The 109,595-nt window shown below is 58.4% G+C and overlaps 4 protein-coding genes across 5 annotated transcripts in view; 3 read left to right on the top strand and 1 right to left on the bottom strand.

Annotated features, from left to right (window-relative positions):
* The window catches only part of LOC123344888 (E3 ubiquitin-protein ligase TRIM7-like), a 17,597-nt gene extending 14,528 nt beyond the window's left edge, over positions 1-3,069 (top strand). Inside the window, exons 6-7 of the mRNA XM_044981382.1 lie at positions 170-202; positions 2,236-3,069. Of these exons, the coding sequence (XP_044837317.1) occupies positions 170-202; positions 2,236-2,807 (605 nt within the window). The 3' untranslated portion in view covers positions 2,808-3,069. The remainder of the gene's footprint in view (positions 1-169; positions 203-2,235) is intronic.
* Positions 3,070-14,706: 11,637 nt separating this feature from the next.
* LOC123344838 (coiled-coil alpha-helical rod protein 1-like) lies at positions 14,707-87,507 on the top strand. The gene is made up of 18 exons (XM_044981321.1): positions 14,707-14,731; positions 77,177-77,278; positions 77,768-78,005; positions 78,132-78,684; positions 78,884-79,005; positions 79,090-79,207; positions 79,511-79,621; positions 79,925-80,068; positions 83,312-83,422; positions 83,838-83,944; positions 84,313-84,425; positions 84,766-84,844; positions 85,163-85,287; positions 85,458-85,646; positions 86,299-86,400; positions 86,490-86,641; positions 86,769-86,904; positions 87,256-87,507. Exons 2-18 carry the CDS (start codon positions 77,209-77,211, stop codon positions 87,375-87,377), a joined length of 2,592 nt encoding a protein of 863 aa, XP_044837256.1. The 5' UTR covers positions 14,707-14,731; positions 77,177-77,208; the 3' UTR covers positions 87,378-87,507.
* Positions 87,508-88,888: 1,381 nt separating this feature from the next.
* Positions 88,889-94,228, top strand: LOC123344893 (transcription factor 19-like). 2 transcript variants are annotated; one of them, XM_044981388.1, is made up of 4 exons: positions 88,889-89,544; positions 90,321-90,564; positions 92,368-92,983; positions 93,792-94,228. In XM_044981388.1, exons 2-4 carry the CDS (start codon positions 90,330-90,332, stop codon positions 94,024-94,026), a joined length of 1,086 nt encoding a protein of 361 aa, XP_044837323.1. In that variant the 5' UTR covers positions 88,889-89,544; positions 90,321-90,329; the 3' UTR covers positions 94,027-94,228. The 2 variants fall into 2 exon arrangements, with proteins under 2 accessions (XP_044837323.1, XP_044837322.1); XM_044981387.1 differs by having other exon boundaries at positions 88,889-90,564.
* Positions 94,229-98,571: 4,343 nt separating this feature from the next.
* LOC123344918 (POU domain, class 3, transcription factor 3-like) lies at positions 98,572-104,025 on the bottom strand. Its single transcript, XM_044981420.1, has 5 exons — positions 103,990-104,025; positions 102,147-102,258; positions 101,626-101,756; positions 100,516-100,677; positions 98,572-99,103 (listed from the first exon to the last, which is right to left on the bottom strand). The coding sequence occupies exons 2-5, from the start codon at positions 102,235-102,237 to the stop codon at positions 98,831-98,833; spliced, it is 657 nt and encodes a 218-aa protein (XP_044837355.1). The 5' UTR covers positions 102,238-102,258; positions 103,990-104,025; the 3' UTR covers positions 98,572-98,830.
* Between the last annotated feature and the right edge of the window lie 5,570 nt (positions 104,026-109,595).

The following is a 109,595-nucleotide window of genomic DNA, read 5'->3' on the forward strand; positions in this document are numbered from 1 at the left end:
AGGTGTGGAATGGTTTGTACTGGTCTGAATTGCACTTAACCTCCTTCACTAGAACTTCATAAAGTTTGTTTTCTTTTCATTTTGCTTTTGTGTTAGAACATTAACAATGTGAATATATCCCTAAACACGACAACCTGACAGTTCATCTTTCACCCATTTCTTCCTCTAGACTCACTCTCGTCCAGACAGCGGTTGGACAAAGGTAAATTTCTCGTATCAAAGGGGGAGTGAAAACTTTCCTATGAATTATGGAGGCTCCTTGGCAGCACCATAGTTCAGGTTTTGTTTCAATTTTGCATTTGACAGGAGCTGAGCAACATATTCCTGGTGGCTGCCCAGATCTTTCCTAAAAATAGAAAAGTCGATTCTTTTCTCTCTTAGAATTTAGAATTAAGCCTCACTCATGATCTCGCGCTAGAACTCTCAGCTGTAGCTCATAAAAAATCCCGACATTTGAGAGGTCTAAAGATGAGGCTGAATTTTACTTAGAAATCCTGTCAGGTGCCCTGGGCGCGGCTGGGGCTCCCGCTGTCACCAGCCCTGTGCGGCTGCTCCCCTGCCAGCCTGGGAAGTGGGAGGGGGGCCCCCACTGTAGCCCCCAGGCCTAGGGAGGGTGAAGAACCCCAGGAGGAGCAGAGGTGGGGCCGTGAGGCTTTATTATGGCCTGGGGGCTGCAGGGGGCCTGAAGTGATTGGGGGGCTGATGGGCTGGGGGGGTGTATTGCTGGTGGGGTCTGAGCAGAGAGGGTGAGTGCTGGGAGGGTGAACTGAGGGCGGTGGGGTCGGGGTGCTGAACTGATGGGGGTGATGATGGGGCTGGGGGACTGAATTGAGGGGGTTGGATGGGGACAGAGCTGATGGGGGCTGGGGACAGGATTAATTGCTGGGCAGGAGATGGGCAGATGGGGGGTGAGAGCTCCTGCAGCAGGAGCCAAAATCCCCTTCTCCAGGACAGGTGGGAGAGTGGGCAGCACTGACTGTCACATGCGCAGCCCTGGGGAGGGGCCAGGGGGGTTCAAACATCAAGAGACTGAGCTAAAACCCACAACAGAATCCTTTAAAATGTCCTGATTGTTGGGCCAGTCTCATGAGATTTGATCCCTTGAAGTCGCCAATACTGCATTAGCCATTGCGTAGCCGTGGGGCCAGCAGTGTGGGGTTTGGAAAGGCCCCTATAGACCAGCACAAGCCGAGCAGCCATTCAGTGAGTGTGCGGTGTCCTCACCCACCCGCAGCTACACACAGTCATGGGGGGCCGGTGGGGTCTCTATGAAAGCAGGTTTCTAGTGCTCAGCTGGCTGATCGCTAGGCGGGAGGGGGCTCTGCAAGGAGACGGGCTGTGACGAGTTGCATCATTGGACAGGGGGACGCTGGATTCCCTGTGATCTGCTGGGAGCCTCCTGTGCTGCCAGGGTCTCTGGTCACATCTGTGGGGAGAGGTGGGGGCAGGTGGGGAAAGGTTCCAGGGCCTGACTGTCAGGCCCGTTCGTGCTGCTCTGTCAGAGCAAAGGGGCCTTAATGTGCCTGGAAACAGTCCCCAGAAAATAGCTCCGGTGCCAGGGAGCCCCCCCCCCCGTCCATGTGAAGTTGGCACAGGGGCTCCACAGCAACTCTGCCCCCAGCCGTTATTGTAGCAGTGGCTGGGGCCAGGCTGGGGGCCAGGGCCGGCCCTAGGGGGGTCCGGGGCGGAAGTGACGGATTCGTCTCTTCTGGGACCGACCGCACCAGCCAATAGCACTGGCCTGGGGGCCCCCCAAAGCGCAGGGCCCGGCGCGGTCGCCCCGATTCGCCTTCCCCAGGGGCGGCTCTGCTGGGGGCACAGACAGGAGGCATCACACTCTGGCTGCTCTCTGCTTCGCAGCCCTGAGGCCCCTGGAGCGAGGGGCCAGGCAGACTGAAGGAAGGACAAAGGTGGCTTAAACCAGCTCCCTCTGAGCCCCCTCGTCTTCCCCCCCAGCACAAGGATGGAATCACTGAGACTCAGACTCGGGGTCTGGGGCCTGGCTCAGCCGAGCTGATCCTTTCGCTCTGTCCCTGAACTGGCTCTGTCAGGGTGTGAATCCCCCCGGCCCATGGCTGAGATCTCAGCGCTGCTCCCCGTGCAGAGCTGGGTAAATCCGGGAGGGGGCAGGTTGCCTGGTTCACTCCCCAGCTGGGGCAGGTCCTGTCACTGACACGATCAGACCCTGCCCCAGGGCTGAGCTCTGCCCCTCACGCTCTGATTCTCTCTCTGCAGCGAACGTGACTCTGGATCCAGACACGGCCCATCCCGACCTTATCCTGTCTGCGGATCGGAGAAGTGTGAGCTGGGGAGTCACAGGGCAGGACCTGCCCGACAACCCTGAGAGATTTGACACTACGTGCTGTGTGCTGGGCTGCGAGGGATTCACCTCCGGCCGACACTACTGGGAGGTGGAGGTGGAGGTGGAGGGGAGGAGGGGACTCTGGGCTGTGGGGGTGGCCAGAGAGTCTGTGAGCAGGAAGGGAGGGATCAGCCTTAACCCTGAGCAGGGGGTCTGGGCTGTGCAGTGCAGGGGGGATCAGTACTGGGCTCTCACGTCCCTTGAGCAGAGCTTCCCCTTGTCCCCGAGCCGGGGACCCCGCAGGATCCGGGTGTATCTGGACTATGAACAGGGGCAGGTGGCGTTTTTCGATGCTGGTACTGGGGACCCGATGGTCACTTTCCCGCCCGCCTCTTTCGCCGGGGAGAGAATCCGCCCGTTCTTCCGGGTTGGACACGGAAAGTGTTCAAATCTCCATTCCCTGCTTTTCCGGGGCCGGGGGAGTGCTGGTGTGCGGCTCCTCTAGCCCCCACCCCCTGATCTCTATGACCCTGGAGGACTGGGCTGAAGGGGGGGGGGTGACGCTCTACCCGCAGCTCTATGGCTGTGGAGGTCTGTGTGCGGCGCTCTAGGATCGGACTCTATGCTCCTGGGAGGCCAACTCTGTGTGCAGTGGTGGGGGGTCCCACCAAGGAAGGAGGGAGCCCCCCTGTGGGAAGGACCCTGCCAAGGGCCAGAAGAGACCCCTCAACTGGGGGAGGGGCTGGCTGAAGGGGCTGGGGGGAGCAGGGGAGAGCAGGGGAGAGCAGGGGGATCCTGGCTGAAGAAGCTGTGGGGCTGGGGGAGGGGAGAGCAGGGGGGGGCCTGGCTGAAGGGGCTGGCGGAAGGGGAGAGCGGGGGGGAGGGGAGAGCGGGGGGGGCCCAGCTGAAGGGGCAGGGGGGGAGCAGTGGGGGGGGCCTGGCTGAAGGGGCTGGCGGAGGGGGAGCGCGGGGGGGAGGGGAGAGCGGGGGGGGCTGGCTGAAGGGGCTGGGGGAGGGCAGAGCGGGGGGGGCTGGCTGAAGGGGCTGGGGGAGGGGAGAGCAGGGCGGGGCCTGGCTGAAGGGGCTGGGGAAAGGGAAGAGCAGGGGGGAGGGAGAGCGGGGGGGGCCTGGCTGAAGGGGCTGGGGAAAGGGAAGAGCAGGGGGGAGGGGAGAGCGGGGGGGGCTGGCTGAAGAGGGTGGGGGGAGGGGAGAGCGGGGGCGGGGGGGCCTGGCTGAAGGGGCTGGGGGGGAGCAGGGGGGAGGCCTGGCTGAAGAGGGGGCTGGAGGGGACAGCCCAGAGGGCAAACCAGGCGCCAGGCGGGGGAGGTTCCCAGGAGACCAGGGGCAGGTGTCGCAGGGGAAGCAGAGCTGGGCAGGGAGGACCCAGCTGCACAGACAACGTCCTGCCCCTTGGCTTGGGGCGCACAGAGGCTGGGGACCCGTCGGGCCCCCCAGGGTTCCCCCAATCAGAGCCCAGGACTGGAGCCCTCTGCTCCCCTTCAGCGGCTCTTCCAGCTGCGTTAGCAGGACACTGGGTGGCGGGTTCGGCTGACGAGCTCCTAAGCGCCCGGGGGCAGCGTTTGAGTCTCGCCAACTGTTGAGAACAGGCCACTTCCACCTTAATTGAATTGGCTCGTTAGCACTGACCCCCCACTCGGTCCGGCAGCTCCCCTCTGTTCACGTGCCGTGTGTTTATACCTCCCCCCTGTATGTTCCACTCCCTGCAGCCGATGAAGGGGGTTTAGCCCACGAAAGCTTCTGCCCAATAAATGTGTTGGTCTCTAAGGTGCCACAAGGACTCCGCGCTGTTTTTCCTGGGACACACTAACACGGCGACTGCTCTGAAACCCTCTGAGATCTGTGGTTCCTGACACAGACACAAGGGAGGATCAGACACAGGGGGTGGGGGTGCAGGCTGTGGGTGGTATTTTGGGGGCTGGAGGGGGTGGGAGTGCAGGCTCTGGGAGGGGGTATGTGGGGTGGGGGTGCAGGCTCTGGGAGTGGGTCGGGGAGTGGGAGTGCAAGCTATAGGAGGGGGGTTGGGGGCGGGAGGGGGTGTGAGTGCAGGCTCTGGGAGGGGGCCGGGGGGTGCGGCGCTTACCTGGCGCTCCAAGGCGGAGCGGGTCCGGGGGCTTCCGCGCGCTGCTGCCCCCAGGCACAGCCCTGCAGCTTCCTATTGGCCGCAGGGTTGCTCGGGGTGGGGGCAGCACACGGAGGCCCAGCCCCGCCCCGGAGCCGGCAGACCCTGTGCGGGGCAGCGCCCGGGGGCAGCAGGTGGGGCCAGGCGAGATACCCGGCCCCAAAACTGCTGGCGCCCCACGGGCCACATTGGGGAGGCTCGCAGGCCGGGAACTCGAGACCCCTGCAGTAGAACATGATACTGGGGGGAGATGGGGGGGGACAAATAGGGAATTCAGGGCCTCACACCTAATTAGTGAAGCCCTGCAGGCTGTATCCCAGTTCGGGGTGTCCCAGCCCCAGGCTAGGCTGGATGAGAGCAGGCTGTGGGGAGTGGTGGGGAGCAGGCTTTGCAGGGGATGCCAAGACTTCTGGCGAGTTGCTGGCGTTTTGGGGTATGGGCGGGGGTGGTGGTGGCTACATGGTAGTGATCTGATGGATAAAGCTCAGCAAGCCACAGTTAACAGAAATCTGTGATCGTATTTTGCTTGGTGTCACTTTAAGAAGCTGCTTTCACGCTATTGACTCTGTCCTAGATCCTGATCCCGCCAACAGCTCTTCTGTGGAGGGCTTCTGTGCATTGGCCTTTGCGGGATCAGGGCTTTGGTGAATGAATCCTGGAGCGGAAGCACGTGGCGGGGCCTAGCTCCTGACATTGGCATGGTTACATCTCAAACCAGGTTTCCACAGGACGTGTTCCAGGCTTAAGTAAGAGAGAAAAGGATTCTTTGAACAACAGAAATCTTGTGGAGGTTTGTAGACAGCTGAAAACTGTGATCCTCGTGATTTAAAAAAAAAAATTCCCGTGTTACTAATGAATATATGGGAAATTGTTAAAATTGGAGGAACTTTACCACTGGTGCTGTTTATTTGTTCGGCCTTTCAATTAGAGTTGGGTTCCAGACAGGTGATGGCCACGAAGTTTTAGCATTTGTTTGGGGAGAGGTATTGGAAACCATTACGGCCACATCTTTGCGATCTGGTGTAGTTCCAGCTCTTCGGAGGGCTCCCATTGACTCCTAGGTACCAAGCACGAGGTGTGGTGCTTAGGTGTTTTGGAGCAGGAAGACCTTATCTGCAAGCTCTTTGAAGCAGGGATCTGTCTGCAAACTCCGAAGCCCTGTGTCAATGTGCTCCAGGGCTTCTACTCTGAGTTTTTGGGTCAGTTGGTCGGTCTCTAGGGCTCTGTTGCACTTGCACAGCCTGGATCCCAGACCCTCATTTAAAATACCCATCACCAACCACTTCATGTTCTACTTCCCTTCGTATTTTCAGTGTCGTCACGTGTTTGTTTGTGGGTTGGTTTGCTGTCTGTGCCGCTTGATTCCTTATTTTTTACTGTTCTCTGTGTGCAGTATTCATCAGAGTATGAACCGACAGCCCAGAGAAATTGTGTAAGCCTGAGCGAATGGCTTTTACTCTCCTTTCCAGTATCAGACAATATTCATGATATTTGTGAGGAGTGTGTGACTATTTCCAGTATCAGAGGGGTAGCCGTGTTAGTCTGGATCCCTGATGATGCCACAGCGCGTCTGGTTGCTGAGCTCTGACTTTATCCTCACACACAATTATTTCAAATTTGGTGACAATATAAACCTCCAGATCAGTGGCACCGCTATGGGCACCGCCATGGCCCCACAATATACCAACATTTTTATGGCTGACCTGGAACAACGCTTCCTCAGCTCCCGTCCACTCACTCCCCTTCTCTACCTACGCTACATCGATGACATCTTCATCATCTGGATCCATGGGAAGGAAACCCTGGAAGAATTCCACCACGATTTCAACAGCTTCCACCCCACCATCAGCCTCAGCCTGGACCAATCTACACGGGAGGTCCACTTCCTAGACACCACGGTGCAAATAAGTAATGGTCACGTTAACACCACCCTATACCGAAAACCTACCGACCGCTATGCCTACCTTCATGCCTCCATCCCGGGCACACCACATGATCCATTGTCTACAGCCAAGCACTGAGGTACAACCGCATCTGCTCCAACTCCTCAGACAGAGATCAACACCTACAAGATCTTCACCAAGCATTCTCAAAACTACGATACCCACACGAGGAAATAAGGAAACAGATCAGCAGAGCCAGACGTGTACCCAGAAGCCTCCTACTGCAAGAGAAGCTCAAGAAAGAAACCAATAGAACCCCACTGGCCATCACATACAGTCCCCAGCTAAAACCCCTCCAACGCATCATCAGGGATCTACAACCCATCCTGGACAATGACCCCTCGCTTTCACAGGCCTTGGGTGGCAGGCCAGTCCTCGCCCATAGACAACCTGCCAACCTTAAGCATATTCTCACCAGTAACTGCACCGCACCACAGTAACTAACTCAGAAACCAATCCATGCAACAAACCTCGATGCCAACTCTGCCCACATATCTACACCAGCGACACCATCACAGGACCTTACCAGATCAGCCACAACATCACCGCTTCATTCACCTGCACGTCCACCAATGTAATATACGCCATCATATGCCAGCAATGCCCCTCTGCTATGTACATCGGCCAAACCGGACAGTCTCTAAGGAAAAGGATAAATGGACACAAATCAGATATTAGGAATGGCAATATACAAAAACCTGTAGGAGAACACTTCAGCCTCCCTGGACACACAATAGCAGATTTAAAGGTGGCCATCCTGCAGCAAAAAAACTTCAGGACCAGACTTCAAAGAGAAACTGCTGAGCTTCAGTTCATCTGCAAATTTGGCACCATCAGCTCAGGATTAAACAAAGACTGTGAATGGCTTGCCAACTACAAAAGCAGTTTCTCCTCCCTTGGTGTTCACACCTCAGCTGCTAGAAGAGGGCCTCATCCGCCCTGATTGAACTAACCTCCTTATCTCTAGCTTGCTTCTTGCTTGCATATATATACCTGCCCCTGGAAATTTCCACTACTTGCATCCGACGAAGTGGGTATTCACCCACGAAAGCTCATGCTCCAATACGTCTGTTAGTCTATAAGGTGCCACAGGACTCTTTGCCACTTTGACTATTTCTAGTGGACTTGTAGCTCTGTTTAGCATCTTAAAGCTGAGCGTGTGCGCAGCTAATACGCCTGCAAGAGGGATAGTTTTGTGAACTGCAAAAGCCCAGAGCATGCTCGTGGTTTGGCAGTTGCTTCATTTTTTCAGAGCCGCTTTTCTTAAAGCTGTAGTGGTCTCTGGTAGGAGTAGGTTATTAAACTGGGCCTCTGGTGCATCATTTTTATGCTTTTACTTAATGGCCATGACTTTGTTTTAATTACGTAGCTGTTTTCAGTAGGCCACATTTTGGTGTGTTTACTAGCTTGAGTTGTTAGAAAGGATGATAAAATACATGTGAACAGGTGGGCAGGTGGGCAGGCCTTCAAGGGGCCACCTCCCTGTTATCTGGGAGGGTGAGAGGGGCTGGGAGCCAGGACTCCTGGGTTCTATCCCTGGCTCTGGGAGGGGACCAGCCAGATGGCCTCATCTCGTCCAGAGCAAGTGGAAAGAGCCATGGGGAGCTGCCACGAGATGATGTCCTGCCTGCAAGAACAAAATAAGTGTGAGCATCACAGACAGATGTTGGGTCCAGCTGTTAGCAGAGGCCTGCTGTTATCCAATCTGTGCACTGTTACACCTGGGCAAGTACAGAACAACTCCACTGATGCAGCAGGATCGCTCCGGATTCACAGCAGGATCACTGAGACCAGAATCCAGCCCTGACTCCATTGATGGTACCAGGGTCACTGAGATCAGAACTGACTCTGGCTCCATTGATGTCAGTGGGGTCACTCCAGATTCACACTCAGGTTACTGAGATCAGAATCTGGCCCTTTATGTTATTCCTCACAAACGGAAAAGTTCTGTGGCACCGTCAGGTCTGAAGGATCTTCTACTAGACAGACTGATTCCTTCCCTGCATTGCAAGTACGGGTCTAACCTTCCCCCTGCTGTTCTGAAATCCAAGGCGCATCAGCTCGAGGAAGCAGCGTCAGGTCTGTAATGTAAACGTTTTCAATAGGAAAGTCCTCATGTAACCACAGAACAAAGGAGGGCCCTGATTCCCCGCTGTGTTGCTAATTTAACAGGGAGGTGACTCTCCGTGTCACCAGCTCTCGTGGGAGATTTTAGCCTTGACCGCTAGAGAATGTGATTTTTTTAGACCCATCCCTCCCTGCCTTCGACTGCCTTCCCCGCTCCACAGGGGTTTGGGGTACGGGTGGGGCAGGGAGCAGCTCCGTGCCTCAGGTGGGGATGGAAATGGGTGTGGGGCTGAATTGACGTAGGGCAGGGTCAGATGCAAGGGCTGGGGCCAGCAATGAACTGATGTGGCAGCTTAACAAACTCTGCAGTTACCCATAGGCCAGTGAACCGGCTGATGGAGCCACTGGCATCTTCCAGCGTAACCGCAGCCCAGCTCCACCCTGCCCATCGCCCCAGGGGGAGGGAACGTGCTGACACTCTACTGACGGGTCTTACATCCCAGCAAGAAAGGAATAAAATAGGAATGGTGGGGGAAGAGGGTAAACAGGGTGGGCACACAGAGCCCCTGGCGTGGATGGCAGAGGGGGCATACAGACGCCATACCGAGGGGGGAATGGGGTCTCTGGGAAGGCACACCGAGCCCCTGGCATGGGTACTCCTAGGGGAATCCTGTGCCAAAAAAATAAACATTCTGCGCACATAGTTTAAAATTCTGCATATTTTCTCTCTCAGCGTAACACAGTATAACCTGCCCGTTTAAATAACTTTGATCATTCATTACAAATGCACCAGTCAGCAAGTCTGTCTGTAACGATCCAGACAGCAGAAAAGATTCCCCCCGGAGTAGAGAGTTCAGGAAACCCCTGCGACAACCCAGTGCCTGTTTCTCTGTTAGGCTTTTGGTGGGCACCTCAGTCTGGGTGCGTCACACATGCCAGCTGGGCACATCTGGGGGGGAAACGCTGCCCCTCTGGTCTATTAGTCGACTGTCCTTTTTTTGCCTTGACCCTGTAGGGTTGCCATATAGAGGTCCCCAAATAGATGACACTGCTGGGAGGGGGGTAGTTGGGGGGGTACAGTTGGGGGATGGTGGAGGGCGGGTTTGTGTACTCGGAAGGGGTGTTTGGGGGGTGCTGGAGGGGACGCAGGGCCCAGGGATCCAGGGGCAGACACAGCCTGATGCTGGTCAGACCAGGCTTGGGCAGAGTTTCCTGTGGTGATTTCAGTGCTGGGCTGTGCAGGGCTGACACCGCCCAGGGCTCCATCCCCGCCAGGCCAGGTGCTCCACTCACTGCGGGACACGCCGCTCCTTCTTTCAGGGCGTGCCAGGAACCACAGCTGCCAGGAAGCCTCCAGCTCCCCCTCCACTCCCCCTCGTCCCCCTCTGCTTGTGAGCTGGGGAGCTGGGCTCTGTTGGGTCCAGGGGCCCCCAGTGGCAGCCAGCAGCTCTGCAGCACCAATTCTGCGGAGAACAATGAAATTCTGTGCAGAACAGTAATTCTGCAAAAAATCTGAATTGCGCAGTGGTGCAGAATTCCCCGTGCAGTAATCACAAGGGACAATGGTTTGGGGTGGGAGGGAATGTGGGACACACAGATCCCCTGCCACAGCGGGGAAGGGGAGAGATGACAGGTCACACAGAACCTATGGCTGGGGGGATGGGAGACCCTAGTGTGACACTCTGTGCCCCAAAGAGACACTCTGCACCCCATGTTCACCATGGGGCCCTGATCTCAGCTGGGGCAGGGACTGTCTATCGTTGTGCATCTGTGCAGCACCTGGCACAATGGGGCCCTGATCCCCGTTGGGGCCCATAGGCGCTCCTGTAATACAAACAATAATAGTGAGGAATTAATGTGCTGAATGCAGTAGGCAGAAAGGGCTGCACTGAGGACTGGCTGCATGGGAACTCCAGGGCCTCATTGAGAAGTTAAAGTCGGGCAGTTGCAGGCTCAGAGCCCTGGCAGACGCCGAGGCAGCAGCAATTGAGTTTTAAGGCCACGATTTCAAAAGCTGAAGGCCCAGGCTCACCGCTGGGCTGTGGCGAGCGCATGGGTTTCCATCTACGCTTGAGAATCGTACCGGGCTACAATGCTGGTTAGTTGGGCTGCCACCACCCCCACTCCCACCTCCAAGATCCAACACCCCCTCCCCCAAAATAGCCTTTGCCCCTCACCTCCACCATCCTGACCCTCTTCTTCCTCTCAGGCAACCCCTGGGGCTCAAACCCCCATCTCCGCACCCCCGTACCCACTCCTGACTCTCCCTGCTGGTGAGCCTGGCGTCCCGCCCTCCCTTCTCCACCACGTGACTCGGCTCACTCCTCCCAAGATCCCTGCGCGGCCACGCAGGTTATAAGTGAAAACACCCCTGGCGCATGGCAACCAGCAGGAGAAAAACCAGCCAGGTGCCAACCCCAGCCAGGGCTGTGCCATGTTAACTGACACGGAGAAACCTGCACAGGCCCCTGTGTGCAAACAGTTATACTGGTGTGAAGGGGCCTTTACTGGTTTAGCTTAGTCCCCTTCCCCTGTGGGAACAGGCACCGACATGCCAGTAGAGCTGCCTCCACACTGCAGGGGGATAGCTAGACGGGATGAGCTAAAGCAGTTCAACTTCCTAGTGTAGACAAGACCTAAACTGTTTTTTACGTGGTGGAGTAAAACCGTTGCAACCCCCATGTGGATGTGCTTTGTTCTGGCTCAGGAGTAACTGGTGTGAAGCTTGATCTATGCTTAAAACTTCTCTGGGTATTGCTGTGTGTGGCAGGGTGTGAAAACAACACCCACCCACACACACCCCATGGCTGTGCTGGTAAAACCCCCAATGCAGACACAACGGTGTTGACAGAGGAGTGCTTCCGGCGGGTTCGCTAACATCTTTTCGGGAGGTGGTGTTTGTTGTACCATCCGAAAAGCTCCTGGTGTTGGCATGAGCTGCGTCTACACAAGGGAACCCTGCCGGGCTTGCTACACTGACTGTCTCTGCAATTTAGTTTAAGACAATTAGATGCAAAGTGTAAGTCTGGGAACCAGTTTTGGTTTGGAAACATCTGGCCACTTTCTGAGGGGAAAAAAGGAAAGTTTTGGAGAAAAATCCCAACATTTTTGCTAAAAATCTGTTAGTTTTTGAAAAAAACAAACCAAAAAAGCCAACAAATTCAGTAGAAAATACATTTTTTTTAAAGTCGGTTTGTTTTCAAACCCAGCAGAATTAAACCTTCTCCAGAATTTGTTTGAGTTCAGGCAGCCCTAAAATTGGCAAATTATGTGTATTTATGGCCGATCAAATGGCAAACTACTCACAATTGCAGAAATTATGAATGCAAATTGTACGTTTTTCTCCATAGATTTTGGGTCTATTTTTCTGAATATTTGTCCCTTACTTACCCTTGGTATTTCAGTCTGGAAAAAGCAAGACTTGATTAATTTTCTTGCCTCAAAGCTGTGAAGAAATATCTGATTCTAATATCTGAAACACTGTTTTAGCAATTTGCTGAGAAGTATTTTGACATAGCCCTGGATTCAGTCTTAGGTGTTTTATTTTTCTGATCTAGTGGTTAGAAGAAGGGAGGTGGGAGCCAGGACTCCTGGGTTCTCTCCTCGGCTCTGGGAGGGGAGTGAGGTCTAGTGGGTTAGAGCAGGGGAGAGTGGGAGCCAGGACTCCTGGGTTCCATCCCCAGCTGTAGCAGTGGGGTCCAATGGGTTAGAGTGAGGGGGTGACTGGGAGCAGGGGCAAGAGTTTCCAGGATGGGGGCTACATGGGGGCCGTCGGGGGGTGGGGCAGAGGTTACTGGAGGTGGGATAGGGAGGGGATGTGGGCTGCATGGGGTGGGGGGGCTGCATGGGGATCAGCGAGGACAAGATTTGCTCTGCAGAACCGTTCTTATTAGTCATGATGCCCAAGACGGAAACAACCGAGCTTGGCTCTCTGATCCCGGGGCAGTTGGTGGGGGCAGCAGTTTACACCCACACACCCACCCATTGCCTGCCAGGTTTAACTCATAGGCCGGGCACTCTTGCCCTGGCGTTGTTGTGGGGCCAGAGCCCCAGGGAGCAGTTTGACAGCAGCTGTCCGGAGCCCAGCCACACGCTGGCACCCTCCATCTCTGCAGCCCGGCTGGATGAACGAGCCCTGGCCCCTGTGTAGATCTGCACCTGGGGGGGTGTCCTGCTAATGCCCAAAGGAACTGGAACTCAGCACAGTGCTGAGCCTGGGAACTCGGGCCTGCTATGCGAGGAAGTTGGAAAGTTCAAGTTGCCGGGGGGGGGCTTTTCCTAAGACTGTTTCCTTCCCTTGATAATAAACATCCTGCTCCTCTCCTGCTGCTGCCCCCACCCCCCCGCATTTTCCTGGTGTGGTACAGGTTTGTGTCCCATGCACTAGTACACGGCTGTTAATGAGTTAAACTCTTTTTACTGCAAAATAAAAGCTGCTTTAATGACAATAACGGAGCCCCCTGACCTTCGGGCCGTTCTGTCTATGCAGTGGGAACTTTAATTTCTCTTATTCCCATGAGGGGGCGCTGGGATCTCTCCTGCCACGATGAGCTAGGAGCCCGAGGCAGAGGTGGCCCCGCAGAGCAGGATCTGCCCAGAAGAGAGGTCGGCTGCAGCTAGGCAAGATGCTCCGGCATGTGTCTGAGCTTCCTGCCGGCTGCAGGGCCAGAGGCCGGGGTAACAGGCAGGAGAAAACAAATCAGAAGCACAGAATCATGACAGGACCAAGCACCATCTAGACCGTCTGGCTTTGTGTTACGTGGGTAGAGAGTTCTGTTGTGTGCCTGGGCTTTTACTGGTTTTAGAGAATGGGACATGGGGCCTGTCCCCTCGGGGCGCTGGCTCCCACCCGGCCCCAGGGCAGAGACTGGCTGGCTCAGGGGGGAGGGGAATGGGGCAGGGGCCTGTCCCCTCTGGGGGGCACCGGCTCCCATCCAGCCCAGGTTGGTGCTGCTGGGTCTGGTCACTGGTTGTCTCCCATGTGAAGTGGGGCTGGGCTGGCTCCATGGAAGGCAGCACCCGTACGACTCAAACTCTACCAGCCGTGAGCACTGACCAGAACTGGGCCCCTCGGCTGGCAGCCCCCCCAGAGCAGCCAAGGATTGAGTGGGCCGTGGAAAGTGACCCCCCCCATGGGGCAAGGGGGCTGGGTGTGCAACAGGAGGGGGACACTGTGCCCCATCCAGGCTGCCCCTGCTCTGGCGGGGAGACACACAGGCCTCCAGCCTACAAGGACGAACCCCTCAGGGGTCTGGATCTGGGCCAGGGGAGGGTTTGAAGCTGGGTCTCCGTGGGCCATGAGCCCCCTGGGGGATGAGGTTTAAGGGAGGAGCAACCAGAGGGGATGGTTTAGACACCAGCGGGCGTCACAAGCTAACAGGAGTGAATCCAGGCGCTGGTTACTGGCCTCACCCCGAGCCCGGCCGGCTGGTGGGTCTGCAGAGGGGCTGTGACAGTTTTGACCCAGTTGAGGTGCAGGGGGAAGAATCACCGGACGCCTGGGTTCACTGCAAGCAGAGCTTTACTGAGTCGGCCCCACAGAGAGAACAGCAGGGAAGAATCGCAGCAGAAATGCTGCCCAGCTAGAAACCTGCTCGTCCTTGTACTGGTCGAAGGGCTCCTCCATGTGGTGTTTCATCTGCTTTGGATACAGCTCAGCACCTCCAGGGAGCCAGGGACTGCGTTGCATGTCGGATTCTCTGCTGAAACTGGATTAGTTAAACCAGATTAAGCCCCCCCCCCAATGTGGACATCCTTACCCTATTCCATTTTAGTTTAACTCTGAGCGGAAATGAACATAGAATTAAACTAAACCGGAACAAACCATTCCCTCTGCATTAAGGGCATCCACATAGAGGATTAATCTGGTTTAATGAATCCGGAGCGGGTCTCCATGTAGACAAACCCAACGGGTCAATGCAGCTAAGCACTATCAGCACATACAGGCGCCCCCAGTCCCAGGTTCGCGGGAAGGATCCCTGAGCCCACCAGCGCGGGCAGCCCGGCCTCCAGCGCCCCTCAATCCTCCCCGCCCTGGCCCCCTACAGCTGTGATTGGTCAGCACTGCCTGAGGGCGTATGTCCCCCCCGCTGACTCCTCCCCTCGACGTGGATTGGTTAGTTAGGGGAAAGGGGCGAGCCTCGCTATGATCCCGCCCCTCTGCCCGCTGATTGGCTCATTCGGGTTTCCGCGGGCCCGTGGCGCGAGGGGAGGCTGTTGGTCTCGCGAGGTTTCCCCGCAGGCCGGAGGGGGGAGCTGGAGTGAGCCGGGTGCGGACAGGTGGGGACCCGGGACCAGACTCCCGGCGTGCCCCGCGCTGGGGGAGAACCAGACTCCCGGCGTGCCCCGCGCGGGGGGAGAACCAGACTCCCGGCGTGCCCCGCGCGGGGGGGGGGACCAGGCTCCCGGCGTGCCCCGCGCGGGGGGGGGGGACCAGGCTCCCGGCGTGCCCCGCGCGGGGGTGGGGCGGAGCGGAGGAGCTGCCTTGCTTGGCACCGTGTGGCAGCTCAGGATGTTATCGTAGGGTCTATCATACCCCTATGGGCCGAGCACCCCAGCCCTGTGCCCTGACCACACACCCACCCAGCCCTGTGCCCTGCACCCCCACAGCCCCATCCCTCTGCCCTGAACCCCCCCACACCCAGACTTCTGCCCTGCACCGCCCGCACCCCCAGCCCTCTGCCCTGACCCTTGAACCTCCCACACCCCCAGCCTTCTGCTCTACACCCCCCACACACACACCCCAGCCCTCTGCCCTGACTCCTGAAACACCCCCACCCCCAAGGTCTGGGGTCCCGGCCGCAGGCCCTGCTCAGCCCACGGCCGGCCTAGGTGAACAGAACCCCAGGCTGGCAGCGAGCTGAGCAGGCTGGTGGCGTAAGAGCAGCATTTTAATTTAATTTTAAATGACGCTTCTTAAATATTTTGAAAGCCTTGTTTACTTTACATACAATAATAGTTTAGTTATATATTATAGACTTAAAATACGTTAAAATGTCTGACCGGCACGTGAAACCTTCAATCAGAGTGAATAAATGAAGACTCAGCACAGCACTTCTGAAAGGTTGCCGACCCCTGGTCTAACTAATCCCTGTATTTGGGGTCGGGAAGGAATTTTCCCTCGGGTCAGATTGGCAGAGACACTGGGGGGATTTCACCTTCCTCTGCAGAATGGGACATGGGTCACCTGCAGGTTTAAACTAGTATCAGTGGTGGATTCTTTGTCCCTTGGAGTCTTTAAAACAAGATCTGAGGACGTCAGTGATTCAGCCAGAGGTTGTGGGTCTATCACAGGAGTGGGTGGGGGAGGTTCTGTGACCTGCGAGGTGCAGGAGGTCAGACTAGATCATCATGATGGGCCCTCCTGGCCTTACAGTCTAAGTAACGCTCAAAGTGAAGTTTGAGAAGGGCCTTCCAACAGGAGCAGTGGGGTAAACACCCAAACTAGTTCTAAAATGGGGCGTGATAAGAGCATTATATGATGGGCTGCCTGCAACAGCAAGGGACTTGGCTCTGTGACCCAGGGGTTCCCCTCAAGTCATATGCCCTGTTTTCCTGTGTTCCCCAGCAACACAGCCACACAACCTTAACTCTGCCGCAGAGGGGATGGCAATAGGAAATAGGAAGATACACTCATTCAGCCCTCGCTAACCAAACCTGCCTTAATCTCTCTGTCTGACTGTGACGGGGTGGACCAGGCCCCGAGGCCCCCGGCTGGAGGCTTGTGGCCCTGCCACACCCCGCCCCAGGAAAAAGAGCAGTAGAGAAGTCCTCCAAAATCCCTAGAGTGGCTGTGAGAGAAGCAGCCAATTGGGGACCAGTAAGCTAGTTTAAAGAGAGCTACTGGGCCAGAGCTAGGCAGTTCTACTCTGGAGCTGGAGAGGTGCAGTCTGAGTCACTGGCTGACTGAAAAGCACCAGCACCAGCACGGACAGCTCACTGCAGACAGGAACCGAAGCCCAGGGAGGGCTGCTGAAGACCCGGTGCCTGGCTGCAGGAAGCCGGAGGGTAGGAGAAGGAGCCCGGAGTGGGGGGCTGGGAATTTACTGGGACTAAGCCCTGAGGGAAGGGCAAAGATGTGGCAGGGCCATTGGGAAGCAGCCCAGGGAATCTGAATAGCAGCAGAACCCGAATCAAGAGGACACAGCAGATAACTGCTATTGACAGCTGTAGCCCAGTTCCAGGTGCTACCCTGCCGGGGGGGGGAAGCTGTCACAGCTGGTGTGGGCTCTTTTGAAAATTTGACCCTGGTCCCATTATTTTCAGCATTTCAATACCCCTGTCTGGTCAACCTGGTGGAGAAAATTGAAGCCAGATTGTGAGGACAATCAAAGCCTGGCTGGGGAAGGAAGCCAGGCTCTGGGTAAAAAGCACATCTCCGACTGTGCCACCCTCTTAACGGAAGCTAAACCCCATCTAGGTTTTAACACTTTGCACCTTGATCCTGTACTAAAAAACGACAGGCTCGTTAGTGCTAGCAAATGCCACAGGCTTTATTAGAAAGGCTCAGTGCTGCGGTGTTGTGAAGCGCGAAGTCCAAGGGCGGTTCAGGTTCTCTGCGCCTGGTGTGTGGATCTCCCCTGTGCAGGTCTGGGGAGCTGCTCAGAGTAAGCGAGGCAGCTACGTCCGCTTCTGATTTCCAAGCATCAGGAGGATCCGTGGGCCAGTCAAAATTGATTGGAGTTTTGCCTCATCAATGGGGGCTAGATTGGCCCAGTTTCATCCCACACCCCTGTCAGCAGTGGTGAGCTGGTGCCACAGGTTCCCAAGAACCGGTTGCTAAAATTAGACCTCCGTGGAGAACCGGTTGTTAAAGGGCCAGGGGGTGGGCAAAGAACTCCGGTCCGCGGGCCGGACCATACTGTTGCTCCCAGGATTCCCAGCTGGGGAGGCTGAGGCTCCCCCGGCCCTTCCCCCCAGCTGCAGCGTGGCCAGCCGGCACCAGCTGGGCAGCTCAGCTGAGCTCCAGAGTTGTCCTGCTGCCACTTTTTGAATACCCCAGCAAGGGGAGGGGGAGGGCTGCTGCAAGCTCCAGGGCTGGCCAGAGGGGAGGGGGGGCAATTGGCCCAGGCCCTGCAGGGGACCCCCGCCCCACGAGGATGTCTCCTCCAGGCCCTCCCCCACTTCCCCCATCCTGCAGAGCCACAGCATGGCCAGCAGCTGGGCAGCTCAGCTGAGCTCCTGAGTCATCCTGCTGCTTTCAGCTGCTGGCAAGGTAAGAGGGGAGGCTGCGAGCTCCAGGGCTGCTGGGGGGGTGGGGGGCAAGTGGGGCAATTTGCCCCCAGCCCCATGAGGATGTCTCCCCCCGGCTGTTCCCTCCTCCCCTCCCCACCCCCCACAGAGCTGCAGCGTGGCCAGCAGCTGGGCAGCTCAGCTGAGCTCCTGAGTCATCCTGCTGCTGGCAAGATAAGAGGGGGGCCTGCAAGTTCCAGGGCCACCGGGGGGTGGGAGGCAAGGGGGCAATTTGGCCCAAGCCCTGCAGGGGCCCCTGGCCCCATGAGTATGTCTCCCCCCAACCTGGCCCCTCCCCCACTCCCCCCCACCCTTAAATCAGAACTTTTTATAGGGAACAGGTTGTTAAGATTTTGGCAGCTCATCACTGCCTGTAAGCCACATTTGCAAAGGCATTTGGGTACCTAACAGTGCAGTTGGGGGCCTAGTGGGATTCTTAAAAGGGCCCAAGCTGGTTGGGGGCCTAAGCCCCCTGGCAATGCACTAGGTGCCTAACCCCCCTTGCAATGCACTAGAGTGCCTAGCTCCCCTGACAATCCAATTTAGAATCCCACTAGATGCTGATTTGCCTCTTTAGATGATTAAATACCTTGAACACCTGGCCCTGTGAGTCCAGCACGTGCTGTGGCCCCAACTCGCAGACATGAGGCCCAGAGAGTGGTGAAGTGTCTTTCCCTCCAGCAAACAAAGTGAAACACAGGAGAGACTGACTGGAACCCAGGAGTCCTGACTCCCAGCGCTTCCTTCTCTAATCCGCCAGCCCCCACTCTCCTCCCAGAGCTGGGGAGAGAACCCAGGAATCCAGCCCTTATCTCACTTCCCCAAGCTAATTGTCTGGCTCTCTGGCTGGTTCCAATGGCAGCATGTGAATGGAAATTTCTCCTGGGTCATTGAAGGTGGAATTTTTCTGTCCAGTGTGAGTAGTGGGAGCTCTGTCACTTGTGACATCTGTAAAACCTGAAAATCCTGCTTCATAGAGAATGGGTGGTTTCCTCACCTCCTCCCTCTCTGAATCTCTCTGTAAGTTCTCATCAAGGCTCCCTAATAGCTAAATGTCTCACCTTCCCCTCCCCCCCCCCACCCCGTGGCTGAGATGGGGTAACAATACATTCCTATCTTACAGATGGGAAGCCCAATCACAGAGAAATAAGGTGACTTGCCCAGGGTCACAAAGGACAGCGTGTGGCAGAATAAAGACTAGAACCAGCGTCTGCCATGTCCTCGCGCAGCACCTTGACTGCAAGGCTGGCTTTTCTCACGCTCAGGTCTTGCAAAGCAAAAATCATACTTTGAGCAAAGCGAGGTGGGGTTGCAATTGGTTGATTATGGAGAATCCCCACAGCACAACACACCCCACCAGTGTGTTCTCCTACTCAAATTGGTCTTCTTCTTCTGCGGTCAGCTCCTTCATCCCCCGTTTCACCGCTCCCTCAATTGCCTTCTGCTCTTCCACGCTCACAGGGGGTAGCACAGCCTTCAGCTCCCTGTCGATCGTCTCCACCCTGGCCTCGACACTCCTATCAAACTCCTCCTTCTTCTCAATCACCATGTCGTAGATGGCTTGGCGGGCCTCTTCGCAACCTTTTTGTAATGCCTCCCGCTCGTCGTTGAACCTCAAGTCGGAAGGTTCCAGGGTAATCAGTCGTCCCAGGCTGCTCACGCGATCCATCAGGTATCTATTGGACACTTCGGTGTAGGTCTCAGAGATCATGTGCACCAGGTGGGCCACGTTGGAAGCGTTGAACGCCTGGGTGTAGATGGTGTCTATCACGAAGGATTTGGAGGAATAATTTTCAATTTTCTGTACGTCCGAGACAGAGCTCACAAATTCCTTGAGGTCCCGACTGAGGCAGGAGTCAATCAGGCTGGAGATCATCTGGAAGAACCTCACCATCTTCTCCCACTGCTCCTTCACGCTCCCCAAGGCCTCCAGCCCTTTGATCAGCATCTTCCTGGCTGCCTCAAAATCGATTTCTTGCACGTTGCATTTCTCCATAGTGCACATGATCTCCATCAGCTCATCATTCTGCCTCTTGAAGTTCTCGAAGCTCCTCTGATACTCATCTTGGGTCGACTTCAGCATCTCCCGGCTCTGCTCGACCTTCAAATGTGCATTTCGCAGGGCACTGGATCCTCCCGTTGAGTCTTGCTGACATTTAGCCACGTTCGGCGGCTTGGCGGTGAAGGCAGGAGATCCCACTGAGGATTTACTATGTGAATCAAATTCTGATGCTCTTTGGTGTAAGCGTTTGATCTCTTCAATGAGAGACTTCTCTTCTTCCTTTCCTTTGTTTTGGGACAGGGCCATCTTTTCCAGCTGTTCACAAATACGGAGGCCAGATGCGCAGATCTCTAGAGCTTGATTTTTTGGCTCACACATATTTTCTGTGTCTATGCTGCTCTTCGTCTTCAGGAAATTGTCTTTCAGCCAGTTGGTGTTAACTTCCTGAGTTTTCTCATTGACGATTTTCTTCATGTTGAGGCCATTTTGCTCATCGATTAGCTCTTTGAGCTGCGTTGCAAACGTCAGTAGCATTCCTGACTTTGCAAAAATGTTGAGTGCTGGCATTATGCTTCCATGGTTGAATTCCTCTAGGCCAGCCAGTACACTGGCTATCAGTGTCCCAGCTTGTGGCATGACATTTTTTCCTGTATACATGCCTGCCATCCCAGTGGCAAAACTTGTCATTCCATTTGTAATATTCTCCACAACATTCATGCCCACAACATCCCACCCTGTGGGAATGGCTTTCATGGCTTCATTGTACTGGTTAAAGGATTCATCGACTTGCTGCTTCACCTGGTTGTGATACTGCTCGGCCAGCTTCTGTGCCTCCCTGGCCGCTTTCTCCTTGATCTGTGCCTGCTGCAGCGCTATCTGGATGTCTTTCAGCTCATCCTCATAACCTTTCTTGGCGTTCAAACAGGCCTCCATCAGCTCCTGGATCAGGTAGATGACATCTGAATACTTGTCCTTCACTGCCTGGGCTAAGCCTTTGCAGTCGTCTGCCACGGCCTTCATGTTCTTTAGGTGCGTTGGCAGCATGGCATTCACCGTCTCCATGTCCTGGAACAGAATTTTAACAATCACCTTCATCCGTCCCGGGACGCTCATGGAGAGGAGTCTGATCTGGTCCATGTTGACGTGTGCAGTGTTGAAGGCCTTCCAGCCTTGGTTACTGACTTGACACAAGCAGGCCCTGAAGGATTCTGGGTATTTGATGTGCTTGAAGCCGTCCTTAGGGGGGTTCTTATTGATGGAGAAGTCTCCCTGCCCCGCTGAAATGAAAACCAGCTGCCCCAGGATGGCGATGGAGATGGGGGCCGGCATGAGGAACTCCTCCCAGTTGGCGTAGGACTTCATCCTCAACTCCGTCTCCTTCCGCACATCCTGGGCTTTGCCGACACTCAGCTCAGCTTTAACCAGCGCATGGGACTTTCCAGCTTCATCTGCCATTGTGCAGCCAGTAACCCTGAAAATATTATTCATTATTATTTAATGTGTATTTTAGAGTAGCACCCAATTGGGAGAAATGCCCCCATACTGCTGGGTGTGGAACAAAGACCTGGGAAGATGTGATCCCTTCCCTAAAACAGCTTACAAACTAAGAAACAGGTACTAGTGGGTTAGTGCAGAGGGGGCTGGGAGCCAGGATTCCTGGATTCTATTCCCAGCTGTAGGACGGGAGTGGGGCCTACTGGTTAGGATAGGGTGGGAATTGGGAGGCAGGATTCCTGAGCAGAGTGGGGTCCAGCAGGTTAGACCAGGTGTGTGTGGGAGCCAGGACTCCTGGGTTCTCCCCCCAGCTCTGGGAGGGGAGTGGAGTCTAAGGTGTTAGAGTGGGGGTGGGCCAGGACTTAGGACTCCTGGGTTCCATCTGTACAATGGGGCTAATAATCCTGCCTTTCTTTCTCTCTTAGGTATGTCCCTGTCCCACTTTACTGCAGTATCTGAGCACCTCACAATCTCTAATGTTTTACCCTCCCACCCCTCCGGGAGGCAGGGCAGAGCTGTCATCCCCACAGCAGGGATGGGAACGGAGGCACAGAGAGCCTAAGCACCAGATGGTCAAAGGTGTCTAGGCACCTAACCCCCCACTGAAGTCAATGGGAGTTGGACACCAAACACCCTGAAATACCTGGCCCCAAGTCAGAACTGAATGTGGGTCTCGTCTAAAACCAGCTGCCTAACCACTGGCCCAGCCGCCTTCCTCTGCTATTGTCAAGTTAGACTGTAAACTCTCTGGGGCAAGGACTGTCTCTCCCTGTGTGTCTGTGCAGCACCCGGCACGACGGGGCCCTGATCTCAGCTGGGGCAGGGCCTGTCTCTCCCTGTGTGTCTGTGCAGCACCCGGCACGACGGGGCCCTGATCTCAGCTGGGGCAGGGACTGTCTCTCCCTGTGTGTCTGTGCAGCGCCCGGCACGACGGGGCCCTGATCTCAGCTGGGGCAGGGCCTGTCTCTCACTGTGTGTCTGTGCTGGGCCCAGCCCAAAGGGGTCCCAATCCCCGTTGGGGCCCATAGGTGCTCCTGTAATACAAACAGTTAATAATACTAAGGAATTAATGTGCTGGATGCTCTAAGTAGAAAGTGTTGAACTTAGGAATTGTGCAACTGGATCAGATCTGGGAATACGGTGCTACACTTAGGGAAGAAAAAACAAATGCACTAATACAGAATGGGGGTGTGATGGGCAGGGCTGGCTCTAGTTTTTTTGTCGCCCCAAGAAAAAAAATTTTCGCTGCTCCCCACCCCAGCCCTGGGCTCCCACCCCCCACCCACCAGTGCCCTCCCCCACCTGCATCTCCTGCCACCCCAGCACTGGGCTCCCCCCAAAAAATGTGACCACCTCATTAACCACAGCAATCCCCGTTTACACTTGCAGTGGGGATCAAACCATTTCTCCTATTTTTATTTCACTTTAGTATAAATCTCACCCCCACAGCCCTATCTTTAGTGCTCCAAACGCACATGGAAGCCATAGGGACTAACCCTCAAACCTTGTACCCGGCAAGGGATGGGGATCTAGTAAAGAGGGGTCAGGCAGCGGAGCGGGTGTGAGGGCGCTTGGAGGCTTGACACGGGCAGAGAAGCGGGGTGTGATGTACTCGCGGAGGAGGAGAGGGGGTATCAGGAGGGTTGCGGGAGAAGAGGTGCAGGGGAAGGGGGAGGTGCGGGAGGACAGGACTGGGGAGGGTACAAGGGGAGAGGTGTGGGTGAAGGGAGGGTACAAGGGGAAGGGGTGCAGCAAAGGAGCAATGCGGGGAGGTACACATGGAGGGGCTGCAAGCGGGATGGGAGGTGCCAGGGCTGAGAGGGGCAGGCGCTGACAGCTGCTTCCCCAGCCCTGTGCAGGCAGAGCCGAGAGGACGGACACTGACCCCCAGGTACCTGAGCTGCGGGGGTCCCGGGGTGGGGTAGTATCCCCCACTCGGAGCCGAGCTCTGCCTCTACCTGCTAGGGTGACCAGATGTCCCGATTTTATAGGGACAGTCCCAATTTTTGGGTCTTTTTCTTACATAGGCTCCTATTACCCCCCATCCCGATTTTTCACACTTGCTGTCTGGTCACCCTACTCCCCACCCAGGGTAGGCAGCGCAGGGCTGAAGCGGGGGAGGTGGGTGGCAGGCTCAAGCTGCCCAGCCACTCGCCCTGTCAGTGCGCAAGCTGGGATCTGCGCCCCCTGCCCAGCCTGGTGGGGAGGAGACCGATTGAGATCTGGGTGGAGCAGGGGATCCAGGGAGATACTCTGACTCCATCCGATCCGCCGCCATTAGGGTTACTTTGGGAACAGCTCTCCGCTCGCTCTGGCGTGCCTGGCTCAGTCCTTCCTGGATTTATTCCCAAGTGTGGAGGAGGAGGCGGCGGGTGTGGGGGGGTTGGAGGGGGTGAGTTGTGGGAAGCAGCAGAGTCTGGGAGATTTCTCCTTTGCTTCTCTGCTAGGAACAAGAAGAAAAGGGAGCTGGGGAAAGTCACGGTGGGGAGGGTGTTAGATGAGTCTCCACGAGCCCTATGGGGAGCCGCTTTCCATACAAGGAATAGGAGGAACTCCCAAAGTCAGCATCCGATCTCCCGAGCTTGGGGGGGCAGATGGTGCCTAGCCCCAGCCCGCAGCCAGACACATGCATAGGCGCCGACTTATATGGGGCTCTGGGGCTTTAGCCCCATGAATAAATCCCAAGCAGGGGCTCTGCCCCACCAATGTTTTTTCTCCCCTGCTTGGAGCGCCCCCCCGCCGCTGCCGCCACCGCCGCCAGGGCTGCCCAGAGCCCTTTAAATCCCAGCCGCCGCCGGGAATCAGAGGGCTCTGGGCTGCCTGCTGCAGCGGGAAGCCCAGAGCCCTCTGATTCCCGGGGGCGGCTGGGATTTAAAAGGCTCTGGGCTCCCCGCGGTGGCGGGCAGCCCAGAGCACTGTGAATCCCAGCCGCGGGTGGGATTGAAAAGGCGCTGGGCTCCCCGCGGTTGCAGGCAGCCCAGAGCCCTCTGATTCCCGGCCGCGGCTGGGATTTACCGGGCTCTGGGCTGCCTGCAACCGCGGGGAGCCCAGAGCCTTTTAAATCCCAGCCGCAGCCGGGAATCAGAGGGCTCTGGGCTTCCCGCTGCGGCGGGGAGCCCAGAGCCCTTTAAATCCCAGCCGCGGCCGGGAATCAGAGGGCTCTGGGCTGTCTGCTGCGGCGGGCAGCCCAGAGCCTTTTAAATCCCAGCCGCGGCCGGGAATCAGAGGGCTCTGGGCTCCCCGCCGCAGCAGGCAGCCCAGAGCCCTCTGATTCCCGGCCGCGGCGGGGATTTAAAGGGCTCTGGGCTGCCTGCAACCGCGGGGAGCCCAGAGCCTTTTAAATCCGAGCCGCGGCCGGGAATCAGAGGGCTCTGGGCTCCCCGCCGCGGCGGGCAGCCCAGAGCCTTTTAAATCCCAGCAGCGGCCGGGAGTCAGAGGGCTCTGGGCTTCCCGCTGCAGCAGGCAGCCCAGCGCCCTCTGAGTCCCGGCCGCGGCTGGGATTTAAAAGGCTCTGGGCTCCCCGCGGTTGCAGGCAGCCCAGAGCCCTTAAATCCCAGCAGCGGCTGAGATTTAAAAGGCTCTGGGCTCCCCGCGGTTGCAGGCAGCCCAGAGCCCTCTGATTCCCGGCCGCGGCTGGGATTGGAAAGGCTCTGGGCTGCCTGCAACCGCGGGGAGCCCAGAGCCTTTTAAATCCCAGCCGCAGCCGGGAATCAGAGGGCTCTGGGCTTCCCGCTGCGGCGGGGAGCCCAGAGCCCTTTAAATCCCAGCCGCGGCGGGAATCAGAGGGCTCTGGGCTGTCTGCTGCGGCGGGCAGCCCAGAGCCTTTTAAATCCCAGCCGCGGCCGGGAATCAGAGGGCTCTGGGCTCCCCGCCGCAGCAGGCAGCCCAGAGCCCTCTGATTCCCGGCCGCGGCTGGGCTTTAAAGGGCTCTGGGCTGCCAGCAACCCCCGGGAGCCCCGAGCCGGTTAAATCCGCGCCGCGGCCGGGAATCAGAGGGCGCGGGGGGCCCCGCCGCGGCGGGCCGCCCAGAGCCTTTTAAATCCCAGCCGCGGCCGGGAATCAGAGGGCTCTGGGCTTCCCGCTGCAGCAGGCAGCCCAGAGCCCTCTGATTCCCGGCCGCGGCTGGGATTTAAAGGGCTCTGGGCTGCCTGCAACCGCGGGGAGCCCAGAGCCTTTTAAATCCGAGCCGCGGCCGGGAAGAAGAGGGCTCGGGGCTCCCCGCCGCGGCGGGCAGCCCAGAGCCTTTTAGATCCCAGCCGCGGCCGGGAATCAGAGGGCTCTGGGCTGCCTGCTGCGGCGGGGGGCCCAGAGCCCTCTGATTCCCGGCCGCGGCTGGGATTTTAAAAGCTCTGTGCTCCCCGCGGGTGCAGGCAGCCCAGAGCCCTTTAAATCCCAGCCGCGGCTGAGATTTAAAGGGCTCTGGGCTCCCCGCCGCAGCGGGCAGCGCAGAGCCCTCTGATTCCCGGCTGCGGCTGGGATTTAAAAGGGTCTCAGCTCCCCCCGGTTGCAGGCAGCCCAGAGCCCTTTAAATCCCTGCCGCGGCTGAGTTTTTAAGGGCTGCGGGCTCCCCGCGGTTGCAGGCAGCCCAGAGCCCTTTAAATCCCAGCAGCGGCTGAGATTTAAAGGGTTCTGGGCTCCCCACCGCAGCGGGCAGCCCAGAGCCCTCTGATTCCCGGCCCCGGCTGGGATTTAAAAGGCTCTGGGCTCCCTGCAGTTGCAGGCAGCCCAGAGTCCTCTGACTCCCAGCCGGGGCTGGGATTCAAAGGGCTCTGGGATCCCCGCGGCTGCCAGCAGCTCAGAGCCCTTTGAATCCCAGCCTCTGTCCGCTGATTGCCCCCTCCCCAGACCCCTGCCCCAACTGCCCCCCAGAACCTCCACCCCCTATCTAAGCCCCACTGGTCCTTGTTCCCCAATTACCCCCTCCCGAGACCCCTGCCCCTAACTGCCCCTTGGGACCTCAGCCCCTATCTAAGCCTCCCTTCTCCTTGTCCCCAACTGCCCCCTCCTGAGACCCCACCCAACTTCCCCCCCCCAGGACCGCACCCCCTACCTGTCCCCTGATAAACCTCTTAGACTCCCATGCCTATCCAATTGCTGCCTGTCCCCTGACTGCCCCTTCGAACCTCTGCACCATCCAACTCCCCCTGCTCCTTGTCCCTTGACTGCCCCCCGGAACTCCCTACCTCTTCTCCAACCCCCAAACTGCTTACTGTGCCACTCAGACCAGCGTATCTGGCTCCATGCAGCTCCAGACAGTTGCTGCCATGCTCCCCCATGGAGCCCACAGCCCTCTCCCACCCCCAGCACCTGCCTTCCAGATTTGAACACCTCAAAATTCAGGAGTGCTCAAGCTCGGTTTGGGCAGCTTTTACTTCATTTCTCCCAAATCAGTTTCCCCTGCAAGGTGCCAACTGAAGGTGTTGGAGAACAGAGAGATCAGGTGGCCTCCTAATGCCTGGAAAAGAGACAAAGGCCGGAGGAGGGAGTGTCAGTGCCTGTGCGGACTTCTGGGAAGTGCACGGTGTGGAAGGGGATGCTGTGATGCTTTGGAACATCTCCATACAAAGCCAGTCAGGACTCTGGGGGAGCCTCCTCTCTCGGAGCATACTGTCTCCAGGGCAAGAAGTTTACACCTTCCTGGGTCTGACCTCGGAGCATTCAGCATGCCCTTCCACGTCATGCACTTTCCAAAGTGAGTCTGCCCAGGCTGGTCCTGGGGCAACCAGAGGTCGCTGCACCCCAACTCTGCAGTCAGATGTGACTCTCAGCCAGACAGTAAAACAGAAGGTTTATTAGATGACGGGAACACAGTTTAAACAGAGCTTGTTGGTACAGAAAACAGAACCCCTCTGTCAGGTCCATCTTGGGGGGTGGGGAGCCCAGAACCAAGTTCTGGGTCTCTCCCAATTTCCCCAGCCAGCTCCAAACTGACACTCCCTCCTCTGGCCTCTGTGTCTCTTCTGGACAAGGAGGCCACCTGATCTCTTTGTCCCCAACACCTTCAGTTGGCATCTTGCAGGGGAAACTGAGGCACCCACACAGTATTCAGAGAAAATATTAAGAACATTCCCACTTCATCACAACAGATGCAACAAAATATAATACCGTATATTGAAGTAGGCAAGTGCTGCTTCTGACTTTCCACTTTTAATTGACCCTTGTAATCTTGTGGCGCTGACGCGTTGTAGCTTCATTTTATATCGGCTTACAGGGCGGGAGCGGGGGGGCACCACCATTTTGGGCCCCACCAAAAATTATACAAACCTGCCGCCTATGGACACATGCTAGAAAGCCCTGCACGAGGCAGCCTCACAGGCTCCGAACCAGCCTGGGTTTGCTCCGCAACGCACTTTGTGTTTTGTTTTATTGACTGACCCTGTGCTGGAGCCGAGGCAGCCCGGGAACTGGAGCGCAGAATCAAGCGAGACTCCGGCCAGGCATGTGTGGCTGGGTCTGTGCACTTCTGGATCTGATTCTCCCAGGCAGCCCCTGGAGCCGAGCCCAGGCTACAGAGGTGAGAGGGGCTCTCTGGGTGTGAGGAGCCAGGGAGGGAGGGAAGCGGGACCCGGGATGCAGGGAGGGGGAGGGGTCCTGCTGCTGCTCTGAGTATCCCCAGGGTGGCGCGGCGTTTCCCCGCCTGAGTGGGCTGTGCAGGGCACCGCCGGGCTGGGTGGGGGGCATAGATCCCGGCTTATGACTCCGGCTTTTTGCCGCCCCAACCAAAACAAAAGTGTGTGTGTGTGTGGGGGGGTGTTTGCCCACACAGGGCTCTGAGGGGTAACAGAGCCCTAGGGAGGTTGCACAGGGAGCAGCCACTGGCTCCACTTGGAGCCAAACACGCTGCCGGGCTGCCACGTACACAGCCCCTCCCCCACAGAGTGCTGAGGCAGTGGGAGGGGGGCGCTCCAGGAGGGGCAGTGGCGGCTCTCATGCCCGGGAGCCGCAGAGCCTGAGCACGGCAATGGGGGGAGCCAGGGTACACAGGGGCTGCCACCCACATGCATCCGCTGCAACCTGCAGGAGCCCTGGGGGGGAGGTGCCAGGCTGCAGCCTGGGCAGGGGGCGCAGCTGCTCCCTCCTAGCGGTGCCACCACCTTTGCAGGGCTGCTGCCCACCTGCGCTGTGCTGGCTCCTCCATGGCTGGGGCTCGCTGCTGATGCTCTGGCTCTCCGGTGCCTCCAGAAGGCGGCTCCTCCCTGCTGAACCAGGGCACTGCTTTTTGGCACCCCCAACCACTTGGCAACCGCCTAGTTCACCTAGTGGTTGTACCAGCCTTGGATAATGGGTGGGGGTGCAGCTGGAGTGCCGTACCCTGAAAGAGATGCCATGGTCTGGGAGGTGACATGGGTACTGATAGCTGAAATGGTGGATGCATCAGAAATGCCGATGGCGGGGCACCAGCGGAAGAGGGCACCTACTGGAAAGATGGAGCTAATTCCTGTAACGTCCAGCAGGAGGCGCTGTGGTGGTGAGCTGCGAACCCGTTACAGGGGGTAACTGGCCTGGCAGCAGCACAGCTGAGAAGGATCTGGGAGTTGTGGTGGATCAATATGAGTCAGCAATGCGATACTGTTGCAAATAAAGCAAATGCAATTTTAGGCTGCATTACCAGAGGCCTAGCATGCAAGTCCCGGGAGGTGACAGTTCAGCTCTACTCAGCGCTGGTTAGGCCTCAGCTGGAGAACTGTGTCCAGTTTTGATTACCAACGTATAAAAAGTATATAGAGAAACTGGAAAGGTTCCAGAGGCGAGTGACAAAGATGATCAAAGGGCTGGAATGCAGCCATGTGAGCAAAGGCGGAAGGAACTGGGTATGTTTAGTTTGGAAAAGAGGGATTAAAGGGGGAACATGACAGCAATCTTTAAATACATGAAATGTTGCCATAAAAAAGATGAAGAAAAATTGCTCTGTCTTGCCACAGAGGGCAGGACAAGAGGCAATGGGGTCAAACTGCAGCATAGCAGATTTAGATTAAAATTCAGGAAAAACTTCCTAACTGGAAGAACAGTAGGACAATGGAACAGATGCCTAGGGAGGTTGTGGAAACTCCTTCACTGGAGGTTTTACTCCAGGGCAATTCTGTGCCACTGCGCAATGCAGAATTTACGCAGAATTAATGTTCTGAGCAGAATTTCATTGTTCCCTGCAGGTTTGGTACTGCAGAGCTGCTAGCCCCCACTAAGGCCCCCTGGCATAGGTGCCAACTTCTGCTCCTGCCGGTGGGTGCTTGTCTGCCCCTGGCCCTGCCCCCACACCAACCCTTCCCCCAAGTCCCCACCCCTGCCCTGCCTCTTCCCAAACAGTTGTTAGGCGGTGGCGGGGTGGAAAGTACTGGGAGGGAGGAGGAAGAGTGAGTACATGGCATGCTGGAGGCAAGGAGTGGGGTGCTTGGCTGCCGATGGGTGTGGAGCACCTGCTAATTTTTCCCTGTGGGTGCTCCAGCCCCAGAGCACCCATGGAGTCGGTGCCTATGGCCCCTGGACCCGGCAGAGCCCAGCTCACAAATAGAGGACACTTCCAGGAGGAGGAGGGAACATAAGAATGGCCAGACTGGGTCAGACCAAAGGTCCATGTAGCCCAGTGTCCTGTCTTCCGACAGCGGCCAATGCCAGGTGCCCCAAATGGGGGGGTGGGAGCTGGAGGGCTCCCGGCAGCTGTGGTTCCTGGCACACCCAGAAGGAAGCAGGCAGCGTGTCCTGAGCAGAGCACCAGGCCTAGCAGAGATGGAGCCCTGGGCGGTGTCAGCCCTGCACATCCCAGCACTGACATCACCACAGGAAACTCCATCCACCCCGGTGTGACCAGCATCAGGCTGTGTCTGCCTCGGGATCCCTGGGCTCTGGGAAGAGGGGATGTGGGTGTTTGAGCTGGGGGGGGCCACACAGCCCCCTCCAGCACCCCAAAATACCCCCTCCAGCATCCCCCAATACCCTTTCAAGTACACACATCCATGCCAGCACCCCCAAATATACACTCCCAGTATACACACACAGAGCCCTCCAGCACCCTCCAAATGTCACCTCCAGCACCCACAAGTGTCCCCCCTCTCCAGTTTCCCCTCACTCTCCTCCTGGCAGTGTCCTCTTTATGGTAACCCTGCAGGGTGAGGGTGAAGAAAGAAGAATCACCTAGCAGACCAGAGGGGGAGAGGTTTCCCCCAAGATGTGCCCAGCAGGTATTTTACCCACCCAGGGGTGAATTTCTCGCAGGCAGCCCTGGCAGACATAGCTCTGCTGACGTGTGTCTGCAGCAGAGACCAGCCGCAGCAGTTCTGGAGTCCCCGAGCTGCCTCCTACTCCCCATTCAGGAGCAGTTTGGGCCGGGACGCGGGAGAAGCTGGACTGCGAAGTGCTCAGAGCTGAGCCTGCTGGGATCCGGAGAGAGTCACAGCCCCGCCGGCCCCGATCCCGGTCTGATTTGCTGGGTGAGAATTTCACTAGGCCAGGGGCTTTTTTTGTTTTGTTTCTTTATAAAAAAAACAACCAACTCCAACCCCCTTCCCCTGACCTGCCCACCAGGGGCACAGAAAAGCCTTACCACGAAGTGCCTAGCCGCGCCTGTTCAGGATGCAGGAAACCACAGCCCAGTGCTGAGTGCAGACAGCAGTGACTGTGCCAGGCAGCTCCCCAGAGATTCAATCAACCCGGTGAGATCTGAGGTTTGTGTGGAACGGGCGAGATGCCGCTTATAAAGGAGCTGGAGTGGGCAGGGAGCTGGACCATCTACTTTCAGTTTCTCTCTCTCCCTCACCCCCCCCACCCCAGGGCTGCCCAGGGGGTGGGGCAAGAGGGGCAATTTGCCCCAGGCCCAGCAGAGGCCCCCACAAGAGTTTTTCGGGGCCCCTGGAGCAGGGTCCTTCACTCACTCTGGGGGGCCCCGGAAAACTCTTGCGGGGCCCAGGACCCCGGAGCTTCTTCGCTCCCGGACTTCACTGGCTGGGGCTCCTTCCTTTCCGGGACAGAAGGACCCCCCCGCCGCCGAATTACTGCTGAAGCAGGACCCACCCCCAGAGTGCAGCTGGGTCTTCGGCGGTAATTCGGCGGCGGGGGGGGGGTGTCCTTCCGTTCCAGGACCCGCTGCTGAAGTGCCCCGAAGTCCCTCAGTGGGGGCTGCACTTCAGGGGCGGGTCCCACTTCGGCGGTAATTCAGCGGCAGGGGGTCCCTGCCATGAGTCTTTGGGGCACTTTGGCGGCGGGTCCCGGAATGGAAGGACCCCCTGCCGCCGACTTACCGCCGAAGCGGGGGCCCCCCGCCGCCCACGACCCCGGGCCCCCGGAATCCTCTGGGCGGCCCTGACCCCACCCCTTACACGGTGGGGACAGGATGGTAAAATAAAGCAGACTGTTGGCCCCTCGCTGACACTCAGTGGGGGGGGGGGTTGGTTGCCAGCTCCCAGCACTAAAAGGAAGGGGGAGGGTCGATGGGAAGCCAGGCCCCTGAGACTGACAGTCCCCAGGAGCAATGGGGAGAGGCCCACGCTCCAGGTCAGCCTGATGGACAGGGCGGGTGGGCTCATGAGGGAGTCAGGAGGCCGGGGGGTCCCGTGTGAGCTGGAATAGCCTGGGCAGAGGGGGGCTGAGCTAAGGGGGAGCAGGGGGGTGAGCTGAGCTGGGCCAGCCAGAACCAGAGACGCAGATCAGGGCTGCAGCCACAGGGCCAGAGGAGCCACCCAGGGAGCTGGAGGCAGCGCAGCAGAGAGTGGGGCTGGGGCTGGAGCTGGGGGTGGGGAGCAGCTGGGGAGAGCAAGGGGGGGACCCTGGGCAGAGGGCCCAGTGCAGGGAGAGGCCCCAAACCAAGAGGCCCTGCTGGGCAGACTGGGAGGGGGAGTGTAACCCCGACGGAGTCCATGTCCAACCTGCAGCATCCCTGCAGCACAGCCAGGGCCTGGGCAGGGGCCTGGGCCGTGCGAGGAGCCGACTGAACTGCCCTGGCATCCCAGAGCCGCCGGCTGTGACGTCCCCGGGCCACAGAGCAGGTGACGGGTTTTCCTTTCACCTTTCCCGTGTTTCCTTATTCTCTCTTTTTCCATCGGTGGCTGTTTAATCAATTGTATTTGCTTTGAACTCTAGGCAATAATCAGTGGATCAGGGAGGTGCCCGGTGCAGAGAGAGCCCCGGAGTGGGGACACCTCAGCCCTTGCCCTAAGTGACCATGATAAAGTGGTGGGTCGAGCCCCCCGGGAATCCTGGGCCCAGCCTTGTTGGGGTTACGAGGACTCTGCCCCACAGGAGGGTGGAACGGGAGCCCTCGAGGTCAGGCAGCCTCTGGGTGAAGGACTCAGATCCCTTCACTAGCACATTTCACCGGGGTCGTGTAGAAGCCAGGAAAATTCCCCACAATAGCGGGACCATCCCCCACTTACATTTACATTCCAGCTGCAGGTCGTTTGTTCCTTCTGCAGGGAGCTTCCAGGGAGAGCATCCCAATGGGGTTCAGAGATCATGACCCCTTTAAATCTTTTTCCTGCAGGGGGAAGTGCTGATTGTTCCACTCGGAGCAGCCAAGGGTATAACCAGGAAAGCATTTGAGTTTCCTGCCAGAACAAACCCCAAAGGAGCCTGTCTGACCTCACCGCAGTTATCAGTAAACAGATTCATAATCTATCAGGGTATTATACAAGCCAGACATTCCCCTCTCATCTTTGGCGATGGGAGCGCTTCTAGTTTCCCTTTCTCATCATAGCACAAGGTTTCAGGGAAATAGTCTATAAAAGTGAAAGTCGGTGCATTTAAAATGGGACTTTTTCAACCCCCTGGGGGCAATTGGTCTGTGGAATTCCCTGTCCCAAGCTGAGGCCTAATCAGCATGGAGTAGAGCAGAATAATTACTTTTTGTGTCTTGTTCACCACACTCCTGCTAATACATCCAAGAAGGATGTTTGCTTTTTTTGCAGCAGTGTTACACTGTTGACTCATATTTAGCTTGAGATCCACTATGACCCCAGATCCCTTTCCACAGTGCCCCTTCCTAGGCAGCCATTTCCCATTCTGTGTATGCAACTGATTGTTCCTTCCTACGTGAAGTACTTTGCATTTGTCCTTATTGAATTTCATCCTATTTACTTCAGACCATTTCTCCAGTTTGTCCAGATCATTTTTAATTTTAATCCTGTCCTCCAAAGTACTGACAACCCCTCCCAGCTTGGTATCGTCCGCAAACTTGATAAGTGTGCTCTGTGTGCCATGATCTAAATCGTTGATGAAGACGTTGAAAAGAACCAGACCCAGAACCAATCCCTGTGGGACCCCACTCGTGATGCCCCTCCAGCCTGACTGTGAACCACTGATAACTCCCCTCTGGGAACGATTTTCCAACCAGTTATGCACCCACCTTATAGTAGCTCCATCCAGATTGTATTTCCCTAGTTTGTTAATGAGAAGGCCATGCGAGACTGTATCAAAAGCCTTACTAAAGTCTAGATATACCACATCTACCGCTTCCCTCCTATCCACAAGGCTCGTTACCCTGTCACAGAAAGCCCTCAGCTTTGTTTGACACAATTTGTTCTTGACAAATCCAGGTTGACTGTTACTTATCACCTCATTATCTTCTAGGTGTTGGCAAATTGATTCCATAATGATTTGCTCCATTATCTCACCAGGTACAGAATTTAAGCTGACTGGTCTGTAATTCCCTGGGTTGCTCTTATTTCCCTGTTTATAGCTAAGTGCTATATGTGCTCTTTTCCAGTCTTCTGGAATCTCCTGTCTTCCATTAATTTTCAAAGATAATTGGTAATGGCTCAGATATCTCCTCACTCAGCCCCTTGAGTTTCATTGCATCAAATTTGAAAATGACTCAGCACCTGTTTCATGGGTGAGTTAAACCCAACTCATTTTCCTCTGCCTCCACGTTCCCATCTTTCGAGGTGTCTGGACTTTTGGAACTGATCACACCTAACTGCATTGTAGAAGCTGTAGCGGGGGGGGGGGGGGGCTGGGTGGGAAATGGAGGATTTGGCTGGTGGGAAGGGGGTGGCTGGCGCTTGGGGCAGCAGGGAATGTGCGGGAGGCAGTTTGGGAGTGTGAGAGAAGCACAGGAACTGGGTGTCTCTGCTAAAACTCCCAGCTCTCAAAGAGCTAACGAGGAAACATTTTTTACAAATCAACATTAGTAACACCTGACATGAGAGAAGCTCTATGGGGAAGCTGGGACCCTGCCTGTCGTACCCAACTGAGGAAAACACCAGTAAAGGTCAGAACCTCGGCTGGTATAAACTGGCATCAGCCCCTTGGCTCTCCTGGGGCAACACCACCCTACACCAGCTGCAGATCTGGTCCCATTGATCCAATGGAGCAACCCCAATGTAGATCAGCTGGGAAACCGGCCCCATTCACTTGGGAAGGGAACTGCTCTCTGCAGCGCTGTACAGACGCTGGCTGGGACGCCCTGGGTGGCTGAGTGAAGCAAAGCCCAATGGTCAACTTGACAGGGCTTCTCCGCCTGGTTCTAACACGATAACTTCTGGACACCACAGCCAATCGATTCCAACATTTCAGGGAATGTTCTAGGCATCAACGGGCAGAATCCTATTGATTTGGGTAAAAATCGGGGCGGGGGGGAAGGGGCACAAACACAACCCCTGGCACCAGGTTAGCACCTCAGCACCTCTAACCAGGTCTGTAATTGTCTCTGGGTCTAAGAGCTGGTTGATGGCAGCTGTTAAAACCTCCCAGCCCAAGGAGACCCCATCTCAGCTCTGCCCAGCGCCCCACTGGAGTTGAAAGGGGGACCCCCTGCAGGACTGATCTCCTCACAGAATGAAACACACAAATCCCAGGAGCTGAGCTATTCCCACATGTCCCTGCAATGGGGGAGGGTGGCACCGTGGGACCCTGGTGGACAGGCAATGCGGGGACACCTGGAGCCCCAGGGGGGTACACGGAGCTCAGCCAGCACAAGCTGCAAAGGGGGCAGCCCTCTAGTTACAGCTGCAGGCAGAGGAACATCACGAGCCTTATTCTGGCACCCATCCTGGAAAGGGGAGTTTTCCTAGGAAGGGGATTTTCTTATGAGAGCGTTTGTTAGTTATAAAGGAGATTAATTGTTTTCTTGAAATCATCACAATTCCAAACAAGCCTTCTGTGCACGTAGAGAAATGTTCAGGATTTTACAGCCTCTTTCTCTCCGTTCTTCCCTTTCCCATGTGGGCCCACCTTGGGGCTTTCTGCAGGCAATTCCCTTAATTCCTCCGCCCTCCCGGGCCTTCCCCGAGCCTCCCAGCTCTGTGTTAGGGTGACCAGATAACAAAACTGAAATATTGGGACACAGGGAGGGAGGGGGGGAATAGAGGGGAAAAAAAGCCACCAGAGCGCCCCCCCTCCCTGCACCAGCTCGCCTTGTCTCCACCTCTCTCCCTAGGGGAAGGTGCCCAGCTGGTGCAATCCTGCGGGTGGCCCTGGAGTGGGGGCAGCAGGCCCCAGTCCCACTCAGGTCCCGCAGGGGAACAAACAGGGCTGCCGCTGCCTCTGTCCCGGGGCGGGGTTTCCCTACAGCCCGCCCTGCGGGGGCAGCACAATCCCATCACCCCGAGTGTGCCCAGGCCCGACCTGCGCCTAGCTGCCCCGCAGAGCACCGCGGGTGACCCCGGAGTGGAGGAAGCAGGCCCCAGCCCTCCCATCCAGCTCGGGTCCCTCAGGGGAATGAATGGGGCTGCCGCTGCCTCCATGTGGCGGGAAGTGAAGCCCCATTGGAATCCTCACGTGGGCAGCTGCTGCCCCCCCAACCAAGGGCGCGTACAGGGAGCCGGTTCGCCAGGCCGGACCCAGGGCTGCCCCTGCAGGTACTGCCCTGCCCTCCTGCCTGTGCTCAGGGCCAGGCCAGACTCACTCACCTCGGGCTCCCCTGCGTCCCCTGGGCCTCCCTCCCGTGCTTGTGCCGCCATACAGCTGATTGGCAGCGCAAGCCTGGGAGGGAGGAGGAATGCGGCATGCTTGGGAAAGAGGTGGGGATTTGGGGAGGGATCCAATGGGGCAGGGAGGGATCCAATGGGGCAGTAGGGGGTGGGGCTGGAGGCAGGGCCAGGGCGGGGATTTGGGGAGGGATCCAATGGGGGAAGGAGGGTGTGGAGTTGGGGGGGCGCAAGCCCCTCCGGGCTCTGCCTGTGTGCGGGAGCGGAGGGCAAAATAGCTTGTTTGACCAGTGTCCTGACTGAACATCGGTCAGGACACGGGACAAACAAGCAAATATCAGGACAGTCCCGATAAAATTGAAACATCTGGTCACCTTACTCTGTGTCAGTGGTGCCATGCCGGCTCCACCACCCGCCCTGGGCTCAGACTTGCTAACAAAGCTCCCGTTGCACCCAGCAGCGTCACTAATTAGCCCTCCTGTCGCCAGCTCACCAGGGACAGCTGCTAAGTCTGCTTGTTACCTGTCAAAGAAAGCTATCAAGTGGTTTGACACGATTTATTCTTGACAAATCCATGCTGACTGTTACTTATCCATTATCCTTAAAATTTCCATTTTTATAGATAGGCACTGTGTTTGCTCTTTTCCAGTCTTCTGGAATCTCCCGTCTTCCATGACTTTTCAAAGATAATTGCTCCTCTGTTAGCTCCTTGAGTATTCTAGGAGGCATTTAATCAGGCCCTGGTGACTTGAAGACATCTATTTGTCCAAGTAACTTATAACTTGTTCTTTCCCTATTTTTGCTTCTGATCCTACCTCTTTTTCACTAGCATTCAGTCCAATCGCCACCAACCTTCTCGGTGAAAACCGAAACAAAGACGTCATTAAGTATTTCTGCCATTTCCACATTTTCTGTCATTGTTTTTCCAACTTCATTGAGTAACAGGCTGACCGTTACTCAATGAAGAGTGGAGTTGGGCCTCTGGGCCCCCCAAGTGTCTCCTTCTGGCTATGCCACTGTGCCTGACTCCCTCTCTGGATTTTCCATGGCTCAGCCCTTTGTCCAAGTCATATCACATCTCAGTCCCTGTCTGGGACATTCCTAGTCCCAGCTGATAAACACGCGCAAAAGGTCCTTCCCCCACCAAGGCTCCCCTCAGTTATCTTCACTCTCGTCAGGGTGCTGATTGCCCAGGTCTGTCCCCACTGGGAGTCCCAGTAGCACCTTGCCTGGGCATGAGACATGAGAAGTAATTCTCCCGCTTTACTCTGCGCTGATTAGGCTTCAAGTGCAGGATTGTGTCCACTTCTGGGCACCACATTTCAGGAAGGATGTGGACAAATTGGAGAAAGTCCAGAGAAGAGCAACAAGGATGACCTGTGAAGGAAGATTGAAGAAATTGGGTTTGTTTAGTCTGGAAAAGAGAAGACTGAGAGGGGACATGAGAACAGGTTGTTACAAGGAGGAGGGAGAAAATTTGTTCTTAACCTCTGAGGATAGGACAAGAATCATAGAATCATAGACTTTAAGGTCAGAAAGGACCATTATGATCATCTAGTCTGACCTCCTGCACAATGCAGGCCACAGAATCTCACCCACCCACTCCTGGAGCAAACCCCTAACCTATGTCTGAGCTATTGAAGTCCTCAAATCGTGGTTTAAAGACTTCAAGGTGCAGAGAATCCTCCAGCAAGTGACCTGTGCCCCACCCTGCAGAGGAAGGCGAAAAAACCCCAGGGCCTCTGCCAATCTTCCCTGGAGGAAAATTTCTTCCCAACCCCAAATATGGCGATCAGCTAAACCCTGAGCATGTGGGCAAGACTCACCCGCCAGCACCCAGGAAAGAATTCCCTGTAGTAACTCAGATCCCACCCCATCTAACATCCCATCACAGGGCTTAAACTGCAGCAAGGGAGGTCTAGGTTGGACATTAGGAAAAAGTTCCTAACTGTCAGGGTGGTTAAACACTGGAATAAATTGTCTAGGGAGATTGTGGAATCTCCAACATTGGAGATATTTAAGAGCAGGTTAGACAAACACTTGTCAGGGATGGTCTAGATGGTGCTTGGTCCTGCCATGAGTGCAGAGGACTGGACTAGATGACCTCTCGAGGGCCCTTCCAGTCCTATCATTCTATGATACATTGTTGGTATCACTAGGCATAAATCTAGGTAACTCGGGAGGATGGAAGACCACAAGTGTCGATGAAGTCTTCTTGCTCTAGGCCAATGTGAACCAAAGGAGCTCCATGTGAAGCGCTTCTGTTAGCCTTACTAAACTTTTGTAACCTCCTGTACTATGTGCTGACTACTAGCCACTGCAAGGCCGGTTGGCACTAGACGCAGCCAATACTAGATAAGATGGGCGGAAACCAGATGCTGTAATCAAGGTTATATGCATGAGAAAGTAGCCCACACAGTGGGAAAGCACAGATAAAGAAAAACAAAGGGGGTATAAATGCTGGGACCCCGCCTGCGTGCGGGTGTGCAGGATTTGAGATGCTATTTCTCCCTTGCACCTTATTTGAGCTCAAATAAACTTGGTTTGCTTCTCCACCCTGATGTGTTAATTAGTGCGACGCACACCGGGCAACGAACCCCGCTGTTGCCCCCTCGGGCCCTTTGGGCCGGCAACAACGTTGTGAGGTTCTGCTGCAGACTGTCCCTCTGAGCACACCAGAATGAGTCAGAATCCCCAGAGCCTCGCTTTAGGGTTCAGGTTCAGACAGCCCCAGGTTATGTCTACACGGGGATAAAAATCCCGTGGCTGGCCGGGTCAGCTGACTCAGGCTCACAGGGCTTGGGCTCCGGGGCTGAAAAACTGCTGTGTAGACATTGGGCCTCATATTGGTGACTGAGCTCTGGGTCCCTGCGAGGAGGGGGCAGGGCCCCAAAGCTCAGGCTGAGTCCCACAGGCCTGAGTCAGGTGACCCAGGCCAACCACAGCCAGGAGTTTTTGTCCCTTTGTGAACATACCCAGAGAGTACCTTGGGCAGGGACTAATGTTACTTTCCCAGCCTCTCCCCTCTCCTTAGACCAGGGCCGGCTTTAGGCCAATTCCCCCGAATCGGGCCCCGCACCTAAGAGGACCCCACGCCCAGTGGTGAGCTGGAGCCAGTTCCCAAGCTCCAGCAGCTGTCCGCCACGCCACTGGCCCCAGCTCACCTCCCCCTCCTCCCCTGAACGCTTCGCCCCCTTCTCCTCCCCTGCTTCCTGTGAATCAGATGTTCGCGTGGGAAACCTGAAAACAAGCAGCGGCAGGTAAGCTGGGTGGGGGGACACGAGGAGGGCTCCAGGGAGGCTCAGTGCGGCCCAGGCTGGCCCTGGCCGAGCAGCTCCCTCCAGCCCCCTCCCTGACCCTGGCCGAGCGGCTCCGCCCCGCAGCGCGGCTCCGGCCCAGCCCCGACTCTGGCCTGGTGGTGTGGCTCCGGCCCAGGCCCTGGTCCCGGCGCGGCATCTGCAGGGGTAAGTGGCATGGTAAGAGACCGGGGCCAGGGGTGGGTTGGATAAGGCAGGGGCAGAGAGTCCTGGGGACAGGGAGCGGGTGAGGGGGGGTTGGATGGGGCAGAGGTTCTGCGGGGGCCGTCAGGAGATGGGGAAAGTTGGGGTTCAGGTAAGTATGAGTTCCGGGGGTCTGTCAGGGTGGTGGTGGATCAGGTTGTGGCAGTCAGGGGACAGAGAGCAGGGTGAATTGGGTAGGGGGTGGGGTCCTGGGGGCAATTAGGGTGAGGAGTCTTGGGAAGGAGTGGTCAGGGGACAAGGAGCGGGGGGGATTGATGGGTTGTGGTTTCTGAGGGGGGCAGTCGGGGGCACAACATGGGTGAGGGTCGGGATGTACTCACCTGGCGGTTCCCTACCGGGTCTTTGGCGGTGGGTCCTTCAGTGCCGCGGAAGCAGGGCCACCCGGGGGGGCAAGTGGGGCAATTTGCCCCGTACCCCACAGGGGCCCCCACAAGAGTTTTTTGGGGCCCCTGGAGCGGGGTCCTTCATTCGCTCCGGGGAACCCGGAAAACTTTTGCGGGGCCGGACCCACGGAGCTTCTTCCGCTCTGGGTCTTTGGCGGCAATTCGATGGCAGGGATCCCCACCACAGGTCTTTGGGGCACTTCGGCAGTGGGTCCCGGAGTGGAAGGACCCCCCGCCACTGAATTACTGCCAAAGCGGGAGCCCCCCACCACCGAGGTCCCCAGGCCCCCTGAATCCTCTGGGCGGCCCTGCATGGAAGACCCAGAGTGCTGCCGGGTGAGTCATCCCTGCCGGGGCCCATTGAATCGGCTGCACTTCCTAAAGCCGGCCCTGCCTTTGACTATAGTTAATACTCTGCCGGCCCATTTCTCTGGCCAGTGGTTTGCAACTTATTGTCCTTGGGTTGAAGCAAAACAGACGTGGCACTACTGGAGTTCAGATAGGGAGGGGATGTGGGCTGCATGGGGTGGGGGTGCTGCATAGGGATCAGTGAGGACAAGATTTGCTCTGCAGAACCGTTCTTATTAGTCATGATACCCAAGATGGAAACAACTGAGCCTGACTCTCCGATCCCAGGGGCAGTTTGTAGGGGTGGCCGTTTTCACTCCCCAGCTGCCAGGTGTTTAACTTGTAGGCTGGGCACCCTTGACCTGGCGTTGTTATGGGACCAGACCCCCATCGGGCAGTTTGACAGAGGTTTTCTGGAGCCCAGCTACATTTCTCAATCTCAGCAATGGGGGTGGAATGAATGAAACCTGCCCCATCGGGGGCACACTGGGGCGTCTGTGTAGATCTGCATCTCAGAGGCAGTGCTAGCCCTTTGGGGAACTAGGCAGGAATATTTTAGGTCCCCCCACCACACATCACAAGTTCTTATGAAAATAATGACACTAAAAAGTGACTAGGGGGTCTCTTGGGCTGCTCGGGGCCCTAAGCAATTGCTTAGTCTGGTTATACCTGGCACCCGCACGGTGCATCTGGGGGTGTGTCCTGCTAATGCATAAAGTTACTCGGAGCAGCATTAAGCCTGGGAACTTGTGCCCACTTGGGTGGTGGGGGGACCTTTGCTAAAGCTGTGTTCTTCCCTTGATAATAAATGTCCTGCTGCACCTCCCACCCACGTCTTTTGTGCATCCACCAGCACTTCAGAGCGTTTTACTGGTGTGGGATGGATTTGCTTCCCAAGATGCACTGGAGTGCTGCTATTAATGAGTTTAAACACTTTTTACTGCAAACTAAAGGCTGTTTTGATGACAGTAATGGAGCCCCCTGACCTTCGGGCACTTTGGTCTATGAATGGGGAGCTCTATTTTCTCTTATTCCCATGATCAGGCTCTGGGATCCCTGCTGTGATGCACTACGAGCCTAGTACAGCACAGCCCTTGGGGGGAGAGGGATCTGCCCAGAAGATGAGACCACCGCCATGTTATTTTTTAATTATACTGCACCAATAACTAAGAGTAGCCGAGACACGCAATAGACAGTAATTCAGAAGCTCAGGCAGCAGAGGAGGCCATTGTTATTGTTTAGCAAGTTTAAAAGCAGTAACAAGAACATGAACATAGTTACTGTGATGCTGCCCTCTATATGAAAATATGCTAATGAGTGTGAATATAATGTAACTGGAATATGCTTCATGCAAAAGGTCTCTTGTAAGGTATCATAACAAAGCTTATAATCTACTGAGTGTGATCATCCTATTTGTATGTATGTATCATTCTTGTATCTGAAACTAGAAATATGAAATTTAAGCAGAGTCAGGAGGAGCTCTATCCTGACATCTGGTGGTGAATTATGGCAAGTGTGGAAAAGAATTTCAGGGGCTGATCATGTTTGCATAGGCACACCCACCCCACTTGGAATAGAATACGGCAGCCTGGGATGGTTGCTTTGGCAGCTGTGGGATCCCCAGTTTCTTTATTGTTGGAGCGGGAGGAGTGGAGTGTTGTCACCCTGATTGTGTGTATGAGGAACTGTGAAACTGCTTTGTGACAGGGAGTCTCACCGTCAGTTCAGTGGCACTCGCTAGACAAGGGAGTGGGCTCCTTGGGTGAACCAGAGGCACCCATTGCACCTTCTTCTCTCTCCACTGTTGAATATCAGAGCTAATTTTTGATTACCTTAAGAATCTAAGTTATAGGTTACTAAGAGCTGAAATCACTAAAGAGCTGTGCTAACTAGTGGGGGACCCTAAAGCTTTATTGGGGAGCAGAGCAGCTGGTGGAGTGGAGCAGTTTGTGGGACGGTTGGAGTGGCCCACAGAGTGAGCGGTGCTGAGCAGTTCGTGGGGAAGGCGGAAGCGGAATCCCACGGAGAGGCAGGGCAGTTGGCCCTGGACCATGTAAGGTGCCCCATTCTACCCAGGCTGGTGGGGGGGGGGGGAAACCCCTGTAGATAGACTCTTGAACTCTGGGGTTGCACTGACCTGGGACAGAGACTTTTGGGTTGTGGGATTTTTGGAACCGTGGGTGATTTTTGGGTTGCTGGACTCTTGGGACATTTGAGGTATTGGACTTTGGAGTCTTGGGGTGATTTGGGGGTTGCTGGACTCAAGAACCCAGGGAAAAGGACTCGGCCTAGTTGAGGTGTTTTCCCAATGTAATGCTTGTGTTTATCTCATGTTATTAAACATTTTCTGCTTCACCGAGACTCTGTGCTTGCGAGAGGGGAAGTATTGCCTCTTCGAGGCGCTCAGGGGTGTGTGTGTAAGATTTTCCCAGGTCACTGGGTGGGGGCTCGAGCTGGTTTTGCATTACGTTGTAGGGAAGGGACCCCTATGTATTGAACCCGGCCCTTGCTGTTATCAATTCGGCCTGGCAGAAGGGTTACAGAAATATAACTCTGAGGGCCATTAATGGTGGTTTGGAATCTTGATGGCTTCCATTAACCAGAACAATTGACTGTAGATGGCTCTGTTTTACTTGTAATTCTTCCTGTATATGTGTGTGCTGGCAAGTGGGTAATGAAGTCTTACAGTGACATGTGATCATGTCACCTGAAGTGGAATCCATCTATAACCTGGTGCTCTTCCATTTGGGGGGTGGGGTAGAGAGGGACATAAGAACATAAGAACATAAGAAAGGCCGTACCGGGTCAGACCAAAGGTCCATCTAGCCCAGTATCTGTCTACCGACAGTGGCCAATGCCAGGTGCCCCTGAGGGAGTGAACCTAACAGGCAATGATCAAGTGATCTCTCTCCTGCCATCCATCTCCATCCTCTGACGAACAGAGGCTAGGACAAAGGACTTGGACAAGGACAAAGGATTTGTGCCTTGTGCCAAAGGTATATAAGGGGGTGGAACAGAACAAAGGGGACTGCAATCATGAGACATCCCCTAGCTATGGGGGGAGGAATAGCTCAGTGGTTTGAGCATTGGTCTGCTAAACCCAGGATTGTGAGCTCAATCCTTAAGAGGGCCATTTGGGGATTGGTCCTACTTTGAGCAGAGGGTTGGACTAGATGATCTCCTGAGGTCCCTTCTAACCCTAATAATCTATGATTCTATCTCCTGGGCTGGACCAGGGGAAAGGATTGTGCCCAGACTAGGAAGGCGTCCAGTCTGTGATAGAAGCTTATTGAAACATCTGAGGGTGAGGTTTTATCAGTTTTCTTACTGTATTAGGTTTAGACTTGCGTGTTTTATTTTATTTTGCTTGGTAATTCACTTTGTTCTGTCTCTTACTACTTGGAACCACTTAAATCCTCCTTTCTGTATTTAATAAAATAACTTTTTACTTATTAATTAACCCAGAGTATGTATTAATACCTGAGGGGGCAAACAGCTGTGCATATCTCTCTATCAGTGTTATAAAGGGCAAACAATTTATGAGTTTATCCTGTTTAAGCTTTATACAGGGTAAAATGGATTTATTTGGGGTTTGGACCCCATTGGGATTTGGGCATCTGAGGGTCAAGGACAGGAACACTTCTTAAGCTGCTTTCACTTAAGTCTCCAGTTTTGGGGCACGTGGTTCAGACCTGGGTCTGAGTTGGAGCAGACTGGCATGTCTGGCTCAACAAGACGGGGTGCTGGAGTCCCAAGCTGGCAGGGAAAGCAGGGGCAGGTCTTGGCACATCAGTTGGCAGCCCCAAGGGGCTTTCTTTGATCCAACCCGTCAGTTAGGTTTGGGGATGCAAGTCCAGCCTTGGGGGTCACAACTAGTCCTTGGGAGGTCATCAAGCCTGGGTAGGGGATTGGCGTAGGGCACAGAGGGTGGAGGGAAAGGAGTGTGACGGTGCGGTTCTGGCAGGACCCAACTGAGAGTGCCAATTCAGGACAAATCACTTAAAACAGGGCAGTTACAGCCCAAGGCTGGGGTTTTTCCACCTCTAAGGCAAACCAAACCAGCCAGACAGAGAGGACTTTGGTCTCACCCCACTGGCTAACCACAAGTCACACAGGCAATTCCCTTAGACACTCCAGTCTCCCAGTATCACCACCAGTGACACTCGTCCTGGGGATGAATGGTTATGAAAACCAACACCCCAATAAAAAAAACAAAACAGTTCTCTCGATCCCAAAGAATCAAGCCCCAGACCCAGGTCAATATACAGATCAGGTCTTACCCACAAATCACACTGTTGCCAGTCCTTTAGAATCTAAAATCTAAAGGTTTATTCATAAAAAGAAAAAGGTAGAGATGAGAGCTAGAATTGGTTAAATGGAATCAATTACATACAGTAATGGCAAAGTTCTTAGTTCAGGCTTGTAGTACTAATGAAATAAACTGCAGGTTCAAATCAAGTCTCTGGAGAACATCCCCCGCTAGGATGGTTCATCAGTCCTTTGTGCAGAGCTTCAGTTTGTAGCAAAGTCCCTCCAGAGGTCAGAAGCAGGACTGAAGACAAGATGGAGACGAGGCATCAGCCTTTTATAGTCTCTTTTCCAGGTGTAAGAACCTCTTTGTCCTTACTGTGGAAAATTGCAGCAAAATGGAGTCTGGAGTCACATGGGCAAGTCCCTGCACTTGGCTGAGTTACAAGGCGTATCTGCCTTCTCTCAATGGGTCAGTTGTGTAGCTGATGGTCCTTAATGGGCCATCAAGCAGGCTAGGCAGAGCCAACACCAACTTGTCTGGGATGTCTCCCAGAAGCATAGCACACATTTGAAATACAGACAGGATAAAGCCAATATTCATAACTTCAACTACAAAATGACACATGTATACATACAGCATAATCATAACCAGCAACCCATAACCTGGTCTTAGACACCTTATATGACCCCCTTTACCTAAGATTTGGTGCCACTACAGGACCTTGGTTGCAACCATGTTCTATATGGTCCCAGATTATATCAATAGCGTCACAAGGGGCTACGGGGATGAGCGGGGGTCTCTACGTAGCCACCTAGAGAGAGAGACTGAGGATCAGGGATAGAGAGTGGGGTCCCAGATGAGGTTCCCTGTAGCACAAAGCCAGGAGGCCAGGGGAGGGTTATGGTGGGTGCACTGGGTGCACTCTAACTGGGACATGGTATCTGCTGTGGTGTGTGTGTGTGTGTGACACACACATGCCCCAGAGCTGTGTTTGCAAAATGTACATAATAATAAATAACAATCATAGAATCATAGGAATGGAAGGGACCTCAAGAGGTCATCTAGTCCAGTCCCCTGCACTCGTGGCTGGACCAGCACCATCTATAACATCCCTGACAGGTATTTGTCTAACCTGCTGTTAAAAATCTCCAATGATGCAGATTCCCCAATCTCCCTAGACAATTTATTCCAGTGCTTAACCACCCTGACTGTTAGGAAGTTTTTCCTAATGTCCAACCTAAACCTTTTTTGCTGCAATTTAAGCCCATTGCTTCTTGTCCTATCATCAAAGGTTAAGGAGAACAATTTTTCTCCTGCTTCCTTATAACAACCTTTTAGGTACATGAAAACTGCTGTCATGTTCCCTCTCAGTCTTCTCTTCTCTAGACTAAACAAACCCAGTTATTTCAATCTTCCCTCATAGGTCATTTCCTAGACCTTTAATCATTTTTGTTGCTCTTCTCTGGACTTTCTCCAATTTGTCCACATTTTTCCTGAAATGTGGTACCCGGAACTGGACACAAAACTCCAGCTGAAGCCTAATCAGCGCAGAAAAGAGTGGAAGAATTACTTCTTGGGTCTTGCTTACAACATTCCAACTAATACATTCCGGAATGATGTTTGCTTTTTTTGAAGCAGCGTTACAATACTGACTCATATTTAGCTTGTGGTCAATATGACCGCTAGATTCCTTTCTGCAGTACTCCTTCCTAGGCAGTCATTTCCCATTCACTATGTGTGCATCTGATAGTTCCTTCCTAAGCAGACCATTTCTCCAGTTTCTCCAGATCATCTTGAATTATAACCCTATCCTCCAAAGCACTTGCAACCCCACCAAGTTTCGTATCATCCACAAACTCTCTGCCATTATCTAAATCATTGATGAAGATATTGAACAGAAATGGACCCAGAACCGATCCCTGAGAGACCCCACTCATTATGCCCTTCCAGCTTGACTGTGAAACATTGATAACTACTTTCTGGGAACGGTTTTCCAACCAGGTTTGCACGCACCTTATAGTAGCTCCATCTAGGTAGTATTTCCCTAGTTTGTTAATAAGAAATCCATACCAAATACATAGTTCATTTTCATCAATTTCATGGTCATAGGATTTTAAAAATAATAAATTACATGATTTCAGCTATTTAAATCTGCTGTAATTATAACGGTCCAAACCAAAAAAGGAGATGTGCTGGGATCGGGGTACTGCTACCCTTACTACTACGCTGCTGCTGGGGACAGTCACGGTCATGAGGACAGTCGGGCTCTGTCTGGGGGGACAGACTGGCAGTTAGTCAGGGATGTGGGGGGGTCGGGAAGAGCGGGGCTCTGTCTGTGGGGAGAGACTGGCAGTTAGTCAGGGATGTGGGGGGGGGGTGGGAAGAGCAGGGCTCTGTCTGTGGAGGGACAGACTGGCAGTTAGTCAGGGACATGGGGGGGTCGGGAAGAGCGGGGCTCTGTCTGTGGGGACTGTTGGTGTCACTAGGCATAAATCTAGGTAACTCGGGAGGATGGCTTTGGGCCTATGTGACCCAAAGTACCTTTATGTAAAGTGCTTTTGTTAGCCTTACTAAACTCTTGTAGCCTTTTATGTTATGTGCTAATTACTGGCAGCGGCAAGGCTGCTTGATACTAGATGTAGCCAATATTAAATAAGATAGGCGGAAAGCAGGTGCTGTAATTAAAGTTATATGCATGAGAACGTAGCCCCCACGGTGGAAAAGTACAGATAACTGATCACAGAAGAGTTGCTAACGAGCTAAGGTGGTTTTTGCCAAGTATAACTTAACTGCTTCATGTGATTGCTATTGCAAAGTGTATTTGCTGCATGGGAATAAAAGGTGGGGGGAGAGGAGGAGTGTGGGGGGAATGGAAATGCTTAGCTAAAATCCAGGGCCGCCCAGAGGATTCCGGGGGCCCGGGGTCTTCGGCGGCGGGAGGCCCTTCCGTTCTGGGACCCGCCGCCGAAGTGCCCCGAAGACCCGCGGCGGGGACCCCCCTCCGCCGAATTACCGCCGAAGCGGGACCCGCCGCCGAAGTGCAGCCCGGTCTTCGGCGGTAATTCGGCGGGGGGGGGGGGCCGCCGCGGGTCTTCGGGGCACTTCGGCGGCGGGTCCCGGAACGGAAGGGCCCCCCGCCGCCGAATTACCGCCGAAGACCGGGCTGCGCTTCGGCGGCGGGTCCCACTCCGTCTTCAGCGGTAATTCGCCAGCGGGGGGTCCTTCTGCCCCGGAGTGGAAGGACCCCCTGCCAGCGAAGACCGAGAGCGGCAGAAGCTCCGGCGCCCGGCCGCATAAGAGTTTGCCGGGCACCCTGGAGCGAGTGAGGGACCCCGCTCCAGGGGCCCCAAAAAACTCTGGTGGGGGCCCCCGTGGGGCTCAGGGCCTGGGGCAAATTGCCCCTCTTGCCCCCCCCTCTGGGCGGCCCTGCTAAAATCATGTATAAAAAGAGAGAGCTGTTTGTATCTGTGTGCAGGATTTGAGATTGCTATGTCTCCCTTGCACCTTATTTGGGCTCAAATAAACCTGGTTTTTGCTTCTCCACCTTGGTGTGTTTATTGGAAGCGAAGCACACCGGGCAACGAACCACTGTTGCTGTCGCCTCGGGCCTCTGTGCCGGCAACAGGACAGACTGGCAGTTAGTCAGGGATGTGGGGCAGTCGGGAAGAGCGGGGCTCTGTCTGTGGGGACAGACTGGCAGTTAGTCAGGGACGTGGGGGGGTCGGGAAGAGCGGGGCTCTGTCTGTGGGGACAGACTGGCAGTTAGTCAGGAACGTGGGGGGGTCGGGAAGAGCGGGGCTCTGTCTGTGAGGACAGACTGGCAGTTAGTCAGGGACGTGGGGGGGTCGGGAAGAGCGGGGCTCTGTCTGTGGGGGACAGACTGGCAGTTAGTCAGGGATGGGGGGGTCGGGAAGAGCGGGGCTCTGTCTGTGGGGGACAGACTGGCAGTTAGTCAGGGACGTGGGGGGGTCGGGAAGAGCGGGGCTCTGTCTGTGGGGACAGACTGGCAGTTAGTCAGGGACGTGGGGGGGTCGGGAAGAGCGGGGCTCTGTCTGTGGGGACAGACTGGCAGTTAGTCAGGGATGTGGGGGGGTTGGGAAGAGCGGGGCTCTGTCTGTGGGGACAGACTGGCAGTTAGTAAGGTTTGTGGGGGGGGTTCGGGAAGAGCGGGGCTCTGTCTGTGGGGGACAGACTGGCAGTTAGTCAGGGACGTGGGGGGGTTGGGAAGAGCGGGGCTCTGTCTGTGGGGACAGACTGGCAGTTAGTCAGGGATGTGGGGGGGTCGGGAAGAGCGGGGCTCTGTCTGTGGGGGGACAGACTGGCAGTTAGTCAGGGACGTGGGGGGGTCGGGAAGAGCGGGGCTCTGTCTGTGGGGAACAGACTGGCAGTTAGGGACGTGGGGTGGTCGGGAAGAGCGGGGCTCTGTCTGTGGGGGAGAGACTGGCAGTTAGGGACGTGGCGGGGTTGGAAAGAACGGGGCTCTGTCTGTGGGGACAGACTGGCAGTTAGGGATGTGGGGGGGGGGTGTCGGGAAGAGCGGGGCTCTGTCTGTGGGGGGACAGACTGGCAGTTAGTCAGGGATGTGGGGGGGTCGGGAAGAGCGGGGCTCTGTCTGTGGGGGGACAGACTGGCAGTTAGTCAGGGATGAGGGGGTGTCGGGAAGAGCAGGGCTCTGTCTGGGGGGACAGACTGGCAGTTAGTCAGGGATGTGTGGGGGTTGGGAAGAGCGGGGCTCTGTCTGTGGGGACAGACTGGCAGTTAGTCAGGGATGTGGGGGGGTTGGGAAGAGCGGGACTCTGTCTGTGGAGGACAGACTGGCAGTTAGTCAGGGACGTGGGGGGGTCGGGAAGAGCGGGGCTCTGTCTGTGGGGACAGACTGGCAGTTAGTCAGGGTCGTGGGGGGGGTGGGAAGAGCGGGGCTCTGTCTGTGGGGACAGACTGGGAGTTAGTCAGGGACGTGGGGGGGGTTGGGAAGAGCGGGGCTCTGTCTGGGGGGACAGACTGGCAGTGAGTCAGGGACGTGGGGGGGTCGGGAAGAGCGGGGTTCTGTCTGTGGGGACAGACTGGCAGTTAGTCAGGGATGGGGGGGTCGGGAAGAGCGGGGCTCTGTCTGTGGGGGACAGACTGGCAGTTAGTCAGGGACGTGGGGGGGTTGGGAAGAGCGGGGCTCTGTCTGTGGGGACAGACTGGCAGTTAGTCAGGGATGTGGGGGGGTCGGGAAGAGCGGGGCTCTGTCTGTGGGGGGACAGACTGGAAGTTAGTCAGGGACGTGGGGGGGTCGGGAAGAGCGGGGCTCTGTCTGTGGGGGGACAGACTGGCAGTTAGTCAGGGATGTGGGGGGGTCGGGAAGAGCAGGGCTCTGTCTGGGGGGACAGACTGGCAGTTAGTCAGGGACGTGGGGGGTTGGGGAAGAGCGGGGCTCTGTCTGTGGGGACAGACTGGCAGTTAGTCAGGGATGTGGGGGGGTCGGGAAGAGCGGGGCTCTGTCTGTGGGGGGACAGACTGGAAGTTAGTCAGGGACGTGGGGGGGTCGGGAAGAGCGGGGCTCTGTCTGTGGGGGGACAGACTGGCAGTTAGTCAGGGATGTGGGGGGGTCGGGAAGAGCAGGGCTCTGTCTGGGGGGACAGACTGGCAGTTAGTCAGGGACGTGGGGGTGGGTTGGGAAGAGCGGGGCTCTGTCTGTGGGGACAGACTGGCAGTTAGTCAGGGATGTGGGGGGGTCGGGAAGAGCGGGGCTCTGTCTGTGGGGGGAAAGACTGGAAGTTAGTCAGGGACGTGGGGGGGTCGGGAAGAGCGGGGCTCTGTCTGTGGGGGGACAGACTGGCAGTTAGTCAGGGATGTGGGGGGGTCGGGAAGAGCAGGGCTCTGTCTGGGGGGACAGACTGGCAGTTAGTCAGGGACGTGGAGGGGTTGGGAAGAGCGGGGCTCTGTCTGTGGGGACAGACTGGCAGTTAGTCAGGGATGTGGGGGGGTCGGGAAGAGCGGGGCTCTGTCTGGGGGGAAAGACTGGAAGTTAGTCAGGGACGTGGGGGGGTCGGGAAGAGCGGGGCTCTGTCTGTGGGGGACAGACTGGCAGTTAGTCAGGGATGTGTGGGGGTCGGGAACAGCAGGGCTCTGTCTGGGGGGACAGACTGGCAGTTAGTCAGGGACGTGGGGGGGTTGGGAAGAGCGGGGCTCTGTCTGTGGGGACAGACTGGCAGTTAGTCAGGGATGTGGGGGGGTCGGGAAGAGCGGGGCTCTGTCTGTGGGGGGACAGACTGGAAGTTAGTCAGGGACGTGGGGGGGTCGGGAAGAGCGGGGCTCTGTCTGTGGGGGGACAGACTGGCAGTTAGTCAGGGATGTGGGGGGTCGGGAAGAGCAGGGCTCTGTCTGGGGGGACAGACTGGCAGTTAGTCAGGGATGTGTGGGGGTTGGGAAGAGCGGGGCTCTGTCTGTGGGGACAGACTGGCAGTTAGTCAGGGACGTGGGGGGGTTGGGAAGAGCAGGGCTCTGTCTGGGGGGGACAGACTGGCAGTTAGTCAGGGACGTGGGGGGGTTGGGAAGAGCGGGGCTCTGTCTGTGGGGGGACAGACTGGCAGTTAGTCAGGGACGTGGGGGGGTCGGGAAGAGCAGGGCTCTGTCTGGGGGGACAGACTGGCAGTTAGTCAGGGATGTGTGGGGGTTGGGAAGAGCGGGGCTCTGTCTGTGGGGACAGACTGGCAGTTAGTCAGGGATGTGGGGGGGTTGGGAAGAGCGGGGCTCTGTCTGTGGGGACAGACTGGCAGTTAGTCAGGGATGTGGGGGGGGTTGGGAAGAGCGGGGCTCTGTCTGTGGGGACAGACTGGCAGTTACTCAGGGATGTGGGGGGGTCGGGAAGAGCGGGGCTCTGTCTGTGGGGGGAGAGACTGGCAGTTAGTCAGGGACGTGGGGGGGTCGGGAAGAGCGGGGCTCTGTCTGTGGGGACAGACTGGCAGTTAGTCAGGGATGGGGGGGGTTGGGAAGAGCGGGGCTCTGTCTGTGGGGACAGACTGGCAGTTAGTCAGGTTAGTCTGTGGGCTAATGGAGATACCTCCCTGTCCCATCTTTGATGCAATGAGGCGAGGGGAGTTCCTTTAATCCTGTCACCTTTGTCTGGTGGTCTTCGATGTGTCTCCCATGGCCTTTTCATTGCTTTTTGTAAGTCTTTCTTCTGAGCAGTTTTGATTCAAGCAGAGGCTGGGGGTGGGGTGAGTCAGGCTGGATACTGCGTCCTGGTTTCCCAAGAACTCAGAGTTGGTAGGTAACAGTGGTTGCTTGTTGGTTTGGTGGGTACAGGGAGGTTTGGGTTGTGGGGGCACTGTGGTTGCTTATTGCTCTTTCTGTGTCTGGAATTTAAAAAAAACCCACCCATTTTGGAGTATAGATTGTTTGGGGCTTATTTGTTAGGCAGGGACAGCTCCAGGCCCCAGCACACCAAGCGCGTGTTTGGGGCGGCAAGCCACGGGGGGCTCTCTGCCGATCGCCGCGAGGGTGGCAGGCAGGCTGCCTTTGGCGGCTTGTCTGCGGAGGGTTCGCTGGTCCCGCGGCTTCGGACCTCCCGCAGGCATGCCTGTGGGAGGTCCGCCGAAGCCACGGGACCAGCGGACCCTCCGCAGACAAGCCGCCGAAGGCAGCCTGCCTGCCGTTCTTGGCGCGGCAAAATCCCTAGAGCCACCCCTGTTGTTAGGGTCAGGCAGTGCCAACCTAAAAGGGAATTGGCCTTGTTTGGGGTTTGTTTGTTTGTCGCCAGGTGTCACCGAGCGAAAATGGACTGGGGCTTCTTTTGGGCTTCCTTTGAAACAGGATTGGCTTGATTTTTTGGGCTTGTTTTTGGTTCTTTTTTTATCTTGGGGGAAAAAAAAGCTGCACCGAGAGGGAGTCGGGACTGAGGTACCTCAGGGAGCTGCAAGCCCAAAGCTGGGACAGCGGACACTGGCTGTGCCACACGTAACCCTACAATAAAGCATGGGGAGCACCTGAGGAGAGTGAGAGAGGCCCCTGGCAGAGGGCCTAGCACAGGGAGATGTCACCAAACAAGAGGCCCTGCAGGCCGGCCTTGGCAGTGGGTCATAACCCTGATGGAGACCTATGGTGGGGAGAAGGGTCCTGCCCTCTAGAGCCTGAGGGTGCATGGGCACCACCACAGCAGTGTCTGACCTGCAGTACAGGGCTAGGCCAAGCAAGGTAAGCACCCCGCACCCCAACCCCCTGCCCCAGCCCTGAGCCCCCTCCTGCACCCTAACTCCCTCCCAGACCCCACACCCCCACCTCCTGCCCTGAGCCCACTCCCACATGCCGGACCCCTTGGCCCATGCCTGGAGCCTCCTGCACCCCAAAGGCCTCATCCCCAGCCCTGCCCCCAGAGCCTACACCCCCAGTTGGAGCCCTCACCCCCTCCTGCACCCAACCCCTTGCTTCAACCTGTAGCCCTCTCCCATACACTGAATCCCTCATTTTTGGCCCCACCCCGGAGCCTAGGGGCCCCACAAAATCTAATAGCGCTGGGCCCCCAGAAGAGTTAATCCAGCCCTGAAGCTAGTACGGAGTTGATGACACCTTGTCTGCCCAAGGGAGCTGACATTTACAGCTTAATCAAGTTTTTTTTTCCTGATCTTCTGTCAGATTATAGTGCTATAAGTAAATGGGCCAATGAGTCTATTTGAAAACATTATTTTGTGCTTGTTTAACAATTTCTGTAACTCAGATTACAAGAAAGAGAAAACATGAACGGTAACACAACCTGTTAAAGAGCACACATCTGGCAGAACCCTAGTACATTGAGAATGCTGCAGTTTCAGCTAGTATTAACCCCTGCCAGCTGTCTGAAACAGTAAATTTCCTCTTGCTGGACTGGGTCTCCATTTGTCCCAAATGCAGATTGAAATTGCCACAATGAATTCAGAAAGGAACTTTTTGTCTCAGTCATTCTATTTCTGCGTCTTAAAGTTTCATGTTATAAAGCTAGTATGATATGCAACCTGGCACAGTGCTGAAGTATTTTGACTTCTGTCAATATTTTCAGAATTGGTAGATCCCAAAGTAGAAATTCAAGAATAGTGTTAGATGAAGGCAACACCCCCTCCCACAAAAAAAACCCCACCAAAAATCCCCACCCTCTTTAGCACAGTCAGAAGAGCGTTAGACTTTACTTTTCTATTGTTGTTACTGGAAATTGTGCATTTTATCCTCTCTGCAAATATTGAAATCTCAAGGATCTGAATTCTAACCCTGCTCTGGTATATACACAATGTATAGCTTTGTTGTACAACGTTACTATGATGTAGCGTTTGTTACCATGCCCAGAAGTCTTTGATTTTTGGATGCCAAGGAAATGAAACACTACCCTTATTGCTCAGAATAAGACGTTATTGAGTAATGAATGTAATTAAGGTATGGCTTTAGAAAGTGCCATGAACATAGTGGTCACAAATTCTATGGGGTTATGAAGGACCAAAGTGGGCTCATTCATGAGGGAAAATGTCAAACATGTTTATGCCTGTATTTCTTGGAAGTGGGTTGTTTCTCCACGTGATTGTTTTCTTGTTTGTCAGAAGGGCAGTATATGGACATATAAAGGCAAAGCAGACAGAGACTTCATTTGCTTTGCTTCAACCCCTGGGGAGGGAGGGAGGGTAGAGAGGATCGAGGGATAGGGGAGGGGGAGAGCAGAAAATGAGGGGGGGTAGGGGAGAGGAGCGGGCGGCAGACAGTAGGGCTTGGGGCAGGGGGAGAAAGCGCAGCCAGCACTAATGATGTAGTGTACAGAAACTCATGCTGTAGTGTCCTGGTTTCAGCAACTGGAAAGTTGGCAACCCTAACTTACTCCGATCCTTTCGCTATCGGATTCCACCGGAAGCCAGGAAAGTCCCTAACGATAGCGGGACCATTCCCTCGCTTACATGAGCACAGTTTTCTATATATATAAATACATCAATTCATAACCTCAGCCTGGTATACAGATCTCACAGTGATTGTCAACCATTACAAGCTGTCATAAAAGATCTCTCTCAATATACTTTTATATATCAGAGGGGTAGCCGTGTTAGTCTGGTTCTGTAGAAGCAGCAAAGAATCCTGTGGCACCTTATAGACTAACAGATGTTTTGCAGCATGACCTTTCGTGGGTGAATACCCACTTCGTCGGATGCAAGTGGGTATTCACCCATCCGACGAAGTGGGTATTCACCCATGAAAGCTCATGCTGCAAAATGTCGTTAGTCTATAAGGTGCCACAGGATTCGTTGCTGAATATACTTTTATAGTGCAGTAACGCAGGCAGTATGCAGTCTGTTGGTTTAACTGCTTATTTGGGGGGGTTAAACCTTTGGTTTTCCCGATATCTGGACCCAATTTGTCCCAAGGTGACAGAGGATGCTTGTCCGTTCTGAGGGTGCCAGGGGTCTATTAGAATTTGGGAGTGGTAGCCTTGCCCTTTTCCATTGTGGGGCTGGGCACTAAAGTTCCTGAACACCACTAAGCTGGTCACTAGTGAAGGACACTTTGACACTCAGCAGGCCGGGAAGAAAGTGATTTATACAGATGGAAACTCTGATATCATGGTCTTACGATGCATAGTTTATTTGTTTGGGTTTCACTGTTTCTATAGCTACTATCAAAGCGGAAATTGTTGCTAGTAGAAAATATTCCAGACCCCTGTGTGCTTGTTTAGAAAACTACCCTTTGGGTAGCCTGGAATTATTTAAGACTGGCAGTTAGTCAGGGATGGGGGGGGTTGGGAAGAGCGGGGCTCTGTCTGTGGGGACAGACTGGCAGTTAGTCAGGGATGGGGGGGGGTGGGAAGAGCGGGGCACCGTCTGTGGGGACAGACTGGCAGGTCCACAGGGATGGGGGGGGTTGGGAAGAGCGGGGCTCTGTCTGTGAGGGACAGACTGGCAGCTAGTCAGGGATGTGGCGGGGGGGTCGGGAAGAGCGGGGCTCTGTCTGTGGGCGGACAGACTGGCAGTTAGTCAGGGATGGGGGGGGTTGGGAAGAGCGGGGCTCTGTCTGTGGGGACAGACTGGCAGTTAGTCAGGGATGGGGGGGGTTTGCGAAGAGCGGGGCTCTGTCTGTGGGGACAGACTGGCAGTTAGTCAGGGACATGGGGGGGTCGGGAAGAGCGGGGCTCTGTCTGTGGGGACAGACTGGCAGTTAGTCAGGGACGTGCGGGGGTGGGGAAGAGCGGGGCTCTGTCGGTGGGGACAGACTGGCAGTTAGTCAAGGATGGGGGGGTCAGGAAGAGCGGGGCTCTGTCTGTTGTGGACAGACTGGCAGTTAGTCAGGAACGTGGGGGGGTCGGGAAGAGCGGGGCTCTGTCGGTGGGGACAGACTGGCAGTTAGTCAGGGACGTGGGGGGGTCGGGTAGAGCGGGTCTCTGTCTGTGGGGGGACAGACTGGCAGTTAGTCAGGGACGTGGGGGGGTTGGGAAGAGCGGGGCTCTGTCTGTGGGGGACAGACTGGCAGTTAGTCAGGGATGGGGGGGTTGGGAAGAGCGGGGCTCTGTCTGTGGGGACAGACTGGCAGTTAGTCAGGGATGGGGGGGTCGGGAAGAGCGGGGCTCTGTCTGTGAGGGACAGACTGGCAGCTAGTCAGGGATGTGGCGGGGGGGTCGGGAAGAGCGGGGCTCTGTCTGTGGGGACAGACTGGCAGTTAGTCAGGGACGTGGGGGGGTTGGGAAGAGCAGGGCTCTGTCTGTGGGGACAGACTGGCAGTTAGTCAGGGATGGGGGGGGTTGGGAAGAGCGGGGCTCTGTCTGTGGGGACAGACTGGCAGTTAGTCAGGGATGGGGGGGGGTTGCGAAGAGCGGGGCTCTGTCTGTGGGGACAGACTGGCAGTTAGTCAGGGACAGGTGGGCGGCGGGAAGAGCGGGGCTCTGTCTGTGGGGACAGACTGGCAGTTAGTCAGGGACGTGCGGGGGTTGGGAAGAGCGGGGCTCTGTCGGTGGGGACAGACTGGCAGTTAGTCAGGGATGGGGGGGTCAGGAAGAGCGGGGCTCTGTCTGTGGGGGACAGACTGGCAGTTAGTCAGGAACGTGGGGGGGTCGGGAAGAGCGGGGCTCTGTCGGTGGGGACAGACTGGCAGTTAGTCAGGGACGTGGGGGGGTCGGGTAGAGCGGGGCTCTGTCTGTGGGGGGACAGACTGGCAGTTAGTCAGGGACGTGGGGGGGTTGGGAAGAGCAGGGCTCTGTCTGTGGGGACAGACTGGCAGTTAGTCAGGGATGGGGGGGGGGTTGGGAAGAGCGGGGCTCTGTCTGTGCGGCCAGACTGGCAGTTAGTCAGGGATGTGGGGGGGTCAGGAAGAGCGGGGCTCTGTCTGTGGGGGACAGACTGGCAGTTAGTCAGGGACGTGGGGCGGTCGGGAAGAGCGGGGCTCTGTCTGTGGGGGACAGACTGGCAGTTAGTCAGGGATGTGGGGGGAGGTCGGGAAGAGCGGGGCTCTGTCTGTGGGGGACAGACTGGCAGTTAGTCAGGGATGTGGGTGGGGTTGGGAAGAGCGGGGCTCTGTCTGTGGGGACAGACTGGCAGTTAGTCAGGGATGTGGGTGGGGTTGGGAAGAGCGGGGCTCTGTCTGTGGGGACAGACTGGCAGTTAGTAAGGTTTGTGGGGGGGGTTCGGGAAGAGCGGGGCTCTGTCTATGGGGGACAGACTGGCAGTTAGTAAGGTTTGTGGGGGGGGTTCGGGAAGAGCGGGGCTCTGTCTGGGGGGGACAGACTGGCAGTTAGTCAGGGACGTGGGGGGGGGTTGGGAAGAGTGGGGCTCTGTCTGGGGGGACAGACTGGCAGTTAGTCAGGGATGGGGGGGAAGGTTGGGGAGAGCGGGGTTCTGTCTGTGGGGGACAGACTGGCAGTTAGTCAGGGACGTGGGGGGGTTGGGAAGAGCGGGGCTCTGTCTGTGGGGACAGACTGGCAGTTAGTCGGGGATGTGGGGGGGGTCGGGAAGAGCGGGGCTCTGTCTGTGGGGGACAGAATGGCAGTTAGACAGGGATGTGGGGGGGTTGGGAAGAACGGGGCTCTGTCTGTGGGGACAGACTGGCAGTTAGTCGGGGATGTGGGGGGGGGTCGGGAAGAGCGGGGCTCTGTCTGTGGGGGACAGACTGGCAGTTAGTCGGGGATGTGGGGGGGGTCGGGAAGAGCGGGGCTCTGTCTGTGGGGGACAGACTGGCAGTTAGTCAGGGACGTGGGGGGGTTGGGAAGAGCAGGGCTCTGTCTGTGGGGACAGACTGGCAGTTAGTCAGGGATGGGGGGGGGTTGGGAAGAGCGGGGCTCTGTCTGTGAGGACAGACTGGCAGTTAGTCAGGGATGTGTGGGGGACAGGAAGAGCGGGCCTCTGTCTGTGGGGGACAGACTGGCAGTTAGTCAGGGACGTGGGGCGGTCGGGAAGAGCGGGGCTCTGTCTGTGGGGGACAGACTGGCAGTTAGTCAGGGATGTGGGGGGAGGTCGGGAAGAGCGGGGCTCTGTCTGTGGGGGACAGACTGGCAGTTAGTCAGGGATGTGGGTGGGGTTGGGAAGAGCGGGGCTCTGTCTGTGGGGACAGACTGGCAGTTAGTCAGGGATGTGGGTGGGGTTGGGAAGAGCGGGGCTCTGTCTGTGGGGACAGACTGGCAGTTAGTAAGGTTTGTGGGGGGGGTTCGGGAAGAGCGGGGCTCTGTCTCTGGGGGACAGAATGGCAGTTGGTAAGGTATGTGGGGGGGGTTCGGGAAGAGCGGGGCTCTGTCTGGGGGGGACAGACTGGCAGTTAGTCAGGGACGTGGGGGGGGTTGGGAAGAGTGGGGCTCTGTCTGGGGGGACAGACTGGCAGTTTGTCAGGGATGGGGGGGTCGGGTGGGGAGAGCGGGGTTCTGTCTGTGGGGGACAGACTGGCAGTTAGTCAGGGACGTGGGGGGGTTGGGAAGAGCGGGGCTCTGTCTGTGGGGACAGACTGGCAGTTAGTCGGGGAGGTGGGGGGGGGTCGGGAAGAGCGGGGCTCTGTCTGTGGGGGACAGACTGGCAGTTAGTCGGGGATGTGGGGGGGGGTCGGGAAGAGCGGGGCTCTGTCTGTGGGGGACAGACTGGCAGTTAGTCAGGGACGTGGGGGAGGGTCTGGAGGAGCCGGACTCCAAGATGGCTGATTAATCCAATTCCGGTTGTTCAAAGTGGATTTGGGTTGTAATTTCTTCAAGTTGCTTGTTGCAAGTTTTTGGGCTTTGTCGGGTCTTTACTTGGCTTGTTGCATCTCCCCCTCTCCTGTTTCTGGGTTTCCTGAGTGTCTTCTGCTTTGTTTGCATTTTCTGCCGGCGAGTGTGATTTGCGCTTGTTGCACAGTCTGTCCAAGGAACAGAAAGGAGCTGGAGGGGACTAACAGTCTCCAGGGCCAAACCAAGGCTCCGGATCAGTCTTACTGACAGCGCCCTGCAGGCCAGTGAGCAAAAGGATTCAGGAAACCAAGAGAATGGGGATGGGAGACAGGAGTGTCAGACTCTGTGCTGGTTTTCCCCCACCAGTCAGAGTCTATGCTGCTTTCTTTTGAGGGCATAGTGAGAGTCAGACACAGTGAGGATAGTCAGACTCAGAGTCCTGGGAGACCTGGACGCTGGACTTCATTCCTACCTCCCCTCCTGAGGAGCTACAACTAGGTAGAGCTGTGGGCCGGGGAGAAGGGTGTGTGTGTGTGTGGTTGGGGGTTGCTTGTTGGTTGATGGGTACAGGGGGTTTGGGTTGAGTGAGGCTGAGAGTCCTGGGACGGTGTTTACTTGCTGCTCTGTGTCTGCCTGCCTGCCATGTGTAGCCCTGGCCTGGGCAGTGGTGTTACCAGTTTTGCCCGTTACTTTGGGGTATGCTCATTTATTAGGGTTACTCTTCTTTCGGGGTGGGTGGGGGCGTTTCTGTACTTCTGTCAATGTGCTCCTTGTCACTTGTGTTCTCATATGGAGCCCTACTTCTCCCTGCTGCAATGGAGCTATCCTGCAGGACCTAGGTTCCCTAGGGCTGGGGTCTTCCAGCCCCTGAATCAATCTCTCTCTCTCTCTCTCTCTCTCTCTCTCACACACACACACACACACACACACACACACGTCTGAGGGGACTGGGTAATCAGCACTCTCAAGCTGACCCCTTACATGTCCCGGGCCTCAGCAGGCTGGGCTAAGCAACACCTTAAGCTGCTGCCCGCACGTCCCTATCCCCACCTTCACACCGCAACCATTCTGCTAGTAAGCCACTTGATGAGCAAACCCCACAGGATTTTGGGGCAGTGCAGGGATCATTAGCTTAGGCACAAGGAGTGTTGCTGCAGAGTGAATGGGAAAGCCAAAAATACCCATGGGGGAAGAGAAGCAACCAGCTTAACCATGAAAGTTATTTTTTTCCAGGTAGTAACCATACAAGGGTGGGGGGGGGGGGCAAACAAACAAAACAGTTACAATATTAAATCTAACTTAAATTTGATTACATAAGTTAGAGCTTGCAAACCATAACTGATCACATAAGGCAGGGTCAGGAGGCTATACCAAGAGAGAGATGGATCTCACCACTCCATGAAGCTGGAATCGATCGTGGGTCCCAAGTGGTGTTGGTAGCTGAGGGTCTGGAGTGCTGGAGCCAGGCAGAGCCCCCAGCACGATCAGTCAGGAGAAGATGAAGTTCCCATGGAACTGATGCAGAATTTGGATCCAGGCATCAGAACACTTACTGGACCATGGGTAGGGGTTTTGTAGGGAAAATACAGTGGTTTAAGGGAGAACACTCGATTTGTTTGTGGGTAAACTGATGACTCAAGGTAGTATCCCAAAGTTGTTTTGTTCAGGCTAGACAATAGGAACTGACCATTCCTGGCTATAGGTGATGTTCCTTCGAGGGAGCTCATAATGCAATTAGGCAGCTTCAGTATTTTGGATACCAACAGAGGATTTATTACTAAAACTAGGCTGATAACTACTGAGCTGGGTGTGTGCAGGTGTGGGTTCATTAACATCTGGAGCAGAGATCCCCCATCATGCAGTGCTGCCCTGCTTTTCTGGTCTCAGAGTTCAGTGCGGGTCTTGCCTTGGAATCGCTGTTCTCCATTCTGTAGCTAATGGAGATACCTCCCTGTCCCATCTTTGATGCAAATGAGGCGAGGGGAGTTCCTTTAATCCTGTCACCTTTGTCTGGTGGTCTTCGATGTGTCTCCCATGGCCTTTTCATTGCTTTTTGTAAGTCTTTCTTCTGAGCAGTTTTGATTCAAGCAGAGGCTGGGGGTGGGGTGAGTCAGGCTGGATACTGCGTCCTGGTTTCCCAAGAACTCAGAGTTGGTAGGTAACAGTGGTTGCTTGTTGGTTTGGTGGGTACAGGGAGGTTTGGGTTGTGGGGGCACTGTGGTTGCTTATTGCTCTTTCTGTGTCTGGAATTTAAAAAAAAACCACCCATTTTGGAGTATAGATTGTTTGGGGCTTATTTGTTAGGCAGGGACAGCTCCAGGCCCCAGCACACCAAGCGCGTGTTTGGGGCGGCAAGCCACGGGGGGCTCTCTGCCGATCGCCGCGAGGGTGGCAGGCAGGCTGCCTTTGGCGGCTTGTCTGCGGAGGGTTCGCTGGTCCCGCGGCTTCGGACCTCCCGCAGGCATGCCTGTGGGAGGTCCGCCGAAGCCACGGGACCAGCGGACCCTCCGCAGACAAGCCGCCGAAGGCAGCCTGCCTGCCGTTCTTGGCGCGGCAAAATCCCTAGAGCCACCCCTGTTGTTAGGGTCAGGCAGTGCCAACCTAAAAGGGAATTGGCCTTGTTTGGGGTTTGTTTGTTTGTCGCCAGGTGTCACCGAGCGAAAATGGACTGGGGCTTCTTTTGGGCTTCCTTTGAAACAGGATTGGCTTGATTTTTTGGGCTTGTTTTTGGTTCTTTTTTTATCTTGGGGGAAAAAAAAGCTGCACCGAGAGGGAGTCGGGACTGAGGTACCTCAGGGAGCTGCAAGCCCAAAGCTGGGACAGCGGACACTGGCTGTGCCACACGTAACCCTACAATAAAGCATGGGGAGCACCTGAGGAGAGTGAGAGAGGCCCCTGGCAGAGGGCCTAGCACAGGGAGATGTCACCAAACAAGAGGCCCTGCAGGCCGGCCTTGGCAGTGGGTCATAACCCTGATGGAGACCTATGGTGGGGAGAAGGGTCCTGCCCTCTAGAGCCTGAGGGTGCATGGGCACCACCACAGCAGTGTCTGACCTGCAGTACAGGGCTAGGCCAAGCAAGGTAAGCACCCCCACACGCACCCAACCCCCTGCCCCAGCCCTGAGCCCCCTCCTGCACCCTAACTCCCTCCCAGACCCCACACCCCCACCTCCTGCCCTGAGCCCACTCCCACATGCCGGACCCCTTGGCCCATGCCTGGAGCCTCCTGCACCCCAAAGGCCTCATCCCCAGCCCTGCCCCCAGAGCCTACACCCCCAGTTGGAGCCCTCACCCCCTCCTGCACCCAACCCCTTGCTTCAACCTGTAGCCCTCTCCCATACACTGAATCCCTCATTTTTGGCCCCACCCCGGAGCCTAGGGGCCCCACAAAATCTAATAGCGCTGGGCCCCCAGAAGAGTTAATCCAGCCCTGAAGCTAGTACGGAGTTGATGACACCTTGTCTGCCCAAGGGAGCTGACATTTACAGCTTAATCAAGTTTTTTTTTCCTGATCTTCTGTCAGATTATAGTGCTATAAGTAAATGGGCCAATGAGTCTATTTGAAAACATTATTTTGTGCTTGTTTAACAATTTCTGTAACTCAGATTACAAGAAAGAGAAAACATGAACGGTAACACAACCTGTTAAAGAGCACACATCTGGCAGAACCCTAGTACATTGAGAATGCTGCAGTTTCAGCTAGTATTAACCCCTGCCAGCTGTCTGAAACAGTAAATTTCCTCTTGCTGGACTGGGTCTCCATTTGTCCCAAATGCAGATTGAAATTGCCACAATGAATTCAGAAAGGAACTTTTTGTCTCAGTCATTCTATTTCTGCGTCTTAAAGTTTCATGTTATAAAGCTAGTATGATATGCAACCTGGCACAGTGCTGAAGTATTTTGACTTCTGTCAATATTTTCAGAATTGGTAGATCCCAAAGTAGAAATTCAAGAATAGTGTTAGATGAAGGCAACACCCCCTCCCACAAAAAAAACCCCACCAAAAATCCCCACCCTCTTTAGCACAGTCAGAAGAGCGTTAGACTTTACTTTTCTATTGTTGTTACTGGAAATTGTGCATTTTATCCTCTCTGCAAATATTGAAATCTCAAGGATCTGAATTCTAACCCTGCTCTGGTATATACACAATGTATAGCTTTGTTGTACAACGTTACTATGATGTAGCGTTTGTTACCATGCCCAGAAGTCTTTGATTTTTGGATGCCAAGGAAATGAAACACTACCCTTATTGCTCAGAATAAGACGTTATTGAGTAATGAATGTAATTAAGGTATGGCTTTAGAAAGTGCCATGAACATAGTGGTCACAAATTCTATGGGGTTATGAAGGACCAAAGTGGGCTCATTCATGAGGGAAAATGTCAAACATGTTTATGCCTGTATTTCTTGGAAGTGGGTTGTTTCTCCACGTGATTGTTTTCTTGTTTGTCAGAAGGGCAGTATATGGACATATAAAGGCAAAGCAGACAGAGACTTCATTTGCTTTGCTTCAACCCCTGGGGAGGGAGGGAGGGTAGAGAGGATCGAGGGATAGGGGAGGGGGAGAGCAGAAAATGAGGGGGGGTAGGGGAGAGGAGCGGGCGGCAGACAGTAGGGCTTGGGGCAGGGGGAGAAAGCGCAGCCAGCACTAATGATGTAGTGTACAGAAACTCATGCTGTAGTGTCCTGGTTTCAGCAACTGGAAAGTTGGCAACCCTAACTTACTCCGATCCTTTCGCTATCGGATTCCACCGGAAGCCAGGAAAGTCCCTAACGATAGCGGGACCATTCCCTCGCTTACATGAGCACAGTTTTCTATATATATAAATACATCAATTCATAACCTCAGCCTGGTATACAGATCTCACAGTGATTGTCAACCATTACAAGCTGTCATAAAAGATCTCTCTCAATATACTTTTATATATCAGAGGGGTAGCCGTGTTAGTCTGGTTCTGTAGAAGCAGCAAAGAATCCTGTGGCACCTTATAGACTAACAGATGTTTTGCAGCATGACCTTTCGTGGGTGAATACCCACTTCGTCGGATGCAAGTGGGTATTCACCCATCCGACGAAGTGGGTATTCACCCATGAAAGCTCATGCTGCAAAATGTCGTTAGTCTATAAGGTGCCACAGGATTCGTTGCTGAATATACTTTTATAGTGCAGTAACGCAGGCAGTATGCAGTCTGTTGGTTTAACTGCTTATTTGGGGGGGTTAAACCTTTGGTTTTCCCGATATCTGGACCCAATTTGTCCCAAGGTGACAGAGGATGCTTGTCCGTTCTGAGGGTGCCAGGGGTCTATTAGAATTTGGGAGTGGTAGCCTTGCCCTTTTCCATTGTGGGGCTGGGCACTAAAGTTCCTGAACACCACTAAGCTGGTCACTAGTGAAGGACACTTTGACACTCAGCAGGCCGGGAAGAAAGTGATTTATACAGATGGAAACTCTGATATCATGGTCTTACGATGCATAGTTTATTTGTTTGGGTTTCACTGTTTCTATAGCTACTATCAAAGCGGAAATTGTTGCTAGTAGAAAATATTCCAGACCCCTGTGTGCTTGTTTAGAAAACTACCCTTTGGGTAGCCTGGAATTATTTAAAATTCCCAGAATACAAAAGGATCTGTACAGATCCAGCTGCAGGCTTGAGCCAAAGCTTTCGGTTAAGAAGGATTATTAACCACACTGTTACACACACCTAGGCCCTCATTCTCCATAACGCTTAGGCCTCTTTCTGTTGCTCTGCCAGTGCAGAGGGCCCAGAAACAGTCTCCTGGGAATTTCCCTGCAAAGAGCCTCCCTGGCTAGTGTAAGGTCTCTGGACTGGCCCTGCTTCCAGCCACCAACACAGGGGAAGCATCAGGGGAGTGTCAGGGTGTGACGGAGCTGTTCTGGCGGGACCCAACTGAGAGTGCCAAATCAGGACCAATTGCTCAAACAGGGCAGTCACAGCCCTAGGCTGGGGTTTTTCCACCTCTAAGGCAAACCAAACCAGCCAGACAAAAGGACTTTGGTCTCACCCCACTGGCTAACCACAAGTCACACAAGCAATTTCCTTAGACACTCCAGTCTCCCAGTATCACCACCAGTGCACTCGTCCTGGGGATGAATGGTTATGAAAACCAACACCCCAATAAAAGAAAAAGGTTCCCTCAATCCCAAAGGACCAAGCCCCAGACCCAGGTCAATATACACATCAGATCTTACCCACAAATCACGCTGTTGCCAATCCTTTAGAATCTAAAATCTAAAGGTTTATTTACAAAGGGAAAAAGGTAGAGAAGAGAGGTAGAATTGGTTAAATGGAATCAATTACATACAGTAATGGCAAAGTTCTTAGTTCAGGCTTGCAGCAGTGCTGGAGTAAACTGCAGGTTCAGATTAAGTCTCTGGAAAACATCCCCCACTGGGATGGGTCCTTCAGTCCTTTGTGCAGAGCTTCAGTTTGTAGCAAAGTCCCTCCAGAGGTAAGAAGCAGGATTGAAGACAAGATGGAGATGATGCATCAGCCTTATATAGACTTTTCCAGGTGTAAGAATCCCTTTGTCCTCACGGTGGAAACTTACAGCAAAAATAAAATGGAGTCTGGAGTCACATGGGCCAGTCCCCGCATACTTTGCTGAGTCACAAGGCGTGTCTGCCTTCTCTCCATGGGTCAATTGTGTAGCTGATGGCCCTTTAATGGGCCATCAAGCCAGCTATGCCGGGCTAACATCAGCTTTGTCTGGGACACTTCCCAGAGGCAGAGCATAACAGACAGTATAGAGCCAATACTTATACTTAAACTACAAAATGATACACAGACATACAGACAGCATAATCATAACCAGCAACCCAGAACCTGGTCTTAGACACCTTACATGACCTCCTTTACTTAGGATTTGGTGCCACCACAGGACCTTGGTTGCAACCCATGTTCTATATGGTTCCCATTTATATCAATAACGTCACACAGGGATGTTGTGCTACAGACTTTCTCTGCTTCCCAAGGCCATAAGAGGTGGAGTATAAAGAGTTCTGAGGCTCATGGGCGCAGGGCTGGCTTTATGACCCGCGGGGTCCCATTCCAATACCCGGCGGCAGTCCGTGTTATACAGACAAAACTACACAGGATCTTTTCAGGGGGCAAGACAAAGATGCCACATTTATTATGATAACTATTGGATTTATTACCAATAACTAATATCTTAATCCTTATACACACACATTATACCTAATACTTATACACACACACACACATGCATCAGATGTTCTGCAGCTGTTGCATAGTTACCAGTCCTGAACATAGTTTGAGTTCGTGGCTTGATTTTGCAGCTGGGTTTGTAGCTTGTGGTGGCTAACTGGCCAGGAAAGCCGGGCACAAGGACGAGCTGGGTCTCTGTTGGGCAGGCACCGATGCCCTTCCATGTTGGCAGCAGAATGTTACCCTTCAAGTCTTTCATCTCACCCATCCTTTTTGTAGGCTTTAGTTTGAATCCAGAGTCTATAGGTCTTGCTGTGTCACGCTGCCTCTGGGTTTGGTGATTGATCACCCGTCAATTGCAGGCGACTTTCAGCCTGGGACCTGGCTTTGATCTTCCTTCTATTGCACCTTTTCTTTTTAGGGTGGCCTCTGCTTACTTTGTTAGGGTTCTTGTCTGCGTCTTCAGCTGGTGGGGTTTGAACTTTATTTCATCAGGACAGGCTGGGGCTGGCCTGGAGGTTGATTCCATCATTCATACATACCTCAGTCACACATCTAAATTAACTAATAAGATTACAGCAGGGTTTGCAAAAATGAAGGTTGGAGGAAGCTTTTACAAAATCGAGTGAGCGTTTTAAAATGGGGCTTGAATTACACTATGGCAAACAGTGAACAGAAGGTACAATATAGACAAGTGTAATAAATGGTGAACAGAAGTTACAATACTGAAACAATGCAAGTCTCACTGATTTAAGCAGGAATGGGACTGATAGTGAAACTTACAAGGGCAGCTGGCTGACCAGCTATGGCTCTTAACAAGCATCTTCATTGTCAATTAGCCAGTTCTTGGGGTAACCAGTTTTATGAATGAATGTTGTTTCATTCATAAAACTTTACTTATGAAGTTACATTAATAAAGTGAACAATTAAAAACAATTTCATTTATCAGTTCTACATCCGGGGCTTCAGCGGCACTTCGCGGTGGGGAGTCTTCCGCCACCGAAATGCCACCGAAGACCCCTGGAGCGGGGCCCACTAAGGCGCGAGCACGGGGCCTTCTTAGGCCGATTCTGGGGAATCAGGTGAATCGGCTTAAAGCCGGCCCTGCATGGGCGAGTGGTTATGGAGGGGATAGGGGGACAGATGGGAGGGCCCCTGGGGGCGCCCCATTTTTAGCAAAAAAATTGGAGGGGCACGGGCCACTGCCTGCTCTGACATACAAAAGTGGCCTCCTCAACTAAGCCACCTTAGTTTTCAGGTGTTTAAGTATCCCCTAGAATCATGATGAAAAGTTGCCTCCCCCACCCCACCAAAATCTGAAATGGGACCCCTGGTGAACCAGGAGTGGCCAGAGGGCTGCAGGAGAGCTGTGGGTTCTGGCAAGATGCAGCCCCCATGTGACAGCCTGGAGCCTGCCTTGAGCCACATGCCAAGCACGCAGCAGCAGCACAGAAATACGGGTGGCGTGGCAATACACCACACACCAGGCCACCTTTACTGCTGAGCTGCTGCTGGCAGTGCCATTGCCTTCAGAGCTGGGCACCCAGCCAGCACTCGCTGGTATCAGGTCACCCTGCCCGTGTTTAATTTGTGCCAGGGCTGAGTTCTAGCATCTCTTTCAATCAAAATTAAACACCGGGGGAGGCAGCGTGGCCCAGAGGTGATGGGCAGGGGCAGCTCCAGGCCCCACCACGCCCAGCGCATGCTTGGGGCGGCAAGCCATGGGGGGCACTCTGCAGGTCGCTGCGAGGGTGGCAGGCAGGCTGCCTTCGGCTGGTCCCGCGGCTTCGGTGGACCTCCCGCAGGTGTACCGCCAAAGGCAGCCTGCCTGCCATGCTTGGGTGGCAAAATGCCTAGAGCCGCCCCTGGTGATGGGGTGGGAGAAGTCCAGGGAGTCCATGGGGCCCAGGGATGAAGAGGTGGAGGTGCCAAAATACAAGTTTGCCCAGGGTGCCATTTTCCCACAGGCCGGCCCTGATGCTGGAAAATGCCAATGATGCCATCAGCCGGTTTGTTGACCTATAGGTAATTGCAGAGCTTGTTGGAGCTGCCAAATCAATTGATTTCCAGCCCCCAGCCCTGCATCTGCCCCTGCCCTACGTCAGTACAAACCCACCCCTACCCCTGGTTTTATCGCCCCCACCACTCCCCACCTGAGGCAGGGAGCTGCTTCCTGCCCCACCCGTACCCCACAACAGGTGCTGGGTCTGAAAAATCACATTTCCCTGCTGTCAAGGCTAAAATCTCCTCCACAGCGATGCCCCCGCAAGAGCAGGTGACACGGAGAGTCACCCCCATGTTACACTAGGATCACGGCGGGAATCAGGGCCACCCTTTGTTCTGTGGTTACGTGAGACCCTTTCCCATTAAAAGCCTTTAAATTACAGACGTGACGCGGCTTATTGGAGCTGATGCGCCTTGGGTTTCTGAACGGCAGGGGGAAGGTTAGACCCGTACTTGCAATGCAGGGAAGGAATCAATTTGTCCAGTAGAAGATCCTTCAGTCCTGAAGGGGCCACAGAACTTCTCCACTTCTGAGGAATCATACAAAGGGCCAGAATCTGATCGCAGTGACCCCGGTGTGAATCCTGAGTGACCCCCCTGCCATCAATGAAGCCTGAACTGGAATCTGAGCTCAGTGACCCCGGTGTGAATCTGGAGTGACCCCTTGATGTCAGTGGAGTCAGGGCAGGATTCTGATCTTGTTCTGGATTCACACTGGTGATTAACCCCGCAGCACCAGTGGAGTTGTTCTGTACTTGCCCAGGTGTAACAGTGCACAGATTGGATAACAGCTGGCCTCTGCTAACAGCTGGACCCAACATCTGTCTGTGATGCTCAGACTTATTTTGTTCTTGCAGGCAGGACATCATCTCGTGGCAGCTCCCCATGGCTCTTTCCACTTGCTCTGGACGTGATGAGGGTTATAAGCTGGTCATCCAGGACCGTTTTGAGGCAGGGATGAGGGAGCTGGTGTGTTTCACCCAACACCTACTCGAAGCCGAGACAGATCCACATGCACACAGGAAAATCCGGGAACGAATCGAGGCAGCTTCCCGAGAGATGTCAGCAGCAGAAGAGGAGCTGGGAAGGCAGCTGGAGCTGGTAGATACCACAACCGAGGAGCTAGTAGCGAAGAAGAAAAGCCTGCAGGACGAGCAAAAGGAAAAGAAAGGGAACCGCGAGCGCTTAAGGATCCAGCTGGACTCTTGCCGTGGGTCGGAAAGAGAGGCCAGAGAGATGCTGGAAAGGGCCAACAGGCAGCTTGGAGAAATGCAGGCCGAGCTGCAGAGACGACGAGCGGACGCAGACAGCAACCGACTGACACGAGATATTGGCATCGGGCTGATGTTTATTCCTCTCCTGGGGACAATTGCTGGTGAGTGGCTTGTGCTGTTTGTACATTACAGCCTCATGGCGCCTTATTGCGCACACTTTGCAGTTGCTACCAGGGATTTAGGACCTGGAGAGTCCGTCCATCCACTGGCGCGATAGGATGGGTCCAATCAGTCCCCTGTCTAGTAATTTCTGTTCTCTTCATCTCTACTGAGCATGGCGAACCAAGGAACGGGCTAGTATAAAGGGGCTGGGGAATGGGGCAGAGGTTTATCCACTCTAGGGGGCACCAATTCCAATCCAGCCCTACAGGGGCTGGCTCGGGTACAGGGGACGGGGCACAGGGCCTTTCCCCTCTGGGGCAGTGGGTCTGATTCTCTCTCAGGGGATGTTTTGTACTGTATGAAGTACATTGGCAGGTTCTCAGACTGGGTTTCCCAGCCCAGGTTGCAGTTTCAGCAGAAATGCTAAGGACTGATCAGGACACCGAGATTAAAATTCCCTCTTCTCCGGAGATGACTCACAATTATGCATATTGTACAGAGGGGGAAACTGAGGCACAGATTAGTGCAGTGACTGGCTGAAGGTGACCCAGCGGGGCCCTGGCAGAGCTGTGAACAGACCCTGTGTAAGCGGGGGATGGTCCTGCTATTGTGGGAACTTTCCTGGCTTCTACACGACCCCGGTGAAATGTGCTAGTGAAGGAATCTGAGTCCTTCACCCAGAGGCTGCCTGACCTCGAGGGCTCCCGTTCCACCCTCCTGTGGGGCAGAGTCCTCGTAACCCCGACAAGGCTGGGCCCAGGATTCCTGGGGGGCTCGACCCCCAACCTTGTCATGGTCACTTAGGGCCGGGGCTGGGGTGTCCCCACTCTGGGGGGCTCTCTGCACTGAACATTTCCTGACCCACTGATCATCACACACAGCTCAAAGCAAATACAATTCATTAAACAGCCACCGATGGAAAAAGAGAGAATAAGGAAACACGGGAAAGGTGAAAGGAAAACCCGTCACCTGCTCTGTGGCCCGGGGACGTCACAGCCGGCGGCTCTGGGATGCCAGGGCAGTTCAGTCGGCTCCTCGCACGGCCCAGGCCCCTGGCAGGCCCTGGCCGTGCTGCAGGGACACTGCGGGTCGGACACGGGCTCTGGTGGTGGCCACCCGCCCTCAGGTTCTGGGTGGCAGGACCCTTCTTCCCAGTGTCAGGCCCCCCGTCGGGGTTACACTCCCCCTCCCAGTCTGCCCAGCAGGGCCACTTGGTTTGGGGCCTCTCCCTGCGCTGGGCCCTCTGCCCAGGGGCCCCCCCTCGCTCTTCCCAGCTGCTCCCCACCCCCAGCTCCAGCCCCAGCCCCACTCTCTGCTGCGCTGCCTCCAGCTCCCTCAGTGGCTGGGGGTGAGTCCTAGGTAAACGCTGCCTCCCCGATGGCTGTGGGAGGGTCTGCGTCCCATAGCAAGGTGGGGCTTGGAACTAACCGCTCACTAGGGGAGTCAGGACCCCTCCCCGTGTGCAGCGCTTGGACCCTGTTGGGGATCATAATAATAGGAGATATCCTCTCTCCTAGAACTGGAAGGGACCTTGAAAGGTCATCGAGTCCAGCCCTCTGTCTTCATTAGCAGGACCAAGTGCTGATTTTTACCCCACTTCCCTAAATGGCCCCCTCAAGGATTGAACTCACAACTCTGGGTTTAGCAGGCCAATGCGCAAACCACTGAGCTAGCCCTCCCGCCACAGCACTTGTCATGTTGGGGGTGTCTGTGCAGCACCTGGTTGACAGGGCCCCAAACTTGGTCAGGGATGGGGAGATGTGCAGCACTGAGCGCGATGGTGCCCTGATCTCTTTTGGGCGGGGTCTGTGCAGGACCTGGCGTGATGGGGGGACCCAATCTCAATCAGGGCCTCCGAGCACTAGTGTGATACCGGTAATAATCATCATCCTACCACTAGTTATATTGGCTTCCACCAGGCTCCATCATGGTCGGCTGTGGGCAGGTAGCTTTGGATGCCGCTGAGAAAGCCGCAGGCGAGGCCCAGGAGGCCGTTAATCGACACACGAACGAAGCGTCCAGCTACTCAGCAGAAGTCTGCAGGTACGAGGAGCAGGAGCGGCAGGTGGAGGCCGAGATCGCGGCCAATAACCAGCGACTGGCTCAAATCGACGCAGAGCGAAAGGCGTTGGCCATGCTACAGGGGGAGATCGTCACCCTGCAGGACGGGCTGAGGAAATGTACCACCTTGGTGAACGGGCTAGTGGGGAAGGTCTGCGTGGCTAAGAGGCTCACCGAGGACCTGCTGATCTACGAGGAGCTGGCCAACATCCTCAGAGAGGTCGTCCAGCAGGTGCTGCCCCTAATGAGCCCGGGAGGCGAGGCTGGCACGAGATTCCTGGCTGCAGGGGAACTCCAGGGCCTCATTGAGAAGTTAAAGTCGGACAGTTCCAGCCTCAGAGCCCTGGCAGACGCCGAGGCAGCAGCAATTGAGTTTTAAGGCCACAATTTCAAAAGCTGAAGGCCCAGGCTGGGCTGCGGCGCGCGCATGGGTTTCCCTCTACGCTTGAGAATTGTACCGGGCTACAAGGCTGGTTAGTTGGGCTGCCACCTCCAAAATCCAACAGCCCCACCCCCAAAATAGCCTTTGCCCCTCACCTCCACCATCCTGACCCTCTGCTTCCTCTCAGACAACCCCTGGGACTCAAACCCCCATCTCCGCACCCCCGTACCCACTCCTGACTCTCCCTGCTGGTGAGCCTGGGTCCCGCCCTCCCTTCTCCACCACGTGACTCGGCTCACTCCTCCCAAGATCCCTGCGCGGCCACGCAGGTTATAAGTGAAAACACCCCTGGCGCATGGCAACCAGCAGGAGAAAAACCAGCCAGGTGCCAACCCCAGCCAGGGCTGTGCCATGTTAACTGACACGGAGAAACCTGCACAGCCCCCTGTGTGCAAACAGTTATACTGGTGTGAAGGGGCCTTTACTGGTTTAGCTTAGTCCCCTTCCCCTGTGGGAACAGGCACCGACATGCCAGTAGAGCTGCCTCCACACTGCAGGGGGTAGCTAGACGGGATGAGCTAAAGCAGTTCAACTTCCTAGTGTAGACAAGACCTAAATTGTTTTTTACGTGGTGGAGTAAAACCGTTGCAACCCCCATGTGGATGTGCTTTGTTCTGGCTCAGGAGTAACTGGTGTGAAGCTTGATCTATGCTTAAAACTTCTCTGGGTATTGCTGTGTGTGGCAGGGTGTGAAAACAACACCCACCCACACACACCCCATGGCTGTGCTGGTAAAACCCCCAATGCAGACACAACGGTGTTGACAGAGGAGTGCTTCCGGCGGGTTCACTAACATCTTTTCGGGAGGTGGTGTTTGTTGTACCATCCGAAAAGCTCCTGGTGTTGGCGTGAGCTGCGTCTACACGAGGGAACCCTGACGGGCTTGCTACACTGACTGTCTCTGCAATTTAGTTTAAGACAATTAGATGCAAAGTGTAAGTCTGGGAACCAGTTTTGGTTTGGAAACATCTGGCCACTTTCTGAGGGGAAAAAAGGAAAGTTTTGGAGAAAAATCCCAACATTTTTGCTAAAAATCTGTTAGTTTTTGAAAAAAACAAACCAAAAAAGCCAACAAATTCAGTAGAAAATACATTTTTTTTAAAGTCGGTTTGTTTTCAAACCCAGCAGAATTAAACCTTCTCCAGAATTTGTTTGAGTTCAGGCAGCCCTAAAATTGGCAAATTATGTGTATTTATGGCCGATCAAATGGCAAACTACTCACAATTGCAGAAATTATGAATGCAAATTGTACGTTTTTCTCCATAGATTTTGGGTCTATTTTTCTGAATATTTGTCCCTTACTTACCCTTGGTATTTCAGTCTGGAAAAAGCAAGACTTGATTAATTTTCATGCCTCAAAGCTGTGAAGAATTATCTGAATATAATATCTGAAATACTGTTTTAGCAATTTGCTGAGAAGTATTTTGACATAGCCCTGGATTCAGTCTTAGGTGTTTTATTTTTCTGATCTAGTGGTTAGAAGAAGGGAGCTGGGAGCTAGGACTCCTGGGTTCTCTCCTCGGCTCTGGGAGGGGGGTCTAGTGGGTTAGAGCAGTGGGGGCTGGGAGCCAGGACTCCTGGGTTCCATCCCCAGCTGTAGGAGTGGGGTCCAGTGGGTTAGAGTGAGGGGGTTCACTGGGAGCAGGGACAAGAGTTGCCAAGATGGGGACTACATGGGGGCCGTCGGGGGGTGGGGCAGAGGTTACTGGAGGTGGGATAGGGAGGGGATGTGGGCTGCATGGGGTGCGGGGGCTGCATGGGGATCAGCGAGGACAAGATTTGCTCTGCAGAGCCGTTCTTATTAGTCATGATGCCCAAGACGGAAACAACCGAGCTTAACTCTCTCATCCCGGGGCCGTTGGTGGGGGCAGCAGTTTACACCCATTGCCTGCCAGGTTTAACTCGTAGGCTGGGCACTCTTGCCCTGGCGTTGTTGTGGGGCCAGAGCCCCAGGGAGCAGTTTGACAGCAGCTGTCCGGAGCCCAGCCACACGCTTGCACCCTCCATCTCTGCAGCCCGGCTGGATGAACGAGCCCTGGCCCCTGTGTAGATCTGCACCTGGGGGGGTGTCCTGCTAATGCCCAAAGGAACTGGAACTCAGCACAGTGCTGAGCCTGGGAACTCGGGCCTGCTATGCGAGGAAGTTGGAAAGTTCAAGTTGCCGGGGGGGGGCTTTTCCTAAGACTGTTTCCTTCCCTTGATAATAAACATCCTGCTCCTCTCCTGCTGCTGCCCCCACCCCCCCGCATTTTCCTGCTGTGGTACAGGTTTGTGTCCCATGCACTAGTGCACGGCTGTTAATGAGTTAAACTCTTTTTACTGCAAAATAAAAGCTGCTTTAATGACAATAACGGAGCCCCCTGACCTTCGGGCCGTTCTGTCTATGCAGTGGGAACTTTAATTTCTCTTATTCCCATGAGCGGGCGCTGGGATCTCTCCTGCCACGATGAGCTAGGAGCCCGAGGCAGAGGTGGCCCCGCAGAGCAGGATCTGCCCAGAAGAGAGGTCGGCTGCAGCTAGGCAAGATGCTCAGGCGTGTGTCTGAGCTTCCTGCCGGCTGCAGGGCCAGAGGCCGGGGTAACAGGCAGGAGAAAACAAATCAGAAGCACAGAATCATGACAGGACCAAGCAGCATCTAGACCGTCTGGCTTTGTGTTACGTGGGTAGAGAGTTCTGTTGTGTGTCTGGGCTTTTACTGGTTTTAGAGAATGGGACATGGGGCCTGTCCCCTCGGGGCGCTGGCTCCCACCCGGCCCCAGGGCAGAGACTGGCTGGCTCAGGGGGGAGGGGAATGGGGCAGGGGCCTGTCCCCTCTGGGGGGCACCGGCTCCCATCCAGCCCAGGTTGGTGCTGCTGGGTCTGGTCACTGGTTGTCTCCCATGTGAAGTGGCGCTGGGCTGGCTCCGTGGAAGGCAGCACCCGTACGACTCAAACTCTACCAGCCGAGGGCACTGACCAGAACCGGGCCCCTTGGCCGGCAGCCCCCCCAGAGCAGCCAAGGACTGAGTGGGCTGTGGAAAGTGACCCCCCCCATGGGGCAAGGGGGCTGGGTGTGCAACAGGAGGGGGACACTGTGCCCCATCCAGGCTGCCCCTGCTCTGGCGGGGAGACACACAGGCCTCCAGCCTACAAGGACGAACCCCTCAGGGGTCTGGATCTGGGCCAGGGGAGGGTTTGAAGCTGGGTCTCTGTGGGGCACGAGCCCCCTGGGGGATGAGGTTTAAGGGAGGAGCAACCAGAGGGGATGGTTTAGACACCAGCGGGCGTCACAAGCTAACAGGAGTGAATCCAGGCGCTGGTTACTGGCCTCACCCCGAGCCCGGCCGGCTGGTGGGTCTGCAGAGGGGCTGTGACAGTTTTGACCCAGCTGAGGTGCAGGGGGAAGAATCACCGGACGCCTGGGTTCACTGCAAGCAGAGCTTTACTGAGTCGGCCCCACAGAGAGAACAGCAGGGAAGAATCGCAGCAGAAATGCTGCCCAGCTAGAAACCCGCTCGTCCTTGTACTGCTTGAAGGGCTCCTCCATGTGGTGTTTCATCTGCTTTGGATACAGCTCAGCACCTCCAGGGACTGCGTTGCATGTCGGATTCTCTGCTGAAACTGGATTAGTTAAACCAGATTAAGCCCCCCCCCCCCAATGTGGACATCCTTACCCGATTCCATTTTAGTTTAACTCTGAGCGGAAATGAACATAGAATTAAACTAAACCGGAACAAACCATTCCCTCTGCATTAAAGGCATCCACATAGAGGATTAATCTGGTTTAATGAATCCGGAGCGGGTCTCCATGTAGACAAACCCAATGGGGCAATACAGCTAAGCACTATCAGCACATACAGGCGCCCCCAGTCCCAGGCTCGCGGGAAGGACCCCTGAGCCCAGCACCGCGGGCAGCCCGGCCTCCAGCGCCCCTCAATCCTCCCCGCCCTGGCCCCCTACAGCTGTGATTGGTCAGCACTGCCTGGGGGCGGAGACGCTGGCTCCCGTTCTCCCCGTTGATTGGTCACCGATGCCTGAGGGCGTATGTCCCCCCCGCTGACTCCTCCCCTCGACGTGGATTGGTTAGTTAGGGGAAAGGGGCGAGCCTCGCTATGATCCCGCCCCTCTGCCCGCTGATTGGCTCATTCGGGTTTCCGCGGGCCCGTGGCGCGAGGGGAGGCTGTTGGTCTCGCGAGGTTTCCCCGCAGCCCGGAGGGGGGAGCTGGAGTGAGCCGGGTGTGGACAGGTGGGGACCCGGGACCAGACTCCCGGCGTGCCCCGCGCTGGGGGAGAACCAGACTCCCGGCGTGCCCCGCGCGGGGGGGGGGGGGTGTCCAGACTCCCGGCGTGCCCCGCGCGTGGGGGGGGGAGCCAGACTCCAGGCGTGCCCCGCGCGGGGGGGACAGACTCCCGGCGTGCCCCGCGCGGGTGGGGGGGGGGAACCGGACTCCCGGCGTGCCCCGCGCGTGGGGGGGCGCACCAGACTCCCGGCGTGCCCCGCGCGGGTGGGGGGGGGAACCGGACTCCCGGCGTGCCCCGCGCGTGGGGGGGCGGACCAGACTCCCGGCGTGCCCCGCGCGTGGGGGGGCGGACCAGACTCCCGGCGTGCCCCGCGCGGGTGGGGGGGGGAACCGGACTCCCGGCGTGCCCCGCGCGGGGGGGGACCAGACTCCCGGCGTGCCCCGCGCGCGTGGGGGGGGGGGAACCAGACACCCGGCGGGCCCCGCGCGGGTGGGGGGGGAACCGGACTCCCGGCGTGCCCCGCGCGGGGGGGGGGACAGAATCCCGGCGTGCCCCGCGCTTGGGGGGGGAACCAGACTCCCGGCGTGCCCCGCGCTGGGGGGGACCAGACTCCCGGCGTGCCCCGCGCGTGGGGGGGGAACCAGACTCCCGGCGTGCCCCGCGCTGGGGGGGACCAGACTCCCGGCGTGCCCCGCGCGTGGGGGGGGGGAACCAGACTCCTGGCGTGCCCCGCGCGGGGTGGGGGGGACCAGACTGCGGGCGTGCCCCGCGCGTGGGGGTGGGAACCAGACTCCCGGCGTGCCCCGCGCGTGGGGGTGGGAACCAGACTCCCGGCGTGCCCCGCGCGTGGGGGTGGGAACCAGACTCCCGGCGTGCCCCGCGCGAGGGGGAACCAGACTCCCGGCGTGCCCCGCGCGAGGGGGAACCAGACTCCCGGCGTGCCCCGCGCTGGGGGGGACCAGACTCCAGGCGTGCCCCGCGCGTGGGGGGGGGGAACCAGACTCCTGGCGTGCCCCGCGCTGGGGGGGACCAGACTCCAGGCGTGCCCCACGCGTGGGGGGGGAACCGGACTCCCGGGGTGCCCCGTATGGGGGAGGGCTGTGGGGGCCGAGTGTAGGACGGGAATGGGGGAAGGAGCAGCTCGGGATGTTATCGGCGGGTCGATCGTAAGTCCCCAGGCTGCGGCAGCCGCCTGGTGGGCACGTGGCCGGGGCAGAGAGACGAGCCGGTCTGTTCCCCTCTAGGGACGGGGAGTCGTCCAGCCGCCCCCGGGACAATGGACAAGAGGGAAGAGTCCAGAGGTCTCCTGGACCCACCGGCCGCCTTCGGAGCCCCCAGACCCCCTGGTAACAACCACAGCTCTGAGAGTCCCCTCAGCTCAGCACCACGTGCTGCCGTCCCGGACGCCTGGGTCCCATTCCCCATCTCCAGCACCTTAGGGACGAACCCCATGCATTGCCATCCCGGACACCTGGGTCCCATGCCCCATCCCAGTCTTCCTCCCCATAGGGGCGAGCCCCATTCATTGCCATTCCGGACACCTGGGTCCCATTCCCCATCCCGGTCTTCCTCCCCATAGGGGCAAGCCCCATGCATTGCCATCCCGGATACCTGGGTCCCATTCCCCATCCCCAGCACCCTAGGGATGAGCCCCATGCATTGCCATCCCGGACGCCTGGGTCCCATTCCCCATCTCCAGCACCCTGAGGATGAGTCCCATGCATTGCCATCCCGGACGCCTGGGTCCCATTCCCCATCTCCAGCACCCTGAGGATGAGTCCCATGCATTGCCATCCCAGATGCCTGGGTCCCATTCCATGTCATTTCTCCCATAGGTCCTAGGGGGCTGATCCCTCCCTCCCATTTCCAGAGCAGGTCGGCGCCGCCCCTGGCTGCTTCTGGAGCGGCGCCCTGGAGGGCCGGGCCGCCCTGTTGGCAGCCCCAGGAGCTCACGGAGCTGAGGCAGGAGAACCAGCGCCTCAGAGATGAGCTGCACAGATGGACAGCAGGGGGTGCCAGGGCACCCAGGGGGAGGGCAGGAGCGGAGATGGAGGAGCCTGGAGCCAGGACCAGGTAAAAGGCCGTGTCCCATTCCCTGCCCCCCGAACCAGCCAGTCTCTCCCCTGCCCTCCGGCAGCAGGATCAGGGCCAGTCCCCTAGAGGTGAAAGGCCCCACGTCCATATCTCCCTCCCCTGCAGGTCCCTGGACAGGGAGGCGGAGCCCCCAGCTGCCCGTCACGCCCTGGCCATAGCCCAGCAGGCCGAGCTCATTTCCCACCAGCTCCACGAGATCCAGCGGCTGGAGGCGGAGCTAGCTGGGCTCCGAGCTGCTGCCCTCCAGCAGGAGGCCACGGTGGCCTCCAGGGAGAGCACCGTGGCCTGCCTGCAGGGGGAGCTGGAGCAGCTGAGGGGGAGGAGCCAGGATGAGGGTGAGACCCTGAGGGCGGAGCTAGAGGAGCAGAAGAGGCGTGGCCAGGCAGAAGTTACTGCCCTGAAGGGGGAGTTGGAAGAGCTGAGGAGGTGTGGCCAAGCAGAAACGAATGCTCTGAGGGCGGAGCTAGAGGAGCAGAGGAGGCGTGGCCAAGCAGAAGCTGACGCCCTGAGGGCGGAGCTGGAGCTGGCCGCTGAGCAGCACCAGCAGGAGCTGGTGGTGGCACGGGGGGAGCTGCAGGCGGCGCTGGAGGAAGGGAAGGCGCAGACCCAGAGGGTGACAGAGCGTCTGCAGGGGGCGCTGGCGGAGCACCAGGCTGAGGTGAGTGGGGGCTGGGAGCCCGGACTCCTGGGTTCTGTCCCAGCTCTGGGAGGGGAGTGGGGTCTGGTGGGTTAGAGCAGGGGGGCTGGGAGCCAGGACTCCTGGGTTCTATCCCTGGCTCTGGTGGGTTAGAGCGGGCGGGGCAGGAAGCCAGGACTCCTGGGTTCTCTTCCCACCCAGGTCCCCTCTCTCCCCCCAGCTCTCCCGTCTCTGCCAGGCCCATGGGGCTGAAGTCGGCTCCCTGCGGCAGCGGGCCCTGCAGCTGGAGCAGGAGCTGGAGGCGAGGGGACGGGAGCACCAGAGCCTGCTGGAGCAGCTCAGGTAGGAACGGCCGCAGGATGGCGCCCCCTGGAGGCAGGAAGCCCCCATCCTCATGCGTCAACCCCCTGCTTTCTCCCCCCGCAGCACGTCCCAGGCGGAGCTGGCCTCCCAGCAGGCCCTGCTGCAGCAGCTGCGGACCTACGTGGGGGAGCAGGGGAGCGGGCTGGGCCCCGAGAGGCAGCAGCTGCTCGGCCAGGTGCAGGTGAGGAGGGGGGGCTCTGGAGGGATGAGCTACACACGGGCAGTTCCTGTTGCATCCTGCAGGAGGCAGGACTGATCCCCTCTCAACAGGGGGTGCTGACACACATGGGGGGGACAGGACTGATCCCCCCAGCAGGGGACGCTGACACTCATGGGGGGGGGACAGGACTGATCCCCTCTCAGCAGGGGGTGCTGACACACATGGGGGGGACAGGACTGATCCCCCCAGCAGGGGGTGCTGGCACACACCGGGACAAGACTGATCCCCTCAGCAGGGGGCGCTCACACCCTCCCCTTCCCCCAGTGCCTAGAAGGGGAGCGCGACGCCCTGAGGACGATGGCGGAGCTGCTGCAGCTCAGACTGGCCTCGCTCAGCGACATCCTGGCCCTGCAGGAGCTGGAGCTGACCAGGAAGGTAATGGACCCTTGGCACCACTAGGTCGCTCTCCCCTGGCACCCAGGGCTGGCCCAGTTCCCCAGGGCAGCTCTAGGGGGCGCTGTGCTGCAGGGAGCCCAGCAGGGGTCGCTCTCCCCGGGCACCCAGGGCTGGCCCAGTTCCCCAGGGCGGCTCTAGGAGGCGCTGTGCTGCAGGGAGCCCAGCAGGGGTCGCTCTCCCCGGGCACCCAGGGCTGGCCCAGTTCCCCAGGGCAGCTCTAGGGGGCGCTGTGCTGCGGGGGGCTGCGCTGTAGCCTGGTGTTGACCCAGTGTCTCCCTCCAGCCCTGTGACCCCCTGCAGCCCGAGCCGGCCCAGAAGAGCCAGTCGCTGCTGAGCCGCTGGCGGGAGAAGGTCTTTGCCCTCATGGTGCAGCTCAGATCCCAGGAGCTCAGCCACGCGGACGCCACCAACCTGCTCCAGAGGAAGGTGAGGGCCTGCTGGAGGGGAGCGGGGTCTAGTGCTGGGAGCAGGGGGCTGGGAGCCTGGACTCCTGGGTTCTGTACTGGGGGAATTCTGTGCCAAAAAATGTAAAATTCTGCACACAATATTTGAAAACTCGCCAAACTTCTGCATATTTGATTTGTCAAAATAACACAATAGTATCATGCCAGTTACAGTTATTTTGGTGATTCATTTCAAACTGTCAGCAAGTATGTCGGTAACAATACAGACCCAACAAAAAACGATGCTGGTAATATTTTTTGACCAATAGATTCCTTACGAGGCGTATTACTACACAACTTTGTGTAATTCATCTAAATGACACTACAGAGCTGTATGTCCTGCACCCGTCGGAAGCAGGGCAAAGGCCTGGGGGAGTCAGGGGTAACGGAGGAGCTGAGGGAGAGGGAAGGAGCCTGGAGGGTGTTGGGTGTGGGTGGAAGGTTTTTTGTGGGGCGGGGGTGATGGTTAGGGAGTTGGGAAGCCTCCCCCATGCAGACCTTGGCTGACCCCAAGCCTCTCCCATTCAGTCAGGCACATCTGCCTGTGTCCCTGCACCCCGCAGCCCCCTGTCCCCAGGCTCAACGCTTTTCCCCCCACTAGCCGTTCTGAACCCCAGTGTGTGACACCCAGCAGCCCTGTGTGCCCCGCTCTGTCCTGACCTGGCTCTGTGGGCAGGGTGCTGTGGTGAACTCTACCCAGGGGGGTTCTGCAGAACTGGGCATCGACTTCTGTATTTTCCCTCATAAAATACATTTTGCCTAAGAAGCGATGCAGTTCCGCCTTTGCCCACCAGAGGGCGCAGTGGCGCTAGGACGCAACATAGAATCATAGGACTGGAAGGGACCTCGAGATCTCACCTAGTCCCGTCCCTGCCCTCAGGGCAGGACTAAGCAGCATCTAGACCATCCCTGACAGGCGTTTGTCCAACCTGCTCTTAACAATCCCCAGTGATGGAGATTCCACAACCTCCCTCGGCAATTTAGTCCAGTGCTTCACCACCCTGACAGTTTTTCCTAATGTCCAACCTAAACCGCCCTTGCTGCAATTTGAGCCCATTGCTTCTTGTCCTGTCATCAGAGGTTAAGAAGAACAATTCTTCTCCCTCCTCCTTGTAACCCTTTACATACTTGTAAACTGTTCTCATGTCCCTTCTCAGGCTTCTCTTCTCCAGACTAAACACACCCAGTGTTTTCAATCTTCCCTCGTAGCTCATGTTTTCTAGACCTTTCATCATTTTTGTTGCTCTTCTCTGGACGTTCTGCAATTTGTCCACGTCCTTCCTGAAGTGTGGCGCCCGGAATTGGACACAGATACTCCAGCTGAGGCCTAATCACTCCGGAGCAGAGCGGGAGAATTACTTCTTGTGTCTTGCTTACAACACTCCTGCTAATACATCCCAGAAGGATGTTTGCTTTTTTTGCAGCAGTGTTACACTGTTGACTCATATTTAGCATGTGATCCACTATGACCCCAGATCCCTTTCCGCAGTGCCCCTTCCTAGGCAGTCATTGCCCATTGTGTGTGTGTGCAACTGGTTGTTCCTTCCTACGTGGAGCACTTTGCATTTGTCCTTATTAAACTTCATCCTGTTTTCCTCAGACTATTTCTCCAGTTTGTCCATACCATTTTGAATTCTTATCCTGTCCTCCAACGTACTTGCAACCCCTCCCAGCTTGGTATCATCTGCAAACTGTATAAGGGTGCTCTGTGTGCCATGAGCTAAATCATTGATGAAGACATTGAACAGAACCGGACCCAGAGCTGAACCCTGCGGACCCCACTCGTGATGCCCTTCCAGCCTGACTGTGAACCACTGCTAACTCCTCTCTGGGAGCAGTTTTCCAACCAGTTCTGCACCCACATTATTAGTAGCTCCATCTAGGTTGCATTTCTGTAGTTTGTGTATGAGAAGGGCCTGCGAGACCGTATCAAAAGCCTTACTAATGATATTCCCTGTCTACCACTTCCCCCCCATCCACAAACTTTCTTTGAGAGGGTAACAAGCCATCAGGCTGGTTTGACACGATTTGTTCTTGACAAACCCAGGCTGCCTGTGACTTATCACCTTACTATCTTCTAGGTGTTTGCAAATTGGTTGCTTAGTTAGTTGCTCCATTATCTTTCCGGGTACAGAGTTAAGCTGTAATTCCCGGGTTGTCCTTACTTCTCTTTTCATAGATGGGCACTAGATTTGCCCTTTTCCAGTCTTCTGGAATCTCTCTTGTCTTCCATGACTTGTCGAAGATAATCGCTAATGGCTCAGATACCTCCTCAGTCGGCTCCTGGAGTAGGAGGCATTTCATCAGGCCCTGGTGACTTGAAGGCATCAAATTTCTCTAAGTAATTTTTAACTTGCTCTTTCCCTATTTTAGCCCCTGATCCTACCCTGTTTTCACTGACATTCACTATGTTAGTGTCCAATCACCACCAACCTTCTCAGTGAAAACCAAAACACAGACATCATTGGGCACCTCGGCCATTTCCACATTTTCTGTTGTCGTCTTTCCCCCTTGAGTAACGGGCCTGCCCTGTCCTTGGTCTCCTCTTGCTTCTAATATATTTGTAGAATGTTTTCTTGTTACCCTTGATGTCTCTAGCTAGTTTGATCTCGTTTTGTGCCTCGGCCTTTCTAATTTTGTCCCTACAGACTAGTTGTTTGTTTATATTCAGCCTTTGTAATTTGACCAAGTTTCCACTTTTTGTAGGACTCTTTCTAGAGTTTGAGATCATTGAAGATCTCCTGGGTAAGCCAGGGGGGTCTCTAGCCAGACCTCCCATCTTTCCCACGCAGGGGGATAGTTTGCTCTTGCACCCTTAATAACGTCTCCTTGAAAAACTGCCAACTGTCTTCAATTGTTTTTCCCCTTAGACTTGCTTCCCGTGGGATCTTACCTACAAGCTCCCTGAATTTGCTGAAGTCGCCTTCTTGAAATCCATTGTCTGTATTGCGCTGTTCTCCCTCCTACCGTTCCTTACAATCATGAACTCTTCCATTTCATGGGCACTTTCGCCCAGCTGCCTTCCGCTTCCAAAGTCCCAGGAAAGCCGCCGGCTGTTCCAGTGCACAGCGCCCTCTGGTGGGCAACAGACGGAACCGCAGCACTTCTTAGGCAAAACGTTTGTTATGCGGGAAACTACAAAATTGTGCGAGACGGAGGGATTGGGCACGTCCGCGGACGCGCAGAATCCGCCCCGGTATAGCTCTATCCCCCACTCTCTGTCTAGGTCTCAGAGCTGCAGGGCGAAGTGGAGTCGAGGGATCAGAAGGTGGCGCTGCTGCTTCACAGTCTTCAGGACAAGACAGCTGAGGCCGATATGGAACGAGTGAACAGCAAGGTTTGATCCTGGCTCAAGGGGGCGGGGAATGGGGCTTTTCCCCTCTAGGGGGCACTGGCTGCCATCCGGCCCCAGGGCAGGCACTGGCTGGCTCAGGGGGGCGGGGAGTGGGGCAGGGGCCTGTCCCCTCTAGGGGGCACCACCTCCCATCCAGCCCCGGGACAGGCACTGACTGGCTCAGGAGGGCGGGGAATGGGGCTTGTCCCATCTAGGGGGCACCACCTCCCATCCAGCCCCGGGACAGGCACTGGCTGGCTCAGGGGGCCAGGGGATGGCACCCGGGGCGGGCACTGGCTGGCTCAGGGGGGCAGGGGATGGCATCCGGGGCGGGCACTGGCTGGCTCGGAGGGGGCGAGGGATGGCACCCGGGGCAGGCACTGGCTGAGACTGGCACTGGCACTCTGCTCCCTTACAGAGGCTCCGGGCCGAGCTGTCTCACCAGGAGGACTCAGGGCAGCGTCTCCAGCGCCAGGTGGAAGCAGCCGAGGGCGCCTTGCGGGGTCTCGTGGAGATCGTGAGCAGGTACCTCTCGGGGGCGCTCCACAGACAAACACGGGGGCCCTGGGGACTAGAGCCCTTTCCTCTCTAGGGGGCGCCGGCTCTGATCTGGCCCCACCCAGGATCTCTGGCTCTGATCTTGTCCCTCCATTAGCATGAACTTATAACCAGCTGCTCCTGCCGCACCCCCGCTACCCAGAATTTTTTGCTGCCGTGTTTTGGCATCTGTGGACCATCAGCCCCTGGGGCTGGCGTGATTGAGGTCACGGCCCTGTCTGTCCCCTCATCCTACAGTTCTGGGGTCGTAGGCCCGGCGGGTGGGACGTGAGGTGTGTGATTGGTCGGGGTGTGGAGGTCATGCCGTCTGACCCTCAGTCTCGTCCTGACCACAGGCTCCACCAGCAGGTTGGGGGGCAGGAGGCGGAGTTGAAGGCAGCTGCATTGAACCTGGCAGGGCTGGGAAACCGAGTCACCTTCGCTGCCAAGAGAGTCGACACCATCCAAGGTGAGAGGGACAAACCGGAGCACTGAATCCGACCCACAGGGCCCAGCTACCCCGGTATCCTGCCTGCCCCAGGGCAGACCTATGGGCCCATCCAGCCCAGTGTCCCGGATCATATCTTCTGTGGGTCTCAACGGAGTACATGATCCCCCTTCACTTCCTGTCCCAAACTTTTGAGCGGAGTCACTGTGCGGCTGTTGCCAGCCACCCTGCCCCAGAGCTGGCTGCATTTCAGCGCCAGATGGGCCATCCCCTGCAGCATCCCTGTGGTGATGTTCCCAGCCGCCCCACCCCAGAGGTGGCTGCATCTCTGGGCCATAGCGCTACATCTGTGCCGTTGCAGGGCTGGTGTCTCGTAAAGTGGCCCTGGCTCGACTGCAGAGAGAGGAGCAGCCCAAGGCCGCTGGGTCAGAGAACGACGGGTGAGTCCTGTCCAGCCCCACCCCACCCTGGGGACGGGAACCAGCCGATGGCACAGCGCTTGTAGGGGCACCATGAGGGAGTGTGGTCTAGTGGTTAGAGCAGCGGGGGGCTGGGAGCCAGGAGTCCTGGGTTCTATCCCTGGCTCTGGGAGGGGAGTAGGGTCCACTGGTTAGAGTATAGGCGTCTGGGAGCCAGGACTCCTGGGTTCTATCCCCTGCTCTGGGAGGGGAGTGGGGTCCAGTGGTTAGAGCAGGGGGGCTGGAGCCAGGACTCCTGCGGGGGCCATCTGACTCCCTCGCTCCCCCCTTCCCTCCCAGCCTGTCCCACGAGGCTCTCCGGGCCGAGCTGGCCCTGCTGCACCAGGAGCGGGACCGTCTGGTGGCCGAGCTGAAGAAGGGGGCCCAGATCCTCGAGCAGCAGGTGGCCGAAGCCCGGGAGAAAGGTACGTGGGCCGGGTCGAGCTCGACGGTGCCCCCGGTGGCACAGGTGGAACCGCACCTGACAGTCTTTCCCCACCGCTGGCTGGGGTGCGGCCCCTACTGGCCACAGCTGGAAGTGCAGGGAGGAGGCCCAAGGTCCCGGCAGGTCCATAACAAACCCGTCCTGTCGCAGCGGAGCGGGAGCTGCGGGAAGCGACGCGGAGCCTGCAGGGGGCGCTGGAGCAGAAGGAGGCGGCGGAGCGGGAGTGGCAGCAGCAGCAGGGGCAGCTGGAGGGGGCGCAGCGGGAGCTGCGGGAGAGCCTGGAGGAGGCCGAGGGGCTGAGACGGGAACTGGCTGGGCTGCGGCATGACTATGAGAGAGGTATGGGGTGGGGAGGGCTGGGGGGGTGCTTCAGGCGGGGGGACGGGGGTCAGCTCGAGGTGCCATGCTGAGGGGAGAGGATCAGCGGGGGGTGCCATGCTGCGGGAAGTGGGGCAGAGGTCAGGGGGGTGCCATACTGCAGAGAGTGGGGCAGGGGTCAGCGTGGGGGGCCATGCTGCGGGGGGAGGGCACCAGGCTGCAGGGAGAGGAGCAGGGGCTCGGTGGGGGACTGCAATGCGAGGGCTCAGTGGGGGCTTTGGAGATTGGAGTGGGGGCTCTGGGGGGGGGTGCCAGGGAGCGGGATGGGGGCTTGGCAGGGGTGCCAGGCTGCAGGGAGCAGCAGGGAATGCCATGCAGAGCGGGGTGGGGGCTTGGCGGGGGCACTGGGCTGTGGGGAGCCGGCTGGGAGGGTGAGTGGCAGGGGGTATTGGGGAGCAGGGCTGGGGGGGTGAGTGGCAGGGGGTATTGGGGAGCAGGGGTGGGTGCTGGGCTGTGGGGAGCAGGGCTGGGGGCGGCGAGGGTCAGAGGGGGGCACCGGGGACCGAGCGGGCAGCAGCAGGGGGGCGGTGAGGGTCAGTGGGGGGGACCAGGCGGGGAGCAGCAGGGGGCGCTCTCCCCTGGCAGTCAGCGCTAACCCCCCATTGCCCCCCAGCCCTCCAGGAGAAGGTGACGGAGGTGGAGACGCGGCTGCGGCGGGATCTCTCGGAGCTGGAGCAGCGGCTCGGCGAGGCCCGAAGGGAGCACACGAAGGCTGGTGAGAGACGCCCCCCCTAGCCAGCCGAGCCCCCAGCTAGCCGAGCCCCCGGCTCCCCCGCAGCCCCCTCACCCGCCCTCTCCCCGCAGTGGTGGCCCTGCGCCAGGCCGAGCGCCAGGCGGCCCGGGACAGAGCCAGGAGCCAGGAGCTGGCGCGGCTGCAGGAGGAAGCCAAGCGGGAGGAGACGGGCCGGCTGGGCGCGCGGCTCCAGGCGCTGGAGAGAGACAAGAACCTGCTGCTGGTAGGTGCTGGCTTGGGGGTGTCCCTGCTGGAGGCCCCCAGTGCCTGGCCGCAGCCCCTGTGTCCCAGGCCTGGGCTCCCCCGGGAGCCGCATGCGCCCCCCTTCCTAACCCCGCCTCTCCCCCCAGGCCACGCTGCGGCAGGAGGGGCTCCTGGCCCAGTACAAGCGGAACCGGCTGGCGGCCCGGCGGGACCCAGGGGAGCCAGTAGGGTCCGGCCAGCAGCCACCGCCGGGGAAAGGGGGAGCCCGGCCTCCCTCCAAAGGTACCGACCTGCCTCCAGCCCCCCACCGGGATCCCCCCCAGAGCGCTCCCTCCCCCCACCCCCACCCGGGCCATGACCCACCCAGAGTGCTCCCATCCCCCCACCACCACCCGGGCCATGGCCCACCCAGAGTGCTCCCATCCCCCCACCACCACCCGGGCCATGGCCCACCCAGGGGCCCCCCACCCGACTCCCTGCAGCCTGGGCTGTGGCCCCCCTAGAGTTTCCCTGCTAGGATCCCCCTGCCCCACCTGGGCTGTGGCCCCCCTGCCTTCCCCTCCCCCCTGCCAGGATCCCCACCCAGGCGGGGATACGCCCCCCACCCCCTCACCTTCTACGATCTCCCCCCAGAGACCCTGGCCGCGGTGCTGGACGACCTGCAGAGCCTCAGCACGGCCCTCCTGCGGGAGGAAGAGGAGGAGACGCCGCCAGGGGAGGAAGGCAGCGCCGAGGATGAGGAGGGGCCGCCCTGATGGGGGGCTGGGGGAGCTGCTCCCCGTCTGGCAGCTGGTTTTCATGGATGTGGAATAAAGATCATTTGAATTAAACACAAACACGTTCCTGTAGCTGGCTCCTGGCTCCTTCCCTGCCCTGCTCTAACCACTAGACCCCACTCCCCTGCCAGAGCCAGGGAGAGAACCCAGGAGTCCTGGCTCCTAGGCCCCCTGCTCTAACCACTAGACCCCACTCCCCTCCCAGAGCTGGGGTGAGAACCCAGGAGTCCTGGCTCCTAGGCCCCCTGCTCTAACCACCAGCCAGAGCTGGGAAGAGAACCCAGGAGTCCTGGCTCCCACCCCCCTGTTCTAACCACCGGCCCACACTCCCCTCCCCGAGCCAGGGAGGGAACCCAGGAGTCCTGGCTCCCACATACTTTTGTTTGTGTGTGGGGGAAATCCTGTGGATTTTGCGCACGGGCGCACACACACCCATACACACACACACACACACACGCACCCCCATTAGCAGGTGCTGTTAATTACCCACGTTTCTTAACGATTGGCCCCCTGCTGTTGCCTTGACCCCTTGTGCCCCCCAGCGATTGGGCCACACCCCATCTCCCGCCCCCACCCATGCTGCCCAGCAGGGGCAGGACCCATGTTAGGCCAGGCCCCCCCATGTCATGGGCTGAGCGTCGCCCGGCTGGTCTCGCCGTGAAGGAAGGTGGGGCTGCCCCACCCCCCAAGTTAGCCACTGGGGTCGCAGGGGGGTGGGGGAGACGCCTGAGCTAAGGGCTCCCTGCAGGCCGGGCCTGGGCACTGGATCGGTGCCGGGGGGGCCCTGCTGCTCCCCAATGACCCCCCCGTATCCTTTGCTGAGGGGCGGGTTCCTGTAACACCCTCCCCCCCCCGGAAAAAAAAAGGGCCTGAGCCCCGCCCCCCACCTGGGCCCCTCCCGTCCCTGAGCCCCGCCCCGCCCTTTGCCTGAGCCCCGCCCCTCCCCTGGGCCCCACCCCTCCCTTAGCCCCGCCCTCACCTGGACCCTGCCCTGAGCCCCGCCCCTCCCTTTGCCTGAGCCCCGCCCCCCACCTGGACCCCACCCCTCTCCTCTCAGTTCCTTCCCTCCTAGCCCCTCCTCCCAAGTGGGCCCCTCCCCTCCCTGGACTCCACCCCTCCCAATCCCTCCCCTCCCTGAGCCCCGCCCCTCTCAGCCCCGCCCCTCTCAGCCCCTCACCTGAGCCCCGCCCCGCCCCTTCTCTCCCTGCTCCTTCCCCACCTGGCTCCTGCCCCGTTGCGCATGCGCGCGCGCCCCTCCCTTCTGGCTACAGTTTATGGCGCTCGCGCTCCGTCCCCGCCCCTCTCCTGTCAACTTCGGCCAATCAGCAGTCGCCCGCCGGCCCGCTCCTCACGTGACTCCGCGGTCCCGGCCAATCAGGGAGCGGACGCCCAGGCCAGAGCCAATGGGGAGCAGCGACCGCGCCCACCCGTCCCGGCTCGGCCAATCAGCGGGCGACTCCCCAGGCAGCGCGCGCCGCACGGGAGCCCGGGCAGCGGCTGTGGCCGGCGGACGCTCAGCGCCGGGCCGAGACAAGGGGAGGGGGAAACCGGGGTCCCGGAGCTACGTCACTGGGGGTACCCCGTTACCAAGGAGACCGGGGTCCTGGAGCTACGTCACCGCGGGGACCCCGTTACCAAGGAGACCTGGGTGTCGCAGCTACGTCACCAGAGGGACCCGTTACTAAGGAGACCGGGGTCCCGGAGCTACGTCACTGGTGGTACCCCGTTACCAAGGAGACCGGGGTCCCGCAGCTACGTCACCAGAGGGACCCCGTTACTAAGGAGATCGGGGTCCCGGAGCTACGTCACTAGTGGTACCCCGTTACCAAGGAGACCGGGGTCCCGCAGCTATGTCACCAGAGAGACCCCGTTACTAAGGAGACCGGGGTCCCGGAGCTACGTCACCGGGGGACCCGGTTACCACCAAGGCCTGGGTTCTAGAGCGGTGTTGCCAAGGAGGCTGAAGTGCTAGATCCTTGTTGCCAAGGCGACCCGGGATCATGCCCACCAGCCTGGCTGCCCTGGAGGCCGGGGGGCTCTAGCGCTGCGTTGCTAGGAGACCAGGGTTCTAGAGTGCCAGCACCGAGAGGAGGGGTCAGACAAGGGCTCCGGCTGCGCAGGAGCCTGGTTGCCATGCCGACCAGGTGTGAGTTCTAGAGCAGCGTTGTCAAGAGACACGATGTTCGGGAGCCACTTTCCCGTGGGGGGGGCAGGTTTTCTAGACTGGCGTTCGTGAGAGGTTCTCGGTCCTGAGGGCAGAGGGAACAGCTAGAGACGAGCGCGGGACGGGGGTGTTTCTGGAGCTCTGTCAGGAAGGGGGGTTCTAGAGCCATAGAGCAGGGGGTCTAGAGCTGGGAAAGGGCCCTGCCAGGGTCCAGAACTGCTTTGCACAGGAAGGCAAAGGGGATCCAGAGCTGGGGAAGGGGGAGGGGTCCAACCCGTTCCTCTCCCTCTATCTCAGCCTCCATGGCCCCCATGCTTTGGCTCCCCTGAGCCCCCAGGGGGCGGTTGCAGGGTCCCCCCACCCCCTGCAGGGAGCCAGTGCACTTTAGCAGCAGCCAGGGGGAGGAGACGATGCCGTGAGCTGCTGTGTCGTCAGCTACTTAACGAGGGAGGGAATGGGAGGGAATTAATTCCCCCCCCAACACACGCACAGGGCAGGAAAGGCTGGGGCAGGAGCTGGGTACATTTCCAGCCACTGCTACCATGAGTTGCTCCGGTCTCAGCCAGTAAACTGTTCAGAGAAGACTAGAACCCAGGCGTCCTGGCTGTCAGCCCCCCCCCCCCCCGCTCTAACCCACTAGACTCCACTCCCCTCCCAGCGCTGGGATAGAACCCAGGAGTCCTGACTCCCAGCACCCCCTCCCCAATGCTGGGGAGGGGGAGCCGGCCATGCCGTCTGAGGCCCTGCCCTGCTTCCAGCTGCTGCGCATGGGCCCAGCCTGCCCGGGGGATGACCCGAACCGGGACCTGCACACCTTCCGGCCGGCCGGGCCGCGCTGCACCTACCGGCTGGGGCGCCGGGCCGAGGTCTGCGACGTCCCCCTGTTGTCGGAGCGCAACCCGGGGCTGGTGTCCCGCGTCCACGCCGAGATCCACGCCGAGAGGGACCCGCACAGCACCGCCGGGGAGTGGCGGGTCTGCCTGGTGGACTGCAGCACCCACGGTGAGGGCTGGGGGGTGCCGTGCTGGGGGGAGCGGGGCGGGAACTCAGCAGGGGGTGCTCTGCCCTGGCAGTCAGCGCTGGCTCCAGTGTCTCAACACCGTGGTTCTGGATCCCCGGTTAATTCCTTCCTTTGCACTTCGCATCGGAGACGATTCCCTTTTCACTTCCTGTTTAAAGACTCTCCCGGGTCCTCACCCCAGAGGCAGCTGCATTTCAGCCCCAGGCCAGTCATCCCAGTGCAGGGTCCCTGGGTGGCCACTAAACACACCCCACCCCAGAGGTGGCTGCATGTCAGTGGCGACTGACAAGATCCCAGAGGATAAGTTATCACACACACAACCAATCCGCCCTCCCTCTCTCCGTTCTCCTGTACACACCCTGCAGTCTAAGGCAGCGGTTCTGGGCTCGCGGGCTGCAATACAGCTGTGTGCTAATGGCTGCCGGGCCGTGCTGGGTCCTGGCTGTCCGGCGCGGTGCATTGGGGTCGCCAGCTGGCTCCGTGGGGCCCTACAGAGTCTGGGGTCAGTGTTGGGGCTGCCGCCCAGCCCCACACAGCAGCATCTGGGGTCCCTGCCACCCGGCCCCCCGCCCCGGGCTCCACTCCTGGCCCCACGCTGTGGAGCAGTCTCTGGGCGGGAGGCACTGGGCATAGGGTCGGAGGTGGGGGGGGGGGTGTTGTGGTTCTCAGCCTGTGGCCCAGGTAACATTGTGGGCTGCATACGTGGACCACAATGATGAATAGGTTGAGAACCACTGGTGTGAGGTAACCGTCTGTCTGTCCCTCACCCCCCAGACTCCTCTGTCTGTCTGTCTATCAGTACGTCCATCCCATACACATCTGCCTGTCTGTCGCCATCCCTATACACGTCCGTCTGTCTGTCTGTCCATCCCCCCACACACCTATCCATCCGTCTGGCCCCATACACGTCTGTCCATCTGTCTATCCCCACACACACCTGTCCGTCCGTCTGTCCCCGTACACGTCCATCTGTCTGTCTGTCCATCCCCACACACACCTGTCCGTCCGTCTGTCCCCATACACGTCTGTCTGTCTGTCTGTCCATCCCCCCACACACCTATCCATCCGTCTGGCCCCATACACGTCCGTCTGTCTATCCATCCCCATACACACCTATCCGTCCGTCTGGCCCCATACACGTCTGTCCGTCTGTCTATCCCCACACACACCTGTCCGTCCGTCTGTCCCCGTACACGTCCGTCTGTCTGTCCATCCCCACACACACCTGTCCGTCCGTCTGTCCCCATACACGTCCGTCTGTCTATCCATCCCCATACACACGTATCCGTGCGTCTGTCCCCGTACACGTCCGTCCGTCTGTCTATCCCCACACACACCTATTCGTCCGTCTGGCCCCATACATGTCTGTCTGTCTGTCCATCCCCACACACACCTATCCGTCTGTCTGGCCCCATACACGTCCGTCTGTCTGTCCATCCCCACACACAGCTGTCCGTCCGTCTGTCCCCGTACACGTCCGTCCGTCTGTCTATCCCCACACACACCTATCTGTCCGTCTGGCCCCATACACGTCTGTCTATCCATCTCTCTAATCTCTCTCCCCCAACGTCTATCGTCTCTCCATCCATTTCTACCTCTATTTATTTAGTTAAAATACCCCCCCCTGGGAATTCCCTGACCCAAAGCTCCGTGCGTGTCCCCCCCCGAACTCGGTGGTTCCCATGAGCAGGACTCGCTCCCCTGTGGCCACTAGCCCACCCCCACGTGTGCCGGGGACCCTGGCCTCCCCGTTCACCCCGCTCTCCCCTTCCCATCTCTGCCAGGCACCTACGTCAACGCGGTGCGGGTGCCCCGGGGCCAGCGCCTGGAGCTGAGCGACGGAGACCTGGTCACCTTCGGCCACCCGGACCCTGTGCCCGAGGGCTGCGCCCTGGCGCCCCCGCCTGGCGACTCGGAGTTCTGCTTCCTCTTCCAGAAGGTGCGGGTGCAGCCCCAGGATTTCGCCGCCATCACGGCCCCCAAGGCCCCCTGGCCGCTCCCCTGCGGCTTCAAACCCGTGCTGCCCGGCGGCAACCATCGCATCCGGCCGCTAGCCCGGCCCGTGGGGCCCTCCCGCCCCTCGCGCCCCAAGGCCACCCTGATCCTCAGCTCCATCGGCAGCATCAGCAAGCTCAAGCCGCAGCCGCTGACGTTCACCCTGAGCCGGGGCCCGAGGTCGGAGCCGGCCGCCCGGCCCGGGGCCTCCAGGAACCGTCGGAAGTCGGCCCACACGCTGCTCCCCGAGCTGGAGGACGAGGTGACCCGGCTGGACGAGGAGCAGTGGCCTTGCGAGCCGGACGGATACAGCTGCCAAAGCCCGCTGCGCAGGGCGCCGGAGGGGGCAGGGAGCGGCAGGGCGCAGCCGGACGCGCGACTGAAGGTCCAGGTCACGCCAAGCGGGTGAGTAGAGGCGGTTTCCCAGCATGCTCTGCGGAGGGGGCAGGATCATAGCATCTACATCTCCCCCGAAAGGGCCGGAGATCGCCCTGCTGCCCTCAGCCGTCATCGTCTGGCCAGTGTTATAGTTGGCACTGCCTGCAGCGCTCTGCCCCAGAGCTGGGCGCACGAGAGGCCCCAAACTTATAGTACGGTGTGGGGGCTCCAGCCTGGCATCGGGACCTCTCAGAGGCCGGCGTGGGTGAAGGGGGAGCCGTCGGGTTTACACTGAAGCAGCAGTTGGCTTGTAGGATCTTGTGATGACATTAGGGGCTAGTGAAGCCAGCCAGCGCCCCCTAGAGGGGACAGGCCCCGGGCCCCATTCCCTGCCACCCTGAGCCTGCCAGTCCCCATGCTGGGGCTGAATGAGAGCCAGCCCCCCCAGAGGGGACAGGCCCCGGGCCCCATTCCCCGCCCCCTGACCCACCCAGTCCCATGCCCTGGGGTCCAGTTCAGAGCCGGCGCCCCCTAGAGGGGACAGGCCCCTGCCCCATTCCCCGCCCCCCTGAGCCAGCCAGTCCCCGTCCTGCGGCCAGATGGGAGCCAGCGCCCCCTAGAGGGGGGACAGGCCCCTGCCCCATTCCCCGCCCCCCTGAGCCAGCCAGTCCCCGCCCTGGGGCCAGATGGGAGCCAGCGCCCCCTAGAGGGGACAGGCCCCTGCCCCATTCCCCGCCCAACCTGAGCAAGCCAATCCCTGCCCTGGGGGCAGATGGGAGCCGATGCCCCTAAAGCAGGAGGCCCGGCATCGCTCACCTCTCCCGTCCCATTGCAGGAAGCGGCGGGGGCGGCCGCGGAAGCACCCGCTGCGTGACACCTGCCAGGTGTTCTCGCAGACGCTGCTGGCGGCGGAGCCCTGCGCGGCCCCACGCTGCCGCCTGCCCCAGGACGAGACGGTGCAGTGGGTGCAGTGCGACGGCTGCGACGCCTGGTTCCACGTGGCCTGCGTGGGCTGCAGCTACAGCGCCGTCCAGGAGGCCGACTTCCGCTGCGGGGGCTGTCGCACGTAGCCGCGGGGCAGTGGGGGACGGAGCACGGGGCAGCCAGGAGACCGGAGACTGTGCAAGATGGGCAGGGAATGGTGAAACCGTGCCAGGCAATTGTGGGTGCAGACAGTGACTGGTGAAACTGTGCCAGGCGATTGTGCGCACACAGGCAGCGACTGGTGAAACCATGCCAGGCGATTGTGCGTGCAGACAGTGACTGGTTAAACCGTGCCAGGCGATTGTGAGCACACAGACAGTGACTGGTTAAACCGTGCCAGGCGATTGTGCGTGCAGACAGTGACTGGTTAAACCGTGCCAGGCGATTGTGAGCACACAGACAGTGACTGGTGAAACTGGGCCTGCCGATTGTGCACACACAGGCAGTGACTGGTGAAACCATGCCAGGCGATTGTGCGCACACAGGCAGTGACTGGTGAAACCATGCCAGGCGATTGTGCACACACAGGCAGTGACAGGTGAAACATGACACCTTAGAAGGGACTGGTGAAATCGTGGGAGACAAGCAGCGACAGGTGAAACATGACACCTTAGAAGGGACTGGTGAAATCATGGGAGACAAGCAGTGACTGGTGACATTGTGCCAGGCGATTGTGCATGCACAGGCAGTGGTGGGTGAAAACATGCACACCCTCACAGTGACTAGTGACACCATGCCAGCCAAGTGGAGACTGGGTGAAAACAACCGAGGAGCGGGAAGCAAGAAACGTAAGCCGGGCACGTGGCTGGCAAATGAAAACAAGAGATGCCCGGCTTGTGACTTGTGCAAAGACGATTGTGCAAACCTGGGAGCCAAGCACGTCCCCCTGGGCTGGGATTTTTGTCCCCGAGCAGGGAATGGGACACGGGGCCTTTCCCCTCTATGGGGCACTGGCTCCACAATCCAGCCCCAGCGCACGTGAGCCGTGGCTTGTGAAAATGTGCCCGGCGGGCGAGAGCCAATGGAGCACCGATGAGTGAACAGCGCCTCACGCTGACCGTGCCGGGCTATCACTCCCAATCGGGCTGGGCGTTTGCCCGGTGCCTCATCAGAGCATTCGGCAGTCATGCACAGCACGAGCATCGAAGCAGACGACTCGCAGAGATTACACGCGGCCCTTGTGACAAAACAAGACAGCTGTGCAGCCTCGCACGAGGATATGACCTGGCCGTTTTCACACCCACGGGGACTCCAGGAGGGCATCCAAGACACACACACACACACCCCGTGCGATTGTATCGTCCACGAGCCTTTACACCCCATTCCCTTCCTTCTTTCCGTAGCAGCCGCTTCTCCATGCACCTGGATTTCCCCGTGCGAATAATCCCAATCATCATGGCCTCCCATGGAGCCGTTTCCCCGCTCCCTTCTTCCTTCCAGGGGAGGGGAGACGGAAAAGAAGGGAGTGAAAAGGCACCGCAAAGGCCAGAAGCACTGGAGTTTTCAGCCTGTTCCTAAAATGGGGTTCTTCTTCCTACACCTAAACTGGACCTTTCCCGCCCACGACGCTGGTGAATGCCCCCCCGGCCCCGCCCCGTGCGGTGACACGGATCCACCTCTCCCCGGGTTCTTTTTTCCTTCTTTCGCTCTGGCACCAAAAAAAAAAAGGGGGTTTCTAACCAATCACCTGTTTGTTTTTCTCCACCCTTCCACTCCACTTGCGCCCATTGCAGTCTAACCTGCACCGCTGGACCAACCCCCGGCGAATGGTTTGTGTGTAACTCCCGCCCACTCTGAAATCGCTGCAGCACAGGATGTGCCTAGCTCCCTCCTCAGCTACTGCGCGCCTGCTGGCGGGAGGCTGGTATTGCAAGCCTGGGAATTGACTCCCCGGGGGCAGGAGAAGCCAAGGGGCACCCCCAGGGTGGAACTGTGGCTCAGGGGGCAGGGAGCTGGGAGACCAAGACCCCCTCACAGGATTTATTCTGTCATCTGTAGTTCGGTCCCATTCCCTGCTGGCCACAGCGGTCGCTTCCCCAGATCGGGTTCTACACAGCCCGACCTGGGTTCAGGTGGGGAGCGGTGTGGGGCCTAGTGGTTAGAGCAGGGGGGCTGGGAGCCAAGACTCCTGGGTTCTCTCCCTGGCTCTGGGAGGGGAGTGGGGCCTAGTGATTGAGGGGGGAGGAGCCAGGACTCCTAGGTTCTCTCCCCAGCTCAGGGAGGGGAGGGGGGCCTAGTGGTTAGAGCAGGGGGGCTGGGAGCCAGGACTCCTGGGTTCTCTCCCTAGCTCAGGGAGGTGGGGTCTAGAGCAGGGGGGCTGGGAGCCAGGACTTCTGGGTTCCGTCCCCAGCTGTGGGAGGGGAGTCGGGCCTAGTGGTTAGAGGGGGGGGGCCCTGGGAGCCAGGACTCCTGGGTTCTCTCTCTTGCTGCCCCCATGACCTGAGTTTCAGTCTTTTCCTGTTACACCTGCCCCAGTGAGAAGAGGCAGTGTCAGGGCTGCAGCGCTAGCCCAGGGCGGGGGGTTTCCTGGCGGGGAAGGGATGGGGAGGCAGCCATGGCCGGGGGGGGGGTGTTAAATCCTGCCCCAGCCAGGCCCCTCCCTGAGCCAGCAGCCGGGGTCCTGGATCACGTCTTAGCTTCCCTGCCGGAGCTTGGAGCCGCACGCCGCCTCTCACTCCATGCAGCAGGGTGTGGTGCAGACACACGGCGAGCTCTGCCTCTGAAACTAGAGGGGGCGCTGTCCCTGGCTCCGCGTGCTGGACCTGTGTGCATCTGGGCTGCAGGGAGCGGGGTGGGGGCCCAGGAGGGGGTGCTGGGCTGCAGGGAATGGGGCAGGAGGGGGTGCTGGGCTGTGGGGTGGTGGGCTCAGCAGGGGGCAGTGGGCTGCAGGGAGGGGGGTGAAGGCCCAGCAGGGGGTGCTGGGCTGCAGGGAGTGGGGCAGGAGGGGGTGCTGGGCTGTGGGGCTCAGCAGGGGGCAGTGGGCTGCAGGGAGTGGGGTGGGGGCCCAGTAGGGGGTGCTGGGCTGCAGGGACCGATGCGGGGGGCTCAGCAGGGGGCAGTGGGCTGCAGGGAGCAGGGTGGGGGCCCAGTAGGGGGTGCTGTGCTGCAGGGACCGATGCGGGGGGCTCAGCAGGGGGTGCTGGGCTGCAGGAAGGGTGAGACAGGGTGCTCTTCCCCCTGTTACAAAGCCAGGCATGGACACCACAAGTCGTTTGGGTAACGAGTCGTTTAATAAGGCACAAAGAGGCAGGCGCGAGCGCGCAGCAGCTTCCCGGCAAGACACGGTCCGGGATTCTCGCTCCCGCCCGGTGAAACCCGAATCACTTTCCCCACATCGGATTCAGCAGCAAAAAGAGAGAGAGAAAAGCTTGGAGGGGAAGCAGGGGGCAGGGATGCAGCCAGAGGGGTCAGGACCCTCTCACCTCCTGCTGGAGAAAGAGTCTTACACTATTTACACCATTCCCTAAAAAAGAGCTACAAAGTCTAGAGGAACGTGGCTGATCTAGAATCCACCCCTGAGGTTCCTGGGATGGGAGATGGGGGGCTGTGGGGTCCCGGGGGGTTGTGGAGCAGCTGGACCCTGAGGATCCTGGAGGGGGTTGTGTGGTTCTGGAGTCACGGTGGTTCAAAACTCCTCCTGTCCTGGGTCTGGAGTCACTGTGGGTCTAGATGTGACACGTGTTGGTTCTGGAATCACCATGGTTCGGTATCGTGATGTCTTTGGCAAAGGGAGCAAGGTTCTAGACTTACCGTACTTGTTCTAGAGTCAAAGAGCTGCTGTGGCTCTGGACCATCCCCCCTGCAACCTGAGGTTCCTGAACAGGAGATAAGGTTTGGACACCCCTGCTCTAGACCCTCCATGGGTGGAGGCCTCTGAAGTGGGTGACTGGGCTCTGGAGGCAGAGTGGTTCGTCTAGATCAGCAGTTCTCAAACTGAGGATTGGGCTCAGGCTTTGGCTCCCCCACCCGGGGCACTGGGAATCAGGTGGACTCAGGCTTCGGTTCCCCCCTCTTGGGGTCATGTAGTAATTTTTACTGTCAGAAGGGGGTCACGGTGCATTGAAGTTTGAGAAGCCCTGGTCTAGATCACGTACACATAGGCTCCCAGAAGATCACCGTGATGGAGTCCTAGTTTCACCAGGATGTTCTAGAGCCCCACCACGCTGAAGGGCTACACTGGAGGTTCTAGATCAACACCCACAACATGGGTGGCCTGATTCTAAAGCATTCATGGTTGTACTGGAACCCTCCCACCTTGAAGGGCCGATGTTCTGGATCCCACAAGGTTCTAGATCCCTGACCTGCACCCCAAGATACCTGAAGGGAGCTGACAGAAAGCTCTAGTGGCTCGATTCCTTAGCTATTTCTAGACCTATAAAGATATTACGGGACTGTTGAGATACCTAGAACACCATCAGCCCCAGGTTGTCCACTGAGAGGTGGTAGCTGTTCTAGACCTCCGGTGGCTGGGACAGGGTGGGTTCTAGAGCACATCAAGAACATCCCACTTCTAGAGCCAGGGTGCTTGTGGTCCAGAGCCTCTAGAGCCAAGATGGGGCGCAGGCTCAAGAACGCTTGCTGTCTAGACAAGGCTGATCTAGAACCATTCCTTCCCCTTGTATTGGGTCATTTCATGCAGAGGCCTTTCAGACTGGGGGGAAGGGGGGAGATTTGCCTGTAAATAAAAATGTACCCACAATCCCTTGCCTTAAAATTAAAAATAGGGGGAGGGGTGGTGCAAATCATCCCCCTCCTGGGAAATTTACCCATAATCCTTTGCCATAAAGTTAAGGGGGAGTGTTTCCAGTTACAATTCTCCACCCTCCCACAGGCCTGTCAGTGTCTGCCCCCGGCCAGGTCTGCCTGCCCCACCCCCACCCCCCCAGTCATTCAGGTGGAGTGCATGGGGTGGCCCATGAGGGGGGGGCCTGGGGGAGTGGGGTCGAAGGCCTCCCCCCCGTGGTGGAACTGGGGCACGTACAGGGTGGCGAAGGTGGCGGCGTTGTAGCCCTGGGGGGGTGGGGGGTGGTGCCCCATGGGGGGCCCTGGCAGCTGGGCAGGGGGAGCGAAGGGCAGGGCCCCCCCCTCGCAGTCGTCGCGGACGGAGCAGCCCCCGCTGCGCTTCCCCTTCTGCCGGCGGTTGCAGAACCAGACACGGACCACCTGGGGGGGGGCAGACGGACGGAGGTCAGCGCCATGGGACGGACTGCCCCCGTGCCCCTCCCCCCCAGACCTCCTGTGCCCCCACCCCACACAGCTCCCCCATGTTCTGCACCCTCCCCTCCCCAGCCCCCTAACCCGCAGCCCCCCACAGCTCCCATGTGCCACACCCTCCCCTCCCCAGCCCCCTAACCCGCAGCCCTCCATGCACACAGCCCCCCACACCCCTCCCCCCACAGCTCCCCCATGTGCCACACCCTCCCCTCCCCAGCCCCCTAACCCGCAGCCCTCCATGCACACAGCCCCCCACACCCCTCCCCCCACAGCTCCCCATGTGCCTCACCCTCCCCTCCCCAGCCCCCTAACCCACAGCCCTCACTGCACACAGCCCCCCCCACCCCTCCCCCCACAGCTCCCCCATGTTCCTCACCCTCCCCTCCCCAGCCCCCTAACCCACAGCCCTCCATGCACACAGCCCCCCACGCCCCTCCCCCCACAGCTCCCCCATGTGCCGCACCCTCCCCTCCCCAGCCCCCTAACCCACAGCCCTCCATGCTCACAGCCCCCCACACCCCTCCCCCCACAGCTCCCCCATGTTCCACACCCTCCCCTCCCCACCCCCCTAACCCTCAGCCCTCCATGCACAGCCCCCCACACCCCTCCCCCACAGCTCCCCATGTGCCGCACCCTCCCCTCCCCACCCCCCTAACCAACAGCCCTCAACGCTCTCTTCCGCAGACAAGCCTCCCGCCCCAGCTACCTCATGTGCCGCACCCTCCCCTCCCCAGCCCCCTAACCCGCAGCCCTCCATGCACACAGCCCCCCACACCCCTCCCCCACAGCTCCCCCATGTTCCACACCCTCCCTCCCCAGCCCCCTAACCGCAGCCCTCCATGCACAGCCCCACACACCCCTCCACCACAGCTACCGATGTGCCGCACCCTCCCCTCCCCAGCCCCCTAACCCACAGCCCTCCATGCACACAGCCCCCCACACCCCTCCCCACACAGCTCCCCCATGTGCCGCACCCTCCCCTCCCCAGCCCACTAACCCGCAGCCCTCCATGCACACAGCCCCCCCACCCCTCCCCCCACAGCTCCCCCATGTTCCACACCCTCCCCTCCCCAGCCCCTAACCCGCAGCCCTCCATGCACAATGCCCCCCCACCCCTCCCCCCACAGCTCCCCCATGTTCCACACCCTCCCCTCCCCAGCCCCCTAACCCGCAGCCCTCCATGCACACAGCCCCCCACACCCCTCCCCCCACAGCTCCCCCATGTTCCACACCCTCCCCTCCCCAGCCCCCTAACCCACAGCCCTCCATGCACACAGCCCCCCACGCCCCTCCCCCACATAGCCCCCCCACACACACACATGCCCCCTGCGCCCCTCCCCACCCACGGGCCCCGGACTCACGTCCTTGTCGAGGCGCAGGTCGTGGGCGATGTGGGCGATCTCCTGCAGGCTGGGCTTCGGGCAGCGCAGGAAGTAGCTCTCCAGGGAGCCCCGCGCCGCCGTCTCGATGCTGGTTCGCTTCCGCTTGCGGGCCTGGAGCAGGGCGCTCTCCATGCTGCACATCTGGGGGACAGGCGGGGGCCGCCCCGCAGAGTCACTGCACCGCCCTGACTCCTGCCCCCAAATCACCCCGTCTCCCCACAGAGTCACTGCAGCGCCTCGACTCAGCCCGTCCCCACGCAGTGCCCTCGACTCACCCCATCCCCCCGCAGAGTCACTGCAGCACCCTGACTCACCCCGTCCGCTCGCAGTCACCAGCGCCTCGACTCACCCCGTCCCCCCGCAGAGTCACTGCAGCACCCTGACTCACCCCGTCCCCCCGCAGTCACCAGCGCCTCGACTCATCCCATCCCTCCACGGTGCCCCCAAATTACCCCATCCCCCCCCAGTCACTGCACCACCCCGACTCACTCCATCCCCCTGCAGTGCCCCCAACTCACCCCGTCCCCCCGCAGAGTCACCACAGCACTCTGACTCACCCCCATCCCTGAGTAGTGCCCCCAAATCACCCTGTCCCCCCGCAGTCACTGCAGCACCCTGACTCACCCCATCCCCCAGCAGAGTTACCACAGTGCCCTCAACTCACCCCATCCCCCCGCAGAGTCACCCCAGAAGGCCATTGCCCCCTTGACATGTCAACCCCCACACTCACCCCAGCCCCCCGTCTGCCCCTGCCCCCGGCTCCCCCATTCCCCCCCAGGCACCTCAGCATCCCACCCAGCCCTAGTCCCTCCCAGAGTGAACCCAGTGCCCCCCATTTCCCTCCCAAGTCACACCAGCAACCCCCCAGCAGCCCGTTGCCCCCCCACACCAACCCACTCACTCACCCCAGAGCAGGCCATCAGTGCCCCATAGTCACCCCAACCGCCCCCAGCACACAGCACACTGTCACCTGCCCCACTCCCCAACATCCCACCCACCCTTTGGGCCCAGCCCCCCCGATCGCACCCCACAGGTGCCCCCCCAAAATCCCACCCACCCCTCTCCCCGTGGGGCCCCCCACCCACCCACCTCCTGCAGGTTGGCGTTGCCGTCGGCCTCGTCCAGCCAGCGCTGCAGCAGCGGTTTCAGTTTGCACATGTTCTTGAAGCTGAGCTGCAGGGCCTCGAAGCGGCAGATGGTCGTCTGGCTGAACATCTTCCCTGCAGGGCGCGAGGGGGGGGGGGTCAGGGCCCAGGGTGGAGGGCAGCCCTGCCCGGACCCAGGGGGCAGCCCCCCCCCAGCCGTCTCACTGCGAGGGGGAGCCCCTGCCCTCAGAACGGACCCCGGCATCCGGGCCCCCTTTGAAAATGGGCCCAGGTGTCCAGGGACATTCCCCACCCTGTGAAGGGACCCAGGCGTCCGGGCCCCTCCCCCACACCCCTTTGGAAATGAACCCAGGTGTCCTGGGACCTCCTCACGTCTCAGAAGGAACCCTGGAGTCCCGGTGAGCCCTCCCCACCCCCACCTCGGGAGACACAGCACCCTGGCATCCCCCCAGCCCGTCCAGGAATGGACCCTGGCATCCGGGTGCCCCCCTCAATGACACCCACCGTACAGCACGCCCAGGGCCAGCCCCACGTCGGCCTGCGTGAACCCCAGCGTGATCCGCTTGTGCTTCAGCTCCTTGGCAAACTGCTCCATCTCCTCCGTGCTCGGGGTCTCCTGGAGGAGGGGACAGGGCCTGTCAGTGGGGAGGGGCAGAGAGAGAACCCAGGAGTCCTGGCTCCCAGCCCTGCCCCTGCTCTAACCACTAGACCCCACTCCCCTCCCAGAGCCAGGGACAGACCGCAGGGCTGGGCTAGCAGGGGGCTGCAGGTCTGGAGTGAGGGGCACCAGCAGAGCTGGGGTGGGGGGGTTTCCAGCCTGGAGCCAGGGCTCTGGCCTGGCCCATCGTCTGGCAGGAATCTGGCCACCCCAGTCCCGGGGCTGAGGACACAGATGGAGCCCAGGTAACAACCGCCCGCCCCGGCTGAGCGGATTGAATCTTTGTGAGGAGATTGTCCATTCCTGACACACCCAGAGCCCCTCCCCACCTAGCTGGGGAGAGAACCCAGGCGTCCTGGCTCCCAGCCCCCCCTCTCTAACCCACCAGACCCCACTCCCCTCCCAGAGCCGGGGAGAGAACCCAGGAGTCCTGGCTCCCACCCCCAGCTCTAACCACTAGCCCTCACTCTGTTCCCAAAGCTGGGAAGTGAACCCAGGAGTCCTGGCTCCTGCCCCTGTGTTTGGAGACCTGGGGCGCTGCATGGAGGATCTGTTCCCATCGCTCAGGAATGACAACGACCCCGCACCTGTCTGACCAGCTCCGCCTGCGCTGCAGCCACCTCTGGGGAACAGCGGCTGGGTGACACCCGCCCGCCTTTGCAACAAGAAGGGAAGTTGTGTCCTGGCTCCCAACCCCCCGCTCTAACCACCAGCCCCCACTCCCCTCCCAGAGCTGGGGAGAGACCCCAGGAGTCCTGGCTCCCAGCTCCTCCTGCTCTAACCACCAGCCCCCACTCCCCTCCCAGAGCCGGGAGAGAACCCAGGAGTCCTGGCTCCCAGCCCCCCGCTCTAACCACCACTCCCCTCCCAGAGCTGGGGAGAGACCCCAGGAGTCCTGGCTCCCAGCTCCTCCTGCTCTAACCACCAGCCCCCACTTCCCTCCCAGAGCCGGGAGAGAACCCAGGAGTCCTGGCTCCCAGCCCCCCCCCTGCTCTAACCACCAGCCCCCACTCCCCTCCCAGAGCCGGGGAGAGAACCCAGGAGTCGTGGCTCCCAGCTCCTCCTGCTCTAACCACCAGCCCCCACTCCCCTCCCAGAGCCGGGAGAGAACCCAGGAGTCCTGGCTCCCAGTCCTCTAACCACCAGCCCCCACTCCCCTCCCAGAGCCGGGGAGAGAACCCAGGAGTCCTGGCTCCCAGCTCCTCCTGCTCTAACCACCAGCCCCCACTCCCCTCCCAGAGCCGGGGCGAGAACCCAGGAGTCCTGGCTCCCAGCCCCCTTGGGCTGGGGAGTGGGGCCAGGCCAGTGTGCTCAAGGGGGAATTCACAGCTGATCGTAAATCAGGGAGGAGTCCCAATTAGAGCACAGGAACATATCTTCCTTTGGGGCAGCTGGACACAGGGCCCAGCCTGAAGGGGGAGGGGGCTGGGAGCCAGGACTCCTGGGTTCTCTTCCCAGCTCTGGAAGGGGAGTGGGGGCTAGTGGGGGCCTGGGAGCCAGGACTCTACTCCACTTCCTGTCCCAAACTCTGCCCAGCTGAGATGTGGTGTGATCTGTTGGGATCTCTCTAGCACCACAGGGTGGATCCAGCAGAGATCCTGAGGGACCCGGTCTGTAGCTTGGGGGATCTGCTGGGATCTCAGGAGATCCACTGCTGGGATCTCACCCAGCCCCCGAGTCCGTCCGTACCTCGTCCCCGCTCTCGGCCTCCTCCGCCTTGACCTCGCCGGGGGCCGCCGGCGCACCAGGGCTGCCCCCGCTGCCGTCACTCTGGGGGCTGCTGGCCCCGCTGCCCTCGCCCCCCTCGCCCGCGGGGCCGGGGGGCGGTGGGGGCAGGGCGGCCGGGGGGCGAGCAGCGGCCTGGGGCAGGAAGCAGCCCCCCCAGGCCTGGGCCGGGTGCCCATACATGGGGCCCTGTTGGCCGCACTCCCGCTCCGGCTTGACATCAGGCTTCAGGCCTTCGTAGGCCGCAGCGGGCTGGGCAGGGCCGTAGGGGGGTGCCCAGCCCTCCCCGCCCATGGGGAAGGGGCACCAGGCGCGGAGCAGGGCCTGGTGCCCGGCGGGGTCCCCCGGCTGCGTCTCCAGGAGCCCCCCCTGCGGCCCGTAGTCCAGCCGGTAGCCGTAGCCCTGCCCGGGGGCCGCCCCATTGTAGGCCTCAGGCAGGAAGCTGCCGGGCCCCTCGTGGGGCGCCCCGTTGGCCGGGCCCGGCGGGACGGCGTCCAGATGCAGGCCCTGCCCCGCCAAGGGGTACGGGCGCCCCAGTTCCTGCCCCACGTGGCCAGCCATGGCGACGGGCCAGGGGACGCCGGGAGACGGCCACCTCGAGGGCACGGGCACCGGGCCAAGGGGGCAGCGGAACCCAGGTGTCTGGGGTGAAGATCTGCCAGTGGTGGGACCCAGGCGTCCGGGATGAATCTCAGCCAGCAAGGGACCCAGGCGTCCTTGGGGTGCAGCTAAGCCGGCGGTGGGACCCAGGCGTCCGGGCGTGCAGCTAAGCCGGCGGTGGGACCCAGGTGTCCGGGGGTGCAGCTAAGCCGGCGGTGGGACCCAGGCGTCCGGGGGTGCAGCTAAGCCGGCGGTGGGACCCAGGTGTCCGGTGGGTGCAGCTAAGCCAGCGATGGACCCAGGCGTCCGGGGGATGCAGCTAAGCCAGCGATGGACCCAGGCGTCCGGGGGATGCAGCTAAGCCGACGGTGGGACCCAGGCGTCCGGGGGATGCCGCTAAGCCAGCAGTGGGACCCAGGCATCCGGGGGTGCAGCTAAGCCAGCGGTGGGACCCAGGCGTCCGGGGGTGCAGCTAAGCCAGCGGTGGGACCCAGGCGTCCGGGGGTGCAGCTAAGCCGGTGGTGGGACCCAGGCGTCCAGGGGGTGCAGCTAAGCCAGCAGTGGGACCCAGGTGTCCGGTGGGTGCAGCTAAGCCAGCGATGGACCCAGGTGTCCGGGGGATGCAGCTAAGCCAGCAGTGGGACCCAGGCGTCCGGGGTAAAGCTCAGCCAGTGAGGGACCCAGGCATCCGGGGTGCAGCTAAGCCGGTGGTGGGACCCAGGCGTCCGGGAGGTGCAGCTAAACCAGCAGTGGGACCCAGGTGTCCGGGGGTGAAGCTCAGCTGGTGAGGGACCCAGGCGTCCGGGGTGAATCTCAGCTGGTGAGGGACCCAGATGTCCGGGAGAATTTGGCACCTACCGGTACCTCCTGTGCTGTCCTGGCCAAGGTTAAGTCGGATGAGCTGGTAAGAACCCAGGCGACCGGGAGCTTCTGGCCCCTAAATCCCTGCCAAGGCGAAGTCCAAGAGGAACCCAGGCGTCCGGGGAAAGTTCGGGGGTGGAAGCTCAGAGGGCCCAGGCGTCCGGGACAACGGGGCTGCCTCTCCTCGGACCCCCTGGGCAAGTAATGAAACCCAAGGAGGGGTGGAGGGAACCCAGGCGTCCGGGAGAACGTAGCCCCCACTCCTCTGACCTCCTAGTTGTCCGGTGGGCCCAAGGGGGGCTGGAGGGAACCCAGGCGTCCGGCAGAAGCTGGACCCCAACGAGCAGGAGCTCCTGCCTCTGCGCCAGTGCTGCCCCCCCCCGCTGCCCCGTTAACCCCTCCCTGGCCGGGCCACACCCCAGGCATTGGCCGCCCCCATCCCTCCCTCCCGCGCTTCAGCTCCAAGGAGCCGGCCCCTCCCACCCGGATCAAAGCCAGGGGCTCTGCCAAGGCCGCCCCCCCGCCGCTAAGTGCCCCATCGCCGCTCAATGGGTCCCACTTAGCTCCAGACAATGGCCTCGGGGCCTGCCGGGGGGCGCTGAGAGTGGGGGGGCAGGACTCCTGGGGTCTCCGGGAGGGGAGGGGGCTGGGAGCCAGGACTCCTGGGTTCCCTCCCCAGCTCTGGGAGGGGAGCGGAGGCTAGTGGTTAGAGCAGGGGGAGCTGGGAGCCAGGACTCCTGGGTTCCCTCCCTGGCTCTGGGAGGGGAGCAGGGGCTAGTGGTTAGAGCGGGGGGGGGCTGGGAGCCAGGACTCCTGGGTTCCCTCCCCGGCTCTGGGAGGGGAGCGGGGGCTAGTGGTTAGAGCAGGGGGGCTGGGAGCCAGGACTCCTGGGTTCCCTCCCTGGCTCTGGGAGGGGAGCGGGGGCTAGTGGTTAGAGCAGGGGGGGCTGGGAGCCAGGACTCCTGGGTTCCCTCCCCGGCTCTGGGAGGGGAGCGGGGGCTAGTGGTTAGAGCAGGGGGGCTGGGAGCCAGGACTCCTGGGTTCCCTCCCTGGCTCTGGGAGGGGAGCGGGGGCTAGTGGTTAGAGCAGGGGGGGCTGGGAGCCAGGACTCCTGGGTTCCCTCCCCAGCTCTGGGAGCGGAGCGGGGGCTAGTGGTTAGAGCAGGGGGAGCTGGGAGCCAGGACTCCTGGGTTCCCTCCCTGGCTCTGGCCGATGTCGGGGGGGGGGTAACAGGTAGGATGAGTGAAGTGAGGCGCAAAAGGGTGAAATCACTGACTCGACCTTCAAAGACAGCTCAGAAAGTCAATGGCAGAACCCATCGGCCCCACTCCCCGGCCCATCACTGGGCTTTGGGGGCGGGTGGTTCACGGCCAAGGGCTGAGGGGGGCAGGCCCGGGGGGGGGGCAGCCAGGAAGCCAGCCCCCCGGGGGAGCCATCAAGGCCCGGCCTGCCCCATTGATGTGAGAGCCGGACGCTTAGCAAGAGAATGGCTTTGATACATTGTGTGGGGCGGAGGACGGGGGCACCAGGAGGGCGGGGGAGGGGCTGGGTTTATCTCCCCTTGGTTTCGGTCGGGTTTTGATCACTCTGCAGCCTGTGATGGGCGTGGGGGGGGGGGAACCTGGGAGCCAGGACGCCTGGGTTCTCCCCGGCTCTGGGAGGGGAGCGGGGGCTAGTGGTTACAGCAGGGGGGGCTGGGAGCCAGGACGCCTGGGTTCTCCCCGGCTCTGGGAGGGGAGCGGGGGCTGGTGGTTACAGCAGGGGGGGCTGGGAGCCAGGACGCCTGGGTTCTCCCCGGCTCTGGGAGGGGAGCGGGGGCTGGTGGTTACAGCAGGGGGGGCTGGGAGCCAGGACGCCTGGGTTCTCCCCGGCTCTGGGAGGGGAGCGGGGGCTAGTGGTTACAGCAGGGGGGGCTGGGAGCCAGGACGCCTGGGTTCCCTCTGGCTCTGGGAGGGGCAGGGTTTGGCCCCCAGCACTTAGCAGGCCGTTGGGGGCTGAATGCCCCGGCCCGGGGCTATTGTGGCTGCGATGGCCAGTGACACACTCAGCTATTCAGGTATCAATGGCCCAGCCCTGGGCCCAGCTGACCTGGGAGCGGCTCATTGTGTATTGGTGGATGGGCTGTTAAACCTGGGGCCTGAGTCGTGGGGGGGCTCAGTCAGGGGTGGGTGACGGGGGGGGGGCGGCTCAGTCAGGGCTGGGCGACGGGGGGGCTCAGTCAGGGCTGGGCTGGCAGGGGCTGCGGGTCGGGAGTGAGGGGCACCGGCCGGGCTGGGGGGCAGGGCTGGGCTGGCAGGGGCTGCGGGTCGGGAGTGAGGGGCACCGGCAGAGCTGGGGGGCAGGGCTGGGCTGGCAGGGGCTGCGGGTCGGGAGTGAGGGGCACCGGCAGAGCTGGGGGGCAGGGCTGGGCTGACAGGGGCTGCGGGTCGGGAGTGAGGGGCACCGGCAGAGCTGGGGGGCAGGGCTGGGCTGGCAGGGGCTGCGGGTCGGGAGTGAGGGGCACCGGCAGAGCTGGGGGGCAGGGCTGGGCTGGCAGGGGCTGCGGGTCGGGAGTGAGGGGCACCGGCAGAGCTGGGGGGCAGGGCTGGGCTGGCAGGGGCTGCGGGTCGGGAGTGAGGGGCACCGGCAGAGCTGGGGGGCAGGGCTGGGCTGGCAGGGGCTGCGGGTCGGGAGTGAGGGGCACCGGCAGAGCTGGGGGGCAGGGCTGGGCTGGCAGGGGCTGCGGGTCGGGAGTGAGGGGCACCGGCAGAGCTGGGGGGCAGGGCTGGGCTGGCAGGGGCTGCGGGTCGGGAGTGAGGGGCACCGGCAGGGCTGGGCTGGCAGGGGCTGCGGGTCGGGAGTGAGGGGCCCTGGAAAGTTAGTGGGATCAGGCAGGGAACTGAGGGTGAAAACTCAGGGATTCAGGGAGAATTTGGGGTCCCATGTCTGGGGGGGCATGTCCAGCTGGGGGGGTATTTACAGCATTCAAAGATAATTTGGGGAGCAAATGCCCAATATTTGGGGGTGATTCTTTGGGGGCACTGGATGGGGGCAGGGTTCACTGATGTGTCCTGGGGTCCAGTTGGAGGGAGGGGGGCTGCTGAGTCTGGGGGTCCCTGGCTGGGATTCAGGGTGCCAGATATTCCGGGGGGACGTTGATAGATGAGATGCCAAAGAGACTTTGGTGGTTGCGGGGGGCCCTGGCGAAGGACACGGGGGTTCCCCAAATCTCAGGGTCATATGACCAGCCAAGGAGGGGTGGGAGTGGGGGGTTATGGGGTGTGGGCTCCACGTCTCCCATCCTGCCCCAGTCACCTGCCCCATAGCCCGGCCCTTTGTCCTGCAGCCCTGGAGATGGGATCACATCCCACTGGCAGCCCCACGGCTGTGTCCCCCCAAGCAGGGACAGCCCCCCTCCCCTGACACATCCCCCCGCCCCCCCCCCCCGTGATCAGAGCCAGCGCCCCTGGAGGGGCCAGGCCCCCTGTCCCAGACTCGCAGACGCCTTCGTCTCTTTTGCTTTTCACTTTTATTCCAAGTTGGAGGGTGAATAAATAGGACTTAGGGTGGGAAACTGGGGGGGAGGGGAGCAGTATCAGGGGGCAGGGGGCATCTCCCTCTGATCTCCCAGGAGCCTGGTAAAGCCGGTGTAGGGACCAGAGCGGGTTTGTGTCAGTGGCCCTTGCTGGGGGGCTCAGACCTGCCCCCTGTGTCCGGACGAGCCGGCAGCCACGTGACTGACACGGCTGTGACACGCGTGTGAGCCCGACGCCCAGGGGTATCACAGATGAGGGAACCCGGCCACCAGCACACGTATGACGCCGTGGGGCCGTTGTGCACACGGCCGGGATCTTCCAAATCTCTCTCGCTTGGCCGTAGGGGGAAGGAGAGTGTATGGGGGAGGGGCGGTTCCTGGTCCGTATCCCCCTATATCAGCCTCCTCCCCAAACTACTGTTGGGGGGGGGGGGATCTGCTGGGATCTCTCTAGCACCACAGGGTGGAGCCAGCAGAGATCCTGAGGGACCCGGTCCGTAGCTTGGGGGATCTGCTGGGATCTCACCCAGCCCCAGAGTGTCACCTCAAAATGGGTCCCCCTAAGTCCCTGTCCCCTCTGAGTCTATGACACCTC

This window comes from Mauremys mutica, chromosome 12, assembly GCF_020497125.1.
Source record: "Mauremys mutica isolate MM-2020 ecotype Southern chromosome 12, ASM2049712v1, whole genome shotgun sequence".
NCBI classification, from domain to species: domain Eukaryota; kingdom Metazoa; phylum Chordata; order Testudines; family Geoemydidae; genus Mauremys; species Mauremys mutica.

Excerpts from the sequence above, each read along its gene's own strand:
- LOC123344918 (XM_044981420.1), bottom strand. The coding sequence starts at position 102,237 with ATGGAGCAGTTTGCCAAGGAGCTGAAGCACAAGCGGATCACGCTGGGG. Across the intron at positions 101,757-102,146 it reads GGCCCTGGGCGTGCTGTACG|GGAAGATGTTCAGCCAGACG; the intron begins GTGGGTGTCATT and ends CGCGCCCTGCAG. Across the intron at positions 100,678-101,625 it reads GCAACGCCAACCTGCAGGAG|ATGTGCAGCATGGAGAGCGC; the intron begins GTGGGTGGGTGG and ends CCTGTCCCCCAG.
- LOC123344893 (XM_044981387.1), top strand. The coding sequence starts at position 90,291 with ATGCCGTCTGAGGCCCTGCCCTGCTTCCAGCTGCTGCGCATGGGCCCA. Across the intron at positions 90,565-92,367 it reads GGTGGACTGCAGCACCCACG|GCACCTACGTCAACGCGGTG; the intron begins GTGAGGGCTGGG and ends CATCTCTGCCAG. Across the intron at positions 92,984-93,791 it reads GTCCAGGTCACGCCAAGCGG|GAAGCGGCGGGGGCGGCCGC; the intron begins GTGAGTAGAGGC and ends GTCCCATTGCAG.
- LOC123344838 (XM_044981321.1), top strand. The coding sequence starts at position 77,209 with ATGGACAAGAGGGAAGAGTCCAGAGGTCTCCTGGACCCACCGGCCGCC. Across the intron at positions 79,622-79,924 it reads AGCTGGAGCTGACCAGGAAG|CCCTGTGACCCCCTGCAGCC; the intron begins GTAATGGACCCT and ends GTCTCCCTCCAG. Across the intron at positions 85,288-85,457 it reads GGCCGAAGCCCGGGAGAAAG|CGGAGCGGGAGCTGCGGGAA; the intron begins GTACGTGGGCCG and ends GTCCTGTCGCAG.